Source organism: Coregonus lavaretus (genome assembly GCF_964263955.1).
Source record: "Coregonus lavaretus genome assembly, chromosome: 9".
NCBI classification, from domain to species: domain Eukaryota; kingdom Metazoa; phylum Chordata; class Actinopteri; order Salmoniformes; family Salmonidae; genus Coregonus; species Coregonus lavaretus.
This window is the reverse complement of record NC_139996.1, coordinates 27772380-27916558: the sequence shown is the minus strand read 5'-3', so window position 1 is coordinate 27916558 and position 144179 is coordinate 27772380. Positions and strand designations below refer to the sequence as shown.

The 144179-nt window shown below is 44.2% G+C and overlaps 1 protein-coding gene across 1 annotated transcript; it reads left to right on the top strand.

Annotated features, from left to right (window-relative positions):
* Positions 1–27563: 27563 nt before the first annotated feature.
* On the top strand, positions 27564–85083 carry LOC311134754 (semaphorin-3E-like; the record flags this gene model as incomplete). The annotated part of the gene is given in 19 exon segments (XM_084168534.1): positions 27564–27594; positions 27597–27658; positions 27660–27666; positions 53028–53188; positions 53947–54006; positions 54252–54371; positions 58915–59008; positions 59428–59544; positions 68316–68458; positions 71687–71801; positions 77558–77627; positions 77715–77859; positions 79630–79855; positions 82305–82396; positions 82521–82562; positions 82968–83134; positions 83352–83430; positions 84290–84415; positions 84502–85083. Coding segments are annotated over 19 exon segments (2439 nt in total).
* Between the last annotated feature and the right edge of the window lie 59096 nt (positions 85084–144179).

Genomic DNA, 144179 nt, shown 5'->3' with positions numbered 1-144179 from the left:
AGGACTCCTGTATCTTTGTAGTGACTGGGTGTGTTGATGCACCATCCAAATTGTAATTAATGACTTCACCATGCTCAAAGAGATATTCAGTGTCTGTTTTCTTTTATCCATCTACCAACAGAAAACCTCCCTAGTCTTTGTGGTTGAATCTGTGTTTGAAATTCACTGCTCGACTGAGGGACCTTACAGATAAGTGTATGTGTGGGGTACAGAGATGAGGTAGTCATTCAAAAATCATGTTAAACTATATTATTGCACACAGAGTGAGTCCACCAACTTATTATGTGAGTTGTTTAGCAAATATTAACTCCTGAACTTATTTAGGCTTGCCAAAACAAAGGGTTGAATACTTATTGACTCAAGACATTTCAGCTATTCATTTTTAATTCATTCATAAAAATGACTAAAAACTTAATTCCACTTTGACATTATGGGGTACTGTGTGTAGTCCAGTGATACAAAATCTCAATTTAATCAATTTTAAATTCAGGCTGTAAGACAACAACATGTGGGAAAAGTAATGGGGTGTGAATACTTTCTGAAGGTACTGTACACATATATTGATATACAGTATATGAACACTGTGAAAAATGATTTGATATAAATGTATCTATTTGAGAAAACATTGTGTAACGTCATTGTATGCCTGTAATTGTTACTTTATGATAATACCTACATGTAACATGTACATGCTGGCAAACAGCACCAACTAACAGAGCAAATACTTTCCACTCTTAAAAGAAAAAAACACCACTGGTGTTGTATGGAACATGCAGGCTTCTATTACAATAGTTAGCATACCACTACTGTACCATCTGTCTATGTCTGTTTGCCCATGTCAGCCTGCAAATGTACTTTCAAGCATATCATACTCTTCCAGCAATACACACATGTATTTTGTTATTGTCCAGGAGCATATCTGTTCTTCTATGCATCTTCCCTTGAATCACTACATTACTCTGAGAGTGTGAACTTAGGAGATGTTTTTTTCTGACATGTGTTTTTTATGTACAGTGGGGGAAAAAAGTATTTAGTCAGCCACCAATTGTGCAAGTTCTCCCACTTAAAAAGATGAGAGAGGCCTGTAATTTTCATCATAGGTACACGGCAACTATGACAGACAAAATGAGGAAAAAATTCAGAAAATCACATTGTAGGATTTTTAATGATTTTATTTGCAAATTATGGTGGAAAATAAGTATTTGGTCAATAACAAAAGTTTCTCAATACTTTGTTATATACCCTTTGTTGGCAATGACACAGGTCAAACGTTTTCTGTAAGTCTTCACAAGGTTTTCACACACTGTTGCTGGTATTTTGGCCCATTCCTCCATGCAGATCTCCTCTAGAGCAGTGATGTTTTGGGGCTGTCGCTGGGCAACACGGACTTTCAACTCCCTCCAAAGATTTTCTATGGGGTTGAGATCTGGAGACTGGCTAGGCCACTCCAGGACCTTGAAATGCTTCTTACGAAGCCACTCCTTCGTTGCCCGGGCGGTGTGTTTGGGATCATTGTCATGCTGAAAGACCCAGCCACGTTTCATCTTCAATGCCCTTGCTGATGGAAGGAGGTTTTCACTCAAAATCTCACGATACATGGCCCCATTCATTCTTTCCTTTACACGGATCAGTCGACCTGGTCCCTTTGCAGAAAAACAGCCCCAAAGCATGATGTTTCCACCCCCATGCTTCACAGTAGGAATGGTGTTCTTTGGATGCAACTCAGCATTCTTTGTCCTCCAAACACGACGAGTTGAGTTTTTACCAAAAAGTTATATTTTGGTTTCATCTGACCATATGACATTCTCCCAATCCTCTTCTGGATCATCCAAATGCACTCTAGCAAATTTCAGACGGGCCTGGACATGTACTGGCTTAAGCAGGGGGACACGTCTGGCACTGCAGGATTTGAGTCCCTGGCGGCGTAGTGTGTTACTGATGGTAGGCTTTGTTACTTTGGTCCCAGCTCTCTGCAGGTCATTCACTAGGTCCCCCCGTGTGGTTCTGGGATTTTTGCTCACCGTTCTTGTGATCATTTTGACCCCACGGGGTGAGATCTTGCGTGGAGCCCCAGATCGAGGGAGATTATCAATGGTCTTGTATGTCTTCCATTTCCTAATAATTGCTCCCACAGTTGATTTCTTCAAACCAAGCTGCTTACCTATTGCAGATTCAGTCTTCCCAGCCTGGTGCAGGTCTACAATTTTGTTTCTGGTGTCCTTTGACAGCTCTTTGGTCTTGGCCATAGTGGAGTTTGGAGTGTGACTGTTTGAGGTTGTGGACAGGTGTCTTTTATACTGATAACAAGTTCAAACAGGTGCCATTAATACAGGTAACGAGTGGAGGACAGAGGAGCCTCTTAAAGAAGAAGTTACAGGTCTGTGAGAGCCAGAAATCTTGCTTGTTTGTAGGTGACCAAATACTTATTTTCCACCATAATTTGCAAATAAATTCATAAAAAATCCTCCAATGTGATTTTCTGGATTTTTTTTCTCAATTTGTCTGTCATAGTTGACGTGTACCTATGATGAAAATTACAGGCTTCTCTCATCTTTTTAAGTGGGAGAACTTGCACAATTGGTGGCTGACTAAATACTTTTTTTCCCCACTGTATGTCAGGAGATGTTTCATTTTGGAATATCTCAACACAGAGAGACATACAGAGACAGACAGAGAACCTGGAATGTATGTAGCTGTGAACACAACATAAACATTGAAGAGTAAATCCCAAGTCCAACAGTATGACACTGTATACTAATTGCATGTGAATGCCATTCTAGTGTACTTTTGTTTCTATAACGGTGCATTGTTTAATGTTGTTTGTGATGGTCTGCTCTTAGTTTAGAGGCAATACACATTAACCTGTTACTGAGGTGTAAATACGCACAGAACGAGTTACTGGAAGTACAGCATAAATTAAGTACTCTGGTGTATGCCACTGGCATTCAGAGATACTCTTGTTTATCTGGGCTGGAAATCACTTTGGATGCACACCTCTATACAGATATGTCAGTCACACATAGTTACAGTAATTATAAAGTATATTACAATGTAATTGTTATCAAACACAACAATGCAACATGGATCAGTACACATGGTCAGGTAGCACGATTATACATGATCTTCCCATTATCTGTATCAGTGTGGATGTAGAAATCCAGGGGGAACAGCCTAAGCAGGGCTTGAACCAGTGACCTAATGCCTACAAAGTCCAGACCTCTTAGAACAGGTGGTAGTGGGCTCACATAGTGAGGCAGTACAGTGGGTCTGTGTCTGTATAGGGATCAGTTCTTAATGTGCCATACCAGGTCCTATTTTAGAGCCGGTATTCTACAGTATAAGAGGTGCTGGTTCTCTGCACCAGTCATCTCTGGCCCACTTCAACCACTGGCAAGGCTGCTGAGTGTAAATGAGGGAGTAAACTGCTGCTGCTGCTGTATAGACTGTGTTTGGTATGATGATGAAGAAGAAGATGATGATGATATTGATGATAATGATGCTGATGTACTCTACTGTTCTAATAAAGTATCTTCCTAAATCCTGTTCTTATTGACCCTGTCACGTGTTATTTGTGATATCTGAGATTGTTACTCCACACTGCCACAATGCTACTATGTCAAATATCAACTCCATGAGATGAGACATCTGGTTGTCAAGGGTGATACAATAGTTGTGCAATAGTTGTAATACAATTGCAGCATTGGAAATTGGAAATAAACTGTATTTATACAGTTATACATTTAATTCAAACACAATGATCTTCCATGCACTAAAGCTATAGACCTCTTGGTGCCAAAATATAGTTGGTTTTAAAATGTATACATTTAGTTAAGAGCACACAGCCCATTAACCATCAGTATTTGATAAGTATTATAAATTACAGGCACTGAAAAATATAATTGATGCTTGATGATTAATCATCTCGTCCTACGCTGAAATACAACAAACAGAAATCTCTGCAGGTTGATGAAATGGTTGTTTGACATAGCTGACCTGCCTTTGCGTTGAAACATTGTCTGTCTTGTGGTACGTGACTGCCCCCCTCTGGCAGAGCGGACCTTTGTCATCATGGGGCAGTCACAACATCAGTCTGATTGGATAGACCTGTCCTCCCATCCCTCACCTCCAGGGGACACCACAACACTCACAAAGGACTGACACGAGGGACAGAATGAGAGACAGACACAAGGAGAGATACACTTCCCCTTTTACTGTGATTAAGAAGTAACTTTAGTAAGAAATCACAAAATCAATTACTAATTGGCAATACTAAAAGAGGAGAAATGTAAAATAATCATGTCACTATAGAAACCGCCCCACTGATTCAACACTCCTCTCTCTCTCTCGCTTTCTCTCTCTCTCTCTCTCTCTCTCTCTCTATCTCTGTATTTCCTCTCCTTTACAGCAACTGAGTGATGGAGGGATCAGTCTCTCTCTCATATTGCCTGTTTTAGTGGAGGTGAATTGGTGCAGAGTAGTTTATCACATTCTGCCATGGGGAGATGCTGGGTTAGCTCTCACTGGGGGAATAGCGCTTTACTGAAGAGAATAAGTCAAAAACGCACACACACGCACACACACAAACTCATGCACTCACGCACACATGCACACTTGACACACGCACACACACACACACACACACACACACACACGGAGGGATGGGAACCACTGGTGGTTCTCAGCTGGTTGGTTTTGGGTCGTGGCTAGTGACATGGGTTATGTTTATATAGTGGGTCAATGGAAAATTACAAAAGCAAAAAGAGAAGATTCCATTCTCTGTGATATACTGTCTACTCCCATGTGTGTTTATTGACAACCTATTGACCCAGAGGTCTTTATCTATATTCATAAAGCCATTGGTGGGCCACTACACATACATATGCCAGTTACAGTTGACTTCAGATTCCATGCATAGTCCATATGCATAGTCACAAGGGTCACTTGAAACCAAAGGTTAGCAAAGTTAGAGGGGCCTACTGCCCACTCTCACACCCTCACCCTGAACCTCAACATGTCTGCTGTTTATAAACCTGGAGAATGACCCCTCAGAACATTTATCACATTACAACAACTACACTGTCATTATTTCACATAGACCTTACATGTGGCAATGGTACTTCTTCTTTCTTTCTTTCTTTCTTTCTTTCTTTCTTTCTTTCTTTCTTTCTTTCTTTATTTCTTTCTTTCTTTCTTTCTTTCTTTCTTTCTTTCTTTCTTTCTTTCTTTCTTTCTTTCTTTCTTTCTTTCTTTCTTTCTTTCTTTCTTTCTTTCTTTCTTTCTTTCTTTCTTTCTTTCTTTCTTTCTTTCTTTCTTTCTTTCTTTCTTTCTTTCTTTCTTTCTGTCTCTCATCAAAGGCTTGTAGGGTTGTGTTGCTGCCCTGTCTCATTGAGTCAATACTGACAGAGTTGAAGTGATTTTCTTAAAATCTAATTCTGCAGACTAGTGGATTGACTTGATCATGAGTAATGCCTCGGAGCAATCCTCATGCTCTCTAAATAGTCAGGGTGTGTACTCTGTTATTTTGAACCCCCTGAGTTGGCAGTATGCTCAATGTGTCAGAACATCACTAGTCCGGATAGAGGACGTTGTTTTAGCCTTGGCAGTAGCAGTGTATAAGTGTGTTTTAGCATTGGCAGTAAACCTCTAGGGCTGGACTATGAGTGACAGAATGGCAGAGGAGGTTTGTTCTGGGTTCATTACCTCAGTTCCCACTTCCAAATGATCTGCTTTACTTCACTGTCATTCCTCTGACCTTTCATCTGACCGCTACAAAACTGACACTAGCTAGCTAGCTTCTTTTTCATTTAAATAACATGGCTGGTTAGCTAGCTAGCTAGCATAAGAGATATCTGGCTAGCCTGTAACTTAAGGTTGTTATTATGTTGTGTAACATAGCAAAATGTCTATGTACTTGTCATTTGGTTGAGACTAACATTAGTATAAATTGGCTTTATTAGGAAGATGGTGCTGTTCAGAATGACATGTTCATGATTGTTGATATTCACAGGACTCTCCAAATGCTGTGTTGAACGAGCAACACGGATGAAGGAGGGGGAGGAAAACAGACAGCTTCTCTCTACCACACCTTCACCAAGTCATCCAATCTTTGCTTCATGAACAGTTGTTGCATCTTCTAAAATAAATACAGAATACATTTTGTTCATTTTGTTTCTAACATGTTTTTTTTAAATGTAAACGTGAGTAATTTAGGAGATCTATAATATAATGTTGTTGTTTTTAAAAATCTAAAATATATATTCAGTCACAAGTCACTTGGATTATTTTATGTTGCCTTTTAAAATGTTTGCTAAAGGTATGTATTGTTACTTTGTACGGTAGACAGTCCAAACTGCAAGGAGTGGGTATGTCACTTCCGTTTTGAGCGCATCACTTGTCTCCGTGCTACGCTGTTTGTTGCTGCTTGGCTACCTGCCAAACTTGATGGTTTTTACTTTTTTTTTTACGTTTAATCTATCTCCATTTAACACATTTTACCAACGTCTTAGTTATTTTTATATTTTTTACTCGCTCTACTTTTTTCATTCAATTTTTTCACCCCAGACGGTTTATCTGGACATGGTTCTACAGGACCTCCACCAGCCGAAGCTAAGTAGTAACATTAACACTATGCCATCTAATTGCAGTCGCTGTACTCATAATATACAGGAGAACTATCGCCTTACGGTGAGGATAGCCATGCTGCAAGCACAGCTTCAGACGCAATCATTAGGCAAGGGCAATGTATGTGTAGGAAAGGATGAAACAGCATCTGTGCCACCAGTTAGTACAGATAGTAGTATAAATCCCCTCGCAGAGTCCCCGCAGCCGGACAATTTTCTCAAGGCTTCTGGAAAGAAATGCTGTCGGCATGCTCAACCGGTGTCTCTCATTCAGCCGACATAAACTTTAAACCGGTTCTCCACATTAAGCAACGAGTCGGATTCAGAGGCAGAGCCTTCTCAGGTCTCTCCTCCACCCGTTACGGGGTCTGAGCCACCGAAGCCTCTCACCATTAGCTCTGACAAATTGAAAACCCTAGTCATTGGCGACTCCATTACCCGCAATATTAGACTTAAAAAGAATCATCCAGCGATCATACACTGTTTACCAGGGGGCAGGGCTACCGACGTAAAGGCTAATCTGAAGATGGTGCTGGCTAAGGCAAAAACTGGCGAGTGTAGAGAGTATAGGGATATTGTTATCCACGTCGGCACCAACGATGTTAGGATGAAACAGTCAGAGGTCACCAAGAGCAACATAGCTTCAGCGTGTAAATTAGCTAGAAAGATGTGTCGGCATCGAGTAATTGTCTTTGGCCCCCTCCCAGTTAGGGCGAGTGATGAGCTCTACAGCAGAGTCTCACAACTCAATCGCTGGTTGAAAACTGTTTTCTGCCCCTCCCAAAATATTGAATTTGTAGATAATTGGCCCTCTTTCTAGGACTCACCCACAAACAGGACCAAGCCTGGCCTGCTGAGGAGTGACGGACTCCATCCTAGCTGGAGGGGTGCTCTCATCTTATTTACCAACATAGACAGGGCTCTAACTCCTCTAGCTCCACAATGAGACAGTGTGCAGGCCAGGAAGCAGGCTTTTAGCCAGCCTGCCAGCTTAGTGGAGTCTGCCACTAGCACAGTCAGTGTAGTCAGCTCAGCTATCCCCATTGAGACCGTGTCTGTGTCTCGATCTAGGTTGAGCAAAACTAAACATGGCGGTGTTTGCCTTAGCAATCTCACTGGAATAAAGACCTCCTCCATTCCTGTCATATATCTCACATCTCAAAATAGGGCTACTTAATGTTAGATCCCTCACTTCCAAGGCAGTTATGGTCAATGAACTAATCACTGATCATAATCTTGATGTGATTGGCCTGACTGAAACATGGCTTAAGCCTGATGAATGTAATGTGTTAAATGAGGCCTCTCCTCCTGGTTACACTAGTGACCATTTCCCCGGCGGGGGTGTTGCTAACATTTACGATAGCAAATGTCAATTTACCTCCCCAAAAATGACTGTGTTTTCGTCTTTGAGCTTCTAGTCATGAAATCTATGCAGCCTACTCAATCACCTTTTATAGCTACTGTTTACAGGCCTCCTGGGCCGTATACAGAGTTCCTCACTGAGTTCCCTGAATTCCTATCGGACCTTGTGGTCATGGCAGATAATATTCAAATTTTTGGTGACTTTAATATTCACATGGAAAAGTCCACAGACCCACTCCAAAAGGCTTTCGGAGCCATCATTGACTCAATGGGTTTTGTCCTACATGTCTCCGGACCTACTCATTGCCACAGTCATACCCTGGATCTAGTTTTGTCCCGTGGAATAAATATTGTGGATCTAAATGTTTTTCCTCATAACCCTGGACTATCGGACCACCATCTTATTACGTTTGCAATCGCAACAAATAATCTGCTCAGACCCCAACCAAGGACCATCAAAAGCTGTGCTATAAATTCTCGGACAACCCAGAGATTCCTAGAGGCCCTTCCAGACTCAAGGACGTCGGAGTACAAAAATCAGTTAACGACCTAACTGAGGATCTAAATTTAACATTGCGTAATACCCTAGATGCAGTCGCACCCCTAAAAACAACAAATATTTGTCACAAGAAACTAGCTCCCTGGTATACAGAAAATACCCGAGCCCTGAAGCAAGCTTCCAGAAAATTTGAACGGAAATGGCGCTCCACCAAACTGGAAGTCTTCCTACTTGCTTGGAAAGAAAGTACAGAGCAATATCAAAGAGCCCTCACTGCTGCTCTATCATCCTATTTTTCCAACCTAATTGAGGAGAATAAGAACAATCCAAAATGTCTATTTGATACTGTCGCAAAGCTAACTAAAAAGCAGCATTCCCCAAGAGAGGATGCCTTTCACTTCAGCAGTGATGAATTCATGATCTTCTTTGACAAAAAGATCATGATCATTAGAAACCAAATTATGGACTCAAATCAAATCAAATCAAATTTTATTGGCCACATACGCCGAATACAACAGGTGCAGACATTACAGTGAAATGCTTACTTACAGCCCTTAACCAACAGTGCATTTATTTTTAATAAAAAAGTAAAACAAAACAACAACAAAAAAGTGTTGAGAAAAAAAGAGCAGAAGTAAAATAAAAAAACAGTAGGGAGGCTATATATACAGGGGGGTACCGGTGCAGAGTCAATGTGCGGGGGCACCGGCTAGTTGAGGTAGTTGAAGTACATGTGGGTAGAGTTAAAGTGACTATGCATAAGTAATTAACAGAGTAGCAGCAGCGTAAAAAGATGGGGTGAGGGTTGGGGGGCAGTGCAAATAGTCCGGGTAGCCATGATTAGCTGTTCAGGAGTCTTATGGCTTGGGGGTAGAAGCTGTTGAGAAGTCTTTTGGACCTAGACTTGGCACTCTGGTACCACTTGCCATGCGGTAGCAGAGAGAACAGTCTATGACTAGGGTGGCTGGAGTCTTTGACAATTTTGAGGGCCTTCCTCTGACACCACCTGGTATAGAGGTCCTGGATGGCAGGAAGCTTGGCCCCAGTGATGTACTGGGCCGTACGCACTACCCTCTGTAGTGCCTTGCGGTCGGAGGCCAAGCAGTTGCCATACCAGGCGGTGATGCAACCAGTCAGGATGCTCTCAATGGTGCAGCTGTAGAATTTTTTGAGGATCTGAGGACCCATGCCAAATCTTTTCAGTCTCCTGAGGGGGAATAGGCTTTGTTGTGCCCTTCTTCACGACTGTCTTGGTGTGTTTGGACTATGATAGTTCGTTGGTGATGTGGACAACAAGGAACTTGAAGCTCTCAACCTGTTCCACTACAGCCCCGTCGATGAGAATGGGGGCTCAGTCCTCTTTTTTTTACTGTAGTCCACAATCATCTCCTTTTGTTTTGGTCACGTTGAGGGAGAGGTTGTTATCCTGGCACCACATGGCCAGGTCTCTGACCTCCTCCCTATAGGCTGTCGCATCGTTGTCGGTGATCAGGCCTACCACTGTTGTGTCGTCGGCAAACTTAATGATGGTGTTGGAGTCGTGCCTGGCCATGCAGTCATGGGTAAACAGGGAGTACAGGAGGGGACTGAGCACGCACCCCTGAGGGGCCCCCGTGTTGAGGATCAGTGTGGCAGATGTGTTGTTACCTACCCTTACCACCTGGGGGCGGCCCATCAGGAAGTCCAGGATCCAGTTGCAGACGGAGGTGTTTAGTCCCAGGATCCTTAACTTAGTGATGAGCTTTGAGGGCACTATGGTGTTGAACACTGAGCTGTAGTCAATGAATAGCATTCTCACGTAGGTGTTCCTCTTGTCCAGAGTGCAATAGAGATTGCATCATCTGTGGATCTGTTGGGGCGGTATGCAAATTGGAGTGGGTCTAGGGTTTCTGGGATAATGGTGTTGATGTGAGACATGACCAGCCTTTCAAAGCACTTCATGGCTACAAACGTCAGTGCTACGGGTTGGTAGTCATTTAGGCAGGTTATCTTAGTGTCCTTGGGCACAGGGACTATGGTGGTCTGCTTGAAACATGTTGGTATTACAGACTCAGTCAGGGACATGTTGAAAATGTCAGTGAAGACACTTGCCAGTTGGTCAGCACATGCTCGGAGTACACGTCCTGGTAATCCGTCTGGCTCTGCGGCCTTGTGAAATTTGACCTGCTTAAAAGATTTCGGGACACCCATCCAGTAGAGGTTAAAAGCAGCAGCTCTACCCTTTAGCTCAGTGCGGATGTTGCCTGTGATCCATGGCTTCTGGTTGGGGTATGTACGTACAGTCACTGTGGTGTCGTGATGTGACTTACTTTAATGTATGATTGTTATTTATTGAATCAACTAACTATGTTTGTCACTCGATTAAATTAATCATGTAACAATTAACTCATTAAGAATTTGGGGCACCACGGAATACATTTTTTAACGAGTTACCATCTCCTGAATTAAACTCTTAGATACAGTGGGGAAAAAAAAGTATTTAGTCAGCCACCAATTGTGCAAGTTCTCCCACTTAAAAAGATGAGAGAGGCCTGTAATTTTCATCATAGGTACACGTCAACTATGACAGACAAATTGAGAAAAAAAAAACAGAAAATCACATTGTAGGATTTTTTATGAATTTATTTGCAAATTATGGTGGAAAATAAGTATTTGGTCACCTACAAACAAGCAAGATTTCTGGCTCTCACAGACCTGTAACTTCTTCTTTAAGAGGCTCCTCTGTCCTCCACTCGTTACCTGTATTAATGGCACCTGTTTGAACTTGTTATCAGTATAAAAGACACCTGTCCACAACCTCAAACAGTCACACTCCAAACTCCACTATGGCCAAGGCCAAAGAGCTGTCAAAGGACACCAGAAACAAAATTTTAGACCTGCACCAGGCTGGGAAGACTGAATCTGCAATAGGTAAGCAGCTTGGTTTGAAGAAATCAACTGTGGGAGCAATTATTAGGAAATGGAAGACATACAAGACCACTGATAATCTCCCTTGATCTTGGGCTCCACGCAAGATCTCACCCCGTGGGGTCAAAAAGATCACAAGAACGGTGAGCAAAAATCCCAAAACCACACGGGGGGACCTAGTGAATGACCTGCAGAGACCTGGGACCAAAGTAACAAAGCCTCCCATCAGTAACACACTACGCCGCCAGGGACTCAAATCCTGCAGTGCCAGACGTGTCCCCCTGCTTAAGCCAGTACATGTCCAGGCCCGTCTGAAGTTTGCTAGAGTGCATTTGGATGATCCAGAAGAGGATTGGGAGAATGTCATATGGTCAGATGAAAACAAAATAGAACTTTTTGGTAAAAACTCAACTCGTCATGTTTGGAGAACAAAGAATGCTGAGTTGCATCCAAAGAACACCATACCTACTGTGAAGCATGGGGGTGGAAACATCATGCTTTGGGGCTGTTTTTCTGCAAAGGGACCAGGACAACTGATCCGTGTAAAGGAAAGAATGAATGGGGCCATGTATCGTGAGATTTTGAGTGAAAACCTCCTTCCATCAGCAAGAGCATTGAAGATGAAACGTGGCTGGGTCTTTCAGCATGACAATGATCCCAAACACACCGCCCGGGCAACGAAGGAGTGGCTTCGTAAAAAGCATTTCAGGGTCCTGGAGTGGCCTAGCCAGTCTCCAGATCTCAACCCCATAGAAAATCTTTGGAGGGAGTTGAAAGTCCGTGTTGCCCAGCGACAGCCCCAAAACATCACTGCTCTAGAGGAGATCTGCATGGAGGAATGGGCCAAAATACCAGCAACAGTGTGTGAAAACCTTGTGAAGACTTACAGAAAACGTTTGACCTGTGTCATTGCCAACAAAGGGTATATAACAAAGCATTGAGAAACTTTTGTTATTGACCAAATACTTATTTTCCACCATAATTTGCAAATAAATTCATAAAAAATCCTACAATTAGATTTTCTGATTTTTTTTTTCTCATTTTGTCTGTCATAGTTGACGTGTACCTATGATGAAAATTACAGGCCTCTCTCATCTTTTTAAGTGGGAGAACTTGCACAATTGGTGGCTGACTAAATACTTTTTTTCCCCCACTGTATATATAGATGTTATATATCGATAACAGTCACTTATCAGTCTCATTCTGAACGTCGCATAATCCTTGAACCTGCAAGAACCCTAACATTATTGATAAATCAGCAATACACAAATTGGCTTAATTATTGACTTACTAACTAACTAAATAATAACACAATACAAACACACACACACACACATAAGTTATTGATTACTAACGTAAAACAATGAAAACAGGTCCCTAGTGGACTGGACTAACAATAGCATGAATGCTTGGAAGGGAGAGACAGAGATTCAAACTATCGTTGATACTTTGGAAACTACGCTCACGGAAATACAAATGTTTAGCACCCGCTCATTCCGATTAGAAATGCAACATGTATTTACGTGTAGCGGTCCTCGATAGTTGAGTTGATGATGTAGGACTCTGGTTTGCCCACCAGAGATCCCAATGTCCTTGGTAGAGTTTCTGGTCGTAGTGGTGGTTAGAACCATTTTAAGCCGTGGGGCTTCCTAGTCTAACCATTTTAAGCCGTATAGCTTCAGCTTCACGCTTCCTGGTCTAAAAAATTCAACCATTTGCAACATCCGGCTTACACCGTAATCTGCTTGGTCTGAGGTGAATTTCATCACGAGGGGTTTTATTTGAGTAGAAAAGGGGGCATTTCATCATGTTTGTGCTCATCTGGGAGTGGCTACTGACTGAGAACAAATCAATATGGAAAACAATCATCTCATCTAGAATGCTAAGACCACATAGTTATCTTCACAGAAGTATTATTATACTTAATCATTCGTTTTATACAACAATTCGATGCAGACCTCATAAATGGGAAGTGTACACCCCCAGAGATTCAGTTATGTTGTTCCACCGTCTTTAATGACATCACAACACAGTAACGAATTTGACATGAAATGGTCGTCCCCACAACCATTTCCCACATTCTTTGAAGTAGGAATATTGTTTCATTATCCACTTTTGGATGTTAGAGTCTTGGCGGGAAAACTTCCTTTGTTCCACAGGGAAATTCCCTCTCCCAATACTGCATGGCACGGAAAAGAGAGTTTCTGTAAGGAATTAGTGCCAGCATCGGTTTGTGGTGGTAAATAGATAGCTATGAAAAATATAGATGAAAACTCTCTTGGTAAATAGTATGGTCTACAGCTTATCATGAGATACTCTACAGGCGAGCAAAACCTTGAGACTTCCTTAATATTACATTTTGTGCACCAGTTGTTGTTTACAAATATACACAGACCGCCACCCCTTGTCTTACCAGAGGCCGTTGTTCTATCTTGCCGATGCAGCATAAACCCCACAAGCTGTATGTTATCCATGTCGTCGTTCAGCCACGACTCGGTGAACGACCTATTTCTCTGTAAAACAATGTTAGATCCAGTCTATGATATTAGCCAGAAGGCTCTGATGCTAGCTAGCTAACCAGTCAAGTCTATGGAAGAGGCTAGCTAGGTAGCATCAGCTTTGTAGTGGTTATACTATGTTGAAATACTCGTTTTCAAATATTCGTACATTTTTCTCACAAATGCATTGCTGTAGCTTTTAAATTCTGTGAATGTCATTTAGTAATTTTAACGAATTTGATCCATATTTAACAAGATCTCCTCCCTGTTTGCAATGGTTGAGGGCTTGGAACATTTGAGCGTGGAATGTGCATTGAGGGCATTGCTGGATATCATAACTCTGGGAGGATTCCAATAGGAATTATAGGAACACTTTGCAAGCCATCATAAACCAGTGGCCTACTGTGTTAGGGTAAAACTAGGCTGTCAAAGTATGGTATTGTCAAAAAAAAGTAATCTATTGTCAGAAATAATAAAACATGTATGATAAAATATTAACTTAGTTGTACAAAGACTGTGCAGCTTGAGCTACAGTAGAAAAAACACAGGGAGACTGAGCTCCATCTTGTTTTTAACTTGCTTAGTCCTTCTGTCTGTAAAACATTGTTTTGCTAAAGATAAAACTGTGTCTTTGGTGGCTACCATCTAATGTTGAAGCACAAGACAAATAAATATGTCAAATCCAGAATAGAACATAACCTCAAACTGCCATATATGCATGTCCCCAAATATGTGTTCCATTTTTATAAATACTGTCGTTTCCCACTTGGCAAAAACAGCACTTCTATTATAATTGTGAGTGAAAACCAGATTATTTTCAGAGCTCTTCTCACACAGCCAGAGTGGATGTTTTGACGATGTTTGGTATAACTGTTGAAGTCGTTTTCTGTGTCTGTCTGTCCACTAATTACTGATCAGAGTCCCAGTCGTCAGACAAACACAGAAAAAAATAATGTCTGGAGTTTAACAGACTTACAGAAAATGCAACAGTCTAACAGTCATATGCATCCTACCAGGCTCTACTATAAACTGGTCAGACACTGGTGTCTGTCTCAAACCTAGTTTAATACTTTATTCGGAACAACAATGAAGACTTGTGGGTATAAAGGACTCAATTACGTTAGAGGTCTCACAGATGCTTGGACCTGTTAGTCAGTAATGTGGATCTTTCCCCGAAATCAGTACTTTTTGGGTAGTTTAACTTTTGAGGGCGGGGGGGGGGAGGGGGTTGTTGACCATAACAGGGTAGACAATTTCATCTTCAATCAGCCATAAATTCCCTGGATGTTTGTTGTGTGACACAGGGAGGGGCAATTGCATACAAGAGTAAAAAAAAAAAATGTAATTGTTAAAACATTTCTTGCCTTTCTATCTATGGGTCACATGGTTGACGTGTTTTGCTCGACCAACACAGTGTTCCACCACAAAATACCAGAAAATGGCCAAAAAGAGTACAACCAGCTCACCTGGTTTTACACTATAATTTGACTATTAGATGTTCAATGTTTGTTTTGAATCTTCAGAAATGACTTTGTCAAAGCAACAAAATAACTATGGTTTTACAATGATGGTGAAAACTTGGGGTTAAGTGGAGTCACAGAGAATGCACAGACGAACATGTCAAAAAGTATTTATTCATATAAAAAAATCGGATTTATTGAATTGTCCATGTAATCCATATTAAAGGGCACTTCATTTAATATAACAGGCTTTTAAAATCCAGTATTGGTGCACAATTCCTACTTGAAATATCAAAGGGACGCAAAAGGGACTCATTTTGTGGAACGACCCATGTAGTGGTAAAGAAAATAGATCCACAAGAGTAATTGACTCGGTGAACGACCTATTTCTCTGTAAAACAATGTTAGATCCAGTCTATGATATTAGCCAGAAGGCTCTGATGCTAGCTAGCTAACCAGTCAAGTCTATGGAAGAGGCTAGCTAGGTAGCATCAGCTTTGTAGTGGTTATACTATGTTGAAATACTCGTTTTCAAATATTCGTACATTTTTCTCACAAATGCATTGCTGTAGCTTTTAAATTCTGTGAATGTCATTTAGTAATTTTAACGAATTTGATCCATATTTAACAAGATCTCCTCCCTGTTTGCAATGGTTGAGGGCTTGGAACATTTGAGCGTGGAATGTGCATTGAGGGCATTGCTGGATATCATAACTCTGGGAGGATTCCAATAGGAATTATAGGAACACTTTGCAAGCCATCATAAACCAGTGGCCTACTGTGTTAGGGTAAAACTAGGCTGTCGAAGTATGGTATTGTCAAAAAAAAGTAATCTATTGTCAGAAATAATAAAACATGTATGATAAAATATTAACTTAGTTGTACAAAGACTGTGCAGCTTGAGCTACAGTAGAAAAAACACAGGGAGACTGAGCTCCATCTTGTTTTTAACTTGCTTAGTCCTTCTGTCTGTAAAACATTGTTTTGCTAAAGATAAAACTGTGTATTTGGTGGCTACCATCTAATGTTGAAGCACAAGACAAATAAATATGTCAAATCCAGAATAGAACAGAACCTCAAACTGCCATATATGCATGTCCCCAAATATGTGTTCCATTTTTATAAATACTGTCGTTTCCCACTTGGCAAAAACAGCACTTCTATTATAATTGTGAGTGAAAACCAGATTATTTTCAGAGCTCTTCTCACACAGCCAGAGTGGATGTTTTGACGATGTTTGGTATAACTGTTGAAGTCGTTTTCTGTGTCTGTCTGTCCACTAATTACTGATCAGAGTCCCAGTCGTCAGACAAACACAGAAAAAAATAATGTCTGGAGTTTAACAGACTTACAGAAAATGCAACAGTCTAACAGTCATATGCATCCTACCAGGCTCTACTATAAACTGGTCAGACACTGGTGTCTGTCTCAAACCTAGTTTAATACTTTATTCGGAACAACAATGAAGACTTGTGGGTATAAAGGACTCAATTACGTTAGAGGTCTCACAGATGCTTGGACCTGTTAGTCAGTAATGTGGATCTTTCCCCGAAATCAGTACTTTTTGGGTAGTTTAACTTTTGAGGGCGGGGGGGGGGAGGGGGTTGTTGACCATAACAGGGTTGACAATTTCATCTTCAATCAGCCATAAATTCCCTGGATGTTTGTTGTGTGACACAGGGAGGGGCAATTGCATACAAGAGTAAAAAAAAAAAATGTAATTGTTAAAACATTTCTTGCCTTTCTATCTATGGGTCACATGGTTGACGTGTTTTGCTCGACCAACACAGTGTTCCACCACAAAATACCAGAAAATGGCCAAAAAGAGTACAACCAGCTCACCTGGTTTTACACTATAATTTGACTATTAGATGTTCAATGTTTGTTTTGAATCTTCAGAAATGACTTTGTCAAAGCAACAAAATAACTATGGTTTTACAATGATGGTGAAAACTTGGGGTTAAGTGGAGTCACAGAGAATGCACAGACGAACATGTCAAAAAGTATTTATTCATATAAAAAAATCGGATTTATTGAATTGTCCATGTAATCCATATTAAAGGGCACTTCATTTAATATAACAGGCTTTTAAAATCCAGTATTGGTGCACAATTCCTACTTGAAATATCAAAGGGACGCAAAAGGGACTCATTTTGTGGAACGACCCATGTAGTGGTAAAGAAAATAGATCCACAAGAGTAATTGTAGAGTACAATAACAACAGCAGCTACAACAGTTGTAAAAGTTATCTCTGATACATCTCTATCCAGTGTCCTGTGGTGTCTGTGGTTCTATTTATAGGTGACTCAGGTCACCCACTCTGCAGTGAGTCAAAAGGTCAAAGGATATCAATTAGAGTTAAAGGAAATGTGAACTGAACAAAGGCTTTTAACAAGATAACGAGAAGTGTCTGCAATAGAACATACACACACAGCCTCATAATCCAGTCTACATTTACATTTACGTCATTTAGCAGACGCTCTTATCCAGAGCGACTTACAGTTAGTGAGTGCATACATTATTTTTTTTATACTGCCCCCCCCCCCCGTGGGAATCGAACCCACAACCCTGGCGTTGCAAACGCCATTCCCTCCCCTACCCTGGACAACGCTGGGCCAATTGTGCGCCTCCCCATGGGTCTCCCGGTCGCGGCCGGCTACCACAGAGCCTGGATTCAAACCAGGATCGCTAGTGGCACAGCTAGCACTGCAATGCAGTGCCTTAGACCACTGCGCCACTCAGTCTACATGGTGATGTTAAGCAGTTTTACAGGACATCACATAGATTAACTGTTATCTCTGAAGCAAGGTGTTAACATTTGCTTCCCGCCTCTCTGACACACTCACCTATTCTTTCAACACCTCATACAGGAGTGTTAAACACTGGTCCTGGTGGGCCACAGTTTTCGCTGAGCCTGAGGATTCTGTAGAGTTGATGACTATTCTGAGTTAAACAGGACCCTAACCCAACTCCTGCTCCTCCACACAGGAACCTGCTGACATGATCAAAGTGTTGATGGGGCGCATGTCTGTGATTTGTAGCAGACAGACAGGCAGGAGCAGCCTGGTTACAATAGCACACAAATCAGTGAAGGGGCTATTGTGCAACAAGCTCTCACAGTCTCACGTCAAAATTAGACATTCATTCATGTTTCTCAAAAGTAAAATTTCGAAGTTGTTCCAAACGTAACATTTCAAGGTGTTTAACATTACGTTTAGGCATTAAGTCCACATTTTTTAGGTTAGGGTTAAGTTTAGGAATCTTAAGATTAGGCATTAACTTCGAATGGTTAAGTTATCAGAACTCAGTACAAGACCCAGATGCAGACAGTTCGAATCACAGATGTTTATTAACAAAACAGGGGGCAGGCAGACAGAGGTCGGTAATCCAGGGCAGAGTCAGTAAGGTACCGAATGGCAGGCAGGCTCTGGGTCAGGGCAGGCAGAGTGGTCAAAACCTGAAAAACTTGAAAAAAAGGGGCTAGGTAGAAACAGGAGTACTGGAAAAACACGCTGGTAGGCTTGACGAGACAAGATAGACAAACAGAAAACACAGGTATAAATGTACAGATGATAATGGGGGAAAATGGGCGACACCTGGAGTGGGGTGGAGACAAGCACAAGACAGGTGAAACAGTTCAGGGTGTGACATAAGGTAAGTGTTAAGGTTTGGGATAGGCTAATTTCAAAGTGTTTAAGGTTATATTTAGGCATTAAGTCCACATTTTTTAAGGTTAGGGTTAAGTTTAGGAATTAACTCTGAAATCTTAAGGTTAGGCATTAACTCTGAATGGTTAAGGTAAGGGTTAAGGGCTGGATTTGAACATGCAACCTTTGGCACCAAAGACAGATGCTTCTGCCCATCCACCATCCCGGCCACAATGCCTGAGCAAAAACCGAAAATTCTATATATCAATATAACGCGTTGTCATCCCTACTGCCTCTGATCTGGCAGACTCACTAAACAAAAATACGGAGTTTGTAAATGATGTCTGAGTTTTGGAGTGTGCCCCGTCTGTCCATCTGGTTTGCTTAATATAAGGAATTTGATGTATAGCATTTGCTTTTACTTGAGTACTTTTTCCACCACTATACTTAAGTATGGTGGATTACAGCTTTATTCTAAAATGGATTAAATAGTTTTTTCTACACACAATACCCCATAATAACTAAGCAAAACATTTTTTTTTGAAATGTATTAAAAGTAAAAAATAGAAATATGACATTTACATAAGTGTTCAGACCCTTTACTCAGTACTTTGTTGAAGCACCTTTGGCAGCGATTACAACCTCGAGTCTTCTTGGGTGTTTCGCTACAAGCTTGGCACACCTGTATTTGGGGAGTTTCTCCCATTCTTCTCTGCAGATCCTCTCAAGCTCTGTCAGGTTGGATGGGGAGTGTCGCTGCACAGCTATTTTCAAGTCTCTCCAGATATGTTCGATCGGGTTCATGTCCGGGCTCTGGCTGGGCCACTCAAGGACATTCAGAGACTTTCCCAAAGCCACTCCTGCATTATCTTGTCTTGTGCTTAGAGTCATTGTCCTGTTGGAAGGTGAACTTTAGCCCCAGTCTGAGGTCTTGAGAGCTCTGGAGCAGGTTTTCATCAAGGATCTCTCTGTACTTTGCTCCGTTCATTTTTCCCTCGATTCTGACTAGTCTCCCAGTCCCTGCTGCTGAAAAACACCCCACAGCATGATGCTGCCACCACCATGCTTCACTGTAGGGATGGTGCCAGGTTTCCTCCAGACGTGACGCTTGGCATTCAGGCCAAATAGTTCAATCTTGGTTTCATCAGACCAGAGAATCTTGTTTCTCATGGTCTGAGAGTCCTTTAGGTGCCTTTTGGTAAACTCCAAGCGGGCTGTCATGTGCCTTTTACTGAGGAGTGGTTTCCATCTGGCCACTCTACCCAAAGGCCTGATTGGTGGAGTGCTGCAGAGATGGTTATCCTTCTGGATGTTCTCCCATCTCCACAGAGGAACTCTGGAGCTCTGTCAGAGTGACCATCGGGTTCTTGGTCACCTCTCTGACCAAGGTCCTTCTCCCCCGATTGCTCAGTTTGGCCGGGCGGCCAGCTCTAGGAAGAGTCTTGGTGGTTACAAACTTCTTCCATTTAAGAATGATGGAGGCCACTGTGTTCTTGGGAACCTTCAATGCTGCAGAAATGTTTTGGTACCCTTCCCCAGATCTGTGCCTCTACACAATCCTGTCTTGGAGCATTGCAGACAATTCCTTTGACCTCATGGCTTGGTTTTTGCTCTGACATGCACTGTCAACTGTGGGACCTTATATAGACAGGTGTGTGTCTTTCCAAATCATGTCCAATCAATTGAATTTACCACAGGTGGACTCCAATCAAGTTGTAGAAACAGCTCAAGGATTATCAATGGAAACAGGATGCACCTGAGCTCAATTTCGAGTCTCATAGCAAAGGGTCTGAATACTTATGTAAATAAGGTCTTCATGTTTTTTATTTTTAGTACATTTGCAAAAATTTAAAAAGAAACTGTTTTTGCTTTGTCATTATGGGGTTTTGTGTTTAGATTATTGAGAAAAAATAATAATGTATTACATTTTTGAATAAGGCTGTAACGTAACAAAATGTGGAAAAAGTCAAGGGGTCTAAATACTTTCCGAATGCACTGTATATTTAAAACAAGATACTTTTAGAATTTTACACAAGTTGTATTTTATTGGGTGACTTTTACTGTTACTTGTGTCATTTTCTATTAAGATATCTTTACTTTCACTCAAGTATGACAATTGAGTACTTTTTCCACCACTGCTATAGTGTGTGTTCGTGCGTTTGTGTCACGACTTCCACCGAGGCTGCCTCCCCTCCTTGTTCGGGCAGGTTTCGGCGTTCGTCGTCACCGCTCCATATATCATCATTCCATTTGTCTTGTCTTGTCAATTACACACACCTGGTTCATATCCCCTCATTAGTCCGTGTATAAGTGTTCCCTCTGCCCCCTTGTCCTTGTGGGTGATTGTTTTATGTGAAGATGAGTGTAGCTCGGTTGAGCTACCCGTACTTTGTATTGCCGGGGTTATTTTTCCCCGTGTGCCTGTATTGTATTCCAGTGCGCCTGTATGACGCCCTGTGCTGTTGACGTTATCCAGCGTAACTGCGTACTAAGGAATAAACTCTGTATTCGGTGATTTACCCTCCTGCGCCTGACTCCTTCAAATCACACTCTCACAGTGTGCGTGTGTGTGTGTGTGCATGTGTGTGTTCGTCGGTCTCAGACAATCAGTGTGTCTCTGGTTTGGGGTGAGTCTTATTGCCTCTATGCCACTTCAAAGGGACTGTGGCTACATGGAGGCTGATAGAAAGTGCCAAGACATTTCCCCTGTTTCCACTGTAGCTCTGTTCATGGTGGTCCTGTGCTGGAGCAGGATGGCAGCTCTCTGATTCAATTAAAAACACCACCAATCTAGCACACACGCACACACACACACATACACACACTCACACATACACACACACACACAGCATTCCACAGTGGTCTTAGTAATTCACAACATCCCTCAGATACAGCTCTCTCTCAGATCCAGTTTCACATTCTTCTGTTCCATTAGAGTTTAATAATATGCTCTGCACTGAACGACAATGGCATGTCATTTATCATAAACTGGTATAAATGAGTGGAGGGTTTAAACTTGTTGTAATGACTGCCATTGACAGGTGTCATGCCAACCCTTATTATGGTCATTTGTCAGTATGTTAGCTCCACAAATGTAATCAGAATAGTAACATTCCATAAACAAGGTCAACCAAAGCAGAGGTCAGGAGAGAGAGAGACCTCAGGTCTCCCCAGTCATAAAGCCAACCATGTCACAGAGCTTTTCAAATGTTTTTTCAATCCCGCTCCTCCCTTCTGTTCTCCTGAACCCAAACTTTACACCCATAAATACGCATGTCACCAGGCCTAGCATGATGGATGACAATACACAGGAGGTTGGATGGGCACTTTCGCGTGTCACACACATACACTCACACACTCACACACTCACACACACACACACACACACACAGATCAGTATATTTCAGAGTGCTCCGTGTGATGGATGATAATAAACAGCAGCTTTGACGGTCACTTCCACAGATCACTCCAGCGGTGTAACCCAGCCTTCCACTGAACCATCTGTGACTAGGCCTGGGTTTCCCATTACTAGCACTCTACACAGGGAAACTGTCTGTCCAAGGAGCCCGAGCACAGTACGGGCTCTGAGCCAACATGGTGGCCACAAAGCTTCCATAACTTCATGGAATGTCTGACCAGGTGAGCTGCTCAGAAATGATCTCTGGTGTCTGACAATGGGAGGGAAGAAGAGAGGGAAAGAGGAATGAGGGGAAAGGGGCGGGGTTTAGGGAGCTAAATAAGAAGTTGATGAGCTGTACCAATAAAGGCAGAGGACAAGTGATATTTTTTACATCTGTGTCTGCCGAGTGTGTTCAATGGGCTGGGAGAGTGAGGGTGCTGGGCTGTACCCACTAAGAAGCTGGACAGCCCAGATATATGTCACCTATGTGTGTTCAACAACATTCTGTTGGCCAACCGTAACACACCTGGATTCTCAGTCAGAGTGCTTCAGATCTAACTTTCCTCTCTCCCTCTCCTTCTCTCTTCTCTACCTCAATACATCTCTCCCAGAGCTACTGAACTGATGGTATCAGAGTTTCACAACAGGCCAAATACTGAATGGGCACACGGACGGATGGACACAAACACACACACAATACTAAGAAATCACACAGTGCATGTGTGCCGAGCCATATGACGTGCACCTGTGTAAACGGGCTTGGTATCTGGTGGCTCTGTAGAACAGTGGGTCCTCTCTGCTTCTGAACACTGCTGGAGAAGAGTAGTAGTCATCCCTGATCCCTGCCTGACCTCTGAGCATGGGGTCTGGTATATATACACTACACGCTCTCTGCGCCTGCTGTGCACTGTGGCGTGTGTGTGTGTGCCTGTATGTGGGTTAGCGCGAGCGTGTGGAGTGCATGCGTGCGTGCATGTGTGCATGTTGCATGCGTGCGTGCATGAGCCCATGCATACGACTCTGTGTGTGTATATGTGTGTGTTCAGAGTTGGTGTGTGCAGGAAGAGTTGCTGGACAGAGGCAAATATTGACACAGCATTAGCATGAGTGAAAATATTTAGACTGTGTGAGGAGACCTTGAGAGGAACTTCTGGATATGGCATAGTAAAACAAACCCCCGACATCAACAGTCAATCACACTATCGCTTCCAGACGTTTTGGTAAAGCTTGTTAGGTGTTTGTCTAAGAGGATGCATAGTGAGGCTTCTTTGTTACAGGCCAGGTGGGTAACAGTGAAATGTTTGGTCATGAATATAAAACAGTCAGATATGTCAAGATCAGATGTTTTAAATGTTTACAGACTTCAGATAACCTATATGGAAATATGTCCAAACCCCGACTTTTGCCTGATTCCTGATTCCAGACAAATAAGGGAATGTTGGAATACAACAGTGCATACAGTGCATTCACACAGACTCCTCACTCCCCCTAATTCCTCTCTCCTCTCCTCTCCTCTCCAGAAACAGGAATAGTGAAAGAGAGAGGGGTAGAATGGAGTGAGAGGAAGATAAGGAGATTGAGGGCCGACAGCTGGTAGAGTAAGAGTGAGGAGTAAAAGGGGTGTATACTATGAATGACAATGTTAAGGCAGATATCTGAATGATCACTACCATTACACTGAGAAAGACTGTAATAAGGAAGAAGTGTAATAAGGAAGGAGTGTAATAAGGAATGAGTGTAATAAGGAAGGAGTGTAGTAAGGAAGGAGTGTAATAAGGAAGGAATGTAATAAGGAAGGAGTGTAATAAGGAAGGAATGTAATAAGGACGGAGTGAAATAAGGAAGGAATGTAATAAGGAAGGAATGTAATAAGGAAGGAGTGTAATAAGGACGGAGTGTAATAAGGAAGGAGTGTAATAAGGAAGGAGTGTAATAAGGAAGAAGTGTAATAAGGAAGGAGTGTAATAAGGAAGGAGTGTAATAAGGACGGAGTGTAATAAGGACGGAGTGTAATAAGGAAGGAGTGTAATAAGGAAGGAATGTAATAAGGAAGGAGTGTAATAAGGAAGGAGTGTAATAAGGAAGAAGTGTAATAAGGAAGGAGTGTAATAAGGACGGAGTGTAATAAGGAAGGAGTGTAATAAGGAAGGAGTGTAATAAGGACGGAGTGTAATAAGGAAGGAGTGTAATAAGGAAGGAGTGTAATGAGGAAGGAGTGTAATAAGGAAGGTGTGTGTGTGTGTGTGTGTGTGTGTGTGTGTGTGTGTGTGTGTGTGTGTGTGTATGTGTGTGTGCGTGCGTGCGTGCATGTGTGAGTGTGTGTGCGTGCGTGCTTGTGTGCATGGGTCTGTAATGAGAGCTCTGTTGTGTTCAGCCAGGGAACAGGTGCAGAGTGGGAGTTAGAGTCATTAGACCTCTGGGAGGACAGCTGCCTCTCTATGGACCATGATCCTCTCTGTCTGTTCCTAACTTAAACATCCTTTACAATCAAAGAATCCATGCCGATGGATACACACTATCTGTCAACCGCTTGCTTGCTCTCTCTCTCTCGCTCTCTCTCTCTCTCTCTCACTCCCTCTCTCTCTCTCCCCTGTTCTCTCTCTCCCCTGTTCTCTGTCTCTGTCTCTGTCTCTGTCTCTGTCTCTGTCTCTGTCTCTGTCTCTGTCTCTGTCTCTCTCTCTCTCTCTCTCTCTCTCTCTCTCTCTCTCTCTCCTCTCTCTCTCTCTCTCTCTGTCTCTCTCTCTCTCTCTCTCTCTCTCTCTCTCTCTCTCTCTCTCTCTCTCTCTCTCTCTCTCTCTCTCTCTCTCTCTCTCTCTCTCTCTCTGTCTCTCTCTTTCTCTCTCTCTCTCTCTCTCTCTCTCTCTCTCTCTCTCTCTCTCTCTCTCTCTCTCTCTCTCTCTCTCTCTCTCTCTCTCTCTCTCTCTCTCTCTCTGAACTTATGAAGCAAGTGGTCGGTCCTCTTTTGAGATGCGGTCGTATTTCCTGCTTATTCCACTTACCCTGCACATACTGTGTAATGGAATCAACATACCAATATGTGAAGGACTGCAATTAGAAGAGTGATTTCAGTGGCTGTGAGGTTACACATGTATTTCAAACATCAGCGAAACATCCTATCACAACTGTAACTCTGCTAAGCCTGAACCGTATCACATCTCTTCATTGAATACCAATCACACAGCTAGAGATTAATAATAATATTAATGCTGTCAGGGTGACATTTTCATCACACACATACACACACACACACACACACACACATACACACACAAACACACATACACAACACTTTCATCATATTCACAAGATTCAGTGAGCAAAATAACTGTAACGTTTCAAATAGATGGGAATTAAATCCGATCCATGTGATTGGAGATGATCAGATTCAGAGAAATTAAGGTCTCCTTGAAGAAAATGGAAAGAGAAAAAAAGCAAAACAAAGGAAAGTGGACTCCAAAGAGGTGTACATTTGTTCACTGTTACAGTTTTATAAACAGAATAAGGAGTGTTGACAATATCTGTCACAGGCTACACACAAACACACAGCTTGGAGAAAGAACAGACTGTAACAGCAGAATCTTCTGGAGAAGAGAACACACTAATAACAGGGCTTCAGACAGATGAGAGAGAAGAGGGGGAGAAGGGAGAGAGAGGAAGGAAGAGAAGGAGAGAGGGGGGATACAAGAGATACAATGGAGATAAAGGAGAGAAGGAACGTGACAAGTGAGAGTACAATTTTTAAACAAAAAGCTAATAAAGAGTGAGAAATAGGGGACAGAGGGGAAAAGACAGAGAGAGAAGGAGAGGAAATAAGAGAGAGAAACTAAAGAGTCTGGATAAACTTTGGCTCTGGTCCATGTTAATGCTGCAGGAGAAGGGTAGTAGAGGGAAGAAGTGGAGGAGGACAGGGAGTGAGGGAGGAGAGGAGATGAGAGGTGGTCAGCTGCGCTGTGCGGTGCAGTGCGACGCGTGGGGAGGCAGTATTTCTTGGAGCAGAGCGGGGAAGAGGCTGACCCTGAGATACACACAGCAGGCTGCACTTCAGCTGTCAGAGAGAGAGATAGAGAAAGGGGAGCGAGAGAGAGAGAGAGAGAGAGGGAGAGAGAGAAAGAGAGAGAGAGAGAGAGAGAGAGAGAGAGAGAGGGGGGTTTCTTCTCATTAGCAGGGGTCAAAAGTCAGCCTTGAGAAGGAAAATGAGTGAATGAATGAATGGCACACACACACACTCTGGTATGTATCCTCTGCTCTGAGCAGTGGAAGCAGTACACACTAGTAAGCACAGTTGTTTGGATCCTCCCTGCCTGATCAGAGAGGAGAGAGAGAGAGCGCAAGAGAGACATCACAAGAGAGAGAGAGAGAGAGAGAGAGAGAGAGAGAGAGAGAGAGAGAGAGAGAGAGAGAGAGAGAGAGAGAGAGAGAGAGAGAGAGAGAGAGAGAGAGTGTCTCCCTCTCCCCCCTGCCTCTCCTGCTTCTCCTGGGCTTGTGGCCAGACACTTCCTCCATTGGATCCTGAAAGAACACAAGTTGAGGATACCACATTGCTGCCTTAGACAGAAGGACAGAACATACAGCAGCACTTTGGAAGGAATAGCAGCAGTATTTATTTTCCTTCATTTGTTCAGACAGAAAGACGATACAATATCCCTGCCAGGCAGCCACGAGAACGACAGTCAGTCGGACAGACGGACAGAGAGCAGCAGTGGTCATGCAGCTGGGGCTGTAACAGCTGGAGTACTCTCTCTCGCCTGAAACAATTGATTTTAGGAGCGACGTTCGTCACTCTCCCTCATTTATTGAATCATAGTCCTGTAGGATCTCCCCTCATAAAGATGGACACAAGACTGCAGTAGTCCTTACAGACTGACACAGAACAGTAGGAGGTTTAGGAGCGCTCCACTCTGAGATCAGTAGAAGGAAACCGTGGATTCTTCCCTCTCGGAGGGCTGAGAGACCTGTGAAACCTGTGGTCAGAGACTGGATTACTGCCTTTGGAGGATAGTTTTATGATATACTGTATATCTGATTAACATAACAGATTCTGGTCATAGAGCCTGGACTCTCTCTGGTGGATATTTCCTACTCTCCCTTGGACTTAAGTGGTGATTCACGCTGGGTTGGCTTACTCCCTGCTCGGGTGTGTGTGTGTGTGTGTGTGTGTGTGTCTGTCAGGATGGAATGTGTAAAGAGTGTGTCTCTGATTCTGTGTGTTTCCTGTTGAGCTCAGCACACTCAGCCCAGAGCGTCTATCCCAGGATACGACTCTCCCCATAAAGGTAGGAATCCGGCACGTTAGTATGTGTGTGTGTTGGCTAAGCGACATCATTAATTACATGATCATGCACAGCGTTCTCTATAGTCCTAACTGGTCAAAGTATGCTTTAAGGAACCTAACATTCTTGTTCCAGCAATGTTAAGGCAGGTGTGTCAGTGACAATATAGAATGTTTACTAATAGACACCTCTGCACAACCCCGTAACATTCTGACAGTTTATTTACAACATACAGTGGGGAAAAAAAGTATTTAGTCAGCCACCAATTGTGCAAGTTCTCCACTTAAAAATATGAGAGAGGCCTGTAATTTTCATCATAGGTACACGTCAACTATGACAGACAAATTGAGAAAAAAAAATACAGAAAATCACTTTGTAGGATTTTTAATGAATTTATTTGCAAATTATGGTGGAAAATAAGTATTTTGGTCACCTACAAAACAAGCAAGATTTCTGTCTCTCACAGACCTGTAACTTATTATTTAGAGGCTCCTCTGTCCTCCACTCGTTACCTGTATTAATGGCACCTGTTTGAACTAGTATTAAAGACACCTGTCCACAACCTCAAACAGTCACACTCCAAACTCCACTATGGCCAAGACCAAAGAGCTGTCAAAGGACACCAGAAACAAAATTGTAGACCTGCACCAGGCTGGAAGACTGAATCTGCAATAGGTAAGCAGCTTGGTTTGAAGAAATCAACTGTGGGAGCAATTATTAGGAAATGGAAGACATAACAGACCACTGATAATCTCCCTCGATCTGGGGCTCCACGCAAGATCTCACCCCGTGGGGTCAAAATGATCACTAGAACGGTGAGCAAAAATCCCAGAACCACAAGGGAGGACCTAGTGAATGACCTGCAGAGAGCTGGGACCAAAGTAACAAAGCCTACCATCAGTAACACACTACGCCGCCAGGGACTCAAATCCTGCAGTGCAAGACGTGTCCCCCTTCTTAATGTCCAGGTCCGTCTGAAGTTTGCTAGAGTGCATTTGGATGATCCAGAAGAGGATTGGGAGACTGTCATATGGTCAGATGAAACAAAAATATTACTTTTTGGTAAAAACTCAACTCATCGTGTTTGGAGGACAAAGATTGCTGAGTTGCATCCAAATAACACCATACCTACTCTGAAGCATAGGGGTGGAAACATCATGCTTTGGGGCTGTTTTTCTGCAAAGGGACCGATCCGTGTAAAGGAAAGAAAGAATGGGGCCATGTATCGTGAGATTTTGAGTGAAAACCTCCTTCCATCAGCAAGGGCATTGAAGATGAAACGTGGCTGGGTCTTTCAGCATGACAATGATCCCAAACACACCGCCCGGGCAACGAAGGAGTGGCTTCGTAAGAAGCATTTCAAGGTCCTGGAGTGGCTTAGCCAGTCTCCAGATCTCAACCCCATAGAAAATCTTTGGAGGGAGTTGAAAGTCCGTGTTGCCCAGCGACAGCCCCAAAACATCACTGCTCTGGAGGAGATCTGCATGGAGGAATGGGCCAAAATACCAGCAACAGTGTGTGAAAACCTTGTGAAGACTTACAGAAAACGTTTGACCTGTGTCATTGCCAACAAAGGGTATATAACAAAGTATTGAGAAACTTTTGTTATTGACCAAATACATATTTTCCACCATAATTTGCAAATAAATTCATTAAAAATCCTACAATGTGATTTTCTTGATTTTTTCTTCTCATTTTGTCTGTCATAGTTGACGTGTACCTATGATGAAAATTACAGGCCTCTCTCATCTTTTTAAGTGGGAGAACTTGCACAATTGGTGGCTGACTAAATACTTTTTTCCCCCACTGTACAGTATACCCATTTGACATATACAGTGCCTTGCATAAGTATTCATCCCCCTTGGCGTTTTCCCTATTTTGTTGCATTACAACCTGTAATTTAAGTGGATTTATATTTGGATTTCAGGTAATGGACATTCACAAAATAGTCCAAATTGGTGAAGAGAAATGAAAAAAATTACTTGTTTCAAGAAAAAATTGAAAATAAATAACGGAAAAGTGGTGCGTGCATGTGTATTCACCCACTTTGCTATGAAGCCCCTAAATAAGATCTGGTGCAACCAATTACCTTCAGAAGTCACATAATTAGTTAAATAAAGTCCACCTGTGTGCAATCTAAATGTCACATGATCTGTCACATGATCTCAGTATATATACACCTGTTCTGAAAGGCCCCAGAGTCTGCAACACAACTAAGCAAGAGGCACCACCAAGCAAGCGGCACCATGAAGACCAAGGAGCTCTCCAAACAGGGCAGGGACAAAGTTGTGGAGAAGTACAGATCAGGGTTGGGTTATAAAAAAATATCTGACGCTTTGAACATCCCACAGAGCACCATTAAATCCATTATTAAAAAATGGAAAGAATATGGCACCACAACAAACCTGCCAAGAGAGGGCCGCCCACCAAAACTCACAGACCAGGCAAGGAGGGCACTAATCAAAGAGGCAACAAAGAGACCAAAGATAACCCTGGAGGAGCTGCAAAGCTCCACAGCGGAGATTGGAGTATATGTCCATAGGACCACTTTAAGCCGTACACTCCACAGAGCTGGGCTTTACAGAAGAGTGGCCAGAAAAAAGCCATTGCTTAAAGAAAAAAATAAGCAAACACGTTTAGTGTTCGCCAAAAGGCATGTGGGAGACTCCCCAAACATATGGAAGAAGGTACTATGGTCAGATGAGTCTAAAATTGAGCTTTTTGGCCATCAAGGAAAACACTATGTCTGGTGCAAACCCAACACCTCTCATCACCCCGAGAACACCATCCCCACAGTGAAGCATGGTGGTGGCAGCATCATGCTGTGGGGATGTTTTTCATCGGCTGGGACTGGGAAACTGGTCAGAATTGAAGGAATGATGGATGGCGCTAAATAAAGGGAAATTCTTGAGGGAAACTGTTTCAGTCTTCCAGAGATTTGAGACTGGGACGGAGGTTCACCTTCCAGCAGGACAATGACCCTAAGCATACTGCTAAAGCAACACTCGAGTGGTTTAAGGGGAAATATTTAAATGTCTTGGAACGGCCTAGTCAAAGCCCAGAACTCAATCTAATTGAGAATCTGTGGTATGACTTAAAGATTGCTGTACACCAGCGGAACCCATCCAACCTGAAGGAGCTGGAGCAGTTTTGCCTTGAAGAATTGGCAAAATCCCAGTGGCTAAATGTGCCAAGCTTATAGAGACATACCCCAAGAGACTTGCAGCTGTAATTGCAGCAAAATGTGGCTCTACAAAGTATTGACTTTGGGGGGGTGAAGAGTTATGCACGCTCAAGTTTTCAGTTTTTTTTTTGTCTTATTTATTGTTTGTTTCACAATAAAAAATATTTTGCATCTTCAAAGTGGTAGACATGTTGTGTAAATCAAATTATACAAAACCCCCAAAAATAAATTTTAATTCCAGGTTGTAAGGCAACAAAAAGGAAAAATGCCAAGGGGGGTGAATACTTTCGCAAGCCACTGTATCCTTTGTCCAATGGCTCCATGTCATCCATTTGCTGTGGGGAAAAACGGGTCAATAGTGCAGGCTGATAGCAAATGAAAATGTGATGCAACGTTTAGAAATAAGTTATTACTCTACTAAACTGCCCGTTATCATCACTAAGTGTATACCTAGCAACAGTATCATCTCTGCTGTTAGAAACTGTTAATGAGAGAGGACCTAAACAGCTATGACATTGTAAAGTGTGTTTTCTCCTTGTGATTATCTTGGTATTTTGGCATTTTGGTATTTTATTAGGATCCCCATTAGCTGTTGCAATATCAGCAGCTACTCTTCCTGGGGTACCCACAAGACATGAAACATTACATAATACAGAACATTAATAGAAAAGAACAGCTCAAGGACAGAACTACATACAGTGGCTTGCGAAATTATTCACCCCCCTTAGCATTTTTCCTATTTTGTTGGGGGGCTGTATCATTTGATTTACACAACATGCCTACCACTTTGAAGATGCAAAATATTTTTTCTGGTGAAACAAACAAGAAAGAAGACAAAAAAATATTTAAGTCATACCACAGATTCTCAATTAGATTGAGGTCTGGGCTTTGACTAGGCCATTCCCCTTGTTGCTTTAGCATTATGCTTAGGGTCATTGTCCTGCTGGAAGGTGAACGTCCCAGTCTCAAATCTCTGGAAGACTGAAACAGGTTTCTCTCAAGATTTTCCCTGTATTTAGCGCCATCCATCATTCCTTCAATTCTGACCAGTTTCCCAGTCCCTGCCACTATGAATGCTCGCTGGGGCCTGTCTGTATTATTTTCCCTCTCTTATCACCATGCTGGTTTAGATAACATCTCACAGTAAATGACTTTAATATATACAGATGTAGGATCTTAATTTGAGCCAATTTGCTACAGCAGGAAAATAATCCTGCAGCAACAGGAAATTATTTTTGTAGGGGTTGATACATTTTTTATTAGGGCAAATCAAGTCTGACATTTTTAAGTGGAATTACAAACTTTAGAAGCCTTTTTAAACTCAAATACACTAAAAGTTAAAATTTCCTGCTGTGCAGGAAAATCCTCAGCAAAGAAAGAGTGATCAAATTAAGATATTGCATCAGTAGAGGGATGAGGGAGAGGGAAAGAGAAGGGAGAGAGGAGGAAAGGATAGGTAGAAAGGGATGAATAACTGAAAAAGTGAGGAAGAAAGAGTATGCTAGAGGAATGGAAAGAAGGGAGAGACGAGCCCGGGAGGCAGGGAAGGAAAGAGAGTAGAAATGGAGAAGAGAAGCAGAAGGAAGGGAGGGAGAGAGTAGAGCTTGTTTGGTTAGTGAAGTGTGTTAGGCTGGTATATTGACAGAATCCCTTGCTGAGTGTTGATCTGTGCTGATGTGTTCAGTCATAAATGTCACATCAATTACAGTAATAACACTGACTTTCATATTTCACCTGAGTCATTACTAACCTGGGGGAGAGGAGCTGCACTGACTGACACTCACACACAGTCAGGGACAGAAAGAGAGAAAGAGAGAGAGTTAGAGTGAGAGAAAGAGAGAGGGAGAGTGAGAGAAAGGCAGACAGATGGAGGAAGACAGATTGTCCAGGTGGAGAGGTGTCTTTGTGACTGGCATTCACACCACAGGAGAGGAGAGGAGAGGAGAGGAGAGGAGAGGAGAGGAGAGGAGAGGAGAGGAGATGAGAGGAGAGGAGAGGAGAGGAGAGGAGGAGAGGAGAGGAGAGGAGGAGAGGAGAGGAGAGGAGAGGAGAGGAGAGGAGAGGAGAGGAGAGGAGAGGAGAGGAGAGGAGAGGAGAGGAGAGGAGAGGAGAGGAGAGGAGAGGAGAGGAGAGGAGAGGAGAGGAGAGGAGAGGAGAGGAGAGGAGATCGAGTTCATACTGAACTCGATCTTAAACAAACTTTCATTCTGTCTGCTGTATGTCTCCTCTCCCTCAGTCCACCCTTTTCCACTCCATCGCTCTCTCTCCCCAATCTTTCTCTTACTCAAAATCAAATCAAAGTTTATTGGTCGTGTACACAGATTTGCAATGTTATCGCAGGTGCAGTGAAATGCTTGTTTTTCTAGCTCCAACAGTGCAGTAATACCTATCAATAAAAAAAATCATTTAAAAAATCATAATAATTTATATAGAATGAGCAATGACTAGAATACAGTATATACATATAAAGTGAGTGAAACAGTATGTAAACATATTAAAGTGACCAGTGTTCAATGACTCTATGTACATAGGGCTGCAGTCTCTAAGGTGCAGGGTAGTGTACCGGGTGGCAGCCTGCTAGAACAGTGACTAAGGTTCAGGGCAGGGTACTGGGCGGAGGCCGGCTAGTGGTGAGTGTCTAACATTCTGATGGCCTGGAGATAGAAGCTGTTTCTCAGTCTCTCGGTCCCAGCTTTGATGCACCTGTACTATCTCCGCCTTCTAGATGGTAGCGGGGTGAACAGGCCGTGCTTCGGGTGGCTGAGGTCCTTGACAATTTTCTTGGTCTTCCTGTGACACCGAGTGTTGTAGATGTCCTGGAAGGCAGGCAGTCTGCCCCCAGTGATGCGTTGGGCTGACCGCACCACTCTCTGGAGAGCCCTGCGATTGCGGACGGTGCAATTGTCGTAGCAGGTGGTGATACAGCCCAAGAGGATACTCTCAATGGTGCATCTGTAGGAGTTTGTGAGGGTCTTAGGAGCCACATTTTGTCAGCCTCCCGAGGTTGAAGAGCTACTGTTGTGCCTTCTTCATCACACTGCCTGTGTGAAGGGACCATTTCAGGTTGTCAGTGATATGCACGCAGAGAAACCTTAAGCTTTTGACCCTCTCCACTCCCTTCGATGTGGATGGCGGCGTGCTCTCTCTGCTGTCTCTTGTAGTCCACGATCAGCTCCTTCATTTTGTTGACATTGAGGGAGAGATTATTTTCCTGGCAACACTCCGCCAGGACTCTCACCTCCTCCCTGTAGGCTGTCTCATTGTTGTTGGTAATCAGACCTACCACTGTTGTGTCGTCAGCAAACTTGATGATTGAGTTGGAGACGTGCGTGGCCACTCAGTCGTGGGTGAACAGGGAGTACAAGAGGGGGGCTGAGCATGCACCCCTGTGGGGCCCCCATGTTAGGATCAGAGTGGCAGAGGTGTAATTGCCTACCTTCACCACTGCCTGTCAGGAAGTCCAGGACCCTGTTGCACAGGGAGGGGTTCAGACCCAGGGCCCTGAGCTTAGTGATGAGCTTGAAGGGCACTATGGTATTGAAGGCAGAGATGAACAGCATTCCCCCTCCTTCTCTCTCTCCTGTAGCGTGTTCTGGCTGGAAGAGCATGCTGTAGAAGGCTGCTGGTGGATCCTATCATTATGGAATGAAAAACATCTAAGCTTTAATAATATGTGTCTCATGGTCTCTGCCAGCGTTGATTTACACCCACCCACCGACACACTGAGACACACAAACACACACACAGAGGGCGAATAATGTGAATACCTTACAATGTGCAGGCCTTGAAGGCAGATCAGGAAAAGAGAGGAATGTGGTTAAAGTCTCTGTTATTAGCTCTGAGGAAATAACTATCACAATACAGTGAGGGAAAAAAGTATTTGATCCCCTGCTGATTTTGTACGTTTGCTCACTGACAAAGAAATTATCAGTGTATAATTTTAATGGTATGTTTATTTGAACAGTGAGAGACAGAATAACAACAAAAAAATCCAAAAAAAAAGCGTGTCAAAAATATAATAAATTGATTTGCATTTTAATGAGGGAAATAAGTATTTGACCCCTCTGCAAAACATGATTTAGTACTTGGTGGCAAAACCCTTGTTGGCAATCACAGAAGTCAGACGTTTCTTGTAGTTGGCCACCAGGTTTGCACACATCTCAGGAGGGATTTTGTCCCACTCCTCTTTGCAGATCTTCTCCAAGTCATTAAAGTTTCGAGGCTGACGTTTGGCAACTCAAACCTTCAGCTCCCTCCACAGATGTTCTATGGGATTAAGGTCTGGAGACTGGTTAGTCAACTCCAGGACCTTAATGTGCTTCTTCTTGAGCCACTCCTTTGTTGCCTTGGCCGTGTGTTTTGGGTCATTGTCATGCTGGAATACCCATCCACGACCCATTTTCAATGCCCTGGCTGAGGGAAGGAGGTTCTCACCCAAGATTTGACGGTACATGGCCCCGTCCATCGTCCCTTTGATGCGGTGAAGTTGTCCTGTCCCCTTAGCAGAAAAACACCCCCAAAGCATAATGTTTCCACCTCCATGTTTGACGGTGGGGATGGTGTTCTTGGGGTCATAGGCAGCATTCCTCCTCCTCCAAACACAGTGAGTTGATGCCAAAGAGCTCCATTTTGGTCTCATCTGACCACAACACTTTCACCCAGGTCTCCTCTGAATCGTTCAGATGTTCATTGGCAAACTTCAGACGGGCGTGTATATGTGCTTTCTTGAGCAGGGGGACCTTGCGGGCGCTGCAGGATTTCAGTCCTTCACGGCGTAGTGTGTTACAAATTGTTTTCTTGGTGACTATGGTCCCAGCTGCCTTGAGATCATTGACAAGATCCTCCCGTGTAGTTCTGGGCTGATTCCTCACCGTTCTCATGATCATTGCAACTCCACGAGGTGAGATCTTGCATGGAGCCCCAGGCCAAGGGAGATTGACAGGACTTTTGTGTTTCTTCCATTTGCGAATAATCGCACCAACTGTTGTCACCTTCTCACCAAACTGCTTGGCGATGGTCTTGTAGCCCATTCCAGCCTTGTGTAGGTCTACAATCTTGTCCCTGACATCCTTGGAGAGCTCTTTGGTCTTGGCCATGGTGAAGAGTTTGGAATCTGATTGATTGATTGCTTCTGTGGACAGGTGTCTATTATACAGGTAACAAACTGAGATTAGGAGCACTCCCTTTAAGAGTGTGCTCCTAATCTCAGCTCGTTACTTGTATAAAAGACACCTGGGAGCCAGAAATCTTTCTGATTGAGAGGGGGTCAAATACTTATTTCCCTCATTAAAATGCAAATCAATTTATAACATTTTTGACATGCGTTCTTCTGGATTTTTTTGTTGTTATTCTGTCTCTCACTGACCAAATAAACCTACCATTAAAATTATAGACTGATAATTTCTTTGTCAGTTGGCAAATGTACAAAATCAGCAGGGGATTAAAAACTTTTTTCCCTCACTGTATTACCGTAATATCAATCTATCTTGTTGGATTTCTCTGGATGTGGAGGAGTTTGTTTGAAATCATGGACGTAGTCATCAGAGATGTGTGACTCAGTTTCTGTCTGGTTTACAGGTGCTACATTACTGTAGAGATCAACAGAGTCTGCCCTTTAGGTCCGTGGAAATATGCTCTCAGATGGACATCCTCCAGGACTGAATTTACAAGTCAGAATTATTTTGGGACTGTTATCAGAGTTTCCAAGGTCATCTATATGGATCATCAGAGCTCTGACATTGAGATTATTTTCTTCTGTGTTCATATTATTACTATCTCTTTCTCCTCTCTTTCATTCCACTCATCTCATCCCCCTCTTTCGTCTCCTGCATCTCTTCCCTGAACATTTCACCACGTGCGTAGGTGCAACTCTTTTCCAACACTGTTCATCTTTTCCGTCGACTATAATCTTGATTTACTCTCATTCCCATCAGTTAACTTAGAAAATCTGCTTTTGTTTCGAGTTGCAATCACAGACTGTCTCCAGTTTCCAAAGCAGAACAGACCTTAAGCTCTCCATGCAGCTCCTCCAAAGACCTTAAACACACTTCATGAGAGCCTAATACACCCTCATTGGGCAGTGCTTTCAGCCAATCAAAACTCTTTAATCCTATTGGTACATCGTCACGTCTGTCTGATTGTCCAAAGATGGCTGCCAGAGGGATTGGTCAGGCCATAGTATTACAATGAATAGAACGGACCTCCTTACTGAAAAAAACTATGAACAAACAATGACAGAGCCTTAGAATACATTACATGACTTGAAATTATATGCGGTCTTGTATTGTGTGTTGCATGTTTTGTCTGTATCCTTTTTATCTATATATTCTGTTTATTATGGAAACACAATTTCACCATGTCAAATTCCTGTGAATAAAGGTGATTCTGATTCTGATCATCTGCGTATTGTGGCCCTGTAGTGAACTCTTCATGGTAAAACAAGCATTATATTATGCTCTATGTTTAATGAGAGGTTGTTACTGCTGGCATGTGTCAAAGTATGGTGTGGTGGAGGCAGAGGGACAAATGAAGAGGTGAGGTGGAGGGAGAGACGGAGCCAAAACATGATTTATCTCTCTCCTACCATCTCCATCTATCTCTGTCCTCACACTTGGCTGGAAGCTGGACATTCACTAGGATTCCAACACAGACTGTTTTTTTCAGAGCCTCAATCTGGTTATTATCTAAATAAATACCAGAGAGAGCCAGGCATTGGACTAATTCAGAGTATTGTCTTTTCACTTGCTATAACTAGGGACAAAGTACAGGCCTGCCATGTCAATGTGGATCCAATATATCCAATCCGTACAGGACCTCCTTCAAACACCGGTTATTAGCTCTCCAGTATTGGCATGTTCTCTAGGCATTGCAGATTGCGTCCTCTGATTCATACATTCCAAGCTGAGTTCTATCCTAACTGTGTCACTACACCCAGATAATAGCTACCTGTACAGAGGCTCTCCTCATTGAATGTGTTTAAAGAGACCATTATGGGTTTAAGAATCACATTAAACTCTGAGCAAAAGTTGTTACTGGAGCTGAATGTGAGAGGTAGTTCTCTGCTGTTTCTGATCACAGGGAAAAACATTATTATACCCCACAGTAACGGCCAATCCTTCAGATAAGTATGAAAATTGTCTTCTCCAATTTCTCAGAAATAACTTCAGACAAAGTCTAAGACAGAGAGACAGATGGCCGAGACAGCTAAAATATATTTTCTTGAAATGTGTCTGATTTTAATCAACGTATTGCTGCTGAAGACCACAGCATTTACTGAACATTTAACTAAAATAGATTTTAGCATAATTCAAACAGTATCTCTGCCAAATGAATATTTATTTAGAAAGCATAATCATTTTGTAACATTGGTAAATATTATTTCTTAAACCTCTGATTTTCTGTGCGTGGTGAATCAAGTGTTCAGGTGATGTCAGAGGGTTTGGACAGGGCTAATGTCAGACATGTTCACATGAATAAATAAACTCCTGTCCCTGTCATGTTGTAGTGGAACATTTTCCTCTCAGACAAGTCAAACAGTGAGCGCCTAAAAGCTCTCATGGGCCATACTTCACCACCACACTACTTTAAACGACATATACCTTACATACTTCTTACATACTTCCATGCAGTAAAAGCACACAGTTAAGACATCTGTTGTCCCCATATTGTAGATGGCATTCTGAGGTGATTTAAAATCTGCTGAACATACTGTGCTTCAACTCTGACATCTATTCCATCCCTAATATGTTTAGAGTTTGCACATTTTAGACCTGTACACCATTTGCGTTCTGATCATTCCTGATCATCCATGGCTCTGTTCAACTCCAATGTCTAGTCCTTATTCCTCTGTTCAATCGTTGATGTCCTACTGTGTAGTGCTCAGGTAGTAATTACCAGTAAAGGGCCCCCCTCTGACTGGTAATATAAATCCTTCCTTCCCAGACTAGAACAGAAGAGAGCTGCTGTATGTGTTTAAATGTCTTAAATGGCTTAGCTGGAGGTGGGTTTGTGATGAGGAATGAGTTGGGGAATACCATTGCTGCATGAAGCCCTGTGTTTGTTAGCTGAAGTCCTGTATCTTTTAAGTGAGGGGGATTTTTCTCATTAAATGTAATGTGTGAAGTGAGACGAATTAAGTATTTTCCATCTACTCTATAATTACTACTATTCCCCCTTTCCGCTGACTGGTTCAGCTCTGGTGATAAAACAGAAATAATACATCTTTATACTCTGGTGATAAAATAGTCTTTATATAATGTACTGTATAACTACCTTGATAGGATGTGAGAGGGAGATGTGTGTAATCACCTCAGGGGAATAGGAATCTCTCTCTCTCTCTCTCTCTCTCTCTCTCTCTCTCTCTCTCTCTCTCTCTCTCTCTCTCTCTCTCTCTCTCTCTCTCTCTCTCTCTCTCTCTCTCTGTGTCGTGTGTGTTCTCTGTAGCTCTGTAGTGTCTAGAGGGTGAAACAGCTTGTGAGACATTTCTGCTCTGACCTTTTAACAGTACAAACACCAGGGGGAGAGGAGGAGGGTTGAGAGAGAGAGGGAATGAGGGGAGGAGAGGATGCAGTGGGTGAAATGGTATTGGGGTGAGGGATCCAGGGCTAGGGTATTGAGGGTGAGAGTGAGGGGGTTAGGGATGAGGCAACGGTGATGTGAGGCAATGCCTATTTAATCAGGCAGCACATTGCAGTCTGTTTGCCAATAGCTAGCAGACCCACCACTTCCTCCCTTTGAATGAACCTCAGCCTTTACTATCCCCACAGACAGACACCATGGAGCAGATGGGGTTTAGGGTTCTAGAGAGGACTGTTACTGTGGCGTCTACTCTACTAGCTGAGCTTTAATCAAACTCCATCATAATAGAATCTCTGTACACTCTCTGAGAGACTTCGTCTGTGTGTGTCTGACGTGACCAGTGCTCAGAGATATTTGCCCTCTGATGTCTGTCTCTCCTTTGGGGTACAATGATTTACACCCCACAAAGCAATGCACAACCTAGTCACATCAAACTTAAAACAGAGTTGGGGTGAACCACATGACAGTGTGTTTATCATGTTTTTGTTCTTTACAGGATGTATTATGTCAGGCAATCTGGTTCTCCTGCTCTCCAGATGTAGCTATGCACTCATTCAAAGATCACAGGTCGCTTCACCGACCTTCTCCTGTCCTTCTTCTGTTGTCATCCATCCTTCTCTTCTCTCTGCTTTCCCAAATCTTCATTTTACTTTACCTCCACCTCTTCATCCACCTCTCTTCCCCTATGTTACCCTCACTGCCATTCTCATGTACTCTTCCCCTCGCTCCTTTCTTCTCCCCCAGCTCATCACCCCTAGCTCCTCTCCTACTCTCTTCTATCCTCTTCTCTCCCCCTTTCTTCTGTCCTGTTCTACTAAATGTGGCTCTTATTTTACTCTGTGACATTATTCCCCCATGCATGGTGCTCCAGGAACACAAGGCCATCCCACGAGCAGGCACCACACACACACTTCCCTCTGGGGACTACAGAGTCTCACGCCCCCCTGTAGAAAATACAAGAAAGACTCATTATTTTCCTTTATAATGCAAACATTTTTCCATCTCTCATTGTTTTTGTTCCTGCACTACTTCAGTAGACTGTGTCACTGCGGACAAATGGGAATGCCTGTCATCAGTACACACACTTTAACATTGAACCTGTGGTTAGAACTAGCAACTTGCCAGTGGCAGGACATCAACTTATTCCAACATATTGAATTATTGTCTTTACCTTTCCCAAGGTTGCCCAAGGTTAATGTTTTATTGACTCCTCTGTATTTCTCTATAACTACACATCAGTGTTTCCATCGCCTCACCACAGTTGAGTAAAGTAAAGGTAGCCTTGTTTCCTCCCAGTCTGTCACACTCCGCTCTCTCCCATAGTAGCTAAAAAGTTATAGCATTTCCATGGAGGGATTGAAATTGTTTCTTATAATTTTATTTCTCCAAATCTCCCCTGCCATCTCTCAGCAGTTCACAGGCGGGCGATGAAAGGATTAGTCTCTCCTCTTTTTCTCTCCATCCGTCTTCCATTTGAAGTGGGAGCACAGTAGACCTGTGTGTCTCTCATTCTCTTTTGTTTTAGTGAAGCACACACTCCCTCGTTCAACTCCTTAGCTGAAGAGAGTCACACACACACACACACACACACACACACACACACACACAAACACACACACACACACACAGCAGCTGCAGAAGATGACAGGGAGGAGAGGAGTGGAAATCCCCTATGTCTATAGAGAAGGAACAGAATTAACTGTTTTAGATAATTATACACTGTTTCACTTGTATTAGCTCTACCTGTTACTAAGCATATATCCGCATGATCAAATCATTATATGAAGTTTCATTCCAATATGCTATACACTGTATATGCATTTTCAGAAATGTTGGTAAATTAGCTTTTATTGTTTGAAGAACTTATGAAAGAGATTGGTGGGTTTTTTCACTTTCTAATCATGGCATGGGGTTGTTCAATGACAGACATGTATTTGCTTAAAATCTATCACTTGATGTTTTTTGCAAAATGCTATAATTGCCTCACTCTCAGAGAAATAAGAAGTCCTGCTAGGTTTTACACAATCAAATGTAAAAAATGACTACATTTTTAATAATGAAATGTATAGATCATACATTTGTGACATCAATATTTAAAAATATATTTAAATAACGAATAATTGAATACGGTAATATGATATCTGTATGTAAAACATTAATATTTTACATTTTAGTCATTTAGCAGATTGTCACGATCGCTATAAACAGCGGACCAAGGCGCAGCGTGATATGCGTACATCTTTTATTTCGTACACAACACTAACCAAAACAATAAAACGATACGTGAAGTCCTAGGTTATACACCAAAACAAACCTTACGGAACAAGATCCCACAAATAACTAGTGCCAACAGGCTGCCTAAGTATGGTTCCCAATCAGAGACAACGAGAATCAGCTGCCTCTGATTGGGAACCACCCTGGCCAACATAGAAAACACCCCCCAAAGGCGCGGACTACGACCGCGCCAACCAAACACAAGAGGGTAGGGGCCGGGTGGGCATTCCGCCTCGGAGGCGGATCCGGCTCCGGGCGTGACCACCACTCTCTCCCCACCCCCCCGCAGCGCCCCCGGTCTGGTCTGGCCCCGCTGGCCGGAGCTGGACTGGACATCGGTGGAGCGGATTGCTTTGGCTCCGGTGTGGAGCAGCTGACCGGTGCCGGACCAGGCACCGGTAGAACAGGCACGGACCGTGCCGGACTGACGACGCGCACCACTGGCTTGGTGCGGGGAGCAGGAACAGGCCGGACCGGGCTGGCGACGCGCACCACTGGCTTGGTGCGGGGAGCAGGAACGGGCCGGACCGGGCTGACGACGCGCACCACCGGCTTGGTGCGGGGAGCAGGAACGGGCCGGACCGGGCTGGCGACGCGCACCACCGGCTTGGTGCGGGGAGCAGGAACGGGCCGGACCGGGCTGACGACGCGCACCACCGGCTTGGTGCGGGGAGCAGGAACGGGCCGGACCGGGCTGACGACGCGCACCACCGGCTTGGTGCGGGGAGCAGGAACGGGCCGGACCGGGCTGGCGACGCGCACCACCGGCCCGGTGCGGGGAGCAGGAACGGGCCGGACCGGGCTGGCGACGCGCATCACCGGCCCGGTGCGGGGAGCAGGAACGGGCCGGACCGGGCTGGCGACGCGCACCACTGGCTTGGTGCGGGGAGCCGGAACAGGCCGGACCGGGCTGGCGACGCGCACCACTGGCTTGGTGCGGGGAGCAGGAACAGGCCGGACCGGGCTGACGACGCGCACCACTGGCTTAGTGCAGGGAGCAGGAACGGGCCTGACCGTACTGGGAACACACACCACTGGCCTTGTGCGGGAATCAGGAATGGGCCGGACCGGACTGGTGACACACACCACTTGCTTGGTGCGAGGAGCGGGACTGGGTTTCCACTCTGCTCCCTCTGCTGCCTACTCAGTTCCTCTCGCCGTGCCTCCACACTCTCCTTCTCCCTCGTGACCAGTGGCCCCCGTAACCTGCCAACCCGCCGAACCGCTCTATCGCGGCCTCCCGCTGCCTCGCCGTCCACGGTGTGAGCCCCCCCCTAAAAGATTTTTGGGCTTGTCTCTCCCCCGTGCTGATGGCCTCCATCCCTCTTGCCAGACTCTCACTCATCTCCTCCCACGTCCATCCTCTCTCCTCGTCACGCTGCTTGATCCAGTCGAGGTGGGATCTTCTGTCACGATCGCTATAAACAGCGGACCAAGGCGCAGCGTGATATGCGTACATCTTTTATTTCGTACACAACACTAACCAAAACAATAAAACGATACGTGAAGTCCTAGGTTATACACCAAAACAAACCTTACGGAACAAGATCCCACAAATAACTAGTATCAACAGGCTGCCTAAGTATGGTGCCCAATCAGAGACAACGAGAATCAGCTGCCTCTGATTGGGAACAACCCTGGCCAACATAGAAAAACACGAACTAGAACAAAACATAGAAAATCACACATAGAAAATCCACACCCTGGCTCAACATATAAGAGTCCCCAGAGCCAGGGCGTGACACAGATGCTATTATCCAGAGCGACTTACAGTAAGTGCATTCATTTAAAGATAGCTTGGTAAGACAACCACATATCACAGTCAGATTAAAGGATACAAACATTCCATTCCAGATAAACAATGGATACATACAGTGAGGGAAAAAAGTATTTGATTCCCTGCTGATGTTGTACATTTGCCCACTGACAAAGAAATGATCAGTCTATAATTTTAATGGTACATTTATTTGAACAGTGAGAGACAGAATAACAACAAAAAAATCCAGAAGAACGCATGTCAAAAATGTTATAAATTGATTTGCATTTTAATGAGGGAAATAAGTATTTGACCCCCTCTCAAACAGAAAGATTTCTGTCTCCCAGGTGTCTTTTATACAGGTAACGAGCTGAGATTAGGAGCACACTCTTAAAGGGAGTGCTCCTAATCTCAGCTTCTTACCTGTATAAAAGACACCTGTCCACAGAAGCAATCAATCAATCAGATTCCAAACTCTCCACCATGGCCAAGACCAAAGCGCTCTCCAAGGATGTCAGGGACAAGATTGTAGACCTACACAAGGCTGGAATGGGCTACAAGACCATCGCCAAGCAGCTTGGCGAGAAGGTGACAACAGTTGGTGCGATTATTCGCAAATGGAAGAAACGCTAAATAACTGTCAATCTCCCTTGGCCTGGGGTTCCATGCAAGATCTCACCTCGTGGAGTTGCAATGATCATGAGAACGGTGAGTAATCAGCCCAGAACTACACGGGAGGATCTTGTCAATGATCTCAAGGCAGCTGGGACCATAGTCACCAAGAAAACAATTGGTAACACACTACGCCGTGAAGGACTGAAATCCTGCAGCGCCCGCAAGGTCCTCCTGCTCAAGAAAGCACATATACATGCCCGTCTTAAGTTTGCCAATGAACATCTGAATGATTCAGAGGAGAACTGGGTGAAAGTGTTGTGGTCAGATGAGACCAAAATTGAGCTCTTTGGCATCAACTCAACTCGCCGTGTTTGGAGGAGGAGGAATGCTGCCTATGACCCCAAGAACATCATCCCCACCGTCAAACATGGAGGTGGAAACATTATGCTTTGGGGGTGTTTTTCTGCTAAGGGGACAGGACAACTTCACCGCATCAAAGGGACGATGGACGGGGCCATGTACCGTCAAATCTTGGGTGAGAACCTCCTTCCCTCAGCCGGGGCATTGAAAATGGGTCGTAAATGGGTATTCCAGCATGACAATGACCCAAAACACACGGCCAAGGCAACAAAGGAGTGGCTCAAGAAGAAGCACATTAAGGTCCTGGAGTGTCCTAGCCAGTCTCCAGACCTTAATCCCATAGAAAATCTGTGGAGGGAGCTGAAGGTTCGAGGTGCCAAACGTCAGCCTCGAAACCTTAATGACTTGGAGAAGATCTGCAAAGAGGAGTGGGACAAAATCCCTCCTGAGATGTGTACAAACCTGGTGGCCAACTACAAGAAACGTCTGACCTCTGTGATTGCCAACAAGGGTTTTGCCAGCAAGTACTGTCATGTTTTGCAGAGGGGTCAAATACTTATTTCCCTCATTAAAATGCAAATCAATTTATAACATTTTTGACATGCGTTTTTCTGGATTGTTTTGTTGTTATTCTGTCTCTCACTGTTCAAATAAACCTAACATTAAAATTATAGACTGATCATGTCTTTGTCAGTGGGCAAATCAGCAGGGGATCAAATACTTTTTTTCCCTCACTGTAGCATACACATTTAAAATCTATGAATCAAAAATCTGTTATATTTTAGACACACATGAAGGTACCCATAAACCATCATTTCTGATGAAAAACCCAAATGTGAAAAATCGGTGGATATAGTGTTTTGGAAATAAACTCTTCATATTTAATTCACTCAAGTCAAGTCCTGTCATTTCATTATCATCATGATTCATCACCATTATCATTTTTGTTATTAGAATTTGTCACCTTTATCCTTATCAACATCACCATATACACTGTTATCAACATGAAGGGCTTTTGGTTCAGCTATGTGTTAAGTTATCTGCAGAGTTCCCATTAATTCCCTCAGTGGATGACAAGCTCTGTCCTGCTCCACTACACGTCTGTCGTTGTTATTGTCAGCTGAAGCATTACACATTCCATAGTGTGTTACATCTGGAGGTGTGTGTGTGTGTGAGCGCGCCCCACATATGTGTGATCAGGGACCTGTCGCCGGCGAAGATGGCTGCCTCCCGACTAGCTCTTAGGAATCTTTGCAGTATTTTGTTTTTTTTATGTATTATTATTTACATTATTAGCTCAGAAAGTGTTTTGCATCATTACATACAGCCGGGAAAAACTATTGGATATCAGAGCGGCGGTAACTCACCAGCATTACGACCAGGAATACGACTTTCCCGAAGCAGATCCTTTGTTTGCTCTCCCCAGGGCAACTGAACTGATTCCAGCGGCTGACCCAATACATCGCCGGCGGAGGAGAGGCACTCGGAGCGGCCTGCTGGTTCGACTTAGTAGGCGCGCACACCACCCACCGCTTCCAAGTATTCTACTCGCTAATGTTCAGTCTTTGGTTAACAAGCTCGATGAACTACGGGCAAGGATTTCCTTCCAGAGAGACATCAAGGCCTGTAACATCCTCTGTTTCACGGAAACATGGCTCTCTTGTGATATTCTGTCGGAATCGGTCCAGCCAGATGGGTTCTCAGTTCATCGCGCAGACAGGAATAAATATCTCTCCGGGACGCAGAAGGGCGGAGGTGTGTGTTTCATGATTAACGACTCATGGTGTAATTGTAGTAACATTGAGGAACTCGAGTCCTTCTGTTCATCCGACCTAGAATATCTCACAATGAAATGCTGACCGTTTTATTTCCCAAGAGAATTTTCTTTGGTTATAGTCACGGCCGTGAATATCCCCCCTCAAGCCGATACCACGACGGCCCTCAAAGAACTTCACTGGACCTTATGCAAACTGGAAACCACATATCCTGAGGCTGCATTTATTGTAGCCGGGGTTTTTAGCAAAGCAAATTTGAGGACTAGGCTGCCGAAGTTCTATCAACATGTCGACTGTTGTACTCACGCTGCTAAAATCCTCGACCATTGCTATTTGAACTTCCGGGATGTTATAAGGCCCTCCCCCGCCCTCCTTTCGGCAAATCTGACCACGACTCCATTTTGCTTCTCCCTTCCTATAGGCAGAAACTCAAACAGGAAGTACCCGTGCTAAGGACTATTCAACGCTGGTCTGACCAATTGGAATCCACGCTTCAAGATTGTTTTGATCAAACGGACTGGGATATGTTCCGGGTAGCTTCCGGAAATAATTTAAACGAATACACTGAAACGGTGACTGAGTTTATCAGGAAGTGTATAGGTGATGTTGTGCCCACTGTGACTATTAAAACCTACCCTAACCAGAAACCGTGGATAGATGGCAGCATTCGCGCAAATCTGAAAGCGCGAACCGACGCATTCAACCATGGCAAGGTGACTGGGAATATGGCAGAATACAAACAGTGTAGCTACTCACTCTGCAATGCAGTTAAACTGGCAAAACATCAGTATAGAGACAAAGTGGAGTTGCAATTCAACGGCTCAGACACGAGACGTATGTGGCAGGGTCTACAGACAATCACGGACTACAAAAGGAAAACCAGCCACGTCGCCAACACAGACGTCTCGCATCCAGACAAGCTAAACACCTTCTTTGCCCGCTTTGAGGATAACACAGTGCCACTGACGAGGCCCACTACCAAGGACTGTGGCCTCTCCTTCTCCATGGCCGACGTGATTAAGACGTTTAAGCATGTTAACCCTCGCAAGGCTGCCGGCCCAGACGGCATCCCTAGCCGCGTCCTCAGAGCATGCGCAGACCAGCTGGATGGTGTGTTTATGGACATATTCAATCTCTCCCTTTCCCAGTCTGCAGTTCCCACATGCTTCAAGATGGCCACCATTGTTCCTGTACCCAAGAAAGTAAAGATAACTGAACTAAATGACTATCGCCCTGTAGCACTCACCTCTGTCATCATGAAGTGCTTTGAGAGACTAGTCAAGGATCATATCACCTCTACCTTACCTGTCACCCTAGACCCACTCCAATTTGCATACCTCCCCAATAGATCCACAGACGATGCAATCGCCATCACACTGCACACTGCCCTATCCCATCTGGACAAGAGGAATACCTATGTAAGAATGCTGTTCATTGACTATAGCTCAGCATTCAACACCATAGTACCCTCCAAGCTCATCATTAAGCTCGAGGCCCTGGATCTGAACCCTGCCCTGTGCAACTGGGTCCTGGACTTCCTGACGGGCCGCCCCCAGGTGGTGAAGGTAGGAAACAACATCTCCACTTCGCTGATCCTCAACACTGGGGCCCCACAAGGGTGCGTGCTCAGCCCCCTCCTGTACTCCCTGTTCACCCATGACTGCGTGGCCAAGCACGCCTTCAACTCAATCATCAAGTTTGCAGACGACACAACAGTCGTAGGCTTGATTACCAACAATGACGAGACCGCCTACAGGGAGGAGGTGAGGGCTCTGGGAGTGTGGTACCAGGAAATAACCTCTCACTTAACATTAACAAAACAAAGGAGACGATCGTGGACTTCAGGAAACAGCAGAGGGTGCACCCCCCCATTTCTCATCGACGGGACCGCAGTGGAGAAGGTGGAATGCTTCAAGTTGCTTGGCGTACACATCACCGACAAACTGAAATGGTCCACCCACGTAGACAGTGTGGTGAAGAAGGTGCAACAGAGCCTCTTCAATCTCAGGAGGCTGAATAAATTTGGCTTAGCACCTAAAACCCTCACAAACTTTTACAGATGCACAATTGAGAGCATCCTGTCGGGCTGTATCACCGCCTGGTACGGCAACTGCACCGCCCACAACCGCAGGGCTTTCCAGAGGGTGGTGCGGTCTGCCGAACGCATTACCGGGGGCAAACTACTCGCCCGCCAAGACACATACAGCACCCGATGTCACAGGAAGGCCAAAAAGATCATCAAGGACATCAACCACCCGAGCCACTGCCTGTTCACCCCGCTATCATCCAGAAGGCGAGGTCAATACTGGGACCGAGAGAATGGCGCATCAAAGCTGGGACCGAGAGAATGAAAAACAGCTTCTATCTCAAGGCCATCAGACTGTTAAATAGCCATCACTAGCACATTAGAGGCTGCTGCTGCCTATTGAAATCACTGGCCACTTTAAGAAATGGAACACTAGTCACTTTAATAATGTTTACATATCTTGCACTACTCATCTCATATGTATATACTACATTCTATTCTATAATATTCTACTGTATCTTAGTCCATGCTGCTCTGTCATTGCTTGTCCATATATGTATATATTCTTAAATCCCATTCCTTACTAGTTTTGTGTGTATTGGGTATATGTTGTGAAATTGTGAGATATTACTTGTTAGATATTACTGCACTGTCGGAGCTAGAAGCACAAGCATTTCGCTACACCCGCTATAACATCTGCTAAACACGTGTATGTGACAAATACAATTTGATTTGATTTGATTTGTGAGCCCCACGTACTGTATGTGTGTTTGGTGCCACGTGTGCCTGCGTGCATGTGTGTGTATGTGTGCGTGCAGGTGTGTGTGTGTGTCCAGGTGTGTGGGTATGTGTGCTTTAATGTGTGCTCAGTGCATGCATTTTAAGAGCTGTAACTGCCTGAATTAGATCATTACAGGAAGCGTGTCTGGGCGCTGGAATAACACCACTGCCACAGCCCCTCTGTCTTTACCATAGAGATCTAATACCACTTAAACACACACACACACACACACACACACACACACTGTTTGAGATCAATGATGCTACCAAAACAATCAGACTAATCTCAATCCTAATAGCACCTAGAGATCTAATACCTCTTAAAACAAACCTTCACTCTGTTTCTACCACACAGATCTCTAATGCTAGCAAAACAAACAGACTGAATCTACCAGAGAGATCTAAAACCAGAAAAATAAACCAAATCTATTGGTCTCTTCCAAGACATCTAATACTGTCTCTACAGATGTAATGCTACTAAAAACACACAGATGTTGAAATAACAAATCACAGAATTCCCCTCCTGAAACACTGGCATTTAGAAAGCCCTGTAGGTGTTTGAAGTCACTTAAACCTTGACATATAACTCCAGAGAAGTTATGTCTGAGGAGACAGGTAGGGGGAGGTGACGGTTATGGTAGCCAGGAGTATTCTCCTCTCCTCTTTGCAAGAGAAAATGGCAGCTACAATTTGGGAAAGGGAGGAGTACAAATAGAGAGCCTCATTTGATCATATAAACCACCCGTGTCCTGGACTGCTCTGCATGACACTATGAAGCTTTAGGGGGTTTCCTAACACACTCCAGACTATGTCTCATCGTCCACAAGGACATCCAGTCGTGCTCCAGGGCCCAGGGCATGCAACCCACCACAGCCCACAGGAAGTTACCCTCTCTGGGGCTGTAGCTCCTGGCTCTGGTCCTTCACCTCCAGACCCGGGCTCCAGAGCTGTAGACATGATAGAAGGCAGGCCTGACAGGTTTGATTAGAGGGAAAATATGTGAATGTGTGTGTGCGTGTGTGTGTGTGGTTGTGCCAGCGTGTGTGTGACACGTGTTCAGTCACTATTAAACTTCACCCTCAAACTCACGGTCTAGTGACACACCGTTTCCTCTTTTAGATAAATAAATAGGCTAAATAAAACTGAGAGAGATAAAGGCAGAATGATAAAGTCTCCCCCCCCACCCCCCCTCCCTAGACACTGATCTAAGGCCCGTTTTACATTATTATTTTAATGGTTCAAGTTAGGATTTTGTGGACTGTAAGCTGATCCTAGATCTGTGCCTAAGGGCAGCCGCTACCCAAGGTCAGATAAAGACAACAGTTCCGTTTCCTGTCTGATTAAATTACTTCCTCCCCTCGAGACAGCTGATAGGCTGGGCTGTGAGGATCAAATATCCCATTCAGCAATCACAACATCTTTCCCAGACATTACATCCGAGTTCCTACCAATGCTCTTCTGGGAGAAGCTTTGGGATATGACTAGTGTTCTTCCTGATTTGTATCTTCAAGTTCATAGCACATGATACAACAAAAGTTGAACCATGAAAAAGTACGCAGTTGTTATCCTCTACGGGATCGATGTCCCGTATACGAGACTGTTGAGCTAACGTGCGCTAATGTGATTAGCATGACTGTTGTAAGTAACAGCAAACTTTCCAGGACATAGACATGTCTTATATGGGCAGAAAGCTTACATTCTTGTTAATCTAACTGCACTGTCCAATTTACAGTAGCTATTACAGTGAAAAAATAAAGTATATTGTCTGAAGAGTGTGCACAACAACAAAAAATGTATCACGGCAACTGGTTTGATACATTCACCTCTGAAGGTAAAAAAACATTCAGTAATCTTGCTCTGATTTGTCATCCTAAGGGTCCCAGAGATAAAATGTAGCATAGTTTTGTTTGATACAATAAATGTTCATACTCAAATGTAGGAACTTGGTTCTACAGTTTGAACCCCTGCTGTCTCTGGCTCCACACCCACCCCGCCCAGCCATCTAGATGTGTGAAAGTTAGTGTATAAGCTAATGATCCATAATGTATGACATTCCTGGGAGTGTGTAAACTTACATTTTATATTACCATATCATTTTTGTCGTTCTCTATAGTTATGTACTTGAAAATGTATCAATTGACCAATTTGGCACATTTGCTTCACTGGATCGATCTGAAACTTTGCAAACGCACTGCTGTCATCTAATCTAAATTGCGCCTAATCAGCAATATTATATTGTGGCCTTTCATTTCAAAGATGATAGAAAACTTCCACAAACGTCAAAGTGTTTCCTTTCAAATTGTATCAAGAATATGCATATTCTTGCTTCAGGTCATGAGCTACAGGCAGTTAGATTTGGGTATGTCATTTTAGGCGAAAATTGAAAAAAAGGGTCTGATCCTTAAGAGGTTTTAAAGTTGAGTAAAAGTAAAGATACTTTAATTGAAAATGACTCAAGTAAATGCTACACATCAAATTCCTTATATTAGGCAAACCAAGACAGCCCCATTATTATTATTTTTACAGACAGCCAGGGGCACACTCCAACACTCAGACATAATTTACAAACGCAGTATGTGTGTTTAGTGAGTCTGCCAGATCAGAGGCAGTAAGGATGACAATGCGTTATATTAATTAGTATGTGAATTGGACCATATTGCTGCCATGTCTGAGCATTCAAAATGTAAAGAGTACTTTTGGGTGTCAGGGAAGATGTATGGGAGTAAAAAGTGCATATTTTCTTTAGGAATGTAGTGGAGTGAAAGTAAAAGTATATAAAAAATATATATATGAATAGTAAAGTAAAGTACAGAGACCCCAACAAAAATACTTAAGTAGTACTTCAAAGTATTTTTACTTAGTTACTTTACACCACTGGTACTAGATACATTAGCATTATTACATTAGGATCTGTCTCTGATTCATCTGACTTACAGTGTATTACACTGCCTCATTGTAAATACTGTTGAAAGGTGAGCTCATTATTGTAGTAACTTCCTGAACACATAAAAAAGGCATGGTGACTGCAATGGAGCTATTAGCCTACATTCGTTCTCAAATGAAATGATTGAATGACATGAGCAAAACGGCATAATATGAACCCAGTGCTACCTCTGCTAATGAATATGAAGTAGCCATTCACGTTCTGTTTTAATACTCAACTGTGTAACGGCTAACCTTTTCTTCATGGAGTAAAATCTTCCATGTACTTCCCATCACTATAATCTTTAATAGCAACCTACTCACATCCTTGGCTTTATAGAGGGTTTCATTTCAGTGGGTTCCTCTCAAAGCCTCTGAGGTTACAGGGGTTAGAGCTCTCATAGTGGACTCTGGGTAATTTGGGGCAGCTTTTAGGAATCCATATGACAGGGTAATTGTTCAGCTTTAAAAGACATGCATGCACACACACATGCACGCACGCACACACACACACACACACACACACACACACACACACACACACACACACACACACACACACACACACACACACACACACACACACACACACACACACACACACACACACACACACACACACACAGATGGACAAAGCACCTTAGGGTGTGCTATTTGTTATGGTGATGCTAAACAGCCAGTGAAAAAATTACCATTCATCACAGGCGCTCTTCTTTTACGTAATGTTTGGTTTAAGTGCTTGAAGGTATGCTATTTCACTGAGTGCAGATTTCAGATCACATTTTACAAGCCTTCGATTATGTGGGCACCACTGTGTCCTACTGGTCGTGTAAATTTAAAAGCTTGTTCTGTGGGCCTACAGGCTTTAGAGCTGTTTCAGTGGGCCTATAGATATGTAATAGCTAAACCGTCTCTCTCTCTCTCTCTCTCTCTCTCTCTCTCTCTCTCTCTCTCTCTCTCTCTCTTTCATCTCTCTCTCTCTCTTTCATCTCTCTATCTCTCTCCCCTCTGTATCTCTCTCTCCCTCTCTCTCTCTCTCCCTCTCTCTCTCTCTCTCTCTCCACTATCTCTCTCTTCCCCTCTCTCCCTGTACAGAGCTATGGGAGTTGAACAGGACGTGGGTGTTCCAGGGACCAGGTCCCTCCCTGCAGCCCCAGACCATGCTGTTGGACGAGGCCCATGAGAGGCTGTATGTAGGGGCTAAAAACACCCTGTACTCCCTCAGCCTGGAGAGAGTTAACCACCAACACAGAGAGGTAGGCCTGTCTGTCTGTCTGTGCGTGTGTGGAGGGGATTTGAACTCTTACCCCTCCAGGTCAGTAGGTTACCTAAACAGAGTGTATGTGTTTGCGCATCTTCATTATATTACCAAGGAGTCTTTCCATAAAGAGCACACAGCTGGACACAGAGAGGAAAGAGATATTGCCATATGCCCAGTCTCAAATCCGAACTGCCCCCTTAACCTTTGATAGCCTAGGTGGAATTGTCTCCATATTACTAATACTATAATTAACTTTAATAATATTAACTTTAATTCTGTTTAATTACATTAGACAATGACATAAAGGGCAGGATAACTGACTACGGAACATATCTGTAATGTAGAGAAAATAATGTAATTATTATTGTCCATTTCCTACTGAGTCATTATTATAAGGTAATGTAGATTATTATTATTGTAAAAAATGTTCTCTTGTATCACTGATGTAATAACATCTTTAATGATGATAGAGAGTGATTTGGGGCTAATGTTTTCAATACAAACATGCTGTTGTGTCCTTACTTGACCCTTGCAATTACAAAGACAATATGTTTACTAGGGCAGACACTGAGGGTGACACTGATGGTTATGGAGACCATTTGCTCCTCATTCTTCACATAAACGGACATACACAACACAAGATGTTATGATGCACACCAGTCAAACAGACATACAGTACATTGTGCATCTGTGAGTGTGTGTGCATATGCATATGCATGTGTTGGTGTCTTATGTATTGTCATTTCTCCACAGATCGACTGGGCCAGCTCTGTGTCGCAGGTAGAAGATTGTCTGATGAAAGGTAGAGAGAAGGTAACATAATCTGCTCATTCTACATTTGTAGCACTCCGTAATTCATTAAAACATTTTATCTGTCACTGTTTACCCTACAAATACGTACCTAATCACTCTCTATTCCTCCATCCTTCTTGTCCCTCCCTCCCTCCCTCCCTCCCTCCCTCCCTCCCTCCCTCCCTCCCTCCCTCCCTCCCTCCCTCCCTCCCTACTCCCCTCTACCTCCCTCCATCCCTCTGTTCTCTCTCTCTCTCTCCCTACAGCCAGAGTGTGCTAACTACATCAAGGTGCTGCAGCAGTATAACACCACCCACCTGTTGGCCTGCGGAACAGGAGCATTTAACCCTCACTGTGCCAAAATCAGGGTGGGACACACAGGACAGGTGAGCAGGGTTGGGAGGGTTGATTGTTGACTTGGAGTTACTAATAGGGCTGATATACACTCAATGGTCAGTTTATTGGGTTCACCCATCTAGTATCGGGTGAGACCCCCTTTTGCCTCCAGAACAGCCTGAATTCTTCAGGGCATGGAAACATTGCTCAATTGGTATCAAGAGACCTAATGTGTGCCAGGAAAACATTTTTGCACACACAAAATCCTGACTAAAATCAAATCAAATTGTATTTGTCACATGCTTTGTAAACAACAGCTGTAGACTAACAGTGAAATGCTTACTTACGGGCCTTTCCCAACAATGCAGAGATAAAAATATATATAGAGAGAAAAATAGAAAAAGAATAACACAAGGAATAAATACAAAATGAGTAACAATAACTTGGCTATATACACAGGGTACCAGTACCAAGTCGATGTGCAGGGGTACGTGGTAATTGGGGTTGATACGTATATTTAAGTAGGGATAAAGTGACTAGGCAACAGGATAGATAATAATCAGTAACAGCAGTGTATGTGATGAGCGCAAAAAGGGTCATTGCAGATAGTCCGGGTAGCTATTGGTTAACTATTTACCTAATTATACTGAACAAAAATATAAATGCAACATGCAACAATTTCAAAGATTTTACTGAGTTACAGTTCATACAAGCAAATCAGTCAATTGAAATAAATTAATTAGGCCCTAATCTATGGATTTCACATGACTGGGAATACAGATATGCATCTGTTGGTCACAGATTCCTTTTTAAAAAATGGGCCTTACAATGGGCCACAGGATTTCGTCACGGTATCTCTGTGCATTCAAATTGCCATTGATAAAATGCAATTGTGCTCGTTGTCCATAGCTTATGCCTGCCCATACCATAACCCTACTGCCACCATGGGGCATTCTGTTCACAACATAGACATCAGCAAACCGCTCGCCCACACGACGCCATACACTTGGTCTGCGGTTGTGAGCCAGGTTGGACGTACTGCCAAATGCTCTAAAATGCTGTTGTAGGCAGCTCATGGTAGAGAAAACTTGAGACATCTGTGGCATTGTGTTGTGTGACAAAACTGCACATTTTAGAATGGCCTTTTATTGTCCCCAGCACAAGGTGCACCTGTGTAATGATCATGCCGTTTAATCAGATTCTTGATATGCCACACCTGTCAGGTGGATGGATTATCTTGGCAAAGGTAAAATGCTCACTAACAGGGATGTAAACAAATTTGTACACAACATTTGAGAGAAATAAGCTTTTTGTGCTTATGGAAAATTTCAGAGATCTTTAATTTCAGCTCATGAAACATGGGACCAACACTTTACATGTTGCGTTTGTATTTTTGTTCAAAGTATTTAGCAATCTTATGGCTTGGGGGTAGAAGCTGTTCAGGGTCCTATTGGTTCCAGACTTGGTGTATCGGTAACACTTGCCGTGAGGTAGCAGAGGGAACAGTGTATGATGTGGGTGGCTGGAGTCTTTGACAGAGGTCCTGGATGGCAGGAAGGTCCTGGATGGCAGGAAGATAGGCCCAGTGATGTACTGGGCCGTACTCACTACCCTCTGTAGCGCCTTGTGGTCGGATGCCAAGCAGTTGCCATACCAAGCGGTGATGCAGCCCGTCAAGATGCTCGCAATTGTGCAGCTGTAGAACGTTTTGAGGATCTGAGGTCCCATGCAGAATCTTTTCAGCCTCTTGAGGGGGAAGAGGAGTTGTCGTATCCTCTTCATGACTGTGTTGATGTGTGTGGACCATGATAATTCCTTAGTGATGTGGGCACCAAGGAACATGAAGCTCTTGACCTGATCCACTGACGTTGAAATAGAGGTTGTTGTCCTGGCATCACACTGCAAAAATCTCTGACCTCCTCCCTGCAGGCTGTCTCATCGTCGTCGGTGATCAGGCCTACCACCGTCGTGTCATCTGCAAACTTAATGATGGTGTTGGAGTCGTGCGTGGCCACACAGTTGTGGGTGAACAAGGAGTACAGGAGGGGACTAAGCGGGCACCCCTGAGGGGCCCCCGTGTTGAGGTTCAGCGTGGCAGATGTGTTGTTGCGTACCCTCACCACCTGGGGGCGGCCCATCAGGAAGTCCAGGATCCAGTAGCAGAGGGAGGTGTTTAATCCCACGGTCTTTAGCTTACTGATGAGCTTGGAGGGCACTCTGGTGTTGAACGCTGAGCTGCAGTCAATGAACAGCATTCTCACACAGATGTTTCTGTTGTCCAGGTGGGAAAGGGCAGTGTGGAGTGCAATAGAGATTGCGTCATCTGAGGATCTGTTGGGGAGGTATGCGAATTGGAGTGAAGGGGGTGGGGTGAGTTTTTTATTTTATTAATATTTTTATTGAATCATGATTTTTCAGGGGGTGCTGCAGCACCCTCAGCACCCCTACTTCCCACGGCTATGGATAGGAGTGGAACCCGGTGTGGTCGTCTGCTGAAATAGCCCATCCGTGACAAGGACCAACGAGTTGTGAGTTCCAAGATGTCATTCTGCACACCACTTATTTGCCTGTTTGTGGCCCACCTGTTAGCTTGCACGATTTTTGCCATTCCCCTTCGACCTCTCATCAACGAGCTGTTTTCGCCCACAGGACTGCAACTGACTGGATGCTTTTTGTTTGTCGCACCACTCTTGGTAAACCCTAGACACTATGGTGCGTGAAAAGCCATTTCTGAGATACTGGAACCGGTGCGCCTGTCACCGACGATTATACCACGCTCAAAGTCGCTTAGGTCACTCATTTTGCCCATTCTAAAGCTCAATCGAACAGTAACTGGATGCCTGTCTGCCTGCTTTATATAGCAAGCCATGGCCACGTGACTCACTGTCTGTAGGAGCAAACCATTTTCGTGAATGGGGTGGTGTACCTAGTAAATGTATGAATACATTTAGAAGGACATGCTGCTGGTTTGGCTCAGTCTCGTCATCTGTTCTTTAGACACATGCAGTCTTTCCTAAATGATCTGTAAATACCTCAACACATCCAGTGGTCAATTTGTGTCTCCTCAGAGAGATAGAAGGGGAGTTTGTTTATTCACCTGACAGAGAAACACAGAGATACACAAGGAGTGACATAAATTAAGAGTTTCTTTCCAAAATGCTATATATCAATTTTCAGAAATGTTGGTAAATTAGCTTTTATTGTTTAAAGAACTTATGAAAGAGATTGGTGTGTTTTTCCATAATCGAATCATGGCACGGGGTTGTTCAATGACATGTATTTATTTGAAATCTATCACTTGATGGTTTCAATTCAGATATGTCTCAATTTCAGAAAAATAAGTAGTAATGCTAGGTTTTACACAGTCAAATGTAACAAATAACTACATTTTTTATAAAGAACTGTACAAATAATACATTTGTGACATAAATATGTATTTTTTTAATAATTAAAATACAGTCAATACATTAATATGAGATACAGTAATTTGAGATCTGTATGTAAAGCATTTACATTTGACATTTTAGTCATTTAGCAGATGCTCTTATCCAGAGCGACTTACAGTTACTGCATTCATCTTAAGATAGCTAGGTGAGACAACCACATATCTCAGTCAAATATACAGTATATGAACATTCCATTCCAGCTAAACAATGAATATATAGCGTTTTGCAAAGAAACACACATTTTAATATACACCTAAAATCTATTAATTGAAAATCTGAGAACAGTAATACATTATTGTACAATAATTTCTGGTGGAACCCCCCAAATGTGAACAATTGGTGGATATAGCATTTTGGAAATAAACTCTTCAAATGTAGTTTGTGTGTCCTCTGAGAGAGAAAAGGAGCGAGAAAGAGAGAGAGGGAGGGAGAAACAGAGAGAAAAAGAAAGAGGGATGGTAGCCTACTGTCAGTTAGTTTATGTGTCTTCAGAGAAACAGAGGGAGAGAGAGAGAGAGAGAGAGAGAGAGAGAGAGAGAGAGAGAGAGAGAGTGAGAGAGAGAGAGAGAGAGAGAGAGAGAGAGAGAGAGAGAGAGAGAGAGAGAGAGAGAGAGAGAGAGAGAGAGAGAGAGAGAGAGAGAGAGAGAGAGAGAGAGAGAGAGAGAGAGAGAGAGTGAGAGAGAGAAAGAGAGAGAGAGAGAGAGAGAGAGAGAGAGAGAGTGAGAGAGAGAGAGAGAGAAAGAGAGAGAGAGAGAGAGAGAGAGAGAGAGAGAGAGAGAGAGAGAGAGAGAGAGAAAGAGAGAGCGAGAGAGAGAGCGAGAGAGCGAGAGAGAGAGAGAGAGAGAGAGAGAGAGAGAGAGAGAGAGAGAGAGAGAGAAGAGAGGTAGAGAAATAAAGAAAGAGGGACTTAGAGTTAGTTTGTGTCCGCTGAGAGATAGGGAGTGTGTTTGTTTGGGCTGTGAGTTAGTTTAGTTTATATCATCTACTGTCTGTCTGAGAGGACCTGTGACAACAGCACCATCAGGAAAAACTATGAATCTTCCTCTGGCACCAGGCACGCTATGGCTAAGGTCAAGCTCAGGGATGTCCCTGTATGTGCATGTGCCAGCGTGCGTGTGTGTTCTCACTCCTACTTGTTGGTCCCCAGGCCAGGCAGTTTGAGCTGGAGGAGCAGAGTGTAGAGAGCGGCAGAGGGAGATGTCCCTACGACCACAACAGCCCCGTTACATCCACCCTGGACAGTAAGAATACCTAACACTGCAACGCATTTTCACTTTTGTTCTTTCACTTTCTACCTTATTTTGTGTTTGATGATACAGTATGTTCTTCTCCCAGTTGTCTCTCTGTCTCAGTCAGGCACACTAATGCTAACCCTTTAAGACTCATACTCTAGTCTAGTTGAATTGCTGGTACTGAGTATATTGCACAGTGCTTAGAGGCAGGTTTAGTTTTAGCACAATGCTGCCACCATGTGGAAATAAAGTATACATCTGTTATTTTCAGATTGTGATAACTAACCAAACATAGTTTCCCAAAATTAACAACATTTTGATTTTAATTTTGTTCTTCATTTTATGTTTGTGTGAAAAATCTGAGGTGTAAAACTTTGCTCTGGTGAAACATCTGGTTTATTATGCTTCTCTGTGTGTGTGTTTGTTAGGAGGAGAGCTGTATATTGGCCTGTATACGGACTACTGGGAGAATGATGCAGCTCTGTGTCGACTGAACAACCAGAGCTACACACGCACTGAGAGAGACGACAGACAACAGCTCAACGGTCAGTGGCTGGGCATTTATCTCATTATTACTTTCTGTTTGATCTACACACTTTAAAAAAAAGGTGCTACCAAAAGGGTTCTACCTGGAACCTAAAAGGGTTCTTTGGCTGTCCCCATAGGAGAACCCTTTGAATAACCCTTTTTGGTTCCAAGTAGAACCCTTTTGGTTCCAGATATAACCCTATTGGGTTCCATGTAGAACCCTTTCACTGTGGGTTCTACATGAAACCCAAAGAGTTCTACCTGGAACCAAAAAGGGTTCTACCTGGAACCAAAAAGAGCTCTCCTATTTTTGACAGCCAAATACACTTTTTGGAACCCTTTTTTCTAAGAGTGTATGCACCTCCCACTCAATTTTTCTGCCCTTATAGAGATTGCTAGCTGCTTAGATGTCACGGTACTGATGTGGATGTGGTGGTGAAGTCAGGCGCAGGACACAGCGGATAAGTCAAAACGACTTTACTGAAGTGATTGAACAATATACAAAAATAAATGTCCTCGAAACAACGGAGGCGAACTGATACGCGAAATGCGTAAAACACTCATAAACAAAAGTACCGAACCTCACAACAAAACGACAGGCGGACAATAACACACAACTACAAAGCATAACACAGGGAAACTTATAGGTGACATAATCAGGACAGAATACGAAACAGGTGCACTAAACTAGACATGACCAAACAAACATCGAAAACATAGAACGGTGGCAGCTAGTACTCCGGGGACGACGAACGCCGAAGCCTGCCCGAACAAGGAGGAGGAGCAGCCTCGGCGGTATTCGTGACAGTACCCCCCCCTTGACGCGCGGCTCCAGCCGTGCGCCGACCCCGGCCTCGGGGACAGCCAGGAGGACGCGGAGCAGGGCGCGTGGGATGATTACGGTGGAACTCCGTCAGGAGGGAGGGATCTAAGATGTCCCTCCTAGGCACCCAGCACCGTTCCTCCGGACCGTACCCCTCCCACTCCACGAGATATTGTAGACCCCCCATCCGACGTCTTGAATCCACGATGGACCGGACTGAGTACGCCGGAGCCCCCTCGATGTCCAGTGGGGGCGGAGGAGTCTCTCTTATCTCACTGTCCTGGAGTGGACCAGCTACCACCGGCCTGAGGTGAGACACATGGAACGAGGGGTTAATGTGATAATCATTAGGCAGTTGTAACTTGTAGCATACCTCGTTCAATCTCCTCAGGACTTTAAATGGCCCCACAAACCGCCGACCCAGCTTCCGGCAGGGCAGGCGAAGGGGCAGGTTTCGAGTCGAGAGCCAGACTCGATCTCCAGGTGCGTATACTGGACCCTCACTGCGGTGGAGATCGGCGCTCACCTTCTGTCTACGCATAGCCAGCTGCAGATGGACGTGTGCAGCATTCCACGTCTCCTCCGAGCGCCGAAACCACTCATCCACCGCAGGAGCCTCGATCTGGCTCTGATGCCATGGTGCCAGAACCGGCTGATACCCTAACACACACTGGAAAGGGGTCAGGTTAGTAGAGGAGTGGCGAAGAGAGTTCTGGGCAATCTCTGCCCAAGGGATATAACCCGACCACTCCTCCTGCCGGTCCTGGCAATACGATCTCAGAAACCTACCCACATCCTGGTTCACTCTCTCCACCTGCCCATTACTCTCAGGGTGAAAACCCGAAGTAAGGCTAACCGAGACCCCCAAACGTTCCATGAACGCCCTCCAGACTCTAGAGGTGAATAGGGGACCTCGATCGGACACTATATCCTCGGGAACCCCGTAGTGCTGGAAGACGTGGGTAAACAAAGCCTCAGCGGTCTGTAGGGCAGTAGGGAGACCCGGCATTGGGATGAGACGACAGGCCTTAGAGAACCGATCCACAACGACCAGAATAGTGGTATTCCCCTGGGAGGGGGGTAGGTCAGTGACAAAGTCTACCGAGAGGTGAGACCACGGCCGTTGTGGAACGGGCAGGGCCTGTAACTTCCCCCTGGGCAGGTGTCTAGGCGCCTTACACTGGGCGCTCACTGAGCAGGAGGAGACATAAACCCTCACGTCCCTAGCCAATGTTGGCCACCAGTACTTAACACTAAGGCAGTGCACTGTCCGGCCAATACCTGGATGTCCAGAGGAGGGTGACGTGTGAGCCCAATATATGAGACGATCGCGGATCTCGAACGGCACGTACGTCCGCCCCACTGGACACTCCGGAGGAGTAGGGTCAGTGCGTAACGCCCGCTCGATTTCCGCATCGATCTCCCACACCACCGTTTGCCACCAGACAAGACTCCGGCAGTATGTGAGTGGGCTCAATGGACCTCTCCTCTGTGTCATACCGCCAGGACAGGGTGTCTGCCTTACCGTTCTGGGACCCTGGGATGTAAGTAAGCTTAAAAACAAACCGGGTCAGAAACATGTTCCACCTAGCCTGACGAGGGTTCAGTCTCCTAGCTGCCCGGATGTACTCCAGGTTACGATGGTCAGTCAGAATGAGAAAAGGGTGTTGAGCCCCCTCAAGCCAATGCCTCCACACCTTTAGGGCCTGAACTACGGCTAGCAGCTCCCTGTCCCCTACGTCATAATTTCGTTCCGCCGGGCTGAGCTTTTTAGAATAAAAAGCGCAGGGCCGGAGTTTAGGAGGTGTGCCTGAGCGTTGAGACAATACTGCCCCAATACCGGCCTCTGACGCGTCCACCTCCACTTGGAACGCTAAAGCGGGGTCCGGATGCGCCAGCACCGGAGCCGAGGTGAACAGGTTATTCAGTTTATCAAACGCCCTGTCCGCCTCAGCCAACCACTGCAAACGCACCGCCCCCCCCTTCAGCAGGGAAGTGATGGGAGCTGCCACCTGTCCAAAACCCCGGATAAACCTCCGGTAGTAATTGGCAAAACCCAAAAACTGTTGCACCTCTTTAACAGTGGTTGGAGTCTGCCAATTACGCACAGCTGACACACGGTCAATCTCCATCTCCACCCCTGACGCGGACAACCGATGACCCAAGAAGGAGATGGACTCCTGGAAAAACAGACATTTCTCTGCCTTGACATACAAGTCATGCTCCAACAGCCTACCCAACACTCGGCGTACCAGGGCTACATGCTCGGCTCGTGTAGAAGAGTACACTAGAATTTCGTCAATGTACACGACCACACCCTGCCCATGCAAGTCCCGGAAGATCTCGTCCACAAAGGATTGGAAGACTGAAGGAACATTCATTAACCCGTATGGCATGACGAGATACTCATAATGACCCGAGGTGGTACTAAATGCTGTCTTCCATTCATCTCCCTCCCTAATGCGCACCAAGTTGTAAGCGCTCCTGAGATCCAGTTTTGTGAAGAAACATGCTCCGTGTAATGATTCCGTCATACTCACAATCAGAGGAAGAGGATAACTGTATTTAGCAGTGATCTGATTGAGATTACGGTAATCAATACACGGGCGCAACCCTTCATCCTTTTTCTTCACAAAAAAGAAACTCGAGGACACAGGGGAAATGGAGGGCCGTATGTATCCCTGTCTCAGAGACTCGGCTATGTATGTCTCCATAGCCGCCGTCTCCTCTTGAGACAAGGGATACACATGGCTCCGCGGAAGTGCCGCACCCGCCAGGAGGTCTATCGCACAATCTTCCCGTCTATAAGGTGGCAATCGCGTCGCCCTAGTCTTGCTGAACACGAGTGCCAAATCCTCATACTCGGGGGGAATGTGCATTGCGGGCACCTGGTTCGGACTCTCCACCGTGGTCGCCCCTACGGAAACACCTAAACATCGCCCGACACACTGGTTAGACCACTCCTTGAGAGCCCGCTGTTGCCACGAAATAGTGGGGTCATGGGCGATTAACCAAGGAAGCCCCAGTACCACGGGATACGCAGGAGAGTCGATCAGATACAACTGAATAATCTCTTCATGACCCCCCTGTGTCCTCATCTTAAGTGGCGCTGTGACCTCCCTAATCAACCCAGATCCCAACGGACGGCTATCTAGGGCATGGATAGGGAAGGGTGCATCAACGGGCAGGAGGGGAATCCCTAACCTCACACAAAAATTACGATCAATGAAATTCCCAGCTGCGCCTGAATCGACTAGCGCCTTATGCTGGGACTGAGATGCAACCTGAGGAAATACTACAGGTATACAAAAGTGAACAACAGAGAGCTCTGGGTGAGTTGGGCGCCTACTCACCTGGAATGACTCCCCAGTGCGCGACCTGTTGCCTCGAACTCCTGGAGGCCCTCCCCAGCACCTAGCCGCAGTGTGTCCTCTACGACCACAGTTGGTGCAGGGGACGGCCTCCCTCGGAATCTCTCTCCTCCTCTCTCTAGCGCCAGCACCCCCGAGCTCCTGTGCGCTCCTCTTCCCCTGTCGAAGGTGGAACAGACGCTCCCCCGCCGCTTTACCCTCAGGGGGATGATCGAAAACAGCCCTGAAGCGGCGGGAGAACTCCGCATAGCTGATGGTGGCGGCGTCTATTCCCCTCCATTCGGCATTGGCCCACTCCAACGCCTTGCCGGAGAGACAGGAGATGAGGGTTTAAACGCTCTCGTATCCCGAGGGCGCCGGGTGTATGGTTGCCAGGTAGAGTTCCACTTGAAGGAGGAACCCCTGACACCCGGCTGCGGTGCCATCATATGCCCTCGGGAGCGAGAGCCGAATACCACTGGACTCCGGAGCTGGTATGGTGGAGCTGACCGATGGTGGTGGTACATTAGGAGGAGGTGTGGGCAAGCCTCCTCTCTCCCATCGGCGCAGGGTGTTCATTACTTCTTGCATAGCGGATCCGAGTTGCTGGATCCTGGCGTCCTGGCAGCTGACCCGATCCTCAAGCGACTTGGTTCCCGCCGCTGCTCCTGCTGACTCCATAGTATTGGTGTGTTATTCTGTCACGGTACTGATGTGGATGCGGTGGTGAAGTCATGCGCAGGACACAGCGGATAAGTCAAAACGACTTTACTGAAGTAATTGAACAATATACAAAAATAAAATGGCCTCGAAACAACGGAGGCGAACTGATACGTGAAATGCGTAAAACACTCATAAACAAAAGTACCGAACCTCACAACAAAACGACAGGCGGACAATAACACACAACTACAAAGCATAACACAGGGAAACTTATAGGTGACATAATCAGGACAGAATACGAAACAGGTGCACTAAACTAGACATGACCAAACAAACATCGAAAACATCAAACGGTGGCAGCTAGTACTCCAGGGACGACGAACGCCGAAGCCTGCCCGAACAAGGAGGAGGAGCAGCCTCGGCGGTATTCGTGACATTAGATTCTTATCCATCTCTACATGACTTCACATATCACACCTTTTTTTTCAGAAACAGATCATACAAGTCAGGGATAAAGTAGGCTTAAAGTAGGCTTAATGCAAATTATAATCAATACTCAAGTTCAAGACAAGGTAGGCTATAACACAGTACATCCCTGCTATGTACCATTTTCAGTTATATGGTTTCCATATTTTTTCTCTTGAAGGTTTTAATGAATAACTTTCCTTGCGCTGTAGGCTACATCTAGATACTTACCAGCGAAGGGTCTGTATTTACCAGAGAATTACAAGGAAACTCACACAGCTACAATATTATATGTGCTGATTTATTCTATTTCACAGAGTACAAACATACAATTCATGGTTTTTCAGCTGTAAAATCAAGGGCCTTTTTAAAATAAAGCAACAATGATGGCAAATCAAAGAAAAATACTGTAGAAAATGAATATGCAATTGAACATCATATTTAGAAATACCTAAATCATATTTAAAAAAAAGTATTAATACAATGAGAAAAATTACATATAATCAGATACTAGATTGCAGTTTTGATCATCTAATGATGCAATGAAAGCCAAAGATAATAATATGTTGAAATTACATTAATTAAATTGTATTGATTGAGTTATTCATCTGGTACCAGATTGTGCCATATACAGTGGGGAAAAAAAGTATTTAGTCAGCCACCAATTGTGCAAGTTCTCCCACTTAAAAAGATGAGAGAGGCCTGTAATTTTCATCATAGGTACACGTCAACTATGACAGACAAAATTAGAAAAGAAAATCCAGAAAATCATATTGTAGGATTTTTAATGAATGTATTTGCAAATTATGGTGGAAAATAAGTATTTGGTCAATAACAAAAGTTTCTCAATACTTTGTTATATACCCTTTGTTGGCAATGACACAGGTCAAACGTTTTCTGTAAGTCTTCACAAGGTTTTCACACACTGTTGCTGGTATTTTGGCCCATTCCTCCATGCAGATCTCCTCTAGAGCAGTGATGTTTTGGGGCTGTCGCTGGGCAACACAGACTTTCAACTCCCTCCAAAGATTTTCTATGGGGTTGAGATCTGGAGACTGGCTAGGCCACTCCAGGACCTTGAAATGCTTCTTACGAAGCCACTCCTTCGTTGCCCGGGCGGTGTGTTTGGGATCATTGTCATGCTGAAAGACCCAGCCACGTTTCATCTTCAATGCCCTTGCTGATGGAAGGAGGTTTTCACTCAAAATCTCACGATACATGGCCCCATTCATTCTTTCCTTTACACGGATCAGTCGTCCTGGTCCCTTTGCAGAAAAACAGCCCCAAAGCATGATGTTTCCACCCACATGCTTCACAGTAGGTATGGTGTTCTATGGATGCAACTCAGCATTCTTTGTCCTCCAAACACGACGAGTTGAGTTTTTACCAAAAAGTTCTATTTTGGTTTCATCTGACCATATGACATTCTCCCAATCCTCTTCTGGATCATCCAAATGCACTCTAGCAAACTTCAGACGGGCCTGGACATGTACTGGCTTAAGCAGGGGGACACGTCTGGCACTGCAGGATTTGAGTCCCTGGCGGCGTAGTGTGTTACTGATTGTAGGCTTTGTTACTTTGGTCCCAGCTCTCTGCAGGTTATTCACTAGGTCCCCCCGTGTGGTTCTGGGATTTTTGCTCACCGTTCTTGTGATCATTTTGACCCCACGGGGTGAGATCTTGCGTGGAGCCCCAGATCGAGGGAGATTATCAGTGGTCTTGTATGTCTTCCATTTCCTAATAATTCCTCCCACAGTTGATTTCTTCAAACCAAGCTGCTTACCTATTGCAGATTCAGTCTTCCCAGCCTGGTGCAGGTCTACAATTTTGTTTCTGGTGTCCTTTGACAGCTCTTTGGTCTTGGCCATAGTGGAGTTTGGAGTGTGACTGTTTGAGGTTGTGGACAGGTGTCTTTTATACTGATAACAAGTTCAAACAGGTGCCATTAATACAGGTAATGAGTGGAGGACAGAGGAGCCTCTTAAAGAAGAAGTTACAGGTCTATGAGAGCCAGAAATCTTGCTTGTTTGTAGGTGACCAAAAACTTATTTTCCACCATAATTTGCGAATAAATTCATTAAAAATCCTACAATGTGATTTTCTGGATTTTTTTTCCTCAATTTGTCTGTCATAGTTGACGTGTACCTATGATGAAAGTTACAGGCCTCTGTCATCTTTTTAAGTGGGAGAACTTGCACAATTGGTGGCTGACCAAATACTTTTTTCCCCCACTGTACCACCAGCACAACGTCAAATGTAAAAATAAAAAATAAATCTGACCAGTACTCTGCGATTATGGTCAATGATTTTTTGAAGAACATAGTCATGTGAATAGAGTAACTGTAACCTTTCCTGTTTTAGTAGCAAACTTTGATACATCTCAATGGTGAATTACATGACCGATCTTGGCTCCATCTGATCCCACGACTTCAACGTAGACAGTCTCACCACAATCGTTAGCAACATGGGTTATTTGCGTGATGTAGCGGTCCTCAATGAATTTGTCCTGTAGGATTGGATACTATATAGATGCATGTATTAGGAAATAAAATGACCATGACAAATTACTTTACACAAAATAGTTGAGTTATTAACGATGCTCTTACAATGCTGGCACCAGCAGCACCTGCTGTCGTCAAAGCAACGGCAATAGGTATGAATGCCATTCCAAATGAGGAAACAAATTAACAATGGTTAATGGTTATCCTCTCAGCTGTTTTGACAATAGGCTTATTGATGAACCATTAACTTTTAAGCCTAATATTTAAATTAATAATAAAACATGGAGTTCTGAAACATGTTTAACTTCTGAATAACTAGATATTACATACTGAAGAGGTCCAGTATGTAGCTTTGTGGCGACATGACCAAATTCACATAGAAATGTGAGTTATATATCTGTCATTCTCATTGAAAGCAAGTGTGATAAGTGGTAGATACGTTCTACGTGTGCTATTTCTATGCTTCTTCCGGTCCTTAAGTTTAGCTTTTACTTATTTTTACTCTTTTGTACACCAGTTTCAAACAGCTGAAAATAAGATATTTTTGGTAATTGAAAATATTTTCCCATCAGTTTAGATTGTACAATGTGTTTTGATACCATTCCATTAACTATTATGAGCTGTCCTCCCCTCAGCAGCCTCCACTGACACATACACAATCCATGTCTCATTTGGCTCAAGGCTTACAAATCCATCTTTAACCTGTCTCCTCCACTTCATCTACACTGATTGAATTTGATTTAAGAAGTGACATCAATAAGGGATCATAGCTTTCACTTGGACAAACCTGGTCAGTCTATGTCATGGAAAGAGCAGGTGTTCTTAATGTTTTGTACACTCAGTGTATATGCTTTCTAGCCTACATAAAGTTGAATAAAAGTAGGTTGTGTGACATTTCCAGGACAGCACAGTGAATTTTGTATTGGATAGGTTCATTACATTGTCACTTTCAATTTCTCTTTCTGAAACTGTCATCTTTCCTCCAGAGCCTAAGTTCATTGGGTCGGTGGTGATTCCTGATAACAATGACAGGGATGATGACAAGGTCTACTTCTTCTTCACGGAGAGAGGGATGGACGCAGAGGGGGTTAACAAGGCTGTTTACACCCGGGTGGGACGAGTCTGTGCGGTGAGAACGGAACTAATGCTTTGTTTTATCCTGCATGCCAGCATATCCCCATATACAGTGCCTTCAGAAAGTATTCATACCCCTTGACTTATTCCACATTTTGTTGTGTTACAGACTGAATTAAAAATGGATTAAATAAAACAAATTATCACCCATGTATACACAATACCATATAATGAAAAAGTGAAAACATGTTTTTAGAAATATTTGCAAATTTATAGAGAATGAAATACAGAAATATCTTATTTACATAAGTATTCACACCCCTGAGTCAATACATGTTAGAATCTCCTTTGGCAGCAATTACAGCTGTGAGTCTTTCTAGGTAAGTCTCTAAGAACTTTGCACACCTGGATTGTACAATATTTGCCAATTATTATTTTCAAAAGTCTTCATGCTCTGTCAAATTGGTTGTTGATCATTGCTAGACAACTATTTTTAAGTCTTGGCATAGATTTTCAATTAGATTTACGTCAAAACTTATGAACATTCAATGTCTTCTTGGGAAGTAACTCCAGTGTAGATTTGGCCTTGTGTTTTAGGTTATTGTCCTGCTGAAAGGTGAATTCATCTCCCAGTGTCTGGTGGAAAGCAGACTGAACCAGGTTTTCCTTTAGGATTGTACCTGTGCTCAGCTCCATTCCATTTATTTTTTATCCTGAAAAACTCCCCAGTCCTTAATGATTACAAGCATACCCATAACACGATGCAGCCACCACTATGCTTGAAAATATGGAGCGTGGTACTCAGTAAAGTATTGGATTTGCTCCAAACATACAGTGCCTTCGGAAAGTATTCAGACCCCTTGACCTTTTTCACATTTTGTTATGTTACAGCCTTATTCTAAAATTGATTAAATGGTTTTTTCCACCCTCACCAATCTACACACAATACCCTATAATGACAGAGCAAAAACAGTTTTTTTTTAGAAATGTTTGCTAATTTATTGAATATAGAAAACGGAAATATAAGTACTCAGACCCTTTACTCAGTACTTTGTAGAGGCACCTTTGGCAGCGATTACAGCCTTGAGTCTTCTTGGGTATGATGCTACAAGCTTGGCACACTTGTATTTTGGGAGTTTCTCCCATTCTTCTCTGCAGATCCACTCAAGCTCTGTCAGGTTGGATGGGGAGCGTCGCTGCACAGCTATTTTCATGTCTCTCCAGAGATGTTCGATCGGGTTCAAGTCCGGGCTCTGGCTGGGCCACTCAAGGTCATTCAGACACTTGTCATGAAGCCACTCCTGTGTTGTCTTGGCTGTGTGCTTAGGGTCGTTGTCCTGATGGATAGTTAACCTTCGTCCCAGTCTGAGGTCCTGAGTGTTCTGGAGCAGGTTTTCATCAAGGATATCTCTGTACTTTGCTCCGTTCATCTTTTCCTCGATCCTGACTAGTCTCCCAGTCCCTGCAGCTGAAAAACATCCCCACAGCATGATGCTGCCACCACCATGATTCACCGTAGGGATGGTGCCAGGTTTCCTCCAGACGTGACACTTGGCATTCAGGCCAAAGAGTTCAATCTTGGATTCATCAGTCCAGAGAATATTGTTTCTCATGGTCTGAGAGCCGTTAGTTGCCTTTTGGCAAACTCCAAGTGGGCTGTCATGTGCCTTTTACTGAGGAGTGTCTTCTGTCTGATCACTCTACCATAAAGGCCTGATTGGTGGAGTGCTGCAGAGATTGTTGTCCTTCTGGAAGGTTCTCCCATCTCCACAGAGGAACTATAGAGCTCTGTCAGAGTGACCATCGGGTTCTTGGTCACCTTCCTGACCAAGACCCTTCTCCCACGATTGCTCAGTTTGACCGGGTGGCCAGCTCTAGGAAGAGACTTGGGGGTTCCAAACTTCTTCATTTTAAGAATGATTGAGGCCACTGTGTTCTTGGGGACCCAATGCTGCAAAAAATGTTTGGTGCCCATCCCCAGATCTGTGTCTTGACACAATCCTGTCTCGGAGCTCTACGGACAATTCATTCGAACTCATGGCTTGGTTTTTGCTCTGACATGCACTGTCAACAGTGGGACCTTATATAGACAGGTGTGTGCCTTTCCAAATCATGTCCAATCAATTGAATTTACCACAGGTGGACTACAATCAAGTTGTAGAAACATCTCAAGGATGATCAATGGAAACAGGATGCATCTGAGCTCAATTTCGAGTCCCATAGCAAAGGGTCTGAGTATCTATGTAAATAAGGTATTTCTGTTTTTTATTTTTAATACATTTGCATACATTTCTAAAAACCTGTTTTCGCTTTGTATTATGGGGTATTGTGTATAGATTATTGCTGAGGATTTGTATTTATTTAATCCATTTTAGAATAAGGCTGTAACGTAACAAAATGTGGAAAAAGTCAAGGGGTCTGAATACTTTCCGAAGGCATTGTAACACGTTGTATTCAGGACAAAGTTAATTGCTTTGCCACATTTTTTGCAGTATTACTTTAGTGCCTTGTTGCAAACAGGATGCATGTTTTGGAATATTTTATTTCTGTACAGGCTTCCTTCTTTTCACTCTGTCAATTAGGTTAGTATTGTGGAGTAACTACAATGTTGTTGATCCATCCTCAATTTTGTCCTATCACAGCCATTAAACTCTGTGACTGTTTCAAAGGCGCCATTGGCCTCATGGTGAAATCCCTAAGTGGTGTCCTTCCTCTCCAGAAACTGAGTTAGGAAGGACGCCTGGATCTTTGTAGTGACTGGGTGTATTGATACATAATCCAAAGTGTAATTAATAACTTCACCATGCTCAAAGGGATATTCAATGTGGGTTTTTTGTGGTTTTTTTACCCATCTACCAATAGGTGCCCTTCTTGGCGAGGCATTTGAAAACCTCTCTGTTCTTTGTGGTTGAATCTGTGTTTGAAACTCACTGCTCGACTGAGGGAATTTACAGATAATTGTATGTGTGGGGTCATGTTAAGCACAAATCATGTTGAACACTATTATTTCACACAGAGTGAGTGAAATACTTATTTGCCCAAGACATTTCAGCTTTTTATTTTTTATTAATTTGTAAACATTTTTTAAAACATAATTCCACTTTGGCGTTATGGGATATTGTGTGTAGGCCAGTGAAAAAATATCTAAATTCAATCTATTTTAAATTCAGGCTGTTACACAACAAAATGTGAATACTTTCTGAAGGTAGTGTATCATTTCATCGCCTCCCTTCCATTCTAACCAATTCCCTTCCCTGTCCCCCTCTCCATCCCCTCCCTTCAGAATGACCAGGGAGGTCAGAGGATGTTGGTGAATCGTTGGAGCTCCTTCCTAAAGACTCGTCTCATCTGCTCTGTGGCTGGACCCAACGGCATTGACACACACTTTGACGAGCTAGGTACAGATGTGTGTGTGTGTGTGTGTGTGTGTGTGTATGTGCGAAGGCAGGGGATACAGCTATAGTACTTTTACTCTCTCTCTCCCTCCCTCCTCCTCTCTCTCCCTCCCTCTCTGTCTCCCACTCTCTCTCTCTCTCTCCCTCTCTCTTTCTTCAAATTCAAATTCAGATTGCTTAATTGCCATGAAATACAATTTGTAGATATTGCCAAAGCAGTATAGTGGTACAGCATTTCAGTAAATACAGTACAATGCAATGGGGATAATGAAATACAGTCAATTTCATTAGTAATAATAATAGTACATATAATCATGTATACAGGTACAACACTACTGCTGTTGTACTGTGTAATCTTCAGTCGATACATTTAATAAAATAAAACGAAGATTATAAAAAATAAAAATAAAGAATGGCTAATAAATAAACAACAAAATTTACATGGATAATGGTTACACTATGTTTTACTTGTAAGTTATATACAATAAATACTTCAAGGAATTAATGGTCATGGGATGTCCCTCAGGCTATGGCAATCATATACTCGGGCTCCCAAGTGGCGCAGCGGTCTAAGGCACTGCATCTCAGTGCTAGAGGCGTCACTACAAACCCTCTGATTCGATTCCAGGCTGTATCACAACTGGCTGTGATTGGGAGTCCCATAGGGCTGCGCATAATTGGCCCAGCGTTGACCGGATTTGGCCGGTGTAGGCCGTCATTGTAAATAAGAATTTGTTCTTAACTGACTTGCCTAGTTAAATAAAGGTACAAAAATAAAACCACTTGAGTGTTGCTTTAGCAGTATACTTAGGGTCATTGTCTTGCTGGAAGGTGAACCTCCGTCCCAGTCTCAAATCTCTCGAAGTCTGAAACAGGTTTCCCTAAAGAATTTCGCTGTATTTAGCGCCATCCAACATTCCTTCAATTCTGACCAGTTTCCCAGTCCCTGCCGATGAAAAACATCCCCACAGCATGATGCTGCCACCACCATGCTTCATTGTGGGGATGGTGTTCTCGGGGTGATAAGAGACATAGCGTTTTCCTTGACATAGCGTTTTCCTTGATGCCAGACATAGCGTTTTCCTTGATGGCCAAAAAGTTACATTTTAGTCTCATCTGACCAGAGTACCTTCTTCCAGACATAGCGTTTTCCTTGATGGCCAAAAAGTTACATTTTAGTCTCATCTGACCAGAGTACCTTCTTCCATATGTTTGCCTTTTGGCGAACACCAAACCTGTTTGCTTATTTTTTTCTTTAAGCAATGGCTTTTTTTCTGGCCAGCCCAGCACTGTGGAGTGTATGGCTTAAAGTGGTCCTATGGACAGATACTCCAACCTCCGCTGTGGAGCTCCTTCAGGGTTATCTTTGGGCTCTTTGTTGCCTCTCTGATTAATGCCCTCCTTGCCTCGTCCGTGAGTTTTGGTGGGCGGCCCTCTCTTGGCAGGTTTGTTGTGGTGCCATATTCTTTCAATTTTTAAATAATGGATTTAATGGTGCTCCGTGGGATATTCAAAGTTTCTGATATTTTTTTATAACCCAACCCTGATCTGTACTTCTCCACAACTTTGTCCCTGACCTGTTTGGAGAGCTCCTTGGTCTTCATGGTGCCGCTTGCTTGGTGGTGCCCCTTGCTTAGTGGTGTTGCAGACTCTGGGGCCTTTCAGAACAGGTGTATATATACTGAGATCATATGACACTTAAGATTGCACACAGGTGGACTTTATTTAACTAATTATGTGACTTCTGAAGGTAATTGGTTGCACCAGATCTTATTTAGGGGCTTCATAGCAAAGGGGGTGATTACATATGCACGCACCACTTTTCCATTATTTATTTTTTTGAATTATTTGAAACAAGTTATTTCTTTCATTTCACTTCACCAATTTGGACTATTTTGTGTATGTCCATTACATGAAATCCAAATAAAAATCAATTTAAATTACAGGTTGTAATGCAACAAAATAGGAAAGACGCCAAGGGGGCTGAATACTTTTGCAAGGCACTGTACTTATCTGGCAGTAATATTAGCGGTTTCTCCCTCACCTAGAATAATTCCCAGCTTTATGTTGTTAGTAAATGCACAGAAGTTGGGAATTAATTGAGATATTTTGGGAGTATTTCTCACAGTAGAGGAAAAAGTGCATCTCTGTCTCTACCTCCCCTGTCGTGCAGTGACCACATAGACGCTCCTCTTTGGGTAGCCATGTCTTTTCATGTCTCTCTTTTTCTATAGCCAATTGGTGGTCGCTGAGCCTGTATTCTGTCAGGATCTGTCTCTGTTTTGTATCTCTGACAGAGTAGAGATATTCTGCCAATTTGTATTCTCTTTTGAGGGCCAAATAGCAATTTAGTTTATTCTGTGTTTTTGTTTCATTTTCCCAATTTGTGAAATTGGAGGTTTTCATTTCTGTAACAATTTTATTGATTTCCCCGTGTGTTTGGATAATAGGGTTGTTTAGTGTTTTTAACAGCTGACATTGGGGACTATTTTCAGGGTTCAGCTCTTGGGTTTCCAGTGCTTTGAATTGTAAGGATGTTTTGGGGCTTAATTTCAAATGGTGCCAAAAATGTTGTGTAATTTTCTATATATTTAAAATGAAAGGGAATCATCCGAGTTCCGCTCTGCTTGCATTATTTGGTGCTTTCTTTTGGATATTTAGGATAATTCTGCAGAATTCTGTATGTAGATTTTCTATTGGGTTTTTCTCCAAATGTTTATAAATGTAATTACAGGTTGGACCCCAAACCTCACTTCCATATAGTGCAATTGGTAAAATTACACAATTGGTAAAATTACAAAATTACACACAATTGATACAGGTTGTAATTTCTGGGCAGTGCAATGCTGTGTTGAAGTGTGTTGCGCTGTCAGGGGCCCATCTGTAGGTTTTATTTTGATTAATCAGTGTACAGGGATCTGTTTGTGTGGTCTTGTGGAGAAGTCTTTTCAAAAGGACATTAATCTGACAGTGGTCAGACAATGGTGTCTGTGGTCTGACAGTGAATGCACTAATGGAGGAGGGGTCCAAGTCTGAGATTGCATAGTCAACAATACTGGTCCCAAGAGTTGAGCAGTAGGTGAACCTTCCCAAAGAATGCCCTCTGATCCTGCCATTAAGAAAATACAGGCCTAAGCTCGACAGAGATGCACAAACTCCTTTCCATTTTTGTTCACTACCTGGTCAGGACTATTTCTATTACTAGTGATGGGAATAGGGTATAAGGAGGGATGTCCAAACGTGGAAAAAGTAAAGGGTTCTGAATACTTTCCGAATGCACTGTATATGTCTCAACAGGAGGCTGGCTCTGCATATGTGAGCTGGCAGTGAGGCTGAGTTATTGTCTGGGCTGGGATACCTTCCTGTTGGCCACTATTTGTCCTACCCCTAGAGTACAGTCCAGTGCTGTGAAGTGTTGGGCTGAGCTGAGCTGTGTACAGCACCGCTGGGCTGAGCTGGGCTGGTTCGGGCACTGCTCGGCTGAACTGAGTTGGTTCTGGCTCCGCCGGGCTGAGCTTGTCTGGGTCTAGCGCCGCTGGGTTCGGACATGTTGGCAGGGGCTGGAGATGTCTGTGTCTGGCTCAACTGGGATGAAATTAGCCTCCTCTCTCTTCTTGGATAGCGGGGAGGTGGGAGGGCTCTGTTGCTGGGCTGGTATGATTGTGGAACTCTGCCTAACGTCCTTGGCAAAGATTCTGACTCCCTCATGGTCCAGGTGTACATGGTCGTACAAGTGCTTACATGTCAGGGTGTGGTGGTGAGAGATGCTGACATTTGGTAGTGAGGCACAGTCCATGGCGATTTTCTGGTTGACATTGTGGATCATTTGCCAGGAGAGATTTATCCTTGGTAGGACGGTGGATATAATTATGTTTGTCCTTGGGAACAGGGTGTGTGCTTTCTCTGCCACCTTTCTCACTTCCTCAGCCACTCTTTCTCCTTTTGTGCGCAGGTCATTTGTCCCAGTATGTCTGATAAATTTGTCTGGAATTTCCAGCTTGGCTTGATAGAGCAGTTGTAGTGCACTGCCAGTAGTGGGACACCATAATTCAGCTGTCTGGTGTCTTGGGAATAGTCTCCTATCTTCCAGATACTTCCCATTAGAGTCTATCAGAACTTCAGTTTTTGGAGGTCTCCTGGGTTGAACTGGATCCTGTCCCCTGTCCTCTGGAGGTGTGTTCAGCTGAACATGGTCAAACTGCTAATGGGTTTGGCAGGTCAGGGTAGACTGTGGCAGGCTGGGAGGTTGGCAGGTCAGGGTAGACTGTGGCAGGCTGGGAGGTTGGCAGGTCAGGGTAGACTGTGGCAGGCTGGGAGGTTGGCAGGTCAGGGTTGACACTAAGAAGCTGAGAGGCTTGTGAGGCAGATGGGGTGAAGGCTGCACTGGGCTCAGGGGTATCTGGGCTTCCACCAGGCTGATGGGGCTGCTCTGTTGGTGGCATGGTCAGAAGCTGCTGACGGAGGGCATCGATGTCCCTCTCTTTCTGCTAAAGTTCCACCTTTACCACACACAGCTCCTCTTGGAGGGCATCATTGGACTGTGTCATTTGTTCAGTGTTCTGTCTTAACTTCTATCTTAACTGTTCTATTGAAGCACGGCTCTCCTCCTGGAAATGCCTCAACTCTTTCATCAGTGTCTGGACAGTGTTACATTCTTGTTGTTTGCTCTCCCTAAATTCCGTAATTTCCACTTCAAGTAATAATAATAATAATAATAATAATAATAATAATATGCCAATTAGCAGACGCTTTTATCCAAAGCGACTTACAGTCATGTGTGCATTATGGGACCCATCTCGTCCAAAAGGTTGGCTCAAGTTTGCCAAAAAGCACCTGGATGATCATCAAGACTCTTGGAAGAACGTTCTATGGACAGATGATTCAAAAGTATAACTTTTTGGACGACATGGTTCCAGTAATACCTGGCGAAAACCAAACTCTGAATTCCACAGTAAGAACATCATACCAAAGGTCAAGCATGGTGGTGGTGGTGTGATGATTTGGGGATACTTTGCTGCCTCAGGACCTGGATGACTTGCCTTAATAGAAGGAACCATGAATTCTGCTCTGTATCAGATAATTCTACAGGAGAATGTCAGACCATCCGTCTGTGAGCTGAAGCTGAAGCGCAGCTGGGTCATGCAGCAAGACAATGATCCAGAACACACAATCAAGTCTACATGAAAATTGCTAAAAAGCAACAAATTAGACGTTTTGGAATGGCCTAGTCAATGTCCAGACCTAATCCCAATTGAGATGTTGTGGCAGGACTTGAAACGAGCAGTTCATGCTTGAAAACCCACACGTCACTGAGTTAAAGCAGTTCTGCATGGAAGAGTGGGCCAAAATTCCTCCACAGCGACGTGAGAGACTGATCAACAACTACAGGAAGCATTTGGTTGGAGTCATTGCAGCTAAAGGTGGCACAACCAGTTATTAAGTGTAAGGTGGCGATTACTTTTTCACACAGGGGAATTGGGTGTTGCATAACTTTGTTTATGAAATAAATGAAATAAATATGTAATTGTTGTGTTATCTGTTCTCTTATGTTCCCTTTATCTAATATTAGGTTTTGGTTGAAGATCTGATAACATTCAGTATCACAAATATGCAAAAGTAGAGAAAATTAGAAAGGGGGCAAATACTTTTTCATAGCACTGTAAATAATACTAGATATTAGGAGCACATCATTTTACCTACTGGTTTTGGAACTCTCCTAAATAATAACATCTCTTTCTTGTGTGTGTGTGTCATTTCAGATGATATATTTGTGTTGAAGAACAAGGATGAGAAGAATCCAGAGATCTTTGGCCTCTTCAGCACTACAAGGTCAGCTTAGTCATGTTTTTCATGTTAACACCATTTACTGGTATATTGAAATGAATATATCAAAATACATTTCTCTCCCCTCCATAGCGCTGTGTTCCAGGGCTATGCGGTGTGTGTGTACCACATGGATGATGTGCGAGCAGCGTTCAATGGCCAGTTTGCCCACCGTGAGAGACCAGAGCACCACTGGACCCCCTACGAAGGCCGGGTCCCCTACCCACGCCCCGGATCTGTGAGTCCTGTCCCAACAGCCACCCCTACAGCATCTACTGACTTATCAATATACCTGATTGGCTCTCCAAACATGATTAATAAGGGTCCAAGCACTGCATGGTTGGTGTAGCATAATAAGGTAGTTTAGGAATGTGCTTAAGAGATGCACCTCCATGACAGCAAACTCCATATATCCAAACTATACAATTTAAAAAATATATTTTTACAAGGTGATATTCAAGCAGCAGCATGTTACATTCACAATTTGAACATCCCACGGAGCACCATTAAATCCATTATAAAATAATGGAAAGAATATGGCACCACAACAAACCTGCCAGGAGAGGGCCGCCCACCAAAACTCACGGACCAGGCAAGGAGGGCATTAATCAGAGAGGCAACAAAGAGACCAAAGATAACCCTGAAGGAGCTGCAAAGCTCCACAGCGGAGATTGGAGTATCTGTCATTAGGACCACTTTAAGCAGTACACTCCACAGTGCTGGGCTTTACGGAAGATTGGCCAGAAAAAAAGCCATTGCTTAAAGAAAAAAATAAGCAAACACGTTTGGTGTTCGCCAAAAGCCATGTGGGAGACTCCCCAAACACATGGAAGAAGGTACTCTGGTCAGATGAGACTAAAATTGAGCTTTTTGGCCATCAAGGAAAACGCTGTGTCTGGCGCAAACCCAACACCTCTCATCACCCCGAGAACACCATTGGCTGTGGGGATGTTTTTAATCGACAGAGACTGGGAAATTTTGTCAAAATTGAAGGAATGATGGATGGCGCTAAATAAAGGGAAATTCTTGAGGGAAAACTGTTACAGTCTTCCAGAGATTTGAGACTGGGACGGAGGTTCACCTTCCAGCAGGACAATGACCCTAAGCAACACTCAAGTGGTTTAAGGGGAAACATTTAAATGTTTTGGAATGGCCTAGTCAAAGCCCAGACCTCAATCCAATTGAAGACCTGTGGTATGACTTAAAGATTGCTGTACACCAGCGGAACCCATCCAACTTGAAGGAGCTGGAGCAGTTTTGCCTTGAAGAATGGGAAAAAATCCCAGTGGCTAGATGTGCCAAGCTTATAGAGAAATACCCCAAGAGACTTGCAGCTGTAATTGCTGCAAAATGTGGCTCTACAAAGTATTGACTTTGGGGGGGTGAACAGTTATGCACGCTCAAGTTTTCTGTTTTTTTTGTGTTATTTCTTGTTTTATTCACCAAAAAATATATTTTGCATCTTCAAAGTGCATGTTGTACTGTATAAATCGAATGATAAAACCCCCATTGTAAGGCAACAAAATAGGAAAAATGCCAAGGGGCGTCAATACTTTCGCAAGTCACTGTAGCTTCCTAGTACATATGGAAATTAAAACGTTTTATGAATTACTTTTTGGAGGGTTACTGCCAACATTATTCATATAAAAAATTGACATCAATGTCAGACAGGCGCATCGGCCCTCAGAGCTTGTGGGAGTTTTGCGGGGGCTAGAGGGGTGTCCGGTACACCAGTGAATCATTGTAGTCTATGACAGTGTAATGCTATTTTCTTATTCCTAAATTTCTTCTCTTCCTCTCTTCCACTCTATTCCCCTCTCTCTCTCTCTCTCTCTCTCTCTCTCTCTCTCTCTCTCTCTCTCTCTCTCTCTCTCTCTCTCTCTCTCTCTCTCTCTCTCTCTCTCTCTCTCTCTCTCTCTCTCTCTCTCTCTCTCTCTCTCTCTCTCTCTCTCTCTCTCTCTCTCTGTCCCTTCTCCCTCTCCATCTCCTTCCCTTCCACTCGCTCCAGTGTGGCAGTAAGGTGAATGGTGGTGCGTTCTCAGGTTCTAAGGAGTTCCCTGATGAGGTTCTGCGATTCGTGCGTTCCCACCCCGTCATTTTCAGCCCGGTCCTCCCCCTCCACCGCAGACCAGTTCTACTGCAGACGGAGCCAGGGGGGAGGAGACTAACTCAGATCGCTGTGGACCGCGTCCAGGCCCAGGACGGACACTATCATGTTCTGTATATAGGAACAGGTACAAGTCCTGAAATTGTCCAGTGCTGTGTATTGTATCTTCACGGTTGACACTCCCTCCACTGGGCATACAGTATCACTCACTATTCAAATTATAAAATTCACTCAATCTGCCTTTCATGGGAATGTATTTAAAATATTTTGAACTCCAATGTTACAATTACAATCTACAGAGACAATATAAAGAGAGAGAGGCAATGACATCCCAAAACAAAGGCTTTGACTCTCTTCCATTTTGATTTCCTCTCTGAATGGGTGGTAGTATTGGTGAATGTGTAATATTTACACTACCAGTCAAAAGTTCGGACACACCTACTCATTCAAGGGTTTTTCTTAATTTTTTACATTGTAGAATAATAGTGAAGACATCAAAACTATGAAATAATAGATATGGAATCATGTAGTACTAGTAACCAAAAAAGTGTTCAACAAATCAAAATATATTTTATATTTGAGATTCTTCAAATAGCCACCCTTTGCCTTGATGAGAGCTTTGCACACTTTGGCATTCTCTCAACCAGCCTCATGAGGTAGTCAGCTGGAATGCATTTCAATTAACAGGTGTGCCTTCTTAAAAGTTAATTTGAGGAATTTCTTTCCTTCTTAATGCGTTTGAGCCAATCAGTTGTGCTGTGACAAGGTATACAGAAGATAGCCCTATTTGGTAAAAGACCAAGTCCATATTATGGCAAGAACAGCTCAAATAAGCAAAGAGAAAGGACAGTCCATCATTACTTTAAGACATGAAGGACAGTCAATATGGAACACTTCAAGAACTTTGAAAGTTTCTTCAAGTGCAGTCGCAAAAACCATCAAGCGCTATGATGAAACTGGCTCTCATGAGGACCGCCACAGGAATGGAAGACCCAGCTTTACCTCTGCTGCAGAGGATAAGTTCATTAGAGTTACCAGCCTCAGAAATTGCAGCCCAAATAAATGCTTCACAGAGTTCAAGTCACAGACACATCTCAACATCAACTTTTCAGAGGGGACTGTGTGAATCAGGCCTTCATGGTCAAATTGCTGCAAAGCAACCACTACTAAAGGACACCAATAAGAAGAAGAGACCTGCTTGGGACAAGAAACACGAGCAAATGACATTAGACCGGTGGAAATTTGCAATTTCTGGTTCCAACCGCCGTGTCTTTGTGAGACGCGATGTGGGTGAATGGATGATCTCTGCATGTGTAGTTCCCACCGTAAAGCATGGAGGAGGAGGTTTTATGGTGTTGGGGTGCTTTGCTTGTGACACTATCTGTGATTTATTTGGAATTCAAGGCACACTTAACCAGCATGGCTACCACAGCATTCTGCAGCAATAAGCTGGTTTGGGCTTAGTGGGACTATAATTTGTTTTTCAACAGGACAATGACCCAACACACCTCCAGGCTGTGTAAGGGCTATTGTACTAAGAAGGAGAGTGATGGAGTGCTGCATCAGATGACCTGGCCTCCACAATCCCCCGACCTCAACCCAATTGAGATGGGTTGGGATGAGTCGGACGGCAGAGTGAAGGAAAAGCAGCCAACAAGTGCTCAGCATATATGGGAACTCCTTCAAGACTGTTGGAAAAGCATTCCAGGTGAAGCTGGTTGAGAGAATGCCAAGAGTGTGCAAAGCTGGTGTTGAATGGAGCTGAAGGATGGGACTAATAACAACAACTAATAACAACAATATAACTAGTGTAAGACATGATGTGTCCATAATAAGTATATAGGTTATATATTGTGAGCTTTTGTGAAAGAGCACAGTTAGAAAGATATGGCATATAGAAGCATACCAGATTGACATCATGAAAATGATCGGAGGAAGTTCAGGAGTAAAAACAAACTAAATATAATTATGTATATAGATGTATAAGCTAGAAGTAGAGGCCTAAGCATTGTTGTTCACTAGTTTACTCCAATTAGGGAGGGGATGGTGGGGTTGGAAAGTAATAAAGGGATATATATATTTTTAAAGGATATGTATGTATGAATATATGTATGTATGTGTATATATATATGTGTATGTATGTGTATATGTATGTATATATATATATATATATATATATATATATATATATATATATGTATATATGCGAGAGAAAAAAAACATATGGGGGATTGGAAGTGATGCAGACAATTACATTGATGGAAGTTACAATCTATCTGCAATATTAAAGCTGATCTACCCCCTAAAAAAATATAAAGAAAAAAAAAAGAGTGTGCAAAGCTGTCATCAAGGCAAAGGGTGGCTATTTGAAGAATCTCAAATATAAAATATATTTGGATTTGTTTAACACTTTTTGGGTTACTACATGATTCCATATGTGTTATTTCATAGTTTTGATGTCTTCACTATTATTCTACAATGTAGAAAATAGTAAAAATAAAGAAAAACCCTTGAATGAGTACGTGTGTCCAAACTTTTGACGGGTACTGTACATCAGATAATACTCTCTCCCGTAGACGACTCTGTTGTGTTGAAGGTTATCACCATCTACAACAAAGACACAGACACCATAGAGGAAGTGCTACTGGAGGAACTGCAGGTGTTCAAGGTACTGTTGTTACTCAGCGCCACTATGTGGCAAACAATAGTCATTGCACACATAAAGAAGATTGGCACTCAACAATTTGATTTAATTGTGGAAGTTCAGAAATGTTTTTATTTTTCTTCTTTAGGTCCCTTTTCCAATAACTGAGATCATCATATCAGCTAAACGGGTATGAAAACGATGTATTGTCTTAAAATGTTTCATTAATAACATCATTATTCATATAATTTTTTTGTGTGGTTGTTTAAAACTGCAGTACCTTAATCTAGCCACAAGATCACAGTGTATTGACATCTGAATGTGCGGGAATGTAATGCATTTTATGTTCTCGATATCACAGGAGGCTGCTGAGGGGAGAACGGCTCATAATAATTGCTGGAACGGAGCAAATGGAATGGCATCAAACACCTGGAAACCATGTGTTTGATGTATTTGATACCATTCCACTGATTCTGCTCCAGTCATTTCCACAAGCCCGTTCTCCCCAATTAAGGTGCCACCAACCTCCTGTGCTTGATATATACTCCAATGTGTACCTCCATTAATTTCTGTCCCTGTTTTGTTGTTTCCATAGCAACAGCTATATGTGGGTTCTGAGATGGGTGTGGCTCAGGTGAGGCTCCATCAATGTGACCTATATGGGTCTGAGTGTGCCGACTGTTGCCTAGCGAGGGACCCTTACTGCGCCTGGGATGGAATCACCTGCTCACGATACTACCCTGCTGGGGTCTACACCAAGAGGTGAGACACACACACACACACACATGCAGGCACACAGGCATGTACAGTCACACACAGACACATGCACATGTGCACACGCACACAGAGGTGCAGAGGCATCACATATCACTCATTAGCACCTCATCCAGCACCTCTATCCTCCTTAATCCCTCTCTGTCCTTATCTCACTCTCTCAAATGCCCATCTAACACCCTCCTCCCTTACCCCTCTCTCTCAGTAGACGATTCAGGAGACAGGATGTTCGCCATGGCAACGCTGTACAGCTGTGCAACGGGCTGCAGATTGATGGTCAGTCTGTGTTTTTTTTCCTACATTATCAGGACCCCAAAGTCCTAACATTTCAGCTGAAAGTCCAGAAAAGGTAGGAAAACATGTTTATTTTTTTTATGGTCAGGACTTTTTTCAGGACCTGAATTTGTTCAAATGCTATTTTAAGCTTAAGGGTTAGATTGAGGGTTTTGGGGTTAAGGTTAGGGTTAGGGTTATGTTTACGGTTAGGGTTTTTGGGGTTAGGGTTAGGGTTAGGGTTAGGGTTAGGGTTAGGGTTAGGTTTAGGTTAAGGGTTAAGGTTAGGGTTAGTTTTAGGGTTAGGTTTAGTGTTGAGGGTTAGGGAAAATAGGATTTGTAATGGTCAAACATTTTTACATTCCAAAAAGTCCTGACATTTCATGTGTGTGTGTGTGTGCGTGAAGCTGTCCAATCTGAGATTCACCTCCTATGATGTGTGTTTCATGCAGCTTACAATTTTGAAGCTCAGGTCCAATAAAGCATTTAGCTGTGGATAATAATAGAATGTGATTACACCTTGACCAATGGACTTTGGCCTGGCTGGGGTGACATAAAGGTCACTGTGTGTGTGTGTGTGTGTGTGTGTGTGTGTGTGTGTGTGTGTGTGTGTGTGTGTGTGTGTGTGTGTGTGTGTGTGTGTGTGTGTGTGCGTGCGTGCGTGCGTGCGTGCGTGCGTGCGTGCGTGCGTGCGTGCGTGCGTGCGTGCGTGCGTGCGTGCGTGCGTGCGTGTATGTAGAGAAGCTTTTTGTGACAGGCAAGAGGATAAAAGAGGTCACTGTAAGTTGAATTACTATGTTGTCCTCTTTTTTATATCTCACATATAATGTCTCCTCTGAACATGTGTGTGGTGTGTATGTAGGGGAGCAGTACCAGGGTGTAGAGCAGAGGCAGGTGTATGGGGTAGAGAGCAACAGTACTCTACTGGAGTGTACCCCTCGCTCTCTACAGGCCAGAGTCATGTGGTACATACAGAGAGACCCAGACAGAGAGGAGGTGAGACACACACAAACATCACTTTCCTCCCCTATTCCCTGCTTTCCCATCTCTTTTCACCCTTACCCTTCTCTCCCTACCTCCAGGTCAGAGGTGATGAGCGTGTAGTTATGACAACCCACGGGCTCCTTTTCCTGCGTGTGCGGAGCGGGGATGCTGGTGTGTACGTGTGTCAGACGGTGGAACATGGCTATGTCCACACCCTACTGAGGGTCACGCTACACGTGCTGGGAGGGGGGAAGGTTGGGGCCCTGATACACAGGACAGGGGAGGAGGGTGAGGGAGAGTGGGAGACAAAAGCAACCTGTCACCTCCCTATAGATACCTCTCCAGATCCCCACCCTGGTTCCAACTCTGACCCCAGTTCCAGGCTACAAGGAGCCCTACCAGGGTCCTCCCTAGCCCCAGCCTCAGCTCCAGGACCTACCTCCAGACTGCCAGCCCCAGGCCCAGGTCCTACTTCCAGGCTGTGGTACAAGGAGTTCCTCCAGCTGATAGGCTATGGGGACACCCAGCGGGTGGAGGAGTACTGTGAGAAGGTCTGGTGCTCAGGGAAGAGACACAGGAAGACTAAACGCAGATACACCCAGCCAATGGAAGGAGGAGAGAGAAAGGGGAGGGGGAAGGGAGACCCACACCGAGCCCCCAGACACACCTTGGACACCTGAGAGGAGAGAGAGAGAGAGCAGAGACTGTACAAAACACACACACACACTGGGACAGGTTTTTTCAATTCTACAACCAATGAAGCTAAAACATGACACTGTCTTCTTTTAGACTTGACCATATTGTCTTCTTTCTTCTAATAACCAGACTTTGTTATATTGTGTTTTTTCCTTCCCTGGTTTCTGGTGGAAACCTTGTCACTGGTAGGTATGCTGAGTGTATCTGTCCCTGAGTGTCCGTCAGATCGAAGGCACGTAGAACAGATTAACTGTTTGGAATGACGTGACCTCTGAACTTAAGACCACAGAACTGACAGCAGGCTCTCTGAACGGACAAAAGATTCACAGCCATGCCAGCTAAACCCACAGATAACAGACATTCAAACAGATTCATTAGAAATAAAACATATTTATGTTTCTAGAGATACTCTTGAGCTGCTCGCGTTTAAAACCACTGGTTAGAAAATACATAACTTATACGCACATCAACAAGTAGTGATTCTTTCAAATGTGTCTTACTGTAAATACGTTATTATTATAGGTATCTGTTTTGAGTTTAGTAGTGCTTTAAATTTTATTAAACTGGAAATGGTACTGTGATATTGTTTTACTGTATAGTTAAATGTAATCTTTCATGATGATGTACGCAAGTATTACCTACCGTACTTTGTCAGATCGTTTGGTTTTACTTGTGATTTAATTTAGTTTTACATGAGATTTTTTAAATTCTAGGTAAGTTGTCATCATTGAATTATTACATTTATGCGGAATTCTGTGTGTACAAATCAGAGAATATTGAAAGGCACACACCTGTCTATTTCAGGTCCCACAGTTGACAGTGCATGTCAGAGCAAAAACCAAGCCATGAGGTCAAAGGAATTGTCCGTAGAGCTCTGAGACAGGATTGTGTCGAGGCACAGATCTGGGGAAGGGTACCATTTTTTTCTTGCAGCATTGAAGGTCCCCATGAACACAGTGGCCTCCATCATTCTTAAATGGAAGATGTTTGGAACCACCAAGACTCTTCCTAGAGCTGGCCGCCGGGCCAAAATGAGCAATAGCACTGAACAATAAAAATAGTTTTGAGAAAGTACTGTTGATGATTTAACATGGATTCTATGAAATGGAATAGATGTAACCCCACTATAAAAGTTATAGATACTTGATCTGAGTCATTAGATATGAAATTATATATACATTGTATCTCAAACTATGCATTTCCACTTCAATAAATGTCCAACTTAAATGTGAAGTGTATTCAACTGGTAATTGATTAGTATTCATATCAGCTCCTGTTTTGCTGTCTATTTCTCTCTCCCTCCCTCCCTCTCTTTCCCTCTCTCTCTCTGTCACTGCTGTTAGTAATGATTCTAGAGATGGAGTTCATAATAACCAGAACAGAAGTCAATCTACGTCACCACATTTTCCCTCTGGAATAAGGAAGAGCGCCACAGTGACCATTCAAGCATGTCATTGGCTAGATTGAGGAGCCTGTCTCATTAATATTCAAACCTATCTGAGAAAATAAACGGTTTTATATTCTGACAACGTAACATTCATCAGGGTGTTTTTGTTGAGTAAATTTGGGTTTTTCATGTGTCCATTACACAATCCCTCTTTTATACACTACCGTTCAAAAGTTTTAGAACACCTACGCATTCAAGGGTTTTTCTTTATTTTTACTATTTTCTACATTGTAGAATAATAGTGAAGACATCAAAACTATGAAATGACACATGTGGAATCATGTAGTAACCAAAAAAGTGTTAAACAAATCAAAATATTTTCTATATTTGAGATTCTTCAAATAGCCACCCTTTGCCTTGATGACCACTCTTGGCATTCTTTCAACTAGCTTCACCTGGAATGCTTTTCCAACAGTCTTGAAGGAGTTGTCACATATTCTGAGCACTTGTTGGCTGCTTTTCCTCTGCGGTCCGACTCATCCCAAACCATCTCAATTGGGTTGAGGTCGGGGGATTGTGGAGGCCAGGTCAACTGATGCAGCACTCCATCACTCTCCTCCTTGGTAAAATAGCCCTTACACAGCCTGGAGGTTTGTTGGGTCATTGTCCTCTTGAAAAACAAATGATGACAAATTGATCACAGACAGTGTCACCAGCAAAGCACACCCACCCCATAACACATCCTCCTCCATGCTTTACGGTGGGAAATACACATGCGGAGGTCATCCGTTCACCCATACCGCGTCTCACAAAGACACGGCGGTTGGAACCAAAAATCTCAAATTTGGACTCCAGATCAAAGGACAAATCTCCACCGGTTTAAACTCTTAAGGATTGGACGCTTTTTTTCAATTTTCGCCTAAGAAGATAATACAAACAAAAAAACATGTGTTTTCTATTTTATTTTTATTTTTATCATCTTTGAAATGCAAGAGAAAGGTCACAATATAATATTGCAGTTTAGGCGCAATTTAGATTTTGGCAACTAGATGGAAGCAGTGTGTGTGCAAAGTTTCAGATTGATCCAGTGAAGCATTTCAATACTGGACTATTTTGTATCAAGTCTGCCCAAATGTACCAAATTGGTCCAATGACACATTTTCAAGTACATAACTATAGAGAACATACAAAAATGATATGGTAATACAAAATGTAAGTTTACACACTCCCAGGAATGTCATATATGATGGATCATTAGCTTGTACACTAACTTTCACACATCTAGATGGCAGGGCGGTGTGGGTGTGGAGCCAGAGACTGCAGGGGTTCAAACTGTAAAACCCAGTTCCAACATTTGAATATAAAAATGATTTTTTTCAAACAAAACTATGCTACATTCTATCTCTGGGACCCTCAGGATGACAAATATAAATTTACATTTTAGTCATTTAGCAGACGCTCTTATCCAGAGCGACTTACATAAGTGAGTGCATACATTTTTCATACTTTTTCATTCAAATCAGAGCAAGTTTACTGAATGTAAGTACATTATTTACCTTCAGAGGTGAATGTATCAAATCAGCTGCCGTGATAAGTTTTTTGTTGTTGTGCACTCTCCTCAAACAATAGCATGGCATTTTTTCAGTGTAATAGCTAATGTAAATTGGATATTGCAGATTAACATGAATTTAAGCTTTCTGCCCATATCAGACATGTCTAGGTCCTGGAAAATTTGCTGTTACTTATAACAGTCATGCTAATCACATTAGCGCATGTTAACTCAACCGTCCCGTATATGGGACACCGATCCCGTAGAGGCTAATGTCCATTGCTTGTGTTTCTTGGCCAAGCAAGTCTCTTCTTATTATTGGTGTCCTTTAGCAGTGGTTTATTTGCAGCAATTCGACCATGAAGGCCTTATTCACATTTCCTCTGAACAGTTGATGTTGAGATGTGTCTGTTACTTGAACTCTGTGAAGCATTTATTTGGGCTGCAATTTCTGAGGCTGGTAACTCGAATGAACTCCTGTGGCGGTCCTCATGAGAGCAAGTTTCATCATAACACTTGATGGTTTTTGCGACTACACTTGAAGAAACTTTCAAAGTTCTTGAAATGTTCCATATTGACTGACCTTCATGTCTTAAAGTAATGATGGACTGTGGTTTCTCTTTGCTTATTTGAGGTGTTCTTGCCATAATATGGACTTGGCCTTTTACCAAATAGGGATATCTTCTGTATACTCCCCCTACCTTGTCACAACACAACTGATTGGCTCAAACGCATTAAGAAGGAAATAAATTCCACAAATTAACTTTTAAGGCACACCTGTTGATTGAAATGCATTCCAGGTGGCTACCTCATAAAGCTGGTTGAGAGAATTCCGTGAGTGTGCAAAGCTGTCATCAAGGCAAAGAGTGGCTTTTTGAAGAATCTCAAATATAAAATATATGATTCCATATGTGTTATTTCATAGTTTAATGTCTTCACTATTATTCTACAATGTAGAAAATAGTAAAAATTAAGGAAAACCCTTAAATGAGTAGGTGTTCTAAAACTTTTGACCGGTAGTGTTTTAGTGTTTTTATGTTATCATATTTCACCGTAGGCCTACTCATGATCTGAAGTTTCTGCATGACTTTATTCCTGCACTCATCATCTTTCTGAATGTTCTTTGACTAAGAGTTTTGGCCTAAATAGATACTGTGTGTGTGTGTGTGTGTTTGTCTCCCCTTTACCCTACCTCATAAATGCCTGACATTAAAATAAATATATGTTCTCTTGCTGGTGTCACCTCTAGGATTCAGCTATCAATAATGTGGCTAACACACACAAACACACACGCACACAAACACAAACACACACAAACACACACACACACAAACTGGAGTCATCTGAGGATGGAGTTCACACCGCTGATCTGTTCCACTGGCTACCATAGCAACGGTCTATAAGTCCCCTAACACCCCTCCCTCTCACCACCGCTACCCATCTTTGTGTCTTAGCAAGGTAGCACTGTCACTCAGGTAGTGGGTGTTAAACCACAATGTTTCAGTTGAAACAGCCTTCATCAGACCTGTAATTGGGTTCATTGTGGTGAATAAAGCATTTACCATGAGGAGGTTGACACCCTTAACACTCAGCCCAGCCAATAGCCCCTCTAGCTGCCCAGCCCAGTGAAATAATAGTAGATACATCTCAGTCCCCTTCCCCTAGTTTCTATGCCTTCTTGATCTCCTCCCATCTCTCTCTCTCTCTCTCTCTCTCTCTCTCTCTCTCTCTCTCTCTCTCTCTCTCTCTCTCTCTCTCTCTCTCTCTCTCTCTCTCTCTCTCTCTCTCTCTCTCTCTCTCTCTCTCTCTCCCCATCAGCAGCACAGTGATGTTTTCATCAGTGCCCAATGCACCAGAACACTTTATTACGTATGAAATGGTCTCTCTGTGTCTCTGTATGTGTGTGTGTGTGTGTGTGTGTGTGTGTGTGTGTGTGTGTGTGTGTGTGTGTGTGCGTGCTTGCGTGCGTGTGTGCATGTATGTGTGTGCGTGTGCATTTGTGCGTGACTGGTCTAGATGAAAGCCTGGAGCATGAAGGGCAGATAGTTCTCAGTGGTTGTCTGTTATCTGTGTTGTGCCAGATTCACCACACGCCCACACACAGATGCAAGAGAACACGCCCCTGCGGTACCATGTTTAATGATTTTATTCCCTTCACTATATCATACATACTCCTCATCTGAAACATTCAATCCAGATTAAAGCTTTGAATTAATAAATGGTTGATTATTATTATTATTTATTATTTTATTAATCAGGAGCTCTGGGATATATTGCCGGCTTTCACTTCCTGCAGTCTTTATTATATGCATCGCTATTTCTGAATATTTCACAGCTATGTGTATCAGGGCTTGAGGTGGGGAGAAAAAGGTGTTGGTACTGTTGTGGAGGTCATATTAGAGAGGGTATTTCTAGAAGAGGCACCAGTACTCAAACGGTGGAAAAGTAGAGTCTATCGGCAGCGGTCAGCACCCGTCCACCTCAATGGCTGCTATCTACTGTTTATTTTCTGTGAATTGTAATGATTAAGATTATGTGTGATTCTGACGTTTCTGTGCTGACAGAAGAGAGAGGAGAGGGAGAGAGAGAGAGAATGAGTGTGTGAGAGGGAGAGTTAGAGAAAGAGTGAGAGAGAGAGAGCGGCAAGTCATTCCCAGCCACCTGTCACTCGATGTTATCAATGTAGGAGTGATGAATAAATGTTAAATCCCAAATCCAGCTCTATCAAAGTTCATCAGTAAGCAACAGAGATGGAGGAGAAGATGATCAACCGTCAGACAGACACTAGTCTCTCTCTCTCATATCAGGTCAAACGAAGGACTCTGAATAATAAGGAGACCTGTACAAGCACACACTGTAAAACAAAACACACATTGCAAACACCTACACTGTACAAACACACAAAGTATGAAAACACACACATTATGTCAGTGTGGTGCAGCTCTGGCCTTAAGCAGTCAACACATCTCCCCAATTTGACCCTACTATACCATACAGGTCTCAGTGACTCCAGTCTCTGCCTCAGTGTGTGAGTGTGTGAGTGTGGGTGAGTGTGGCACATTTCGATGTCACACTGAATACCCTTACTCACAATGAGTCACTTACTTATTTGTGCGCATGTCTGTGTGTGTGAGATAAGGCATTTGAGAAAAACCCACAATCCATCAGCTGCACTGACACCCCACCTACTTACACACCTCACGACTCACGAGCGAGGGAGTGAGAGAATGAACAACCGGATGGTATAGATCTTGTGACTCACTCCTACATGATAATCCTTTCAAAGGGAGAGGGGGAGAGCCAGAGAAAGGGATGAAGGCAATTCACAGAGCCAGAGAAAAGATGAGAATCACTAAATGGGTAGGAGAGACTCCAGAACAAAGAGATGAGAGCACTTGGAGAGAAATAGAAAGGGGAAGAGACCGTTAGAAAACAACAGGCAGCAAGTGATTCAGAGGTAGAGAGTGACAACGAGAGAGAGAGCGAGAGAGACAGAGAGAGAGAGAGAGGCAGACAGAGAGAGAGACAAGGAGAGAGAGAGAGAGAGAGAGAGAGAGAGAGAGAGTTGGGGGTGGAAGTAGAGAACAGAGGCAATGAGGCAGTGCTGAGTTATTCTGTGTGTGAGAGCTAGTCTGTCACACTGTGGTATTTCTATTCAGCAGGAGCTGCAGGGTCGTCTCTCTCTCTCTTTCTCTCTCTCTGCATTACCAAGCCCTGAAACCACAGGAGGTTCAGCACTCTCTTTTAGAATGCATTGGCCTGAGGTTTACAGAGGCTGCTATTTTGAGGTCTAGTGACTAGAATTCAGTAGTGGTATGTTAGCGTCAGTACCACCAATCAGCAGAGAACAGAGACTGGTGACTGACAGCTGTGTGTGTGTCATGTGATAACAAGAGTTTGTGTGTGTGGATTGAGTCTTTGGAGCTGTGGTTAATCTATGTGTAATCATGGTGTATCCATCCCCTTGTGACTTTCTCTCTCTCTCTCTCTCTCTCTCTCTCTCTCTCTCTCTCTCTCTCTCTCTCTCTCTCTCTCTCTCTCTCTCTCTCTCTCTCTCTCTCTCTCTCTCTCTCTCTCTCTCTCTCTCTCTCTCTCTCTCTCTCTCTCTCTCTCTCTCTCTCTCATCCATCTACCTCATTACTTCCTCATCACTACGACCTTTGCACTCACATCAGCTGGTTTAGGCCATAAAACACAGACACACAAACACACAGTGTGTACGCTAGGCAGAACACAGCTACACATAAATCAATGGTCTATAGGCAGAAGGATAAGACTAGCAACATGTTTATACCGTAGTATGTGATATGCCACTACTCGGATTACATACCAAACCATGAATATGGCTGATTCTCACCTCTATGGCCAGAGTCTGGCATACACTGTTTCAAAATGTTAATCACAAGTTCAGCAACACTTTTCCTCTGAAGGAATTCCATTGGGAGATAACAGAAATGGATAAGAAATAATACCTTCAACAGCATGACAAGTGTTGAATATCATGAATGTTATAGAATCATATGCAGAACAACTGTAACTTGGGTTTCTTTCACAGAATATATCTCCCAGTGCAGTAGACTATATGTTGAGGTGTGTCTGTTTACCTGTTCTTAATGAGGCTGTTGGGTTGGGTGCCAGATGAAAGTCACACCAGAAAGTGTTACTGTTATTTGGCATGGTCTATGCATGTGGCTCAACACATATGTACACAATCAACACAACTACTGCGCTGTTGGAGCTAGGAACACAAGCATTTAGCTACACCCGCAATAACATCTGCTAAATATGTGTATGTGACCAATGCAATTTGATTTGATTTGATTTGAACACTCTCACAAGGTGGAGAGTGTTGGATAATATATGTCAGAAATAGAAATCCTGAGGAGACCAGAGAGGGTAAAATTCAGGAAATAATGTAAAGTAACAATAGAATGTTCTCTCATATGTATGGAAGATGTAGTTGGATTGTGTCCCATCATCATCCTCATCAACCATATTCGGTTTAATTACTCTGATGCACTGTAAATTGATCAATCTTATGAATCACCTCATTCTTAGATATTAAATGACATAACTATAATAACTATAGAGTGCCTGAGGACCTTATTCCCATCAACATCTTGATATAGTAAACAACAGTATTGGCAGCAACCAGACAGTGAGACGCAGACCAGAGAGAGGTAACAGGTCATCCTGAGGTAGCCTAAAACCTTGGGCAGCTTCTTTTACACCTCTTCAATGACTGTATATACAGCCTGTCTAGAGTCTAGACCTGACCACTGAGCTACGGCTGACTTCTGTCCATCTCCTCAGCATCCAGCTACAACAATCAACACACCACTACTGAGCCTGTTCTGTGAAACATTACACTCCAAACAGACTAAAACCAGTAGTATTCATGTTAGTGTATGTACTGTAACTGTAGCCTAAGGTCTTGAATGAATGTACAGCTGAGAACACTGTTAATTCTATTGGCATGGTACCAGTGGTAGTAGAAGTAGAATTAGTAGTAGTAATACTTAATCTTGCTCCTCCTTCTAAACAGCAGGAGCAGAAGCAGCAGTACACTGTACAAGCATCCTCAGGCCTCTTATGCTCCATGCATTCTCTCTATCCCTCTTCTCTCCTCTCCTCTCCTCTCCTGCCAGAGATCACTGCTGATTTCCTGCCGGCTCCTGATTCGTTTGTGTGGGCGGGAGGAGATTAGGGGGCGGAGGGAGAGATGGTTGAGAGGGGGAGAAGGGAGGAGGGCTAGGATAATGATGGCCCTTTAAGATTATTTTTAGTATGCAATAAGAATTATTCACTGGTCAGGAAAACAGGCATTAGGGATGGAATGAGACTGGCAGTAGAAAACAGACATATAGGGATGATATGAGACTGGCATAGAAAACAGACATATATGGATGGTATGAGACTGGCAGTAGAAATCAGACATATAGGGATGGTATGAGACTGGCAGTAGAAAACAGACATGTAGGGTTGGTATGAGACTGGCAGTGGAAAACAGATATACAGTTGAAGTCGGAAATTTACATACACTTAGGTTGGAGTCATTAAAACTCGTTTTTCAACCACTCCACAAATTTCTTGTTAACAAACTATAGTTTTGGCAAGTCAGTTAGGACATCTACTTTGTGCATGAAAGAAGTACATTTTTCAACAATTGTTTACAGACAGATTATTTCACTTATAATTCACTGTATCACAATTCCAGTGGGTCAGAAGTGGCTTTAGAAGCTTCTGATAGGCTAATTGACATCATTTGAGTCAATTGGAGTTGTACCTGTGGATGTATTTCAAGGCCTTCCTTCAAACTCAGTGCCTCTTTGCTTGACATCATGGGAAAATCAAAAGAAATCAGCCAAGACCTCAGAAAACAAATTGTAGACCTCCACAAGTCTGGTTCATCCTGGGAGCAATTTCCAAATGCCTGAAGATACCACGTTCATCTGTACAAACAATAGTACGCAAGTATAAACACCATGGGACCACGCAGCCGTCATACCGCTCAGGAAGGAGACGTGTTCTGTCTCCTAGAGATGAACGTACTTTGGTGCGAAAAGTGCAAATCAATCCCAGAACAACAGCAAAGGACCTTGTGAAGATGCTGGAGGAAACAGGTACAAAAGTATCTATATCCACAGTAAAACAAGTCCTATATCGACATAACCTGAAAGGCCGCTCAGCAAGGAAGAAGGCACTGCTCCAAAACCGCCATAAAAAAGCCAGACTACGGTTTGCAACTGCACATGGGGACAAAGATCGTACTTTTTGGAGAAATGTCCTCTGGTCTGATGAAACAAAAATAGAACTGTTTGGCCATAATGACTATCGTTATGTTTAGAGGAAAAAGGGGAAGGCTTGCAAGCCGAAGAACACCATCCCAACCGTGAAGAACGGGGGTGGCAGCATCATGCTGTGGGGGTGCTTTGCTGCAGGAGGGACTGATGCACTTCACAAAATAGATGACACCATGAGGAAGGAAAATTATGTGATTATATTGAAGCAACATCTCAAGACATCAGTCAGGAAGTTAAAGCTTGGTCGCAAATGGGTCTTCCAAATGGACAATGACCCGAAGCATACTTCCAAAGTTCTGGCAAAATGGCTTAAGGACAACAAAGTCAAGGTATTGGAGTGGCCATCACAAAGCCCTGACCTCAATCCTATAGAAAATATGTGGGCAGAACTAAAAAGCGTGTGCAAGCAAGGAGGCCTACAAACCTGACTCAGTTACACCAGCTCTGTCAGGAGGAATGGGCCAATATTCACCCAACTTATTGTAGGAAGCTTGTGAAAGGCTACCCGAAACGTTTGACCCAACTTAAACAATTTAAAGGCAATGCTACCAAATACTAATTGAGTGTATGTAAACTTCTGACCCACTGGAAATGTGATGAAAGAAATAAAAGCTGAAATAAATCATTCTCGCTGCTATTATTCTGACATTTCACATTCTTAAAATAAAGTGGTGATCCTAACTGACCTAAGACAGGGAATTTTTACTAGGATTAAATGTCAGGAATTGTAAAAAAACTGAGCTAAAATGTATTTGGCTAAGGTGTATGTAAACTTCCGACTTCAACTGTATAGGGATGGTATGAGACTGACAGTAGAAAACAGACATATAGGGATGGTATGAGACTGACAGTAGAAAATAGACATATAGGGATGGTATGAGACTGACTGTAGAAAACAGACATATAGGGATGGTATGAGACTGACAGTAGAAAACAGACATATAGGGATGGTATGAGACTGACAGTAGAAAACAGACATATAGGGCTGGTATGAGACTGACAGTAGAAAACAGACATATAGGGGTAGCAGCAGACTGGCAGCCTCCTAACAGTGAAGTAGAGGGATGGGATGAAGAGAGAGGCCGGTGCTACAGTGGCAAAGCCTGGTACCGTTAGCCAAAGCCTAAGATGGCTCAATGGAGCCATCCATCACCTTTGATTACTGGTCCAATGCTCTTAACCAATAATGCATTCCTTTCTGAAACAATGCCCGGAGGAAGAGTTATAGAGGTGAAAGGTCCAATACTGTCCAATACAGTGAGCAACCTGTTGGAAAATGCATTCCTGGAAGTTCTAGAAATGCATTTTATTCATATTCCCAGCATATTCATTACATATTTATGCCATCAGTAGAAACCGATCAGTGGCCCACCTGGTCTCAGTGTTGTAGTCTTGCTTCTCATCTACAGAGTACTGTTCCTGGTCCATATTTTCCCCTCTTCAGGGCAGATATGTAAATTTAATGACGCTGGCGAAGTGTATGAGATCAGGTTACTGTATTGATTACACAGTGACCCTGCTCCGCTCTGCTCTATCAGAGACACAGCGACACAGAGACCCAGAGAGACAGGCCAGGAGCAGCACTAGTAGCAGGTAGCAGCTCCATGCAGGTTACAGCACCACACCACTCTGCTCCAGGGAAAGACATGCCGGGCAAAAACTGCTTTTCCTTTCTGAAAAGCAAGCATCAGAGGTAAGATAACATACGTTTTATGGTCTTTCGACAGAATTGTGGATAGCACCAACAACAAGTGCATTACATGACACAGAATCAGTACACAACAGGTGGCTATTCAACTATTGTTAGTAAATGGGTCATTCAGAACTGAATAACCAAGAAGAAAGTGTATGTTTTAAACAACTTGAACTCACGAGGTCACATGGCTGCACTGCTCTCAAATAATGTTTTGCTAGGTGAAAGTTGCAGTCTGACTTGCAGTTAGAAATGCTGTAGAGTTGATGATGATAATCAACTTAATCAGCAGACAGGCTTTAATTAAAATGAGAGAGTGATATGTACTTCTGAGGATACAGCTGTGTGTGAAAGACAGAGGGAGGGGGAGAGAGATGAAGGGAGAGAGACAGAGAGGGAGAGAGACAGAGAGAGAGAGAGAGAGAGAGAGAGAGAGAGAGAGAGAGAGAGAGAGAGAGAGAGAGAGAGAGAGAGAGAGAGAGAGAGAGAGAGAGAGAGAGAGAGAAGAGAGAGAAAAGAGAGAGAGAGACATCTCTGCCCTGCAGAAACATCTCTGTGCTTCATGCTTGAGTGAGCAGTGAGACATTGTTAGTGTAGGCCGGGCTTTGGATCACAGAGGCTGTTTGTCAGAGACGTGCCCCCATGTCCACAACAGACTGTGTTGGCTCTAAAATGGCAGCCAGGTTTAGTTTTATTTGTTTTCGTTTTATTTATTCACACAAAAAAGACAAAGGAAAGACAAACATTGCAGATAAAAACACGGTAAAAAGGTCTGCAGGTGAGGTTGGAAATCCCAGAGGGCTTATATGAAAACCACACACACAAAAAAAAAAGATATACAGCTGTGGAAAAAATTAAGAGACAACTGCAAATCTTTCTTAAATCAGCATCTCTACATGTATGACAGCCATTCCATTCCAGTGTCTGTTGAATTCCAACACAGGCACACCTCATTCTACTGAATTAGGTACTGATTAGGTGATCACATGAACCAAATCTTATTTAACGAGGAAAAGTATAAAAACCACTGCTGTGGTCATCACTATCCTCTTGCAATAGGACCAGCTGGATGGCAAAAACAGTGCTAATAGTACCTGAAAAGTAATATTAATCAAAAAATAACTATTGACCATGCCAAAAGAGTTGAAAAGGAACGTTTTGAGTGAGGGAAAGAAGGGTTCAATTCTGGCTTTACTGGCAGAAGGATACAGTGAGCGTCACGTTGCTTCCATCCTTAAAATGTCAAAGACGGAACAAGGTCAAGCAGAACATAAGAACAAGGTCAAGCAGCAGACATTGGGGACAACAAAGCTACAGACCGGCAGAGGGCGAAAACTACTCTACTGACCGGGATGACCGCCAACTCATTCGAATGTCACTCAACAACCATAGGATGACATCAAGTGACCTACAAAAAGAATGGCAAACGGCAGCTGGGGTGAAGTGCACGGCGAGGACGGTTCGAAACATGCTCCTAGGGGCAGGGCTGAAGTCGTGCAAAGCTAGAAAAAAGCCCTTCATCAATGAGAAGCAAAGAAGAGCCAGGCTGAGGTTTGCAAAAGACCATAAGGATTGGACCGTAGAGGACTGGAGTAAGGTCATCTTCTTTGATGAATCCAATTTTCAGCTTTGCCCAACACCTGGTCGTCTAATGGTTTGACGGAAACCTGGAGAGGCCTAAAGCCACAGTGTCTCGCACCCACTGTGAAATTTGGTGGAGGATCGGTGATGATCTGGTGGTGCTTCAGCAAGGCAGATTTGTCTTTGTGAAGGACGCATGAATCAAGCCACGTACAAGGTTGTCCTGGAAGAAAACTTGCTTCCTTTTGCTCTGACATCTTTCCCCAACTCTGAGGATTGGTTTTTCCAGCAGGACAATGCACCATGCCACACAGCCAGGTCAATCAAGGTGTGGATGGAGGACCACCAGATCAAGACCCTGTCATGGCCAGCCCAATCTCCAGACCTGAACCCCATTGAAAACTTCTGGAATGTGATCAAGAGGAAGCTGTGATTGAAAATCAGGGTTATTCCACCAAATATTTATTTCTGAACTCTTCCTAAGTTAAAACATTAGTATTGTGTTGTTAAAAAATTAACATGAACTTATTTTCTTTGCATTATTCGAGGTCTGACAACACTGCATATTTTTTGTTATTTTGACCAGTTGTCATTTTCTGCAAATAGATGCTCTAAATGACAATCTTTTTATTTGAAATTTGGGAGAAATGTTGTCAGTAGTTTAAAGAATAAAACAAAAATGTTATTTTTACCCAAACACATATCTATACAGTGGGGGGGAAAAGTATTTAGTCAGCCACCAATTGTGCATGTTCTCCCACTTAAAAAGATGAGAGAGGCCTGTAATTTTCATCATAGGTACATGTCAACTATGACAGACAAATTGAGATTTTTTTTCTCCAGAAAATCACATTGTAGGATTTTTAATGAATTGATTTGCAAATTATGGTGGAAAATAAGTATTTGGTCACCTACAAGCAAGATTTCTGGCTCTCACAGACCTGTAACTTCTTCTTTAAGAGGCTCCTCAGTCCTCCACTCGTTACATGTATTAATGGCACCTGTTTGAATTTGTTATCAGTATAAAAGACACCTGTCCACAACCTCAAACAGTCACACTCCAAACTCCACTATGGCCAAGACCAAAGAGCTGTCAAAGGACACCAGAAACAAAATTGTAGACCTGCACCAGGCTGGGAAGACTGAATCTGCAATAGGTAAGCAGCTTGGTTTGAAGAAATCAACTGTGGGAGCAATTATTAGGAAATGGAAGACATACAAGACAACTGATAATCTCCCTCGATCTGGGGCTCCACGCAAGATCTCACCCCGTGGGGTCAAAATGATCACAAGAACGGTGAGCAAAAATCCCAGAACGACACGGGGGGACCTAGTGAATGACCTGCAGAGAGCTGGGACCAAAGTAACAAAGCCTACCATCAGTAACACACTACGCCGCCAGGGACTCAAATCCTGCAGTGCCAGACGTGTCCCCCTGCTTAAGCCAGTACATGTCCAGGCCCGTCTGAAGTTTGCTAGAGTGCATTTTGATGATCCAGAAGAGGATTGGGAGAATGTCATGTGGTCAGATGAAACCAAAATAGAACTTTTTGGTAAAAACTCAACTCGTCGTGTTTGGAGGACAAAGAATGCTGAGTTGCATCCAAAGAACACCATACCTACTGTGAAGCATGGGGGTGGAAACATCATGCTTTGGGGCTGTTTTTCTGCAAAGGGACCAGGACGACTGATCCGTGTAAAGGAAAGAATGAATGGGGCCATGTACCATGAGATTTTGAGTGAAAACCTCCTTCCATCAGCAAGGGCATTGAAGATGAAACGTGGCTGGGTCTTTCAGCATGACAATGATCCCAAACACACCGCCCGGGCAACGAAGGAGTGGCTTCATAAGAAGCATTTCAAGGTCCTGGAGTGGCCTAGCCAGTCTCCAGATCTCAACCCCATAGAAAATCTTTGGAGGGAGTTGAAAGTCAGTGTTGCCCAGCGACAGCCCCAAAACATTACTGCTCTAGAGGAGATCTGCATGGAGGAATGGGCCAAAATACCAGCAACAGTGTGTAAAAACCTTGTGAAGACTTACAGAAAACGTTTGACCTGTGTCATTGCCAACAAAGGGTATATAACAAAGTATTGAGAAACTTTTGTTATTGACCAAATACTTATTTTCCACCATAATTTGCAAATAAATTCATTAAAAATCCTACAATGTGATTTTCTGGATTATTTTTCCTCATTTTGTCTGTCATAGTTGACGTGTACCTATGATGAAAATTACAGGCCTCTCTCATATTTTTAAGTGGGAGAACTTGCAAAATTGGTGGCTGACTAAGTACTTTTTTCCCCCACTGTAAATAGTAAAACCAGAAAAACTGATAATTTTGCAGTGGTCTCTTAATTCTTTCCGCAGCTGTATATACACTACTAGTCAAAAGTTTGGACACACCTACTCATTCCAGCGTTTTTCTTTATTTTTACTATTTTCTACATTGTAGAATAATAGTGAAGACATTAAAACTATGAAATAACACATATGGAATCGTGTAGTAGCCAATAAAGTGTTAAACAAATCTAAATATATTTTATATTTGAGATTCTTCAAATAGCCACCCATTGCCTTGATGACAGCTTTGCACAGTCTTGGCATTCTCTCAACCAGCTTCACCTGGAATGCTTTTCCAACAGTCTTGAAGGAGTTCCCACATATGCTGAGCACGTGTTGGCTGCTTTTCCTTCACTCTGCCGTCCGACTCATCCCAAACCATCTCAATTGGGTTGAGGTCGGTGGATTGTGGAGTCCAGGTCATCTGATGCAGCACTCCATCACTCTCCTTCTTGGTCAAATAGCCCTTACACAGCCTGGAGGTGTGTTGGGTCATTGTCTTGTTGAAAAACAAATAATAGTCCCACTAAGCCCAAACGATATGGGATAGCGTATCACTGCAGAATGCTGTGGTAGCCATGCTGGTTAAGTGTGCCTTGAATTCTAAATAAATTACAGACAGTGTCACCAGCAACAACAAAAAACACACCATCACACCTCCTCCTCCATGCTTTACGGTGGGAACTACACATGCAGAGATCATCCGTTCACCCACACCGCGTCTCACAAAGAAACGGCGGTTGGAACCACAAATCTCAAATTTGGACTGCAGACCAAAGGACAAATTCCCACCGGTCTAATGTTCATTGCTCGTGTTTCTTGGCCCAAGCAGGTCTCTTCTTCTTATTGGTGTCCTTTAGTAGTGGTTTCTTTGCAGCAATTCGACCATGAAGGCCTGATTCACACAGTCCCCTCTGAACAGTTGATGTTGAGATGTGTCTGTTACTTGAACTCTGTGAAGCATTTATTTGGGCTGCAATTTCTGAGGTTGGTAACTCTAATGAACTTATCCTCTGCAGCAGAGGTAACTCTGTGTCTTCCATTCCTGTGGCGGTCCTCATGAGAGCCAGTTTCATCATAGCGCTTGATGGCTTTTGCGACTGCACTTGAAGAAACTTTCTAAATTCTTGACATTTTCTGGATTGACTGACCTTCATGTCTTAAAGTAATGATGGACTGTCATTTCTCTTTGCTTCTTTGAGCTGTTCTTGCCATAATATGGATTTGGTCTTTTACCATATAGGGCTATCTTCTGAATACCCCTCCTACCTTGTCACAACACGCCAAGAGTATGCAAAGCTGTCATCAAGGCAAAGGGTGGCTATTTGAAGAATCTCAAATATAAAATATATTTTTGGTTACTACATGATTCTATGTGTGTTATTTCATTGTTTTGATGTCTTCACTATTATTCTACAATGTAAAAAATAGTAAAAATAAAGAAAAACCCTTGAATGAGTAGGTGTGTCCAAACTTTTGGCTGGTACTTTTGGCTGGTACTGTATATATATATATATATATATATATATATATATATATATATATATATATATATATATATACACATGTAACAGATTGTTCAATCTAATAAACAAAGCATACTAATTACAATTGAACATGATAAACTCAGTGTTAAAAAAACATAGCGTGCATGTGTATGTGTGTGCACAGGTGCGTGTGTGTGTGAGGGGGTGTTATGCTGCATGGAGGAGTAGTTTGGTTCATCAGGCTGAACCCAGTCTACCTTTGAAATTGTTTAGGGATGATGAGGTTTGGTAATGTGAAGATAGGAATTCCAGAGTATGGAACCTCTGTATCTGCTAGAGAATTGACTATGTGAGGGTGCGGCACTGGGGAGGGTGAAGGTTTTCAGAGTGTCTTGTGTTGTATGCATGGATTTCGGAATTAGCCTGGAAGAATACATTTAAGAGTTTGGCGAGGCTGTCTGGAGGGTACGTGTATTTATAGATGAAGGTGCATATTTGGGGAATATTAATGTTGTAGATGGGCATGAAGCTGAATTTCTTAAACAGAGGGTCAGATGTAGCCAAGTAGTTAGAGAAGGTGGCAAGTCTTGCAAATTACATTTGGATTATGTGAAAATTGTGTAGGTAGGAAGCATACAGTATATACTGGCCCAGACAATGTGGCAGTAGATGAGATATGGGTAGATATAGGTTGATGTAATGACTAGAAGTCAAAGGAAACTCTCTCCTTTCAGTGTCACAGATAATAAGACGTACTGTAGCTATGCAACTATTAGTTCTACTGCTCATAATGATGTGGTTTGGATAGAGAATGTCTGGTGAAAGACCAATTTCAGTCCCAGAGTGAGCAGGCCAATGCTACTGCCCAGATGATCACAAAGATAAAAGGATGTAGTGTGTGTGTGTGTGTGTGTGTGTGTGTGTGTGTGTGTGTATGTGTGTGTGTGTGTGAGAGAGAGAGAGAGAGAGAGAGAGAGAGAGAGAGAGAGAGAGAGAGAGAGAGAGAGAGAGAAGAGAGAGAGAGAGAGAGAGATGAGAGAGAGAGAGAGAGAGAGAGAGAGAGAGAGAGAGAGAGATCCCAAATTCTGATCTCACATTACACATGATGCAACATTTCCTCACGTCCACTCACCACTTGATCTCCTGTTCACACACATACACAGTCCATCATGCTGAGGGGAGTGTGTGTGTGTGTGTGTTTGTGTGAAATCCTTGCTAAATCCCATCCCCTGCTGATGGAGTCATTGGTGCTGTATTATCTCTCTCATAGCAGATGAGTGGTCTATAAAGGCTGGGAGCTGGTTTGCCCTTTGGTACCACTGCTCTTTCTTCACACCCCGCTGGTTTGGGGTGCCATATACTGCTCTAAGCTTCAGTACAGCTGAGGTAGTCAGGGTGCCAGATACTACTCCTAGCTTCACAATACCTTGTTTAGTGTAATACACTAATAAAAGAAGACTGATGTCCTAGTTTGAGCTTTACCTTCCTCTTAGTAGCTCCACCTGGGCAGAAAGAAGTAGAGAGAGAGAGAGAGAGAGAGAGAGAGAGAGAGAGAGAGAGAGAGAGAGAGAGAGAGAGAGAGAGAGAGAGAGAGAGAGAGAGAGAGAGAGAGGAGAAGGCAGTCTGTCATCCACAGCCCATCACAGTGACACTGGGCCAGCGAGGATAGCCCAGCCTGTCTCATCTCATCACATCTACACTGGAAGAAAAACTCATCTGGGACAGGTGCCAGCCAGCGTGCATGGGTCTGTGCTGTGGAGGAGGAGAAGAGAGAGAGTCTAGACTTGAGGAGCTGTAGTGTCTGTAGTGCTGTGGCCCTGTGGGTGTTCTCTCTTCTTAATGTATCTTCTCCTCCTATTACACTATTACAGGATGTCTCTGTCTGCTGAAGAGCCATGTCTCTCACCTAAGACCCAGGAGGGATGGCCTATTTTTACAATTGAAAAAAGACTAAAACAATTGGTAACAGAAATAGACGTAAAGTCTAAATAATCTGTGTTGTGTGCCTTTGGGTGTCCTACTTCACTAGTACTTGATGCCTGTATATGTGATGATGGGCCCAGAGAGGGCCATATCACGCGCGCAATGAGTACGTAGCACGCTCTACATACAAACGTTCTCACTACGTTGCTAAAGATGGTCAGACAGTCACCATTAAAATGTGTACTTTAAACCCCACACTGAAAACATGTTGTGTCAGGGGGTCATGTCCAAGCAGGCCTCGATTTGGCAACACTTCCCAGCCATTATGTAATGTTGTTGTCTATATTTCTCACACACACACACACACACACACACACACACACACACACACACACACACACAGACAGACAGACACAGTGCCTACAGGCAGACAGTGGTGAGGGATAGCCGATGTTATGGATCCGTCATTAGGGCCTCTGTAGTGCTGATAATATTTATCAGACATAAGCCATGAGAGAGCCTTCAGAAAGCCAATGGGACGAATGGCCATCTCACTTTGAGCGATTACCTGAATTCCAGTGTGTGTGTGTGTGTGTGTGTGTGTGTGTGTGTGTGTGTGTGTGTGTGTGTGTGTGTGTGTGTGTGTGTGTGTGTGTGTGTGTGTGTGTGTGTGTGTGAAACATAAATATGACATTTACATAAGTATTCAGACCCTTTACTCAGTACTTTGTTGAAGCGCCTTTGGCAGCAATTACAGCCTTGAGTATTCTTGGGTATGACGCTACAAGCTTGGCACACCATTATTTGGGGAGTTTCTCCCATTCTTCTCTGCAGATCCACTCAAGCTCTGTCAGGTTGGATGGGGAGCATTGCTGCACAGCTATTTTCAGGTCTCTCCAGAGATGTTCGATCGGGATCAAGTCCGCGCGCTGGCTGGGCCACTCAAGGTCATTCATAGACTTGTCCCAAAGCCACTCCTGCGTTGTCTTGGCTGTGTGCTTACGTCGTTGTCCTGTTAGAAGGTGAACCTTCACCCCAGTCTGAGGTCCTGAGCGCTCTGGAGCAGGTTTTCATCAAGGATCTCTATGTACTTTGCTCCGTTCATCTTTGCCTCGCTCCTGACTAGTCTCCCAGTCCCTGCTGTTGAAATACACCCCCACAGCATGATGCTGCCACCACCATGCTTCACCGTAGGGATGGTGCCAGGTTTCCTCCAGACGTGACGCTTGGCATTCAGGCCAAATATTTCAATCTTGGTTTCATCAGACCAGGGAATCTTGTTTCTCATGGTATGAGAGTATTTAGGCGTCTTTTGGCAAACTCCAAGCGGGCTGTCATGTGCCTTTTACTGAGGAGTGGCATCCGTCTGGCCACTCTACCATAAAGGCCTGATTGGTGGAGTGCTGCAGAGATGGTTGTCCTTCTGGGAGGTTCTCCCATCTCCACAGAGGAACTCTAGAGCTCTGTCAGAGTGACCATCGGGTTCTTGGTCACCTCCCTGACCAAGGCCCTTCTTCCCCGATTGCTCAGTTTGGCCGGGCAGCCAGCTCTAGGAAGAATCTTGGTGGTTTCAAATGTCTTCCATTTACGAATGATGGAGGCCACTGTGTTCTAGGGGACTTTCAATGCTGCAGAAATGTTTTGGTACCCTTCCCCAGATCTGTGCCTCGACACAATCCTGTCTCTGAGCTCTACGGACAATTTCTTCGACCTCATGGCTTGGTTTCTGCTCTGACATGCACTGTCAACTGTGGGACCTTATATAGACAGGCGTGTGCCTTTCCAAATCATGTCCAATCAATTTCATTTACCACAGGTGGACTCCAATCAAGTTGTAGAAACATCTCAAGGATGATCAATGGAAACAGGATGCACCTGACCTCAATTTCGAGTCTCATAGTAAAGGGTCTGAATACTTATGTAAATAAGGTATTTCTGTATATAAAAACCTGTTTTTGCTTTGTCATTATTGGGTATTGTGTGTAGATTGCTGAGGATTATATATTGTTTAATCCATTTTAGAATAAGGCTGTAACGTAACAAAATTTGGAAAAAGTGAAGGGGTCTGAATACTTTCTGAATGCACTGTAATGCCATTCTCTGCCTGACCAAAAGGCCAACGAATGAGAGATAATAGGCCTAATATGATGCATTTCTATTTTTACTGCATTCATGGCAATTGTTCATTTCACATTAACAAAACCAAATCATTTTTGATGAGAAAAGAAATGCAAACATATGGCGCATGCACGCGATACACGTGGGGGTCGTCATCGTTTATATGTGACTGCAGGATAAATAGCCTTGTCCCTTTAATTTCAATTTTCCTGTGCGATGCATCGTGATCACCTGGCTGTCAGAGGATGGCGCATGCGCAGTGCACCAGGGGAGCAGAATCAGTGGATGCTGTAGGCTCGTGCTGGTCGTTGCCCTCCATCCCTCCGCAGCCAGTGTGTCAGACCACAGAAACGGACAGAGAGTAGCGGACTGGAGGAGGGCTGAGCCAAGATGGGGAGAGACATCTGGCACGACAGAGCCAGAGCAACGACAGGTAGCATTTGCGTCGTCTTTTTCAGAGAACCGTGTGCTTTACACGTCTGTTTGACATTGTGGGTGAAGGATGCTGGGCTGGAGGAGAGGGGAGGGGGGATACTGTACTGGATTATCAGCGGGGGATGTCTCTGATGGCAGGGGGTTTCTCTCGGGTGTCCGCAGGAATGATGGCGTTTCCGACACATTTTATAGGCTATAGCTTTTACGAGATCGGGGCGAATGTCAAGGGCGCACCGAGCGAAAAACGGATGAGCAAAGGGGTTACTTCATCTCACTACTGCGATGATCCGTGGTTTCAGAGCTGTCTTATTTGAGGTCTGGTGGTGAACCAGTATCTGTGAGTTAGAGACGTCTCTCATCAGAAAGCTCAAATTCAAACGCCATTCACCAGCTCTGCAAGCGTTATAATGTTAAAATATGTTCGTTGATCACCAAATATGGAGTTTTGCTGAGCAACTATCTTCATTTACTCCCGTATGTACTTCCAAAAAAGGTCAAAATAAAAACTGACAAGCAACCGAAAAAATGCCGGCACCTCCAATGTATTGAGCTGTTGTAGACTTCCGACCAGTGCATGGCAGAAATGCGAAGATTATTGTTGTCGGTTGCTTGTAAATTTTTATTTAAACCTTTTTTGGAAGTACATACTGGCCGTAACGGGAGTAAATTAAGATAGTTGCTTAGCGAAACTCCATATGTGGTGATCAACCAACGTATTTTGACATTATAAGGCTTGCAGAGCTGGTGAATTTGAGTTTCAATCAGCTTTCTGTGCGGTAGAGAGGTCTGTAACACACCGAGACTGGTTTGGTCAGGTGGTAGCCTACTCTACAACGCGGATTGGGTTGTCTAGCCTAAAGTAGAGTAGCCTGTAATACTGTTTGACTGACTAATGGTAAATCAAGACCAGACGCAAGGGAGATGGGCTCCTATACATCCCCCCTACTGACATTTGATAGTTCAGTCTTCGACAATTATTGTGAAGAATTTGGTTTAAAAAAATAACAGAAATAGGCCTATGGTAAATGACAACACACGAAAATAAACAACTTGGACCTGGCTACCTAGCTAACAAATTAGAATTCTTATCATACATATTGAAAATTCGTAACTTATTGTACAAATTGCAATTCGTAACATATCATATGAATTCAAATTTGTAACATATATCATACGAATTCTAATTCGTAACATCCACAAATTGGACATCCACAAATAAACACATACCAAATCAAACGTAACATATCATGCTATTTGAGTGTCCTGGATTTTTGTTTACTATGTTACATCTAGTTTATGAAACCAGGCTGAAATGAATAATAGGTTATAGCAACAGTTTGGCTCATTAGGCTTGTATTGGCGACTGCCATGTCTTTACTATCATATTTTCCTCTGATGTCTAGCTAAGTATGGAAATAATATGTCCATATCAGCATTCAGTTCGCATGCATCATTAGCTGTCTCCTGCCCGGATGTGCCTGCGGTTTCTCCAGAGAGCGCCAGATTGACTGTGTTTGTGTGTGTGTGTGTGTATGTGTGTGTGTGTGTGTGTGTGTGTGTGTGTGTGCAGGGTTGGGTAGGTTACTTTCTAAATGTAATCCGTTATAGTTAGCCTTCTAGTTACCTGTCCAAAATTGTAATCGGTAATGTAATTTTTGGATTACACAAACTGAGTAATGTAATCAGATAATTTTCAGTTACTTTTTGATTACTTCCCCCTTAAGAGGCATTAGTTGAAGACAATAAGGATCCATCAAACGCATTTGGTGTGTAATCATACATACTAAAAACAAATTTTAATTTTTTTGAAGGTTCTATAAAGAACCATGCTCATAAGGTTCTAAATAGAACCTGTATGGTTCTATAAATAACTCTTCCCCAAGGTTCTAAAATGAAACATTAAAAAAAGGTCCCAAATAGCACCAAAAAAGGGTTCCGCTATTGTTACAACTCTTTTTGGGGCTATATACAGTGGCTTGCGAAAGTATTCACTCCCCTTGGCATTTTTCCTATTTCATTGCCTTACAACCTGGAATTAAAATATATTTTTTGGGGGGTTGTATCATTTGATTTACACAACATGCCTACCACTTTGAAAATGCAAAATATTTGTTATTGTAAAACAAACAAGAAATAAGACAAAAAAACTGAATACTTGAGCGTGCATAACTATTCACCCCCCCAAAGTCAATACTTTGTAGAGACACCTTTTGCAGCAATTACAGCTGCAAGTCTCTTGGGGTATGTCTCTATAAGCTTGCCACATCTAGCCACTGGGATTTTTGCCCATTCTTCAAGGCAAAACTGTTCCAGCTCCTTCAAGTTGGATGGGTTCCGCTGGTGTACAGCAATCTTTAAGTCATACCACAGATTCTCAATTGGATTGAGGTCTGGGCTTTGACTAGGCCATTCCAAGACATTTAAATGTTTCCCCTTAAACCACTAGAGTGTTGCTTTAGCGGTATGCTTAGGGTCATTGTCCTGCTGGAAGGTGAACCTCCGTCCCAGTCTCAAATCTCTGTAAGACTGAAACAGGTTTCCCTCAATAATTTCCCTTTATTTAGCGCCATCCATTATTCCTTCAATTCTGACCAGTTTCCCAGTCCCTGCCGATGAAAAACATCCCCACAGCATGATGCTGCCACCACCATGCTTCACTGTGGGGATGGTGTTCTCGGGGTGATGAGAGGGGTTGGGTTTGCGCCAGACATAGCGTTTTCCTTGATGGCCAAAAAGCTCAATTTTAGTCTCATCTGACCAGAGTACCTTCTTTCAAACGTGTTTGCTTATTTTTTTCTTTAAGCCTTGGCTTTTTTCTGTCCACTCTTCCGTAAAGGCGAGCTCTGTGGAGTGTACGGCTTAAAGTGGTCCTATGGACAGATACTCCAAATCTCCGCTGTGGAGCTTTGCAGCTCCTTCAGGGTTATCTTTGGTCTCTTTGTTGCCTCTCTGATTAATGCCCTCCTTGCCTGGTCCATGAGTTTTGGTGGGTTGCCCTCTCTTGGCAGGTTTGTTGTGGTGCCATATTCTTTCCATTTATTAATAATGGATTTAATGGTGCTCCGTGGGATGTTCAAAGTTTCTGATATTTTTTTATAACCCAACCCTGATCGGTACTTCTCCACAACTTTGTCCCTGACCTGTTTGGAGAGCTCCTTGGTCTTCATGGTGCCGCTTGCTTGGTGGTGCCCCTTGCTTAGTGGTGTTGCAGACTCTGGGACCTTTCAGAACAGGTGTATATATACTGAGATCATGTGACACTTAGATTGCACACAGGTGGACTTTATTTAACTAATTATGTGACTTCTGAAGGTAATTGGTTGCACCAGATCTTATTTAGGGGCTTCATAGCAAAGGGGTGAATACATATGCACGCACCACTTTTCCGTTATTTATTTTGTATAATTTTTGGAAATAAGTAATTTTTTTCATTTCACTTCACCAATTTGGACTATTTTGTGTATGTCCATTACATGAAATCCAAACTAAAATTACAGGTTGTAATGCAACAAAATAGGAAAAACGCTAAGGGGGATGAATACTTTTGCAAGGCATTGTAGAACCCTTTTTATGGTTCTTTATATAACCTTTATGGAGAATGGTTCTATAAATTACTTTTCTCAATCTCAAAGTTTATTTGTACAACCATACATTTTTTTTATTTTTCTTATTCTGGTTTAATAGCCATATATATTGTTAAAATTCCATAGGTTTTATTATTGTGTTTATAAAAAAGTTGAATCAGGTGTGCTAGCTTTGGAACGGCTGGGGGTCCCTGAGGAGAGAATTGAGAACTACACCTCCCATGGCTGCATTTTTTCTCAAACTCTCTTTTCAAAAGTATATGTAATTTGATTACAATATTTTAGCTGGTAACGTAACTGAATAGTTAGTTTTTTTTAAATATTCAGATTACATGTAACTGATTACATGTAATCCGTAACTCCCAAACCCTGTGTGTGTGTGTGTGTGTGTGTGTGTGTGTGTGTGTGTGTGTGTGTGTGTGTGTGTGTGTGTGTGTGTGTGTGTGTGTGTGTATGCGTGTTTACTCGGGTTTCCGCTCTAAACCAGACTCTGGATTTCATCTCCTCTACAATAATACTGTATGTTGGGTAAAAGCATTTATTCCCCATTTGATGGGGCTACAGAGGGTACACATTTTTAAGCCTATGGGGATGTGCTATTTTCCCATCTATATGAATGTGGTTATAACCTTATAACTTGGATTTGGCTATGCAGTGTCCACCTCCCATGGCTGTGTAGGACCCTGGCCTTTATTGTATTTCTGGTTGAAAGGGATGTCTCTTCGGCTTGAGGATGTATGAAACCGTGATCAATAGCTGTGGCTCTGTTCTGCTGTCCATGGTGCTGAAAGCCTAACAACAACCCATGTGGAGTAAATCGAATGGAGACGCAATCATTAATGCCTCAGCTGAATGCACGCAACAATTTAATGTGCAAATGATCATTGTTTTGAGCCGAGATATCCGTAGAGAGTCACTTGGTGTTAATTTACATCCTTGTGCCACAAAAAGTATATTCCTATCAATGATGTACAGTGAGGGAAAAAAGTTTTTGATCCCCTGCTGATTTTGTACGTTTGCCCACTGACAAAGAAATGATCAGTCTATAATTCTAATGGTAGGTTTATTTGAACAGTGACAGATAGAATAACAACAAAAAAATCCAGAAAAATGCATGTCAAAAATGTTAGAAATTTATTTGCATTTTAATGAGGGAAATAACTATTTGACCCCCTCTCAATCAGAAAGATTTCTGGCTCCCAGGTGTCTTTTATACAGGTAACGAGCTGAGATTAGGAGCACACTCTTAAAGGGAGTGCTCCTAATCTCAGCTTGTTACCTGTATAATAGACACCTGTCCACAGAAGCAATCAATCAGATTCCAAACTCTCCACCATGGCCAAGACCAAAGAGCTCTCCAAGGATGTCAGGGACAAGATTGTAGACCTACACAAGGCTGGAATGGGCTACAAGACCATCGCCAAGCAGCTTGGTGAGAAGGTGACAACAGTTGGTGCGATTATTCGCAAATGGAAGAAACACAAAATAACTGTCAATCTCCCTCGGCCTGGGGCTCCATGCAAGATCTCACCTCGTGGAGTTGCAATGATCATGAGAATGGTGAGGAATCAGCCCAGAACTACACGGGAGGATCTTGTCAATGATCTCAAGGCAGCTGAGACCATAGTCACCAAGAAAACAATTGGTAACACACTACACCGTGAAGGACTGAAATCCTGCAGCGCCTGCAAGGTCCCCCTGCTGCAGAAAGCACATATACGGGCCCGTCTGAAGTTTGCCAATGAACATCTGAATGATTCAGAGGAGGACTGGGTGAAAGTTGTGGTCAGATGAGACCAAAATAGAGCTCTTTGGCATCAACTCAACTCGCCGTGTTTGGAGGAGGAGGAATGCTGCCTATGACCCCAAGAACACCATCCCCATCGTCAAACATGGAGGTGGAAACATTATGCTTTGGGGGTGTTTTTCTGCTAAGGGGACAGGACAACTTCACCGCATCAAAGGGACGATAGACGGGGCCATGTACCGTCAAATCTTGGGTGAGAACCTCCTTCCCTCAGCCGGGGCATTGAAAATGGGTCGTGGATGGGTATTCCAGCATGACAATGACCCAAAACACACGGCCAAGGCAGCAAAGGAGTGGCTCAAGAAGAAGCACATTAAGGTCCTGGAGTGGCCTAGCCAGTCTCCAGACCTTAATCCCATAGAAAATCTGTGGAGGGAGCTGAAGGTTCGAGTTGCTAAACGTCAGCCTCAAAACCATAATGACTTGGAGAAGATCTGCAAAGAGGAGTGGGACAAAATCCCTCCTGAGATGTGTGCAAACCTGGTGGCCAACTACAAGAAACGTCTGACCTCTGTGATTGCCAACAAGGGTTTTGCCACCAAGTAATGTTTTGCAGAGGGGTCAAATACTTATTTCCCTCATTAAAATGCAAATCAATTTATAACATTTTTGACATGCGTTTTTCTGGATTTTTTTGTTGTTATTCTGTCTCTCACTGTTCAAATAAACCTACCATTAGAATTATAGACTGATCATGTCTTTGTCAGTGGGCAAACGTACAAAATCAGCAGGGGATCAAATACTTTTTTCCCTCACTGTATATAATCCCTGGATTGCTTATGCTATGTATTGGCCAATAAAAGGCTTTGAAGCCACCGGCCAGCTATATTGGCACTCCCCAGAAGGAACAGTCCTCCATAGGAAGTATTTCAATTAAATTGACAATATGTATTTAAATACATGTATTTCAGTATTTTTTGTTGTAGTGGGGACAGTAACATTAGTATGTAAATTATACTTTATTTTTTATATATTTTTATGTTTAGCTCACATAATATAATGTAAAAGTATGCATTAAGGTGTCTGTAATAGAATAAACGTGGCAAAAACAAATGTGGACATCTCTCTCTCTCTTGAAAATGTTTACAATCTGTTGCTATAGCCATGTAGTAATTGATTAATATATGTATTTTCTATGCAGGATATGAGGTGTATCAGGCTGCAGAGAGGGAATAACAAACGGACCTCAGAGACATTAATGGCATTATATTCCCTGTGTTCTCATTATTTTCCAATATATTCTGAGATGTTGTTATTTGTTTACCATCCTCTGCCTGACTGGGGTAGCATGTTTAATTAGAATATTGTAAATGCATTACAAATATGCTCATATTCCTCTCGTTCTATCTCTCTCCCTTACCCTCACATTCTCTCTCACTTTCATTCACCTCTCTCTCTCTCTCTCTCTCTCTCTCTCTCTCTCTCTCTCTCTCTCTCTCTCTCTCTCTCTCTCTCTCTCTCTCTCTCTCTCTCTCTCTCTCTCTCTCTCTCTCTCTCTCTCTCTCTCTCTCTCTCTCTCTCTCTCTCTCTCTCTCTCTCTCTCTCTCTCTCTCTCTCTCTCTCTCTCTCTCTCTCACACATGCCCGTCTCTCTACCCCCCCCCCCCCCCCCCTCTCTGTCACCCTCTCTATCGTCTCTGTAGGAAGTCTGGTGTAGAATTTGAACCAGAGGAGAGCCCAGGTAGCAACAGTAGCAGTAGTAGCAGCGACAGCAGTAGTGGGGCGGTAGATGCCCTTCCCCAGCCCCAGTTCCTCCCCAGGCCCCTGCAGGAGAGAAGAGGGAGGACAGCTCCTGCTCTGACTCAGACAGCTCTGTAGAGTCCAGCGAGGAGGAACCTGCCATGTTCTCTAACTTTTTAAGCGGGTGAACCCCCTCAGCTCCGTCTCTTCTGCTGTCAGAGGAGGTCTGTTTGGGGACAATGCGGAGGGGGACAAACAGAAAGCAGGCCCTCAGCAGCCTGGGTCAGGCCCTGGCCCTCGGAAGGCCCCGCAGCAGGGACCTGGGAAACAGGACCAGGAACCTCCTAAACAGGAGGACCCCAACTCCAGGGGAATGGCCAGGCTGGTCAAGCAGCCAAACCTAGCGGGCAGCAAGCGTCCACTAAGATGTGGACCACAACAGCAAGCCCCTGCTAAGGGTCGACCACAACAGCAAGCTCCTGATAAGGGTGGACCTCAACAGCAAGGACTTCATAAGGGTGGGCCTCAACAGGAAGGACCTGCTAAAGGTGGACTACAACAAGCCCCCCAACAGCAAGGACCTCCTAAAGGTGGACCACAACAAGATTCCCCTAAGGTAGGGGCTCAACAGCAAGCCCCTGCTAAGGGTGGACTACAACAACAATGGTCACCTAAGGTTGGGGCTCAACAACAAGCCCCTGCTAAAAGTGGACCCCAACAGCAAGGTCCTCCTAAAGGTGGACCACAACAAGATTCCCCTAAGGTAGGGGCTCAACAGCATGCCTCTGCTAAGTGTGGACCACAACAGCAAGGTTCGCCTAAGTTCGGAGCTCAACAGCAAGCCCCTGCTAAAAGTGGACCCCAACAGCAAGGTTCGCATAAAATTGGGGCTCAACAACAAGCTCCTGCTAAAGGTGGACCCCAACAGCAAGGTTCACCTAAGGTTGGATCTCAACAGCAAGCCCCTTCTAAGGGTGGACCACAACAGCAAGGGTCCCCTAAGGTTGGAGTTCAGCCACAAGGGTCCCCTAAGACCGGCACTAAGCAGCAGGGCTCCCCCAGGACTACACCACAGCAGCAGGCTGCTGGTAAACCTGGGCCTCAGTCTAAAGCTGGACCTATGGCTGGAGCTAAACCCCTGTGTCCAGTGTGTAACACTACTGGACTCAACCTGAACACTAAGGAGCCACCCAACCATAACACCTGCACACAGTGTAAGACTGTCGTCTGCTGCTTGTGTGGCTTCAGTCCTCCTGACTCGGGTGTAAGTAGAGCATATATTTAACATTATAAACTGGGTGGTTCGAGCCCTGAATGCTGATTGACTGAAAGCCGTGGTATATCAGATCGTATACCACAGGTATGACAAAACATTTCTATTTACTGCTCTAATTACGTTGGTAACCAGTTTATAATAGCAATAACGCACCTCAGGTGTTTGTGGTATATTGCCAATATACCATGGCTAAGGGCTGTATCCAGGCACTCGTGAATAAGAACATCCCTTAGCCGCGGTATATTGGCCATATACCACACCCCCTCGTGCCTTATTGCTTAAGTATATAATGTTAATAATTTATCAGTATTAAACAGTAGGCCCAATATCTTCTTTTTGACCTTAGTTCACCTTGTAGCATTTGTACTATGAATCACATTCTATGTCAAACTATTTTGGTATGTTTTTGTACAGTGGAGAATTGAGCATACTTGAGCCTGCCCAGTGTGATTTGATCAGTCAGAATATTGACTCTAGTTACCACTTAGCAGGATGCTAAAAGAGAGTAATCTGATTTAGTGACAGTTCAGTGAGCATGAGGCATTGCTCACTGCAGTCATTAACATGGTAGGAGGGTAGTTGCCTGTACTGTGAATATGAAGACTGTTACTCTACTATTCACATATTTTGAACAATAAATTATAACCTTCATTATGTACTACTAGTATGCATTTAGAAAAAAACATAGATCATGAAAAAAACATTTCACAGATTTGTTTTGTTTAAAACAAATCTGTATATGATGCTAAAACCATGATTTCTATTGCAGGGTAAGGAGTGGCTATGTCTGACCTGCCAGATGCAGAGAGCACTCGGAGGCTCTGACCCCCCTGGACCCCCTAAGATGAAGCCCCAGCCTTCACCCAACAAAGCCTCTACATCTCTTGCACCACAGAAGAAAGACATTCCAACACCAGGCTCCCCCAGAGAAAACCTGCTACATCAGCAACACAGCCACCCAAAGTAGAGGTTGCTAAAGCAGCAGACGCTCAGAAACCTTCCAGCCCAGCTCCTGCTCAGAAGACACTACAGGAGAACCGGAGAACATCAGGGCCTCAGAAACCACCAGAGCAGCCAGGCCAACCTGGGCTTAAGCAGAGAAATGCTACCCCATCCACACAGCAGGAGCCCGGGAAGCCTCAGCAACAGCCTCCAAAAAGTGGAGCCTCTCCTGCCAAAGCTGTGCCACCACAGGCCCAGCCCTCCAAGGAGGAGTCAGGAGGCTTCTTTGGCTTTGGTGTTCCTAAATCTCAGCCTGACCCCTCAAAGCCTGAAGAATCAGTGTCTGGAAAGATGTTTGGCTTTGGCTCCTCCATCTTCAGCTCTGCATCCACTTTGATCACCTCAGTTGTTCAGGACGAACCACTCACCACACTGCCAGCTTCTCCCAAGGTGTCTGCAGCAGCCAAGGCCTCTCCCAAGATGCCCCCTGCAAAGGAGACCAAACCACCTGCTGCTCAGAAAGCAGAGGAGAAGAAAGCAGAGCAACTCCAGCAGGCCAAGGTCCCCCCATCAGTACAGGCCAAAGTGGACAAACCCCCACCAGAGCCTACAAAGGGAGCAGCATCCTCCCAACCAGCTCCCAAAGCAGGCCAGTCCACCTGTCCACTCTGCAAGGTGGAACTCAACAAGGGCTCCAAGGACCCTCCCAACTACAACACCTGCACCGAATGCAAGAACACTGTCTGCAATCTCTGTGGATTCAACCCCATGCCAAATGTTACTGAGGTAAGACGGCTATATAATTTCCACTACAGCTGAGGCTGTATTTATTGATTAATATTATAAACATATTTTCACACCTACAGTCCTTCTATGCCCTGGCAATGCTGGCATTAATCTATGTAGACCAATTGGTGCTGTGGTGTCACTACAATATTTTATAAGATGCTGTTTCACTGTCACAATCCCTTCAACATTGACTGCATCAATATAGTGCAATATAATGCCAGGGAATATTAATTAGCTGCCACCACTTTACAACAGGCAATTAAATCTTACAATTTGATGCTGACGACTCATTCATTTGGAATTATGCAATCGATCATGCATTGAGCCAGAAACTGAGTTTCAGAAAGGGTAATGTAAACAGGCCCCACATCACACTAAGTTCTGATTTCTACACAGTGTTCAGTGGGTAAGGCCTACAGTATCACTGCCACTCACACCCACTCAGGTGTACATGATGGTTATAAAGCAAGCTATTTTTAGGATAAGATTATCTCTATAAGAGTTTTAACTGGCTTGCTTCATGAGTGATCTGTCATTCTGTCAAATCTCTCATCGTGGATGTTCATTGGTGCAGAGTAAAGGTAGTCTTGCTTCACTGTGTAGAGACGGATGCAAGGCTGTAGCACAATAATCAATCTGGTGAATGCACACAATTATATATTATCGCTCCAGAGGCGCTATTCTGACCCAAAGCTCATAACCAAAGGAAACACACACTTTCAAGTGTAATTCCAGACCATTGTGCTTGGTTCCCCAATGCCTGGGTATGATTGCATCTTATACCCTCACTGACATGCTTTGTGATGGTTACTGCTAGAGATGCATTCAGCATAATGGTTTTAGTGAGATATTCACAGCTAAATCCATGCTGGTGCGGTAATGACGTGTTTGTGATAGGTTGAAAGCTGCTGTAGGAATAGCCTATTTATCCCCAGGCTGTGCTACGCTGCACTCAGGCCTCTTGGGGATCACCTGTCAGGGAACACCATGTTGGATGGTGCTCTAAATGGACACTCCGTCTTCTAGGTTATATGCAGCACAAATGGACTTGACACTTGACTCTGTAATTAAATGCACACTGTTTGTAGGGTAGATTGGCAAGGACAGTCCAAGGCTACTTGATCTCACGTGATGCCGTTATAGACTCATGATAATGTCTAAACTAGTAATCTGCAGAATGGAGAGCTTGCTATGTTTGTGAGTTGATTATATAGACCCACTACTGTGATTGAGATAATTTAGGTGTTTGATCGCAGGTTAGCGTTTTTCGTCATGAATCTTGTTCTTTAGGCAGCTCTGCGGAGTGGTCACTAGCTAGCACAGCCACAAAGTCATACAATCTGATTTTAAACCTAACACTGACCTTAACCCTAACCTTAACCACACTGCTAACCCAATGCCTAACCCTAACCTTAAATTAAGACCTAAAAGCACATTTTTGTTATCATGAATTTTTATAATATAGACAATTTTTACTTTGCAGCTGGCCTATCTAGGGGGAAGTCGCTCAGTTCTGCCTTCAGGACAAGACTCATGACAATAAACGTCAACCTGCTGTTTGAGCTGACAGTCTCTGCAGCACCATAAGGGGAAGCTGAGAATAGTTTCACCTGTGACTTGGAAAACAGCACATTTCTTCTAGCTGATGAGATCAGTTAGTGTTATCATTGCATTATGCAGACCTGTGACTCCCTTACCATCACAGAGGCCTCGTACCATTACAGGAGGCAGTGGGAGGTATGGTAAACTGTTCCACAAGTGGGCTTTGGTCTAATAGCCTGCATTATGTGCTTCCCTCAGGAGGGCTGTATCGCTATCAGAGATCAGATAAACAGATTAAAACACAAAGCTCATGTATGGAGACCTGATGGCCCTCTGCCCATTTACAGTATCCCACTACTGGCTTGCATCTGAAGCAAAGCATGGTCGGTCCTGGTCAGTCCATGTATGGGAGACCAGATGCAGCTGGAAGTGATGTTGGAGGGCCAGTGGGGGGGCACTCTTCCCTCTGGTCTAAGGAGATCCCAATGCCCCAGGGCAGTGATAGGAACATCACCCTGAGTAGGGTGCCGTCTTTCAGATGGGACGTTAAACGGGTATCCTGACTCACTGTGGTAACAAAAAAATCTGATGGCATTTATCGTAAGAGTAGGGGTGTGAACCCCGGCCACCTAATCACCTCCCTCATTCCTAATTGGCATATATCACTCCTCACCTCTCCACCTGATAGCTGATGTGTGGTGAGCGTTCTGCCGTAAATTGGTTGCCGTGCATCACCCAAGTGCGTGCTACACATTGGTTGTGGATGAGGTGACCGTCCCCCTTGCTATGTACAGTTGAAGTCGGAAGTTTACATACACCTTAGCCAAATACATTTAAACTCAGTTTTTCACAATTCCTGACATTTAATCCTAGTAAAAAATCATTGTCTTAGGTCAGTTATGATCACCACTTTATTTTAAGAATGTGAAATGTCAGAATAATAGTAGAGAGAATGATTTATTTCAGCTTTTATTACTTTCATCACATTCCCAGTGGGTCAGAAGTTTACATACACTCAATTAGTATTTGGTAGCATTGCCTTTAAATTGTTTAACTTGGGTCAAACGTTTCGGGTAGCCTTCCACAAGCTTCCGACAATAAGTTGGGTGAATTTTGGCCCATTCCTCCTTACAGAGCTGGTGTAACTGAGTCAGGTTTGTAGGCCTCCTTGCTCGCACATGCTTTTTCAGTTCTGCCCACATACACTGCTCAAAAAAATAAAGGGAACACTTAAACAACACAATGTAACTCCAAGTCAATCACACTTCTGTGAAATCAAACTGTCCACTTAGGAAGCAACACTGATTGACAAAAAATGTCACATGCTGTTGTGCAAATGGAATAGACAACAGGAGGAAATTATAGGCAATTAACAAGACACCCCCAATAAAGAAGTGGTTCTGCAGGTGGTGACCACAGACCACTTCTCAGTTCCTATGCTTCCTGGCTGATGTTTTGTTCACTTTTGAATGCTGGCGGTGCTTTCACTCTAGTGGTAGCATGAGACGGAGTCTACAACCCACACATGTGGCTCAGGTAGTGCAGCTCATCCAGGATGGCACATGAATGCGAGCTGTGGCAAGAAGGTTTGCTGTGTCTGTCAGCGTATTGTCCAGAGCATGGAGGCGCTACCAGGAGACAGGCCAGTACATCAGGAAACGTGGAGGAGGCCGTAGGAGGGCAACAACCCAGCAGCAGGACCGCTACCTCCGCCTTTGTGCAAGGAGGAGCAGGAGGAGCACTGCCAGAGCCCTGCAAAATGACCTCCAGCAGGCCACAAATATGCATGTGTCTGCTCAAACGGTCAGAAACAGACTCCATGAGGGTGGTATGAGGGCCCGACGTCCACAGGTGGGGGTTGTGCTTACAGCCCAACACCGTACAGGACGTTTGCCACTGGCGCCCTGTGCTCTTCACAGATGAAAGCAGGTTCACACTGAGCACATGTGACAGACGTGACAGAGTCTGGAGACGCCGTGGAGAACGTTCTGCTGCCTGCAACATCCTCCAGCATGACCGGTTTGGCGGTGGGTCAGTCATGGTGTGGGGTGGCATTTCTTTGGGGGGCCGCACAGCCCTCCATGTGCTCGCCAGAGGTAGCCTGACTGCCATTAGGTACCGAGATGAGATCCTCAGACCCCTTGTGTGACCATATGCTGGTGCGGTTGGCCCTGGGTTCCTCCTAATGCAAGACAATGCTAGACCTCATGTGGCTGGAGTGTGTCAGCAGTTCCTGCAAGAGGAAGGCATTGATGCTATGGACTGGCCCGCCCGTTCCCCAGACCTGAATCCAATTGAGCACATCAGGGACATCATGTCTCGCTCCATCCACCAACGCCACGTTGCACCACAGACTGTCCAGGAGTTGGCGGATGCTTTAGTCCAGGTCTGGGAGGAGATCCCTCAGGAGACCATCCGCCACCTCATCAGGAGCATGCCCAGGCGTTGTAGGGAGGTCATACAGGCACGTGGAGGCCACACACACTACTGAGCCTCATTTTGACTTGTTTTAAGGACATTACATCAAAGTTGGATCAGCCTGTAGTGTGGTTTTCCAGTTTAATTTTGAGGGTGACTCCAAATCCAGACCTCCATGGGTTGATACATTTGATTTCCATTGATAATTTTTTTTGATTTTGTTGTCAGCACATTCAACTATGTAAAGAAAAAAGTATTTAATAAGATTATTTCATTCATTCAGATCTAGGATGTGTTGTTTAAGTGTTCCCTTAATTTTTTTGAGCAGTGTATTTTCTATAGGATTGAGGTCAGGGCTTTGTGATGGCCACTCCAATACCTTGACTTTGTTGTCCTTAAGCCATTTTGCCACAACTTTGGAAGTATCCTTGGGGTCATTGTCCATTTGGAAGACCCATTTGCGACCAAGCTTTAACTTCCTGACTGATGTCTTGAGATGTTGCTTCAATATATCCACATAATTTTCCTTCCTCATGATGCCATCTATTTTGTGAAGTGCATCAGTCCCTCCTGCACCAAAGCACCCCCACAGCATGAAGCTGCCACCCCCGTGCTTCACGGTTGGGATGGTGTTCTTCGGCTTGCAAGGCACCCCCTTTTCCTCCAAACATAACAACGGTCATTATGGCCAAACAGTTCTATTTTTGTTTCATCTGACCAGAGGACATTTCTCCAAAAAGTATGATCTTTGTCCCCATGTGCAGTTGCAAACCGTAGTCTGGCTTTTTTATGGCGGTTTTGGAGCAGTGGCTTCTTCCTTGCTGAGCGGCCTTTCAGGTTATGTCGATATAGGACTTGTTTTACTGTGGATATTGTCACAATCGTTCATGAACGAGAAGGACCAAGGCGCAGCGTGATATGCATTCATATTTATTAACGACTAAACACACGACAAAACAACAAACGAAACGTGAAGTCCAAGGTAGCAGACAAACAACATACCTTTACAGAACAAGATCCCACAACTAACAGGTGCCAAAAGGCTGCCTAAGTATGGTCCCCAATCAGAGACAACGAGCGACAGCTGCCTGACCAGGCACCGGTGGAACAGGCACGGGCCGTGCCGGACTGGACATACGCACCACTGGCTTGGTGCGGGGAGCAGGAACGGGCCGGACCGGGCTGACGACGCGCACCACTGGCTTGGTGCGGGGAGCAAGAACGGGCCGTACCGGACTGGCGACGCGCACCACTGGCCTGGTGCGGGGAGCAGGAACAGGAACAGGCCGGGCCGGACTGGCGACGCGCACCACTGGCTTGGTGCGAGGGGCAGGAACAGGCTGGACCGGGCTGGCGACGCACACCACTGGTTTGGTGCGAGGGGGAGGAACAGGCCGGGCCGGGCTGGCGACGCGCACCACTGGTTTGGTGCGAGGGGCAGGAACAGGCCGGGCCGGGCTGGCGACGCGCACCACTGGTTTGGTGCGAGGGCTGGAACAGGCCGGACCGGGCTGGCGACGCGCACCACTGGCTTGGTGCGAGGGACAGGAACAGGCCGGACCGGGCTGGCGACGCGCACCATTGGTTTGGTGCGAGGGGCAGGAACAGGCCGGGCCCGGCTGGCGACGCGCACCACTGTCTTAGTGCGGGAAGCAGGAACGGGTCGGGCCGTACTGGGAACACGCACCACTGGCTTAGTGCGGGGAGCAGGAACGGGCCGGACCGTACTGGGAACACACACCACTGGCTTAGTGCGGGGAGCAGGAACGGGTCGGGCCGTACTGGGAACACGCACCACTGGCTTAGTGCGGGAATCAGGAACGGGCCGGACCGGACTGGCGACACGCACCACTTGGTTGGTGCGAGGAGCGGGACTGGGTTCCCTTATAAAACCCCGCTCCTTCTGCTGCCTAACCAGCTCCTCTCGCCGTGCCTCTACACTCTCCTTCTCCCTTATAGCCTCCTGTAGCTCCTCCCTCTGACCAAATAACTCCTGCTCCCTCTGAACCAATAGCCCCCGTAACCTGGTGGCCTCCTCTCCTAACCTGCAGAATCGCCCTGTCGCTGCCTCCTGCTGCCTCGTCGTCCACACCATGTGCCCCCCCCAAAAAAATTATTGGGGTTGCCTCTCGGGTCTCCGTCGTCGGCACTGTTGGCGCCGTTTCTCCTCTCCTACCTGGGCATCCTCATTCATCGCCCTCCGGTAACGGACGGCCTCTTCCTCCGTAATTCTCCCCCAACCGAGGAGGACATCAACTAATGTAACCTCCCGTTGAATTCCCGGCGTTTGCTCCTGAACACGCTGCTTGGTGGGATCTTCTGTCACGATCGTTCATGAACGAGAAGGACCAAGGCGCAGCGTGATATGCATTCATATTTATTAACGACTAAACACACGACAAAACAACAAACGAAACGTGAAGTCCAAGGTAGCATACAAACAACATACCTTTACGGAACAAGATCCCACAACTAACAGGTGCCAAAAGGCTGCCAAAGTATGGTCCCCAATCAGAGACAACGAGCGACAGCTGCCTCTGATTGGGAACCACACAGGCCAACATAGATCTAGACATACTAGAATCTAACAGACAATCAACATAGCCAAACACAACACAGAAAATACACACCCTGACTCAACAAATACAAGTACCTTGAGTCAGGGCGTGACAGATATAGATACTTTTGTACCTGTTTCCTCCAGCATCTTCAAAAGGTCCTTTGCTGTTGTTCTGGGATTGATTTGCACTTTTTGCACCAAAGTATGTTCATCTCTAGGAGACAGAACGCGTCTCCTTCCTGAGCGGTATGACGGCTGCGTGGTCCCATGGTGTTTATACTTGCGTACTATTGTTTGTACAGATGAACGTGGTATCTTCAGGCATTTGGAAATTGCTCCCAGGATGAACCAGACTTGTGGAGGTCTACAATTTGTTTTCTGAGGTCTTGGCTGATTTCTTTTGATTTTCCCATGATGTCAAGCAAAGAGGCATTGAGTTTGAAGGTAGGCCTTGAAATACATCCACAGTTACACCTCCAATTGACTCAAATGATGTCAATTAGCCTATCAGAAGCTTCTAAAGCCATGACATAATTTTCTGGAATTTTCCAAGCTGTTTAAAGGCACAGTCAATTTAGTGTATGTAAACTTCTGACCCACTGGAATTTTGATACAGTGAATTATAAGTGAAATAATCTGTCTGTAAACAATTGTTGGAAAAATTACTTGTGTCATGCACAAAGTAGATGTCCTAACCAACTTGCCAAAACTATAGTTTGTAAACAAGAAATTTGTGGAGTGGTTGAAAACAAGTTTTAATGACTCCAACCTAAGTGTATGTAAACTTCCGACTGTAAAGCGCTTTGGGTGTCTAGAAAAGCAGTATATACAGTGCATTTGGAAAGTATTCACACCACTTGACTTTCTCCACGTTTTGTTACGTTACAACCTTATTCAAAAATGGATATTTTTTTAAATAATCCTCATCAATCTACACAAAATACCCCATAATGACAAAGCAAAAACAGTTTTTTATAAGTCTTTTGCAAATGTATTAAAATTAGAAAACAGAAATAACTTATTTACATACGGTTTCAGACCCTTTGCTATGAGACACAAAATTGAGCTCAGGTGCATCCTGTTTCCATTGATCATCCTTGAGATTTTGTACAACTTGATTGGAGTCCATCTGTGGTAAATTCAATTGATTGGACATGATTTGGAAAGGCACACACCTGTCTATATAAGGTCACACAGTTGACAATGCATGTCAGAGCTAAAACCAATCCATGAGGTCGAAGGAATTGTCCGTAGAGCTCCGAGACAGGATTGTGTCGAGGCACAGATCTGGGGAAGGGTACCAAAACATTTCTGCAGCATTGAAGTTCCCCAAGAACACAGTGGCCTCCATCATTCTTATATGGAAGATGTTTGGAACCACCAAGACTCTTCCCTAGAGCTGGCCACCCGGCCAAACTGAGCAATCGGGGGAGAAGGGCCTTGGTCAAGGAGGTGACCAAGAACCCAATGGTCACTCTGACAAAACTCCAGAGTTCCCCTGTGGAGATGGGAGAAACTTCTAGAAGGACAACAATCTCTGCAGCACTCCACCAATCAGGCCTTTCTAGTAGAGTGGCCAGACGGAAGCCACTCCTCAGTAAAAGGCACATGACAGCCCGTTTGAAGTTTGCTTAAAGGCACCTAAAGACTCTCATACCATGAGAAACAAATATTCTCTGGTCTGATGAAACCAAGATTGAACTCTTTGGCCTGAATGCCAAACCTCACATCTGGAGGAAACCTGGCACCATCCCTACGGTGAAGTATGGTGGTGGCAGCATCATGCTGTGGGGAGTTTTTTAAGCGGCAGGGACTGGGAGACTAGTCAGGATCGAGGGAAAGATGAACGAAGCAAAGTACAGAGAGATCCTTGATGAAAACCTGCTCCAGAGCGCTCAGGACCTCAGACTGGGGCGAAGATTCACCTTCCAACAGGACAACGACACTAAGCACACAGCCAATACAACGCAGGAGTGGCTTCGGGACACGTCTCTGAATGTCCTTGAGGCCCAGCCAAAGCCCGGACTTGAACCCGATCAAACATCTCTGGAGAGACCTGAAAATAGCTGTGCAGAAAATAGCTCCCCATCCATTCTGACAGAGTTTGAGAGGATCTGCAGAGAAGAATGGGAGAAACTCCCTAAATTCAGGTGTGCCAAGCTTGTAGTGTCATACCCAAGAAGATTCAAGGCTGTCATTACTGCCAAAGGTGCTCCAACAAAGTACTGGGTAAAGGGTCTGAATATTTATGTAAATGTCATATTTTTTTTAAATATTTTTTTTTATACATTTGCAAAACTTTCTACAAACATGTTTTTGCTGTGTCATTATGGGGTATTGTGTGTAGATTGATGAGGGAAAAAACAATTTTATCCATTTTAGAATAAGGCTGTAACTTAACAAAATGTGGAAAGATTAAAGGGGTCTGAATACTTTCCGAATGCACTGTAAGTCAATCAATTATTATTATTTACAGTAGGGGTCATTGAATTGTGAGTGCAGGCAGCGAGCTATATAGGACACATAATTAATTTTAAGGCTGGTGATCAGCTCCCTCCTAATGCTACCCCATGTGGTCCTCTGTAGCTCAGCTGGTAGAGCAAGGCGCTTGTAATGCCAAGGTAGTGGGTTCGATCCCCGGGACCACCCATAACAAAAAAAATGTATGCACCCATGACTGTAAGTCGCTTTGGATAAAAGCGTCTGCTAAATGGCATATTATTATTATTATTATGGGATAGCCTCTTGTGTAAACAACATAGATTTTTGCTCTGAATACTATTGGCCAATGGCAACAGTATAATAATATCACTCAATAATTGCTTAATTACCCAATAAGGTGTAATTAACGAACATGAAATAATTATGAATTTATTTTACACAATGGGTGAACGCTGTCTTTTCAAATAGTTCATTTCATACATGAATTTCCTTGAGGACACTGACATGAATTTAAAACCATCTTAGCTTTGACACAACACAGTAGCAATGTTTTGTTACTGATGTTTATTTGCAACTAGAATTGAAAATCAGCTTGGTCTCCTCTACAAAGACTTAAAACTAACTCATGATGACAGGCACAGAACATAGTGAATGTTTTCATGACAAGAGGAACACCTACGTGAGAATGCTATTCATTGACTACAGCTCAGCATTCAACACCATAGTGCCCTCAAAGCTCATCACTAAGCTAAGGATCCTGGGACTAAACACCTCCCTCTGCAACTGGATCCTGGACTTCCTGACAGGCCGCCCCCAGGTGGTAAGGGTAGGTAACAACACATCTGCCACACTGATCCTCAACACGGTGGCCCCTCAGGGGTGCGTGCTCAGTCCCTTCCTGTACTCCCTGTTCACCCATGATTGCATGGCCAGGCACGACTCCAACACCATCATTAAGTTTGCCGACGACATAACAGTGGTAGGCCTGATCACCGACAACGATGAGACAGCCTATAGGGAGGAGGTCAAAGACCTGGCCGTGTGGTGCCAGGATAACAACCTCTCCCTCAAGGTGACCAAGACAAAGGAGATGATTGTGGACTACGGAAAAAAAAAAAGGACTGAGCACGCCCCCATTCTCATCAACGGGGCTGTAGTGGAACAGGTTGAGAGCTTCAAGTTCCTTGGTTTCCACATCACCAACGAACTATCATGGTCCAAACACACCAAGAAAGTCGTGAAGAGGGCACGACAAAGCCTATTCCCCCTCAGGAGACTGAAAAGATTTGGCATGGGTCCTCAGATCCTCAAAAAATTATACAGCTGCACCATCGAGAGCATCCTGACTGGTTGCATTACCGCCTGGTATGGCAACTGCTCGGCCTCCGACCACAAGGCACTACAGAGGGTAGTGCGTACGGCCCAGTACATCACTGGGGCCAAGCTTCCTGCCATCCAGGACCTCTATACCAGGCGGTGTCAGAGGAAGGCCCTCAAAATTGTCAAAGACTCCAGCCACCCTAGTCATAGACTGTTCTCTCTGCTACCGCACGGCAAGCGGTACCGGAGTGCCAAGTCTAGGTCCAAAAGACTTCTCAACAGCTTCTACCCCCAAACCATAAGACTCCTGAACAGCTAATCATGGCTACCCAGACTTTTGCACTGCCGCCCCACCCCCACCCCCCACCCCATGTTTTTACGCTGCTGCCACTTTAACCCACATGTACATATTACTTCAACTACCTCAACTAGCCGGTGCCCCCGCACATTGACTCTGCACCGGTACCCCCCTGTATATATAGCCTCCCTACTGTTATTTTATTATAGTTCTGCTCTTTGTTTCTCAACACTTTTTTGTTGTTGTTTTATTTTACTTTTTTATTAAAAAATAAATGCACTGTTGGTTAAGGGCTGTAAGTAAGCATTTCACTGTAATGTGTGCACCTGTTGTATTCGGTGCATGTGGCCAATAAAATTGGATTTTTATTTTATTTGAGGTGTTTATTAGTAGAAAGGAACACTGCTTTTTGTTTACTGATTATGTTGAACATGAAATTCATAATTACCCATTAGCACATTTGCAAGTATCTGTTGACAAATGCATATTTAGTGCTGCTGATTGAAATCAAGTTAGTAAATAATATCGAACCATGTAGTATAATGTAATTTGACCATCTTAACACTGTTGTTTTCATTCAGGTGAAGGAGTGGCTGTGTCTGAACTGCCAGATGAAGAGAATGGAATCCCCAGGACTTCCCATGAAAAAAACCCAACCTTCTCCCAACAACGGTTCTGCACCTCAGAAGACCACTGTCACACCCAGCACACCCCAAAAGAATAACACTCCAACACCAGGCTCCCCCCAGAGAAAACCTGCTACATCAGCAACACAGCCACCCAAAGTAGAGGTTGCTAAAGCAGCAGACGCTCAGAAACCTTCCAGCCCAGCTCCTGCTCAGAAGACACTACAGGAGAACCGGAGAACATCAGGGCCTCAGAAACCACCAGAGCAGCCAGGCCAACCTGGGCTTAAGCAGAGTAATGCTACCCCATCCACACAGCAGGAGCCCGGGAAGCCTCAGCAACAGCCTCCAAAAAGTGGAGCCTCTCTTGCCAAAGCTGTCCCACCAGAGGCCCAGCCCCCCAAAGAGGAGTCAGGGGGCTTCTTCGACTTTGGTGGTGCAAAATCTCAGCCTGCCCCTTCAAAGCCTGAAGAGTCAGTGTCTGGGAAGATGTTTGGCTTTGGCTCCTCCATCTTCAGCTCTGCATCCACTTTGATCACCTCAGCTGTTCAGGATGAGCCCCGCATCACACCACTAGCTTCCCCCAAGGTGTCTGCACTGGCCCAGACCTCTCCCAAGATGCCCCCTGCAAACGAGACCAAACCACCTGCTGCTCAGAAAGCAGAGGAGAAGAAAGCAGAGCAACCCCAGCAGGCCAAGGTCCCCCCATCAGTACAGGCCAAAGTGGACAAACCCCCACCAGAGCCTCCAAAGGGAGCAGCATCCTCCCAATCAGCTCCCAAAGCAGGCCAGTCCACCTGTCCACTCTGCAAGGTGGAACTCAACAAGGGCTCCAAGGACCCTCCCAACTACAACACCTGCACGGAATGCAAGAACACTGTCTGCAATCTCTGTGGATTTAACCCCATGCCAAATGTTACTGAGGTAAAACAGCCAGAATCACTTTATTACTGTGTAAATGAATTATGACTGCTATATTTAAGCAATAAGGCACGAGGGGGTGTGGTATGTGGCCAATATACCACGGATAAGGGCTGTTTTTAAGCACAACGCAACGCGGAGTGCCTGGATACAGCCCTTAGCAGTTGTATATTGGCCATATACCACAAACCCTGAGGTGCGCTATTGCTATTATAAACTGGTTACCAACGTAGTTAGAGCAGTAAAAATAAATGTTTTGTCATACCCATGGTATACGGTCTGATATACCATGGCTTTCAGCCAATCAGCATTCAGGGCTCGAACCACCCAGTTTATAATATAATTTAGAAAAGGCTCTCTCTTTTATAGAAAAGTTCAGAGAGCTAAATAATCTCTACACAAATCATCTAGAGGAAAATCGAAGAAATTCTGAAATTATAATGTTATCTCTCACATTTGAAATGTCTATTCGTTCTGATCAATGTATTTCAGTTCCAGAAATAACTTTTAGACATTGCACCGTTGGTCTATTCATTACTTGTTTAGTCTCTCCTTATGCAAATACAGTAGGAACAACCAGTGTGACAAGGTTTTAGCCTGAGAGGAATAGTTTGGGATTTTAATATATTTCAATTTACTGACAATTTCTGGCTTTATAAAAGAGAGACAATGCAAAGTCTCACGTGAAGTGGTTATGGCTATTTCATTTCCTGAATTGTTCTTGACCCATATTAATTCTACCAACAGTAGCTTGGTATTAGGCCTATATGGCGCAGCGGTCTAAGGCACTGCATCTCAGTGCTCAATGCTTGAGTGCTTGAGGTGTCACTACATTCCCCCTGGTTCGATTCCAGGCTGTATCACAACCGGCCGTGATTGGGAGTCCCATAGGGCGGCGCACAATTGGCCCAGCGTCGTCCGGGTTTGGCCGGTGTAGGCCGTCATTGTAAATAAGAATTTGTTCTTAACTGACTTGCCTAGTAAAATAAAAAATATGAATAGAAGTGGAATTTCAGATGGTTCAAATACATCTCTTTTACAGTGTGCTTTGCACAAATGCAATACACCAAATACTTAAACTGCAAGTTATGTTGAAGCTCAAACAGCAAGAATGATGTATCACAGTGTGCTGGACAATTTATGTCTCAGAGGGTAGGGAAGTGTCTGCTGATATCACTGCAGAAACATTTGCCTGTGCTGCTTTCCATCATACGGCGGCAGGTAGCTTAGTGGTTAAGAGCGTTGTGCCAGTAACCGAAAGGTCGCTGGTTCTAATCCCCGAGCCGACTAGGTGAAAAATCTGTTGATGTGCCCTTGAGTAAGGCACTTAACCCTAATTGCTCATGTAAGTCGCTCTGGATAAGAGCGTCTGCTAAATGACTAAAATGTAAATACGTAGTTAGAGCTGTATAAGAGCTGTATAAGAAATGTATCAAATTCTGTATTCCTCTCACAATGTGAAAATGTTTAAGGTGAAGGAGTGGCTGTGTCTGAACTGCCAGATGCAGAGAGCACTTGGAGGAATGGAAGATCCAGAACATCCCATGATGAAACCCAAGCCTTCACCCAACAAAGTCTCTGCTCCTGCTGCTCCTCAAAAGAAAGACACTCCAAAACCATCTGGTCCCCATAAAGTGGCCACTGCACCAGCCTCACCCAAAAAGGAGCCAGTGACTCGAGCCTCTCAGCCTGTCGCCTCAAAACCTGAAGAGTCAGTGTCTGGGAAGATGGTTGGCTTTGGCTCCTCCATCTTCAGCTCTGCATCCACTTTGATCACCTCAGCTGTTCAGGACGAACCACACACCACACTGCCAGCTTCCCCCAAGGTGTCTGCACACGTTGCATCTCAAAAGAAGGATACTCCCACACCTGCTGGTCCCCCAAAAGATATATCAACACCAGCATCACCCAAAAAAGAGTCTAAAAAAACAGCCACAGCCGCAAAGAAGGACACCCCAATGCCAGGCTCCCCAAAGAGAAAGCCAGACTCCCCCGCAGTGACTGCAAAAGAGGACCAGAAACCTGCAGGCCCTCTAAATCAAGGAGACCCATCAGGGTATATGCAGGGGAGTGCTGCCCAACCACAGCAGCAGCCCACACAGCAGAAGACTCAACAACATGTCCAACCTCAGCAGAACCCAGCAGGGGCACCTACAGCAGAGCCTGGGAACCCTCAGCAACAGCCTCCAAAACTTGGGACCTCTCCAGGACCTGCTGAGAAGGCACCACAAGAGAACCGGAGAACATCAGAACCTCAGAAACCACCACAGCAGCCTAGCCCTGGGCGTAGGCAAAGCAGTGGCATTCCATCTACACAGCAACACCCCAAGCTGGAGTCAGGAGGTGTATTTGGCTTTGGTGGACCCAAATCGCAGTCTGCCTCTTCAAAGCCTGAGGAGTCAGTGTCTGGGAAGATGTTTGGCTTTGGCTCCTCCATCTTCAGCTCTGCATCTTCGTTGATCACCTCAGCTGTTCAGGACGAGCCCCGCACCCCACCGCCAGCTTCTCCCAAGGTGTCTGCAGCAGCCAAGGCCTCTCCCAAGATGCCCCCTGCAAAGGAAACCAAACCACCTGCTGCTCTGAGATCAGAGGAGAAGAAAGCAGAGCAACTCCAGCAGGCCAAGGTCCCCCCATCAGTACAGGCCAAAGTGTACAAACCCCCATCAGAGCCTCCAAAGGGAGAAGTATCATCCCAATCAGCTCCCAAAGCAGGCCAGTCCACCTGTCCACTCTGCAAGGTGGAACTTAACAAGGGCTCTAAGGACCCTCCCAACTACAACACATGTACCAAATGCAAGAACACTGTTTGCAACCTCTGTGGATTTAACCCCATGACACATGAAACAGAGGTAAGAGAACATGACAGTTCAAGAGCACTGCTTTCAGCAAGCATATGTCCTGTTGTTATCACTTATGGATGCGTCTCTTTAGAAGATTACAAAGTACAGCCTCATGTTCACTGATTTGTTTCTAAATGATCAAATCACACTAGTCTGTTTTGATGATAAACATTAGTTATTTTTAGATAAAGCAAATGATGCAGGCTCTCTCATTTTGCCTGTGTTTTCTATTTGTAAGTCGCTCTGGATAAGAGCGTCTGCTAAATGACGTAAATGTAAATGTACTTAAAGTTATTTATTAAATGCAAAGCTGCAAATATATACTGCTTTAACCAATCTATACAGGGCATAATATGTGTAAATTTCACCAAAGAGCATACGTTATTATATTTAAACTTTAAGTAGGCAACCTTGGTATGCTGGTATGCTACCTGATGCAATGACTGGACCCTCAAAAATATACCAACTGTGTAACTTCCTATGTACATATTCAGCCATTTGTAAAATTAGATTGACATGAATTGAACTCCGCTAGATACCAACAGGAAACCTGAGTATACAGTATATATCTAACACAGCCTTACTATTTCAGGTGAAGGAGTGGCTGTGTCTGAACTGCCAGATGCAGAGAGCTCTTGAAGGAATGGAACCCCCAGGAACTCCCATGATGAAACCCTCGCCCAGCAAAGTCTCTACACCTGTTGCTCCTCAAAAGAGGGACACTCTCACTCCAGCCGGTGCCCCAAAAGTGGCCACTTCACCAACCTCACTGAAAAAGGAGCTAGTGACTCGAGTCTCTCAGTCTGCCCCCTCAAAGCCTGAAGAGTCAGTGTCTGTGAAGATGTTTGGCTTTGGTTCCTCCATCTTCAGCTCTGCATCCACTTTGATCACCTCAACTGTTCAAGATGAACCCTGCACCACACCGCCAGCTTCTCCCAAGGTTTCTGCACCTGTTGCACCTCAACAGAAGGAGACTCCCACACCAGCTGGTTCCCAAAAAGTTGCCACTGCACCAGCCCCAACCAAAAAGGACCCAGAGACCCCTGCTTCAGTGAAAGAGGATAAACCTGCACCAGGCTCACCACAGAAGAAGAAGATTTCTCCTTCAGTGGCTTCTCAGCAGCACCAGAAGCCAGTGGACAAACCAACTCCAACGTCTGTCCAACAACCTCCACAGCAGAAGACTCAACAACAACAAGGCCAGCCTCCGCAGCCCCCAGCAGGTGCACCGAAAGCAGAGCCTGGGAATCTTCAGCAACAGTATCCAAAAGGTGGAGCCTCTCCTGCCAATGCTTTGCCACCACAGGCCCAGCCCCCCAAACAGGAGTCAGGAGGCTTATTTGGATCTGGGGGTCCCAAATCTCAGCCTGAAAAGCCTGACGAGTCAGTGTCTGGGAAGATGTTTGGCTTTGGCTCCTCCATCTTCAGCTCTGCATCCACTTTGATCACCTCAGCTGTTCAAGACGAGCCCCGCACCACACCGCCTGCTTCCCCCAAGGTGTCTGCACCAGCCAAGGCCTCTCCCAAGATGCTGCCTGCAAAAGAGACCAAACCACCTGCTGCTCGGAAAGCAGAAGATAAGAAAGCAGAGCAACTCCAGCAGGCCAAGGCCCCCTCATCAATACAGGCCAAAGTGTACAAACCCCCATCAGAGCCTCAAAAGGGAGCAACATCCCCCCAATCAGGTACCAACACAAATCAGTCCACCTGTCCACTCTGCAAGGTGGAACTCATTATGGGCTTCAAGGACCCTCCCAACTACAACACCTGCACCGAATGCAAGAACACTGTCTGCAACCTCTGTGGATTTAACCCCATGCCACATGAAAAAGAGGTAAGAGAAAATGACACTTTCAATTCACTTCTTTCAGCAAGCTCCTTTCCTGTTATATCTAATCACTTACAGATGTAAGATCATAATTTGAGCCAGTTTGCTACAGCAGGAAAATAATCCAGGAGCAACAGGAAATGTGAATTATTATGTGGATTATAATTAATGGACATTTTTGTAGGGGTTGATTCAATGTAAGGGAAAATCAAGTTTGACATTTCAAATTGGAAATTACAAACTTCAGAAGCCTTTTTACACCTCAAATACACTACAAGTTAGAAATGTCCTGAATTGCAGAAAGGTTCTCCTGCAACACAGTGATAAAATTAAGATCCTCTATCGGTATGGATTCAGCTCTTTGGAAGATTACAAAGTACAGCCTCATTTTCACTGATTTGTTTTTAAATGATAAAATCACACAGTCTGTTTTGTTGATATGCATGAGTTATTTTGTGAGCAGAACCAGCTTTGTACATTACGCAAATTATGTCAACTCTGTCATTTTCCCTGTGTTACCTTAGCAAAGTTATTTATTAAATTCAAAGCTTCAAATATAGGCTCCTTTAAACCATCTATACAAAGCATAATTTGTGTAGATTTTCACTCAGATACTATATTGAGTTATTTCCCAAAGAGCATACATGATGGTATTGAAACTTTATGTAAGCTACCTTTAAGTAAGCTACCTGATGCAATGACCATGAGCACTCGAAAGTATAGCCACCAGTCTATTTTCCTATGTACATACAGTGCCTTGCAAAAGTATTCATCCCCCTTGGCGTTTTTCCTATTTTGTTGCATTACAACCTGTAATTTAAATTGATTTTTATTTTTATTTAATGTAATGGACATACACAAAATAGTCCAAATTGGTGAAGTGAAATGAAAAAAAATTCTTATTTCAAAAAATTATACAAAATAAATAACGGAAAAGTGGTGCGTGCATATGTATTCACCCCCTTTGCTATGAAGCCCCTAAATAAGATCTGGTATAACCAATTACCTTTATAAGTCACATAATTAGTTAAATAAAGTCCACCTGTGTGCAATCTAAGTGTCACATGATCTTTCACATGATCTCAGTATATATACACCTGTTCTGAAAGGCCCCAGAGTCTGCAACACCACTAAGCAAGGGGCACCACCAAACAAGCGGCACCATGAAGAACAAGGAGCTCTCCAAACAGGTCAGGGACAAAGTTGTGGAGAAGTACAGATTAGGGTTGGGTTATAAAAAAATATCGAAAACTTTGAACATCCCACGGAGCACCATTAAATCCATTATAAAAAAAATGGAAAGAATATGGCACCACAACAAACCTGCCAAGAGAGGGCTGCCCACCAAAACTCACGGACCAGGCAAGGAGGGCATTATTCAGAGAGGCAACAAAGAGACCAAAGATAACCCTGAAGGAGCTGCAAAGCTCCACAGTGGAGATTGGAGTATCTGTCCATAGGACCACTTTAAGCAGTACACTCCACAGAGCTGGGCTTTACGGAAGAGTGGCCAGAAAAAAGCCATTGCTGAAAGAAAAAATTAAGCAAACACATTTGGTGTTCAACAAAAGGCATGTGGGAGACTCCCCAAACATATGGAAGAAGGTACTCTGGTCAGATGAGACTAAAATTGAGCTTTTTGGCCATCAAGGAAAGCTCTATGTCTGGCGCAAACCCAACACCTTTCATCACCCCGAGAACACCATCCCCACTGTGAAGCATGGTGGTGGCAGCATCATGCTGTGGGGATGTTTTTCATCGGCAGGGACTGGGAAACTGGTCAGAATTGAAGGAAGGATGGATGGCGCTAAATACAGGGAAATTCAAACCTGTTTCAGTCTCCCAGAGATTTGAGACTGGGACGGAGGTTCACCTTCCAGCAGAACAATGACCCTAAGCATACTGCTAAAGCAACACTCGAGTGGTTTAAGGGGAATGGCCTAGTCAAAGCCCAGACCTCAATCCAATTGAGAATCTGTGGTACACCAGCGGAACCCATCCAACTTGAAGGAGCTGGAGCAGTTTTGCCTTGAAGAATGGGCAAAAATCCCATTGGCTAGATGTGCCAAACTTATAGAGACATACCCCAAGAGACTTGCAGCTGTAATTGCTGCAAAAGGTGGCTCTACAAAGTATTGATTTTGGGGGGGTGAATAGTTATGCACGCTCAAGTATTCTGTTTTTTTGTCTTATTTCTTGTTTGTTTCACCAAAACAATTGTTTTGCATCTTCAAAGTGGTAGGCATGTTGTGTAAATCAGATGATACAAACCCCCCCAAAATCCATTTTAATTCCAGGTTGTAAGGCAACAAAATAGGAAAAATGCGAAGGGGGGTGAATACTTTCGCAAGCCACTGTATTATGCCATTTGTGAAGTTAAATTGACATTCATTGGATTTAGATAGATACCAACAGGAAACCTGAGTATGCAATATGTATCTAATGTAACATATCATTACTCTTTCAGGTGAAGGAGTGGCTGTGTCTGAACTGCCAGATGCAGAGAGCTGTTGGAGGAATGGAACCCCCAGGAACTCCCATGATGAAACCCTCGCCCAGCAAAGTCTCTACACCTGTTGCTCCTCAAAAGAGGGACACTCTCACTCCAGCTGGTGCCCCAAAAGTGGCCACTTCACCAACCTCACTGAAAAAGGAGCTAGTGACTCGAGTCTCTCAGCCTGACCCCACAAAGCCTGAAGAGTCAGTGTCTGGGAAGATGTTTGGCTTTGGCTCTTCCGTCTTCAGCTCTGCATCCACTTTGATCACCTCAGCTGTTGAGGACAAACCACTCACCCCACTGCCAGCTTCCCCCAAGGTGTCTGCAGCAGCCCAGGCCTCTCCCAAGATGCCCCCTGCAAAGGAGACCAAACCACCTACTGCTCAGAAAGCAGAGGAGAAGAAAGCAGAGCAACTCCAGCAGGCCAAGGTCCCCCCATCAGTACAGGCCAAAGTGGACAAGCCCCAATCCGAGCCTCCAAAGGGAGCAGCATCCTCCCAACCAGCTCCCAAAGCAGGCCAGTCCACCTGTCCACTCTGTAAGGCGGAACTCAACAAGGGCTCCAAGGACCCTCCCAACTACAACACCTGCACTGAATGCAAGAACGCTGTCTGCAACCTCTGTGGATTTAACCCCATGCCACAGGAAACAGTAAGTAAAGAGTATATATTTCATGAAAGTAATTAGGCTACTCTAACATAACTGTTGTGCTTTATTTTAGAACAATTGGTTAAGGATACTAAATATACATAGACAATGTTTATAGTCGGCAGTCACGTCTTTCATGGGAAGTGCAAGATAGGATATTTGTATTAATATAGGCTTTTCTAAAAAAAGGTATAATATTGGTTCATGATCTTTCTGGAAACGAATTGTAATCTGACACCATTGTCTTTGAGTATCTTGGCAAGGTTTTGACATTCATGTTCGTTTGACATTCATGTTCGTAATACGTTGCATTACTTTTGTCTGAAGGGGTTTGGAGTACATAGTGCCTCCCAATATTCTACAGAATATGCTAGGGATGTAACGATTCACCGATATGCATTGGTCCCCGATTCAAAGTTGAAGATGCAAGTGCTTCAGTCCACGGACCCCAAACCAATCCAAATGTAGCATGCATCGGTCAAAAAATAGATTATAAAGTTACGAATTGCCGGTTCACCAGCATTTTTTGCACATATTACATTTTTTCTACCGTCTGAAAATATCTATTATCTTGTGACAACTGATGCGTCCTCTCTTCTTCAGTGTTGAACTACATGTAACTGTGTTGACAGTCATTGGTCTACAATTAATTTTGCATGTTGAACAACCCCATGCAATATCAGTAGCCTATTCAAACTGCACACTCTACCCAGCTTCGTGCACTGACCAGCACGAGGTAGGCAGCCTGTTCCTGATCTTGCTCATATGCACGGCACCTTCAGCATTCAAATGCTAAAATGGCTTGCGTAATGTTAAGCTTCATTAGTTGAGTGACAACCTATGTAATTTGCTAGGTTATTATCTATGTGCTGTTGAAAATGGTGTTTTACCAGAATAAAAGTAAGCTACAGGAGACACAACTCTTATCTGGCTATACCTGCTGAACAGGGCTTAGAATGGATTTGATTTTGATTGTTCAGTTTCCCCACCAGCAATAGTTTTGGTGGTTTTGCTTTAAACAATCAGTATGGTAATTTTTTGATATACATGGTAAAGTTCATAATTTCATAACGAGGACCCCAATCACATTTGCGAGGCATGGCCGAAGCGGGAGGAGAAGCTCACTCAGTGTCACGCTCGTCTAGAACAGGAGACCAAGGCGCAGCGTTGCGAGTGAACATAGTATATTTATTAAATGCTCACACGAGCAAAACAAATAAACAACGAATCCGTGACGTCTGTGGTACAACACGAACACACACGAACAAAATCCCACAACCCGAAAGGAAAACAGATAGATTAAATATGGCTCCCAATCAGAGACAAACAGCCGACAGCTGACACTCGTTTGCCTCTGATTGGGAGTCACACCGGCAAACATAGAAAATAAACCACCTAGAACACCCACCAGAGAAACAGAAAACATAGAATGCACACACCCTGGTTCAACATAATGAGTCCCCGAACCAGGGTGTGACAGTACCCCCCCCTAAAGGCGCGGACTGTGACCGCGCCTAAATACGAGCAAAACAGGGGAGGGCTGGGTGGGCATTCTTCCTCGGCGGCGGCTCCGGCTCCGGGCTTGATCCCCACTTCCTCTCCAACCCCCCAAAGTACTCCTGGTCCTGTCTAGCCCCGCTGGCCGGAGCCGGACTGACGACCCGCGCCCCTGGCTTGGTGCGTGGAGCAGGAATGGACCGGAATGGGCTGGCGACGCACACCACTGACTTGGTGCGGAGAGCAGGAACGAGCCGGACAGGGCTGACGAGACGCACCACAGACTTGGTGCGGGAAGCTTGGATGGGCCGGACTGGGCTGGCAACGCGCACCACAGACTCGGTGCGGAGAGCAGGAACGGGCCGTGCTGGACTGACGACGCACACCACTGGCTTGGTGTGGACAGCAGGAACGGGCCGATCCGGGCGGCCGAAACGCACCACAGACTTGGTGCGGGGAGCAGGAATGGGCCGGACCGGGCTGGCGACGCGCACCACAGGCTTAGTGCGGGAAGCAGGAACAGACCGGGCCGGGCTGGCGACGCGCACCCCAGACATGGTGCGGAGAGCAGGAACGAGCCGGACCGGGCTGGCAACGCGCACCACTGGCACGATGCGGGGAACAGGAACAGGCCGGCCCGTACTGGAGACACACACCACTGGCCCCACGCAGAGATCAGGAACGGGCCGGACCGGACTGGACACACACCCCAGTACCTCTTGCCGTGCCTCCACACTATCCCTCTCCTCCGTGACCAGTGGCCCCCTTAACCTGGCGGCCTCCTCTTCACACCCGCTGGACCGCTCCATCGCGGCCTCCTGCTGCCCCGTCGTCCACGTCGTGAGCCCCCCCCTAAAAATTTTCTGGGGTTCTCTCCTCCCCGTGGACCAGGCCTCCCTAGCTCTCGTCAGACTCTCGATCCATTGCTTCATCGACCAGCCTCTCTCCTCTTCACTTAGCGTGGCCCAGCCGAAACTCCTACTCCCCTGATCCCAGGTCCTTCCTTTCTCCTCCTCACGCTGCTTGGTCTGGTACTGGTGGGATTTTCTGTCATGCTCGTCTAGAACAGGAGACCAAGGCGCAGCGTTGCGAGTGAACATAGTATATTTATTAAATGCTCACACGAGCAAAACAAATAAACAACGAATCCGTGACGTCTGTGGTACAACACGAACACACACGAACAAAATCCCACAACCCGAAAGGAAAACAGATAGATTAAATATGGCTCCCAATCAGAGACAAACAGCCGACAGCTGACACTCGTTTGCCTCTGATTGGGAGTCACACCGGCAAACATAGAAAATAAACCACCTAGAACACCCACCAGAGAAACAGAAAACATAGAATGCACACACCCTGGTTCAACATAATGAGTCCCCGAACCAGGGTGTGACACTCAGTAAAAACTCCCAAAATCATTTGGTTTCGAGATGGGGGTGAAATCCAAAGTTGTGCTATATATTAATTGGCTATGTTTACATTTACATTTTAGTCATTTAGCAGACGCTCTTATCCAGAGCGATTTACAGGAGCAATTAGGGTTAAGTGCTTTGCTTAAGGGAACATCGACAGATTTTTCACCTTAGGTTGGCTCGGGGATTAGAACCAGAGACCTTTCGGTTACTGGCAGAACGCTCTTACCCACTAAGCTACCTGCCACCCTATATATGTCACAGCTAATGTTTCACAATACATATTAATACATTACTATCTCAAACACTTAATCTGCAAAAATTACAAGTTAATCAGTGGGTGATGGTGATTTCAGAACCAAAGTGGCTGGACAAAAAACATATGCTACATTGCCCCGTTGATCGTGGTAGTGGGGTGGTAGATGCCTAGTCTCCCTTTTGGCTCAGGTCAGGTGCATACATAGTACATACACCATAGATATACAGAATTTACACACACTCACGCGCACACACACACACACAGAGAGAGAAGTCAGCTTCGACAGATCCAGCTCAGAGAGGCCCAGCTCTCCATCAGCAGCCAATTTTAATTTAGAATGGAAAATGAATGGGTTTATGCAACAAATGTTAATGCATCGAATCGTATCCAGCGAACCGAATTGCGTCGATTCATTCTCTAATCAAGCCGAATCGCACCGAATCATTTCAAACTAAAACGTAGCGTTCCTGTATCGTATCGGAGCCTATGTATCTAGCTAGATACGTATCGATTTGTCTTGAAACTGAAAGATTCACATCCCTAGAATATGCAGAAGACTTAAAAATTAGGTTCACAAACAATGAGAGTACATTTTAGTTCTGTGAACACACTCACACTCTATGTAGATGTTGTTATCTAATTGTATTAATACGCTCTGATATAAATTATTAATTTGATTTAGCATCATGAGATTTAGAGCATTAAGACTCTAGCTTTGTATGTTTGTCACATGTAGTATGCAGTATTTGAATAGCAACTAAGATAAGAGCATCTATAAATGCTCAGACTGCAATAACATTCAAAAGAAATGTTTACTTTTTTTTAATCAACACTTATTTTATTTCAGGTAAAGGAATGGCTGTGTCTGACCTGCCAGATGCAGAGAGCACTTGGAGGAATGGAACCCCCAGGACCTCCCATGATGAAACCCCAACCCTTGCCCACCATAGTCTCTACACCTGTTGCACCTCAAAAGGAGAATGTCACACCTGCTGCATCTCAAAAGCCGTACCCAGCTCCAGCTAAATCCCAGAAGGAGGAGATCCCAGTACCTGTGGCTGCCCAAAATGAGATCACTCCACCCACTGTACCTCAGGAGACACCAATTCCCATTGGAACCCCAGCACCAACTGCAGTCCAAAATAAGGAGACCCCAGAACCAGGATCCATACAAAATAAACAGGCTCCATCTGCTGTGGCTGCGAAGGAGAACCAGGAATCTATAATTGTTCCGAAACCAGTGGACCAACCAATTCCAGCCAGACCCAAACCAAGTGGAGCTGCTACACCTGCACAGCAACCAGAAAAGCAAACTCCTCCCATGCAACAGCCTGCTACAAAGCAACCACCACAAGTACAACCCCAGCCAGCTCCAAAGCCAGACCCCAAAACTGCTCACCTAAAGCAGGAGCCTGGAAAGCTTCCACAACAGTTTCCAAAAGGAGGGACCTCTCCTGCCAAAGCTGTACCGGAACCACATGCCCAGCCCACCAAGCAGTCAGGGGGCTTCTTTGGCTTTGGTGGTGCTAAATCTCAGCCAAAGCCTGAAGAATCAGTGTCTGGGAAGATGTTTGGCTTTGGCTCCTCTATCTTCAGCTCTGCATCTACTTTGATCACCTCAGCTGTTGAGGACAAACCACTCACCCCACCGCCAGCTTCCCCCAAGGTGTCTGCAGCAGCCCAGGCCTCTCCCAAGATGCTGCCTGCAAAGGAGACCAAACCACCTGCTGCTCAGAAAGCAGAGGAGAAGAAAGCAGAGCAACTCCAGCAGGCCAAGGTCCCCCCGTCAGTACAGGCCAAAGTGGACAAGCCCCAATCCGAGCCTCCAAAGGGAGCGGCATCCTCCCAACCAGCTCCCAAAGCAGGCCAGTCCACCTGTCCACTCTGCAAGGTGGAACTCAACAAGGGATCCAAGGACCCTCCCAACTACAACACCTGCACCGAATGCAAGAACACTGTCTGCAATCTCTGTGGATTCAACCCCATGCCAAACGTTACTGAGGTAATACATTACAGTCCTGTGAATTAATTTCAACATAATACAATGTAAATTGTAGCAGCCTAATTATTAATTGGTTTAGTTACACAAAATAATACACTTGTATTCAACTATAACTATAGTATTCAAGCAAGATACTTAGAGTAATGACTGGGCATGTTGTATGCAGACTGTATATTCACATGGAAATATTCAGCAATATATTTATGAAGATTCCTTGAAATGATTTTTCCAGCTATCATACCAACAGGTAACCGGGGTATATAGTATGTATCTAACACAACATTGCTCTTTCAGGTGAAGAAGTGGCTGTGTCTGAACTGCCAGATGCAGAGAGCTCTTGGAGGAATGGAACCCCCAGGACCCCCCATGATTCATCAGTCTCCCAAGAAAGTGTCTGCACCTCAAACGGTCGCTGTCACACCCAGTGCAGCCCAAAAGGATATTGCAACACCTGCTGCATCTGCGAAGAAAGACAGTCAAACCCCAGGCTCCCCTCAAAGGAAACCAATTCCCCCTGCAGCTGAAGTATCAAACGCTGAAGCTGCTAAAGCAGCAGGCACTCAAAAACTGGAAAGCCCAGTGTCTGCTCAGAACACTCCACTAGAGAATCGGAGAACATCAGAACCACCGAAACCACCACAGCATCCCAGCCCTGGGCGTAGGCAGAGTAGTGCCATCCCAGCCTCACAGCAACCCCCCAAGCAGGAGTCAGGAGGCTTATTTGGCTTTGGTGGTCCTAAATCTCAGTCTATCCCCTCAAAGACTGAAGAGTCAGTGTCAGGGAAGATGTTTGGCTTTGGCGCCTCCATCTTCAGCTCTGCCTCCACTTTGATTACGTCAGCTGTTCAGGAGGAGCCCCGCATCACACCGCCAGCTTCCCCCAAGGTGTCTGCACCTGTTGCACCACAAAAGAAGGAGACTCCCACACCAGCTGGTCCCCAAAAAGTGGCCCCTACTACAGCCTCAGCCAAAAAGGAAACCGTGACCCCTGCTTCAGTGAAAGAGAAGAACACCCCAGAACCAGGCTCGCCACAGAATAAGCAGGTTTCTCTGGCAGTGGCTTCACAGCAGGACCAGAGGCCAGTAGACAAACCACCTCCAACACTTGTCCAACAACCTCCACAACAGAAGACTCCACAACAACAAGGACAGCTTCATCAGCCTTCAGCAGGTGCACCGAAATCAGAGCCTGATATATCAATAGTTGAAGCTGCTAAAGCAGAAGACACTCAAAAACATCCAAGCCAAGGGCCTGCTCAGAAGGCACCACAGGGGAACCGGAGAACATCAGAACCTCCAAAACCACCACAGCAGCCTAGCCCTGGGCGTAGGCAGAGTAGTGCCATCCCAGCCTCACAGCAACCCCCCAAGCAGGAGTCAGGAGGCTTATTTGGCTTTGGTGGTCCTAAATCTCAGTCTATCCCCTCAAAGACTGAAGAGTCAGTGTCAGGGAAGATGTTTGGCTTTGGCTCCTCCATCTTCAGCTCTGCCTCCACTTTGATCACCTCAGCTGTTCAGGACGAACCACTCACCCCACCGCCAGCTTCCCCCAAGGTGTCTGCAGCAGCCCATGCCTCTCCCAAGATGCCCCCTGCAAAGGAGACCAAACCACCTACTGCTCAGAAAGCAGAGGATAAGAAAGCAGAGCAACCCCAGCAGGCCAAGGTCCCCCCATCAGTACAGGCCAAAGTGGACAAACCCCCATCAGAGTCTCAAAAAAGAGCAGCATCTTCCCAACCAGCTCCCAAAGCAGGCCAGTCCACCTGTCCACTCTGCCAGGTGGACCTTAACATGGACTCCAAGGACCCTCCCAACTTCAACACCTGCACCGAATGCAAGAACACTGTCTGCAACCGCTGTGGATTTAACCCTATGCCACATGTTACAGAGGTAAGTGAAAATGCAATTATTATAGGACGCAAGTAATAATTTCTGTAATTCTTTGCTTAAATATTTTCAGATATATACATTGATCATACGGTCTGTCATTTTCCGTTGTATTATTATAGTTGACATTGTTTTTTAAAATTCTACTTTAACTTTTTTTCAGGTGAAGGAATGGCTGTGTCTGAACTGCCAGATGCAGAGAGCACTTGGAGGAATGGAACCCCCAGGACCTCCCATGATGAAACCCCAACCCTCGCCCAGCAAGGTTTCTACACCTGTTGCACCTCAAAAGGAGTCTCCTGCATCTGCTGCATTTCAAAAGGAAAAGGAGACTACCATACATGCTGCAGCCCAGAAGAAGGACATCGCCACACTCCAAAAAGAGGAGACAACTACACTTTCTGCACCACAAAAGGAGGCTCCATTGCCAGCCTCATCCAAAATGTCACCACAAAAGAAAAAGTATCCTACACCACCAGGTGTGTCCCTAGCGAATGAGGTCCCAACCCCAGCTTTACCTGTCAATAAGGTTTCTGCCCCTGCCCTTATCAAGGATGCACCAACTCCTGCTTCTCCTCTCACCAAGGAGGCGCCAACTCCTGCCTCAGATCTCACCAAAAAGGAACTAACTCCTGCCTCAGCTCTCGATAAGGAGGAACCAACTCCTGCCTCCTCTCTCATCAAGG